At 36.5% G+C, this 123790-nt stretch overlaps 2 protein-coding genes across 2 annotated transcripts in view; both read left to right on the plus strand.

Annotated features, from left to right (window-relative positions):
• The window catches only part of SOSTDC1 (sclerostin domain containing 1), a 3668-nt gene extending 3487 nt beyond the window's left edge, over positions 1 to 181 (plus strand). The window contains exon 2 of the mRNA XM_042888739.1: positions 1 to 181. This exon is cut by the window's left edge and continues 889 nt beyond it. The gene's annotated coding sequence lies outside the window, so the exon portion shown is untranslated.
• A 10782-nt stretch (positions 182 to 10963) lies between these two features.
• CRPPA (CDP-L-ribitol pyrophosphorylase A) lies at positions 10964 to 118941 on the plus strand. The gene is made up of 10 exons (XM_042889042.1): positions 10964 to 11124; positions 17899 to 18178; positions 35411 to 35560; positions 46282 to 46386; positions 52778 to 52823; positions 64857 to 64954; positions 69734 to 69823; positions 70421 to 70513; positions 74545 to 74673; positions 116507 to 118941. The coding sequence occupies exons 1-10, from the start codon at positions 10964 to 10966 to the stop codon at positions 116609 to 116611; spliced, it is 1257 nt and encodes a 418-aa protein (XP_042744976.1). The 3' UTR covers positions 116612 to 118941.
• Positions 118942 to 123790: the final 4849 nt, after the last annotated feature.

Raw genomic sequence — 123790 nt, forward strand, 5'->3', positions numbered from 1 at the left:
TCTCTTGTCTCAGTATACCAAAAATGAAAATATGCATGGCAGCAATCAAAAAGTAAAGCTGAACAAACTATTTATTTGTTGTTGTAATTATTTAATGAGCTTTTGTATGTGTTATTTCCCTCCAAAATGTTCTTGTGTTTATAGCTTTTCTCATGTATCAAAGTATTCTGCTATGATTTGTGGCTGGATTAGAACATACGTTTTGTAGATAATGTAAAATAGATGTTCTAGCATTCTTGGTATATATATTTTCATTTTGAACATTGATAGACTTAGGTGTTATTTTGAACTACCAATATAAAAATTTGTTTTTTCATTCTCCACTTCGTATTATTTTTGTTTAAAAGTGTGCAATCAAAAGACAGATGCGACTTCCTTTCAAATTCATTGGTTTCTTTTTTTTTTTTTGTACAAAAAATAAACACTGCTAAGAAACTGTATCGTCTGTTTCTGTGTACAAAAATATACACGTTTTAATCAGTCACAATGCCTTAATCTTAAGAAGTGGGAGAACAATCATTATTTGGTCCAAATTATCTACCCACGAGATTTAACATAAATAATATTTCTGCAGATTCTTTTGAGATGTAAAAATCTTGTATGACGGATTAACAGATGGTGCTCATTAACAGTCCACGCCAGGTTCATATCAACCAATTGTCAAGTTGTATACTGCAAGAGAAGTGTGTATTTGGGAAGTTTTACAAGCTAGTAAAACATCACTGTTTTTCTTATAATAAAGATGATGATCAATTCAAAAACAAATGGCAAAAATAACAGTCCGCTTCACCTTTCCAATACAGCCAATGCAGTCTTCAGCATTATCTACACATTACTATAGGACATATTTGGAAATCGAACCAATTCACCTCTCAGCTCAAAGTCCACGAATCACGTCCTTATCTTTCAAACTATATTGAGATAATATGGGTAAGATTTCACCAAGGGATGGTAGCGTTCATAAATTATTAACTTTTACAGCCTATTTGCATCCAAAGATAAGACAAGAACAGTGTAATGCAGAAGTCTTACCTAATAAGGTGTCACACAAGCTCTCTTAAACCTCCTCTTTGTTTTCTCATTCTACCTCACACTTTAATTTCAAAAGACTCATTATGAAGTTCTCAGCTGAGATCCTCCTTCATTGTGTCAACAGAAACTGTTTGAAAACCATTGCTACTGCTTGGCTTACTGAGTCCCTTTATGTACAAAATTTGATGATTTTTCCTCGAGAATTCTGTGTAGGGAAGCCAGCAGAAGCCTTATGCATTTGTAGTGATTTAACTTCAAAGTGCCACCTGAGGTAGCTAGGCTATTTCTTTGGGCAGCACTTTGGCCTTTTGCATAGGAGATGAACAGGAAAGCAGAGTCAGAAAGAGGTGACACCTTGTCACTCATTTCCTACACAATCTGCCTTGTATTTCATCCTGTTACATGTGAATTCATGTGGGCCCATCAAGGGTCCAGAAAAAAGGCATTATATAAGAATTTCCAACTAGTTCCTTCTCCATTGAGCTCCTCCAACATGTAAAGTTGTCAGTAGTATGTAGACCATTGGTCTTATGTCTACAGTGAAGAACCTTGCCAAAGCTTCAATGAGAAAAACAGTACTGTTTAAATTGAAATAATGAAGCATATGATATACCTGCTTATTTTTGTTTCAGAGTGAAAAAGGAAGGACATGCTAGATTTTTCTTAGTTTTCAACTAAAATATTAAGTCATATAGACGTAGTAAGCACGTAAATGTTTTGAAAACGTACATTGTTGAGGCAGATCTGGAAGGTAGCATTTGCACAGATTAGACCATTAAACAGTCCAGATTTATTGCAATGAGAATATACAGAAGTTGACTTTCTCGATAACATTCCAGCTTATGAGCAGAGCACTAAATCTACAGAATTCTTAAGGAAGAATTTCTTAACAGTGAATGTAATTTTATCCTGCAATGTAGATTAAGCTCACTCATCTTACTGTCTCATCTTCAACAAGGAAACAAATATTTGTGATATTCTTCTTGGTAGATGGACAGTCGGTATCAAAACAAAGGAAGACAATCTCTACTTCCACAAAATGTGGATTTTCTCCAATTTAACATTGGAGAAAAGATACTGATTTTTAAAAAATGAGTATTTAAACATCTTACAAAGAACCAAGTAGTTTTATAAATTCTCATACTTGCTTCAGAAAACTAAAAGTGCATACATCAGAAATAGTCTATTAGCCTGCCGTCATTATTTCTTTACTTTCCATTCAATGAAAATTGTCCCTAGCTAAGGGGTAAACTGTTTTATAATGAATAGAAATCAATTTTCTGCAGATATCACTAGATATAAACTTGGCTGATGTTGACTGTTTTGCTAACATGGTAGCACTCAGAAGCACACTGAAAAGAGGCAGTGGTAGATAACAGGTGTCATTAAGGCATTATCAATCGTGGAGGTCAGAATGGTTTGGCGTTTGAAGTTCAGACTAGAAAAGCCCATTGAGAAGTTCATTTATTCATTTTTTAGCAACAGTAATGAATGTCTCATTTCCAACAACCTTGGAATCAAAAACATGCGTTTGAGTTCAGTCAATTGTTTGGAAATAAAGCAGACATTTGATATAACACACCATTCAAAACACCTAACAGATTTCTGCCAGTAAATTACTGTAGTCCTCCTAACTTAAACTCTTATATCCTTCCTCTAGAAATGTAGCACTTATCAAGAAAGGACAGTTCAACATTCCACTGTGGGACTCATTGCTACAATATTAACCTGGAGGTAATATTCACTGGAAAATTGTAAGGAATCCCTAGTGTTGGAAAGTGTCCTATTCTCATGATGCATTTCCAACCCCTTAGGTCAAGCAAGGGGCTTTGATTCTAATTTTGTTGACATACATATAAACATAGCTTCAGGCTAAAACTGAATTTTCTCTAGAGATTTATGAGTTTAACAGACATTCTATCACTGGATTCGTTAATTTTACCTGAATGTTTCCCCCACAATAAAAAGCCAGGCCCTCCATCTTTCTGAAAGACATCCAGACTTTCAGTTCACTTGTCATACGAGATACGCGGACTGGCACACTAGAAAAATGGGATATTGCCTACCACTGAGTTAATATGCAAACAACTACCCTCCTCAGTACTTCTATGACAAGTAAATGCTTTTATTTTGTAATAATGGTCAAGATAGATGCCATGAAAAAAATTAGTCTCTACTAATTGCTGACAAAAGTATCTACAAACATTGGATTGTAATTCCACTTTGGAGGGTGTGTTTTTAGTTCCTTCACTTTGGTTTGACAACATATTATAGTGAATGAAGTAATGTTACACCACATAGCTGGAATTCAGGCTTTCCGAATGCCTCTACACAATAAAAAAGAAACACAGACGACCTCTTAATATAAATGAAAATCAGGACCATCTACTACGGCTGTGGAATATGGTACTCCATGAACATAAAAGAAAATTAAAAAAAAATTAGATCCCTGGAGAAGAGGCCTAAATCAGAATTTGCTGTAAAAATAATAAAATTTAGCCAATCTTAAAGACAACATACCTTACATCTACTTAGTAGTAAATTAATAGCGAGTCATCTAAAAATGTATTGTTGGACACTTTGTCAATTTCTTGTCCCTTGCTTTGTTTATAGTAATCAAAATTAAAAACTAACACATACAGGCATTCCAAAAAAAGATTGAAAATAGTTCTGTATCAAAAAACAACTGTGCTGGTGCAAATATAGTTCAAAACAGCTCATAGTTATAATAGTGTGACAATAATACATTTTTTTTGACTACTCAGAGGAATTAATGCTCTGACTTGATGCAGAACTTTCACATTTGATTTGTTTTGGTAGACTTGCTGAGAAGTTACTTAGCAGGGAAATTGCAAAACAAAAAAACCCAAACATAATAAAAGCAGAGACCAGCTGGTAGAATCTGGTGCTTTGGTGAAGCAAAGAAGAACTAACCAGGCACATTCACTAAAGTTCTTTTACATAAAACAGAGGAGAGTTCAGGAAGGGGGCCTAAGAAGAAGAGGAAGTGCACGTCCAGCCCTAATGCAAGAGCAGACTCAGAAATGGTGGGACTATGCAAAGTTTTAAAACAGATTCTGTAGCACAAAGACTGTTTTAATTGCAGCTGAAACAAGTTCAAACATCTGTTGCCTGTTAGATTATTATTTTATTTATTTACTTTCTTGTTTATTCATTTATTTTTGGGATGGGTTGAAGAAAGCTCTTCTAGATTCCCTATGGCCATTAAACTGGGATGAAGAACAGAGGTCTGACTATTTCTAAAATGTAAAGCTGTGATTTTTTTTTCCCCCACTGGAAATCACAAAATCAGGCAGAAGATAAGGTTGCCCAGGTTCCCCAGGGCCCCATACAACCTGGCCTTGAACATCTTGAACTTAGCCATGATTGGAAGCCTGTTGAAAAAGAACAAATTAAACTACTTTTTAAATTTTTTTTTTAAAATGACTAGTGGCAGCTATTAAGACACAATGACAGTGGAAAACAGTCTCTGGATTTTCTGTCCATCAACTTCCACATCTTCACCCTTATTAGGGTCACCATACATTGCACTCAGGTGGTCTGATGCCCCAATACACAATTTCTGTAAGTTAGCCCAAGTACAGTGGTGATGCTGAAGCTGAGAATTTCAGCCTACCTAACCGTGGCATTACTTAGCATCTGATCAAAGCACCTAGAAGCCATGAAGATCATCCAGGAGCCAAGTGTTTAAGACTAGAGAGAATAATTTCTAATAAAAAATTACATGAGGCTTCCACCTCATCAGCTACTTGCCACTGCACTCCTGAAGGCAGCAGAAGACTTTCTTGAAGTCCTATAATCATTTTGAATTTCACAAAAACTATTGCAGTCAGGAACTCTCACCCCTGCGAGTTACTGGATGAGATACTACAGAGTAGTTCTCTTTTGTTTAAATTCTTCTACTTTGCATACACAATGTACATGAACTTAGCTCTTGGATTAACTTTCCACATCCCAAAGAAATAGCCTAAAGGATTATTAGAATCATAGAATCATAGAATCATAGAATCACTAAGGTTGGAAAAGACCTAAAAGATCACCCAGTCCAACTGTTCACCTATTCCCAATAGCTCCTACTAAACCATGTCCCTCAACACAACATCCAGTCTTTCCTTGAACACCCCCAGGGTCGGTGACTCCACCACCTCCCTGGGCAGTTCATTCCAGTGCCTGACCACCCTTTCTGAAAAGTAATACTTCCTCATGTCCAGCCTGAATCTCCCCTGGCGTAGCTTGAAACCATTCCCCCTGGTCCTATCACTAATGACACGAGAGAAGAGGCCGACCCCCAGCTCACTACAACCTCCCTTCAGGAAGTTATAGAGAGCAATAAGGTCTCCCCTGAGCCTCCTCTTCTCCAGGCTGAACATTCCCAGCTCCTTCAGCCTCTCCTCATATGGCCTGTGTTCCAGACCCCTCACCAGCTTTGTTGCCCTCCTTTGAACACGTTCCAGGGCCTCAATATCTTTCTTATTCTTATTCAGTAGAGAAGGGATAAACACGCCACTGGAAATACAATATAATATCTTAGGCTGAAGCTTTAAAAGTGTCTAACATCAAATTAAATCCCTTCCATTTTTTTTTTCCTCTAGCACTTGCTCTGAACGTGTTTTATGCTTTCTCTGTGCATCAAATATGCATAGGCTTTAGAAGAAATGTATCTTCCAGAATCATATAAAACAATGCCAAAAGTGTGACAGAAAACACACATAATACAGCAGGTTAAAATCAAAATACACTTTTCAACAATAAAATACAACTAAGTGCAAGTATGGAAATACTCCACTGTGTGCAGAAACCACATTTTCTTTACATTCATAACTGTCATATTCTCTACAAATGCTTCAACGATTAACTATCTAAAAATCACGAAGCACGTTTACCTCATCAACTAAAACTTGCAGCTCATTATACCAATCACCCTGTTTACAAGGGTGGATAGTGATAGGACAAGGGGGAATGGTCTTAAGCTGAAATAGGGGAGGTTTAGGTTAGATATTAGGAGGAAGTTTTTCACCCAGAGGGTGGTGATGCACTGGAACAGGTTGCCCAAGGAGGCTGTGGATGCCCCATCCCTGGAGGCATTCAAGGCCAGGCTGGATGTGGCCCTGGGCAGCCTGATCTGGTGGTTGGTGACACTGCGCATAGCAGGGGGTTGAAACCAGATGGTCACTGTGGTCCTTTTCAACCCAGGCCATTCTATAATTTATACCATTTTGTGAAAGATCAAACCATATATCAGTAACACTTTGCAGACCTGTGCATGAAGGCAATAGCACCTAGAAATCCCTTCACAGATCTGAAGGCAATAGCACTTACAATTTCCGTCACAGATCAGATCTATGTACACCGTATATTAGGCATATAAGCACTCTTTGATATTTGATAGCCAACTATTTACATCATTCATGTTATGTACATGTGTAACTCCCTTGCTGATGTTGTTTTGATCTCGACTTTACATAGCAATAGAAGGAAATAAATAAAGCTTATGCAAATATGCTGCATATCTATAGCATCTTTCACCAAAGAATCTAAAAGCAAGAAATAACTCTTTGCAATGGTATTTGTAAAAATACACATGTAGAAATATGCCAATATGAATAAGGTAAAAATTCCAACTTGCTAATTATGATTTGGAGGGAAAATTGTTTTGCCTTTTTCAAAGTTTCCCTCACTGTTGTATTGCCTCGAGCAATGCTCCCTGTGACACTGTGCCTTGGGAAGCACTGCCACCCTGGAAGAAACACTCTGAGACAGCTTCTAAGCAACATGGACTGAAACAGTGAAGTAGCAAGTCAGTTCAAAAGGATAAACTTGAGGGCTGATTAGGCCTCAGTTGCAGGCAGCAAGTGGAAGATTTGTGAAGGACATAAAGGACAACTTTTACATGATTATTTTTTATGGTGATCAAACAGAACTGAAATGAAATACCTGGAAACAAAATGCCTGCCCAGACGCCATATTTTCTCTCTTTTTTTTTTTTTCATATACAAACTATACAGATATAGGAAGGATGATGAAACTGTAACTCTTTGAGATCTGGTGTGAAGAGCTACAGATAGCAATGGACATGCAAGGTAAGCCCAGAAGTACTGCCATTGCTTTCTAATGTTGTTCTAATCTGTTCAAATATGCAAAAAAAACCTATGTCTTTTCTTTGTGAACAGTGGCTCCAACAATTACAGTGACTAGTGACTTAAGCCTAAGATTGCTATTCTACTTAAATGGAAGAACTCTCTAGAGAGAACTTGCTTACTTACAGTACTCAACTTGTATTTTATGGCAAGCCACCATAAAATTAGTAACTGTTATATATCTGCATAAAATCAGTGAAAAACAATTGGATAAACACAAAGTCCTGGCTAAGATCCTACACTGCTCACTGCTCAGAATGATTCAGGTATAAAATCTGCTGCAAGAACGGGTCTCAGAATTTAAGTATTTTTAGTTTTTTGTTTTGTTTTTTTTTTTTAAATAACGGTGTGGGGTTTTCCTAATTTTGCTATCACAATTCACTTTAATTTGCCAAATGTTCCCCTACTGCATGCACTCCCACTGAAACACACCATTGTGAACCTTGCTGCTGGTGAAGAAAAGGTAAATTCATCCAACTTGGACTGCATTAAAAACAAAATGCTTTAAGAGCTTAGAAATGACTATAAAAAAGGGAGAGACAATTTCTCAGTTAATTTATGTCACACCTACAGAGGACTCACTTGCAGGTTTTGAACATCATTTCTTATAAGAAAATCATTCTATCAGTCCAATAATTTAATTCTCATTTAACATCCCCCATAAACATTATGATGAGTTTCAGTCACAGAAACATTTTCACATTTTCAGGCTAATTTCTCCTCTATCATTTCATTTCAATTTGCATGTATTTTCTTTCTTTAATAGAAAAGGAAAAAAAAAACCTTTTCAAATATATGGCAAATATACTGCATAATTGCAAACTAGCACTGTGGTTTCACCTGTTATATCCCTGCACAGAAACTATGGATTAAACTGCTCTTTATTGACTGTAAGTCAAAAAGATTGCCTTCATTTATCTTTATTGAAAAAAAAAAGAAAAAAAAAAAGGTATAAAGTTGTTCTCTCAATATCCACCAATTTAACTTCTATCCCACTTCAAATGCTTATATATGAGCCTGCATTGGACACAGTAATGATATGATTAAATTAATAAAAATGTAAAATGGAATGGCATTCAAGCAAATTATGTAATCACAAAATACTATTGTGTTTCATTGCATGTTACTATCAAATGAGTATTAAAAACACATGAAAATAAAATCAAAATTTTTTTAACTTTTGCTAAGGCAGTATAAATTGATAAGGATATCAAACAAAGCCTTCTTAGTCATTGTTTAAGAAAACAGAAAATTCAAGGAGAAATAGCAGTAAAATGCTTTGTCTAACCAAGACCATGGGAATCTATGTACTGAAAGGTTTCCTGAAGAAACTGTTCTGGATTGCGCTGTCAATCCAGAACAAAAGTACTAATTCCTGATTACAAATAAATCTGAGGTACCTCTCAGACCAGAATATTAAAGCCAATATCCAAGGCACTAACTTATTTAGCATTTCCATCTCCTACAATTTTGACATTACATCTAAGGACATGTTCTTTGTCACAACTATTCCTGAGACAAGGATGAGGAGAGCAGGCTTTCTTCACTACTAAAATAGCTCAATTTGAAGGTTTGAAAGGTAGAAGCAGAGAGGTTTCATACTTAACAAGCTACCTAGAGAAGTTAAAAAATACATGTTAGAAAATGAACATAAAAACTCTTGCCCTGCACAAGAGATAGTTTCTTCAGGATAGATCAAGCCCCATCCACCTAACATAATAAAGCAAATGGACTTCAGAACGAGAACAGAACCAACTTTTTCATTTGGTCTTCTGTCCTGAATTTCCACTGGCTCTTTAAGTTTGACAGAATAAATTAATAAACATGAAAGAAACAAAATGGGGGAAAACTTCCTGGGCAAGACAAGATAAAACAGACTGTTGGAATAGAGGAAGAAGTTCAAAATCAGAATTTTAAGAAGGAGAAAATAATTCTGAAAGGGATTCTTTGCTAGGGAAAGTCCTTCCTTACTCTTCAGAACTGATGTACAGTGGGAGGAGTCATGAGCTTACTTTGCTGATGACAGCAATAGAAACAAGAAAAAAATCTGCTAGATCAGTTATACCTGCCTAGAGTAACAACCATGCCTCTTCATAAACTGAGGTATGAAGACATGGGTCAGGAATTCAGAATGTCTGCTATAAAAAAAAAAAAAAAGTGGGAATGTTGCATAAAAACCTGCCATAAATGTGTTTGCATAGAACAGCTGCAAGAAAAGAACTCATAATAACGTAACTGTGTGATGAGCATAAATACTGGATAAGCCTACCTCAAGAAGAAAATTTCATTTGGGCTATCTGATAACAAAGAAGCGATGCTGAATGCATGGCAATCTGCACAGAGGAGAAGAGTCCAAACAAATTCCAAAGTTCTGTAAAGAGAAAACATACAAACAGATGTAATCACTTCAGAATTAGCTGTAGAGAAAGACATTTTCAAAGATGAGAAAATATGAAACCCACCAAAAGTGAAAAGCAACAGGTGGTTACAGTTCCTCAGCTAAGGATTTTCTAAAATCCTGCAAGAGTAACAGTCCTGAAGTTTAGACCACAAGTTGTCAGCTCAGCTTTCAGTCAGTGTTTTCAGCAACGCAGGGGGTCTCTATCCCAGAAGTTCTTCAGCACACACATTCCTTCCCTTCTTTTGTATGTCTATTTTCTTTGTTTGCCATCAGTCCCTCCCATGTTCCATTGCATGGTGCTAGTTGACATGATTTCTGTTCTCTGTCTCAACTGTCAGAACACCTCTGCATGCAAAGCATGTTATGTTTCCATTGCATTGCACAATTTTTCATGACCCCCCTACTTCTGTAGGAATCAAAGACGACAGTGAATTCTCCTCTTGCTAACAGGCATCACTTCATTTCCACTGAATGACTCCTGCTTAAGATGCCTCTGCAATCTCATACCATCATTTTACCCTAACTCAAAACTGACCCTGGCAAAGCAGCCCACCTGGCATATCACAACCTGCCATTTATGCAGTTTTTTTTTCTTCTTTTTCCCCAGACTGTTCAGCCTGACTTCCCTCACAGAAGACTACATTTATGTTCTACTTAGGTTCCTCTTGACACAACTCAGAGAAACATGAAAAGCTGCCAGCAAGGCAGCACCTCAAAAATATGAAGGCTAGATCAAAACAGACCTACAAACCCTGAAGCCTCTGGCTGTTTTTAGTATTATCTGCATATAAGACCGATGCTTTTTTTTTTTTTTTTTTTTTTCCTGTCTATAACGTCTAAGCATAAGAGCTTGGTGCCCTGTGCTCATCCCCTGGAAGAAGCAGAGCTGGTCCACTGGGCTAGCAGAGACTTCCCGCCATCTGCAGCCGCTCCACCCAAGCCTGCGGGCGAGGCGCCTTCCTTGCAGCCAGCACCGCCCACCGGGGCCCGCCGCAGGTGGGAGCAGCCCGGCCGCGCATGCGCTGCGGGGAACTACCCGCTCACTGCGCATTTAAAGGGGCAACGGCAACTACCCCTGCTTTATGCTATTTGCACCCTTTCAGCGTGTCGGTGCGGGCGGGCGCCTTTCCTTCTTTCCCTGCACCGAGCTTGAGATGCGCACTGTGGGGCCGCCTGGGCCCGCGGAGCCTCGCGTAACCTCGCGTAACGCGGGGTGGGCGAGGAGTGGGGCCTGGTCGCCGCTGGAGGCGGGCGGGCGCGCGCTAGATTATTTGGATTGCGGGCGTTGCGGACAAATAAACGACGCGGGCGGTCGCGCCGTGCCGGTCGAGCTCTGGCTGCTGGGGGGCGGGCGGAGGGGCGAGGAGCGGCGATGGAGCCCGGCGGCTGCGAGGCCGGGCCCGCGGTGAAGGCGGTGGCGGCGGTGCTACCCGCGGGCGGGAGCGGTGAGCGCCTGGGCGGTGCCACCCCCAAGCAGTTCTGCACCGTGCAGGGGAGGCCGCTCGTCAGCTACACAGTGCGGGCCGTGGAGAGGTAATGAGGCAGGCGCAGCGCCGTCCCTTCCCGCTCCCCGCTGGCCTTCTCTTTCCTTCCCCCGCCTCCCTCTCTTCAGGCCTGAGCGCCGGCTCTTCCCGGCCTTCTGCGGGCAGCCGTGGGGGCCGCACAGCTGGGTCTCACTGAGGTCTGCCCCTTGCAGGCTTTGCTTTTGCGTTTCGGTAGTGCCTGCCTCCCTCCTTGTCCTGCTAAAAGGCTCAGTAAATTATAGAGCGGCTGAAAGCACCCAGGCCGGCGTGCACGTGGCTGTTCGGAGCTGACGGTAGGAGGGCTCAGCTGAGGAGAGCTGTGTGCTTCCAAAGCCTGGTGAGGCCCCTGGACTGAAATTCAGTATGTCTCATGGTCCCCTACATCATCATCTTGAAGCTGCACAGCGTTCTTCAGCTGCTGAAGCTTCTGTTTAATGCACGTAGCCTTGATGCTTGGCTTGTGCAACTGTATTGGCCAGTTTGATGAGCTACAAACCTACCGTGGCACTTGGATGTAGTCTCGCTGCTTTCCAGTCTCAATGAGAGGTCTCACCTGCTTCATCTATTGCAGGTGGGATCAGTGTAATCCAAAGGCCTTGAAAAATATCAAACTGGGAAAAACTGATAAATAGATCATTGTCTATATCACTGCACTTCACCACTACATTCCGTGGTGCAATGCCCTGACCAATAGGGACTGAACTGCATCTTTGGCAGTTATGGTTACCAGGCTAGAAGTTAGTACCATAGCAGGAGGCTGCCTGTGTGACTTTTCTATGTTTACACTGGAGCAAAGATTTCAAGCAATAGGGTATCTTAGCAATCTGGTCTTACTTTAAAAAAAAACAAACAAACAAACAAACAAAAAAAACTGAGTTGTAGGCATGGGGTTGACAATTAATATGTTGTTAAATGTTAACATAGTGTAAGTCACGTATCTAGAGTCATTTGAAACACTGCAGATAGTGGAGTGTCAGATGTGTTTTGGATGTTTTGCAGTAACTTGTAGGAAAACAAACCTTTTGTTTTTAGAGAGAAGAAATAGGGAGGAGGGGAAGGTGGTGAAAAGACATGGAATTGCTGACATCTCTCAAAGTTATGAACTTATGGAAGCTTGTGGAACATCAAAACTGGGACTTTTTTTTCCATTCCCACACAGGGAGGCTTCCCTCGGGTCACTTGTTACTTTATGAAAGAATATTGCTTCTTTTCTTTAATTTTCAGTAGCACTCAGTCACAAAGCTAAACACATCAGAAAGCAAAACTTCCAGTCCAAAGCTTGTCACAGCTGTAGCTTCTGCCAAAATGTCATGGAAATCTGCAGAGAAGAATATCCTCTATTTTGGAGACCTGGAAAAGAGAACAGAGTGGTGTTTTGGGAAGTAAACGATATTCATAGGAAGATAAAACACTTATTCAAAAAAAAAAAACAAACCGGACCTTTTAGTTTCTTCTGCCTGTAAGCTCTGGGAAAATAACAATTCTTTGAGTAACAGTATTATAGTTATGTCCTGAAGCTGAAAAAAATTAGAGTGAATTCGAGTTGTACAGTCCAACCAGGAATGTGATCCAAACTTGATTGTGTGAGTAATACTGTAGTGCTTTCTCCTGGCTTTAAGAGTGTAGTAACTGGTGCCAGTCTTGTCTCAGGCAGAGCTTTCTGCCATCTCTGCACTGAATTAGAGCGTTGCCTGCTATGTGTGTGTATGGGGAGTTGGGAACAGATACAATCTAAAGCTTGGAATGACTCATCTGCTCCGTTGTTTCTGACTGCAGAGGAGGACTTCTTTCTTACTCTGTGAATGGAGCTCAAAAAAAGTAACACTGAGGAACTGCAGTTTGTCACAAAACCTGGAAGAAGCAGATTTTCTGTGTTTAGCTTGATGCTATCTCCTGCTGTCTATTGTTTACCTGCTGTAATTGGATAAATCATTTACTCATTAACATACAACAACTGTTTTTTGGGCTTCCGGTTGTCTCAGCTACTGTAGCTCTTTTTAAGCATTTAAACAATGTACAGACAGAAATACATGAGCAAACCAAGAGTTTGCAGCCGATTTTCATGCCCTTTTTAAAAATTATGAGAAAAAAGATTTTAACGCAGCTAAAAGGAGAGAGCATCTTCAGTATTGATGTAGAAAAACTGTCTGACAAGAGCAGACATGAATGAATAACTAAGTATTGCTTCCTGTTGTATAGAATCATGGAATGTAAAAGGTTGGCTTGCCAATAATAAAGATAATGCCCTTAGGAAGAGGAGATGAGGAAAAAAAACTGTAAGGAGGAAGGATCGTTTTTTATTAACTATACAGTGGCATTGGTAGGAAGGTAAGGTCCTACTGGGGTTAAAAAGATTAAGTGTATTACGGAAATGTCTATCTTTTTTTTTCCCGTTGAATTTGTTTCTGCTTCTGTTGAACTATACCAGGCTTTTGCATGAAGTCCAACAGGACTGTAGTCTCCTTTCTGCTTCTGTATATATTCTTCCTTTGTTTTAATTTTCTTGTGGATTTTTTTTTTTTTTTTGGAGTAGAACGTTCCCAATTCCTTTCCTAATGTAGGGAGGAATCTCAGCTCTGTCTGTGCACTATTGAGGAATTTTACTAAAGCTACAGAGAAGATAAAAAGAATGGGGTAAAGGTTGGTATAAAAATGTGGGACAAGTAAGCTGCTGTTATTCTTCCTGTGCTCATAATTCAGCAGTCACTGGAAGTACAGTGAGAAGTTATGAAAGAGAAAAGCAGAGTTAGCATATTTACTGGCGGAATAAAAATTTTCCATAAGGGGTTCAGACAGCTTTGTTTGTTGCAGTGTAGTCTCATGAAGCAGGTGGATTGATGTCAAAAAAACATCACCTGAGGGAAGCTTCAAAATAATCACCTCTTCGGAAGTGTCTTCTACAGTTTGTTTGCCAAGTATCTTTTTTTTCTGCTTGGCTGGTGTATGCTCCCTGTCTCTCCAGGTCACACAACTGCATTTTTTGTTAAATATATCTGGCTTAATATAACTGTTTGTTCAAGTTACTCTTGAAATTGCTTATGGTAGAAAAAATAATGATAGCAAATAGTCAAGTTATTTAAGCTCTTTGAAAACATGTCTTTGTCTTTCCTGGGCAATAAGGAATGCCAATTTAGTCCTTCAGGAAAAAGGTGGGTATCAACTTCATACAAGGTGCTTAAAATTTTCTTGAAACTTCTTGAAATGTCCATGAAGCTTCTCATGCTTCAGAGTTCTTCCTGCTTCCATATTGGACTGTAAAAATGCATATGTTTTTCCTCTATGAGTAAAGTTATAATAAAATTTACAGAGATTTGGGGAAAAAAGTAAGAGAAAAAAGTGCTTTCATTCTTCCTGTGTGTTCTGTTCCTGAAAGCTCTTTTTTTCATGTGATGCTTAAATAGTAAGATCAGCAGAAGTAACATAATAGTTGTCTTCTACATCTGAAGAGTTTTTATCGTGGTGAAAGATTGTATTCCAAGTCCTAGAACCATCTCAGCAGTGACTGCCTGGCTCTGGCCTTGTTTCTCTGACACAGCTGCCCATATCATGAGATTTAGTGTGAAGTGAGTTGCTGCTGTCTGCAGTTGCAGAAAAGTTGAGGATTTAAGGCTCTTGGCACTGGTTTATATCTGAGTAAATTAATAAAGGGTTAAACCTCAAAGTCACATTTGTCCCTGAGCCTGCTGCTTATAAAGTAACTCTGTGGATTGCTGCAAAACCATGTAATAGCTCAAACTGTTGCTGGGTTACGGAGCTCCTTTAGTTTGAGTTATACATCAGCTAGTATGAATACATGTCATTTGTAATTTACTGAAGCAATACCCCTAAGCAGCTAAGCAGTGACTGATCCTTTAGACTTCAGTAGGTGATGACCAGAAGGACAGTCTCAGGAGACAAACATAAGTCCTTTTTGCTTCCATTTTTCTCCTTGTGGTAATATTGAGGTCTTCCCGAGACAGTTATAAAGTGGTTATGTCTGAAGTTGTTGCTTTTGTTTCATTTGGTGAGATGCAGTTTTCCACTTTAAAAGTACAGCTTATGCTGTATGGAAGCATTACAGTCCTGTATTTGTTGTTTGTTAATGGATACCTTATTTTGATCTCTTCCATGCCTTGTGCTGATTGTCTTTAAAGATTGTTTTATCAGGCTGCAGGTTTTTTCATGGTTTTATATTATAGCTGTAAGACAGAAAAGGCATTTACCTTTTCAGTGGATTTTGAGCTTGTTATTTTAGTATGAAATCTTTATGAAGAGAATAGTGTGAAATTAATGGAAAGAAAGATCACTTTGCTGTCAGATTGGCTCTGGACTGATGTTTTTCTACTTCATTAGGTCACTTTACAACATTTCCATAGGCATATCTTGACAGGTATAACCATCTTGGTGTGATATACAGTAATCATGCATGTTAAATTTCTAGCATATCTTACTGTACTGGTATGTTTCATGAATTCTGTAAGTCAGTTTTGATGGGGCACTTAGGCTTCAAAGCACAAACTGGTTTTCCATCTAATCAATCCAGAGGATTCCTGTGTAGTTGTAGAGGAATATATTGCATCTCTAAATCCTAGATCTAATGATAGGACATAAATTCAGAATGAATTTGAGGACAGGCTTGGGTTTATAAATGTGTTTATGCAGACACAGGGTGGAGCTCTGACCGCATCCTGTCAGTTCCCAGTGTACTGTACCACTGAAGGCCTTGAGTCATTCCAGCCCCTCTGTGCATGGATAGATCTATCACAGGCTAGCCTCTCTAGCTCTCAGAAGATGCTATGTACTGCTCAGTTGCACTATAATCTGTTTTCTTTGAGTCCAGAATGGAAATGTCGGTGTCCTTCAGCCACCACTGGTGGATGTGCAGAATGCCTACTCTACTCTGTTGTTCTGTGGCTGTTCTGCAAAGAGGAGTGCACAGCTCTGATTTCTGCTTAGTGTGAAATCGCTCTTCTTGAGTTTGCTGTATTTAAATTCCTGATTCTCTATAGTCAAAAGACGAACTGAGATGAATTCAATTAGTCTGCCCTAGTCTGGAGTTGAAGTCATGCAGAAGTGTTAAATTTTGTGGCTCAGTGTGTAGGACTGTGCCAGTATTCATTTCAGAGAGTTGCAAACCTTTTGATGAACCTGTGGTGAGTGACAAGTCGAAATGAAACTTGAAACCATATGACTTTGTGTTTTACATTTACACAACTTCAATACTTAAGAAATGCTGAGAATATGTTGGTTTGGCTGTATTTTCTGCCTTTGTTATAATAAAAGAATGTAAGAACAAATACTTTTCTTTTTAAAAAAAGTCTAGCAACACTGAAGCTTATTTCATTTTTAGTAGTTATTTTAAAATTCATTAAAATAATTTTTCCTGGAATTCTGTTATTCCCCCCAAAAACCCCACAAAATGTACAAAAGGTTGAAGATGCTGTGTTTCACTAATTCCAGGAAAGTGGTTTGTATCACATATGACTTGCTTTTGGAATGAAGGTAATTCCTAGGTATTGCCTTCTTAGGCTTTATTGCAGAAAACAATGGATTGAGCATTTGTATTCCTAAAGAACAATACATTTTTCACTATTGCTAAATACTGCAAGTATTTAGTGCTTTAGTGCATCTTGTGTCTGTAAAATTAATCTCAATAGCTTTACTAGTTTTACTAGTAAGAATATATCATAACTGTTTCTCCTCCTTCAGAGCTGAGTGTGTAGGCTCCCCATAAGTATTACAGATAGTGAATTTTCTTGAAATCATTGTTTACCTGATGAATTTGTCAGTCATAATAGAAAAAACAAAAACGAGCAAAAACTTACACTGTTCTCTGTGGAGAAAGAAATAATTTGAAATCCTTTTTTTGATGCCCTCTACATATTATTTAGTATATAAAAGAATCAAATAGCTGCATTTAAGTGGTGATTTGCAGTATTTTGATGTAGGATATGATGCATGTGACTTTACTTTGTATTCTTGGGTACTCTGACACAAGTGTGATCTCAGGCTAACTTCAGTAATGTTTGGATTTAATCTTGTGGATTCTTCACTCCCCACACCTGTTTAAAGGGTAGGCTGATGCTATCATTAAGAACTTGATTTTAAAAACATGCTTTTATGTTATGGTAGTGGTATCTACCATAACCGTGTTCACATTTCAGTAGCTTTGTAGAGTGGAAGCCTTTGCACGTGTACATATTCTCAAACTATCAGCGTGTTTTGTGTCAATACTCAAGTGTTATAATTTTTATTATTTGCAATCTATCTATATTCTTGGTCAGTCCTGTCTTCATAGTGACCTTTGTTTCAGAGTTTTTCTTGAATCTCTTGCTTCCTTGCTCTTATTCAATTGTACATATGTACTCAACATTAGAACTGAGAATATTCCAAATCCCAGGATGTACCAGTTGATCCAAGGCTATATTTTAGAGGGAACTAAAGTAATAGACTGTAGCTGATTGTTTTAGAAGTACAACTTGAGGCTAGGAGTGAGGCTTGAATAAGAGCTTTTTTGAAGTCTTTTCAAAGAGTTGTCTGAAGTTTTTATTTCTGCAAACTGCTTGCTGAAAGGAAGTCCTCCCCAGGATTCCACTTACTTTGGTTGACATCCATGTATCAGTGGAAATCCTCTTATGTAGCTCTGCTCTCTCTTTAGGGATTGTATGCTAATACATGAATAAATATGTACTTGAGTATATTGACAGATTATTTAGTCAGCTTCAATTTCTTCCAGTATGAATTTCTTTATCTCATGGAGATGTCTTCAGTCATTAATTCTCTGTTTTTATACTGTTTTTTCTAGGGTGAGCTGGATATCTGACATTATTGTGGTGGTCTCTCCTGAAAATATTGAAACAATGAAGTCTATCATTGAAAAATATGGCCACAAAAGAGTTACTGTTACAGAAGGAGGAACAACTCGTCACCGATCAATTTTCAATGGACTGAAGTTATTTTCAGAGAATGAATTTTCGAACCATCTGCTCCAGAAACCAGAAGTAGTGATTATCCATGATGCTGTGAGACCATTTGTTGAAGAAGATATTCTTCTAAAAGTGGTGATGGCTGCTAAAGAACACGGGGTATGTACTATACAGCAAAGCAACTCTGCGAGGCTCTTACGTAATATACAACAGAAACTCATGATAGTAAAACAAGGATTTCTCTTGGAATTGCATTAATGTATTATGTACTATACATTTCAGATTCAGAATCCTTGTTATGCAGAGAAATGAGATAGGAAGGGGGTGACATTTTTGAATGCCTCAAAGATTACCTGTCATGGAAAAATAATTATTGTCATAGAGACTATTAGGATAATGAATTAATCAGTAACTTGTAGAAGTTGTATGTTATGTAAGTAGAATGGTCAAATTGTTAAAGGCATTACCAGCAAGCGGACTTAGTGAATTAACTGACTGAGGAAAACAGATAGATATAACTCATGATGTAGCCACAGCATTATTTATACAATTTGTTATCAGCTGGCTGCATGATTGAGTACAGAGAGTGGTGGTCAATGGTTCAGTGTCTGAATGGAGATCAGTGATGAGGGGTGTTCCCCAATGGTTGATATGTGTGCCAATACACTTGAATATCTTCATCAATGATATAGATAGCAGGGTGTGCACCCTCAGCAAGTTTGCTGATAATGCCAAGCTGTGGGGTGCAGTTGACACCAGAGGGATGGGATGCCATCCAGAGGGAACTAGACAGGCTTGAGCAGTGGGCCTAAGTAAAACTCATGATGTTCAACAAATCCAAATGCAGATCTTGCACCTGGGTCACACCCAGAGAGTGAATGGTCAATGGATCAATGTCTGAATAGAGATCAGTGATGAGAGGTTTGTACTGGGACCAGTGCTCTGAAATATCTCCATCAATGACGTTGATAGTGGAATTGAGTTCCCCTTCAGGAAGTTTTTGTGTGTAACACCAAGCTGTGTGGTGCGGATGATGTGCCTGAAGGACAGGATGCCATTCAGAGAGACCTAGAAAGGTGTAGCAGAATGCTAAGTCATGACCTGAGCTGTGATTGAGCACCTGGTAGGAAGGCGAGGCCAGTGCAGGGGAGCTCAGGTGCATGCAGTACACTTGAGTGACTGAAAGGGTGGAGCCAGGATCCGCTTCTTCCCAGACCTCAATTAAGAGTTGGCAGTGGAGGCAAGGGTATCTTGCTGGAGAGCCCTGCATGCCTAAGGCCTTCTGAAGGTAAGCAGCTTCTTTTGTTTATTTCTGCATCCACAGCTGTTGCATTTGAGCAAACTTTCACTTGCTGCAACCTAGGACCTTGCTACTCTGCTGTCATTGCTGCACTTTCTTTCATGTTACAAAAGGCTCAAGCAGAGAAACTCATGAAGTTCAACAAAGTCTGGGTCTTACACCTGGGTTGTGGCAACACCCAACTATCAATACTAGCTGGGGGACAAAAGGATACAGCACAGCTCTGCCGAGAAGAACGTAGAGGTACTGGTGGATGGTCAACTGAATGTGAGCCAGCAATGTGTCCTTGCAGCAAAAAAATCTGATTGTATTCTGAGATGGATCAAAAGAAGCATGGCCAGCAGGTTGAGGGAGGTGATGCTGTCCCTCTGCCCTGCACTGGTGAGATCTCACCTAGAGTACTGTGGCCAAATGTAGAGCCCTTGGTACAGGGAAGGACTTGTTGGAGTGCATCCAGAGGAGGGCTGCAGAAATGATCCAAGGGGTGGAACAACTCTCCTGCAAAGACAGGCTGAGAGAACTGAGGCTTTTCAACCTGGAGAAGAGAAGGCTTCAGGGAGACCTGATCACGACTTTTCAATATCTGCAGGGGGGCTATGAGAAAGAAGGGGGCAGACTCTTTCACAAGGTCGGCTGTGGTGGGGCAAAGGGAAATGATTTCAAACTAAAATGGGAGATTTAGATTGTATGTAAGGAAGAAGTTTTTTTTTACAGTAAGTGAGTTTGAGGCACTGGAACAGGTTGCCCGGAGGTAGTGAAAGCCCCATCCGTGGAGATGTTCAAGGTCAGGCTCAACAGGGCACTGAGCAACCTAATCTAGCCGTCGGCGCCCCTGTGTGTGGCAGAGGAGTTAGACTAGATGACCTTTAACTATCCCTTAGAACTGAAAAGATTTGTAATAAATAAATGAGGTAAAAGTGTTTGAGTGTTAGAAAGGTATGAAAATCTACCATTGCTCATCTCTTTCAGGAAATGAAGTAGAACTTAAGTTGACAGATGATTTGCAACATTGGCAGTACAGTTTTTCTGAAAGTTCACAGTGTAAAAAGGGAATGTAACACTTGTTAAAATATTTATTATGATAATTAAATTATGTAAGAACTCACAGAACATTGTTAGAAATCTAAATATATTTTGTTTGCAGTTGTTTTGTGCTTTTGTAAGTTGGCTTCTTTAGAAATATAAATAAAAATAGAAGAGTTTTCAGTGATGTGGAGTGTAAGTTTCCAGTCATTGAAATTTTAATTCTGGTAGAATCTTAACAAGGTTTTTGACCTTTCTCATTTAGCACAGAATAGCTTTTCAGAATTATCTGCCAAAGACTATGTAATCCATAAATCCCCTTTGTAAATCTGTTTTAAGTGAGATTCTTGAGTAGTGGAAGAATGGGGTTAATTTTACTGATGATTAGTTGAAATGAGAGTAACTGTTTTTTGAGTGTGTGTGTGTGTGTGTGTGTTTAGGTGCCTACATGAATGTATGGTATGTGGTATCCCATTGAGCATTGTGGTTTTTTTAAAACTTCTTAGTGGAAACTATAAAAATATACATGTTTGATTTTTCTTGAACTTGTAATTTTAATGTAATATTTTTCCCTGTTTTTGTTCTTAATTGGGTATAAGATATTTTTAGTAAAACAATAGGGAATCAAGGCAATCTCAATTGACATTCTCAAGGCAGAATATTTTAGTACATCTGAGCTTCTGACTAATAAATATTTCTTCATCCAGATTGCTGAGGCATCACTTATCTAATGAAAGTGTTCTTATGCATTTTTCTTAATCTTTTCCATTTTACAGTGTTAGGAATGTGTGTAGTGTTTATTGGCTCTGCTGTGGCTTCCTGTGCTGGCTTAGAGTCACTGTACGCAGTGAAGGTAGGCGTTTGGAGAACTGGACTACATAATTTGTTAGCTGCTGATGTTACCCCATAGTGAAATTGAGTCAGTGAGCATGAGGAGAACTTCATCTTACGGAAAAAAAAAAAAAAATGCAAAAATACAAAAAACAAAAGGCAAAGCTTCCCATCAGAAAAGTGAGGTGGTTATCTTTACTTGACCAGTATAGAGTTTTGTAGAGTTACGTGACTGGAAAGCTAAGATTCTTTCTCCAGACTTCCATGCGTTGTTCTAAATATCAGAAAGGTTTTGATGAAGGGAAGCTAGCATCTTAAATTATTTCTGTAATCAAATTCTTTGCATGTCTAGAAGAGGATAAATTTCTCAACCTTTCGGTACAAAAAAGTAATTACTTCGTTTTCTTTATTTAGAAAGGTACAAAACCTGGCAGAAGCATCATATTAAATCACCAGTGTAATCACCAATCAGTGTAATAAGGATAATGCTGTATTGTTATTCATCTGCATGCCATATAGATAACATAATTATGAGAAGCTTTAATGTTCTTGAAAATGGCAATTGATCAAGTAAATTATTGCACTTCTAGCTGCCAATTGTCAGACAAATAAATTGCTTTATTACTCTTACTAATCAGTTTGTTATTTGCCTGTAGGAATTCAAATGTGCAGCCTCTCAGAACTAATAAATTATGCCTTAAATAGCCCAAACAACTCCTCCATTATTTGAAAATATTACTTTGTAACCAATTATATTCCATTTATGTTTTTGGGTAATTTTGTAATTTAAACTAAATGTTTCTAGAAAAAAAATCTTTATTGCAAGTAAAAGTTGAGAAAAGTGGAATCATCAGAAGGCATTAGTCCAAAGCCTCTAGCAATATCTCGTTGCCAGCATTGCATTTTAAACAACTAAAAAAAAAAGCGCTTACAGGAAAAAAAGAAACAGGGAGGCAGAAACTAACAGGAACCTGTCAGTCATGCTATTGAAAGTGTTTTTTTTTTTTTAAAAAAAAAGACTTAGTCAAAGACTGTATTTAACAAGCTATATTTGAAAGTATAGAAGTATAACTCACTTCTTTGAAAGAACTGAATCCAAATGACATTCTTAAAAGGTGGATTCTCAAAACTATTAAGTGTCCTTATTTTCAGATTTAACAAGGGTCTGAACAAAGCATGAATGTCAGTACAAATGTATGGTGCTACTCAGTCTCATGGGCTCTCATTCACATTTACAGTCAGGTAATGTAAGTTCTTTGCATGGAGAATGCCACATGTGCTCAGTGTCTTGCCTCTGAGTTTAGTCACAGTGAGTGCTGTGGTTATCAGTCCTGATGTATTGGAAGACTGGAGTAGAAAATACACATGCTTGCCTTTCACCCGGTTAGACAGCAAAATAAAACTAGCATTAGCAGAGTATGGTGAAAGGCAAACCAAAAAACATCTTTTTCTCCACCAGAAATAAAGAATAAAGGAGCATGTGAATAAGTAATGAGTCTGATCAAGTCTAGTATACTTACATCAGTGGTGCACTGTTGGAGTAGTTCTGCTCTGTTCTTTCTTTGTTCTTTTAAAAGCAATCACCTTTTTGTTGATATCTACTCAGTATTCATCACGTATGAAATATTTTACACTTTATTTGTCCGTTTTGTAATCAGAGACTAGTTTTATCCACCTCTAAAGGCTGCATCAGTATCTGATGTATTGTGTTTGAATCATATTTACATACTTGGGCATCTGAAGTCATTGTCTATTGGTTTTATTTAATTTTCCTTGTACTTTGGAATCTCTTTCTGTCCTGTCAGGCACTTGTGCGAAAGGAGAGTCAAGAACTGATGACATCATGTTAACATTTATATATGGTGGAGTGAATTTAGGAACCTCTGACTTATGCCAGCGCAAAAATGTGTATTAATGAGTATTAGATATGTTATATTAAAATCTTAGAAGAAAACATCTTTTGAAAAGTTTAGCTATTATGAACACCAAAATATGTTCAGTAGCCCTGAAACTTTTCTGAATGTACAAAAAAATCAAGGCATAGTCTACTGGCACGTGTAAAGTTACTGTGTCTGACAAATTCAGTTGGCTTTATTTCCCTCAAGTCAGTGAGTTTTGGAAACCCCTTAGAGCAGGGCGTTGTGACTTTTTTAATATTTGAGAATCATGAATTAGCTGTCTGTGTATATGTAGTGAAATAAAGGACTTACATCCTGTCTTGTCTACAGATGGCCTTGTATCTTATCCCTCATACAATTCTTCCATCTCAGACAATCCAAAATATTGCATAATTTTCAAGATATTTTTGTGCTATGTATATTGTTTTCAGTACATGTTTTTGTTTTCCTGTTTGGTTTAGTTAGTGATTGAGAGCAGCTTTCTGAGTTTGTTTTCCTCCTTGGAGATATTCAGAAGCCATCTGGATAAACTCCCAGGCTGTAGAAACCCTGCTTGAGCAAGGGAGTTGGACCAGATGACCACCAGAGGTCCCCTCCAATCTCCAGCACTCTGTTAGTCCATGTTTTTGCAGTACATTGTTACACACTTTGATTTTCCAGAAACTAGCATTGGAATCTGATCCCTCTTCACAGGTATAAAAAAGGAACAAGCATATTCTTTAACTGTCAAAATCTTTTAAGAAATGTGAGGATATGATGAGGCAAACACTGACTATAAAAATGTAATTTTCTGCCATGTCAATTGTGTAGGTTATTAGAAGATGCAGTTTATTGTTTAAGAAGATACTTGGATATACTTTTATTTATTGGTTATATGTTTCCAAAAGACTTGAAATGGTTCTTTTAGGCTAAATCAAATATATAACAGCTTTCTTTAGTATGTCCGGGTCACTTTATTCAAGGAGAGCTTTCCTGCTGAAAGATGGACATGTGAATGGATATAATCAATATGATTAAAATAAGTGAATTCTTAGTACTGGAAGAATTGTGATTTGATTATAGAATAATTGACTGTTTCCAGATGTAAGACTCCTAGGTATGAACTTGCTACTGCATCTGTGTGCGTTCGTTTATTGTACAAAAATAATAAAAGATTTTGATACAACTGTAGAATATAAAGGAAGCCCTTTAGAGTGTATATATCTATTTTATAAAAAAGAAACTTAGATTTGGGAAGCTGTTCTTTAGGTTCTAATGGAAAATGAGAATTAAATATTTCTCACCGTTTAAAGGAATGAGTACTAGTAGTCAGAGGTGTTTCTGAGAGAAAGTGGCATGTTTTTAGTTTGGGATTTACACATACTGAACACAGAGCTATTGAAGATTGTATGGGGATGTTGGGCCATGGCCTGAATCACTGATTGATCACCTGAGGCAAGGAGTGGGGCAGCTGTGGGAGCACAGGTGAAGGCAAGGAAGGGGTGGAGCCTGGCTGCACCTCTCCTAGACCCCATTTAAATTCTACCACTGGAGAAGGATCTCTTTCTGGAGATCCCTGCTTTTTGGAGTTTTCCTGCTGTGAGCCTAGATCCTCAGGTATGGGTAAACATTTCTTCCTTGGTTTTTTTTCACCATGATAATCTTCCCAAGTATAACACCTGTTAAGTACCATCCTAACCATGCTACTCTTCCAACTGTACAAAGATATTTAAAGAGCAAGAACTTCACGACATCTTTGAGTACCCTGTACCAGTGCTGAGGCACCTGCACAGTACAGTTGTGCTTCCTAATGTTTGGATGTGTTCCAGCATGGGGCTGCCGCCTCTTGTCTTGGCACTGGCACCATGGAAGAAAGCCTGGCTCTGTCTTCTGTCCATCCTCCATTCACATTTTTATATAAATTGATGAGATTATCCTTGAGCCTTCCCTTCCTTAGGCAGTCCAGCTTTCTTAGATTTTCTGTGTAGGAAAGATGCTTCAGTACCTTAATAATCTCTGTGGCCTTTCTCTGGACCCTCCCCTATGCCGATTTCTCTCTTGTGCTAGGGGCCCAGAGCTAACGCAGCACTTCAGATGTGGACTCATCAGTCCTCAGTAGAGGGGAAGAATCACCTCTTGACTTCTGGCAGTACTCTCAATACATCCTGAGATACTGTTGGTCTTCTTTGGTGCCAGGGCACATTCCTAACTTTCATTCAGCCTGGTGACCAACTTGGTCCTCTTCTGCAAAGCTGCTTTCCACCTGGGTGGCTCCTGCATGCCCTGGTTTGTGGGTTAGTTCCTTCTCAGGGGCAGAGCTTTTCACTTTTCCTTGAAGTTGAGTGCCCTCAGCAGAGGTGCAAGTGATATAAATTTAACTTTGTTAAAAGGCAGAATGTTTGAATTCCAAACTCCTACATTGTATCCTGTAAGTGATACAATGATGTGGAGCCACATCTTACAGTAGTCTTTATGGAATCACAATAGCCTCACAAGGGTAATGGGAGGCTTGAAATGATGATACAGTGTTTATGCTTAAGCTGTTTGGATTTTTTTTTTTTTTCCTTAGCTAGTCTTACTGTGGTTTTGCTGCTGTATGGAAAATAGTTCTATAATGTATTCTTTTTACAAGTATGTAGTAATGGGTAACTATCAGAACCAACTAATGTTTCCATTGCTTTTGGCATTATTGGCCCCATAGGAAGTTAGAACTCAGTAAAGCTTTTATTTGTTTCTCTGTTGAATGGAGACTAACGTATTGTTAGCAAATTACTTCAAGTCTTTGTCCTAGCAGACTGTAGTGTTTGGCAGTGGGAAAGCACTGGTAAGGAGAGAAACAACTGTCATTTCCCAGTTGCAATTTCAATGGCTTAGATGAGTCATTGCATTCATTAAGAAAAGTGCAACTGAACCAACTGAAATACATGAATCATAGTCAGGAACATAAATTGCAACCTCCCCTTCTTTGTTACACTTCTTCATTGTACTAACAGAGCCAGAATAGCTGTGCCTAATATTTAATCTTTTTTAAAAAGGTGATTTAATCCCACAATTTTTAGCTTCTGGAAGACTACAGTAATTTTTACTTTTAGATAGAGTTAAGTTACCCTGGAAATAAACTTCAAGCTTTCAAGTAACTTTCTCTAGTAAAGTAGTTGCTGAGATCATGTTCACATGACATCTTTTAACGTCTACCTCCTTTACATTTAGAGTCACTGTTTATGTGCCACTATTACTATCTGAGACTAAGGAAAACTGGCGGGAATGGATCTCAAGTGTCTATAGGTTGTGAGCAGGGGAATCTCAACTGGTCAATTATGCATGAGGAGGTGAATTGAGGCCTCCTCTGAATTTCTCTTAGCAGAGACTGCCAAGAGCTTAGCATAGGAATAGACTTGGATGTTTGGTTAGTGAGCTGCTGTTTATGAAGAGAGTATGGATATTTTGTGGCTGCTGAAAAAAATGAAAATTGGAGCATATAACAGTATAATAACTGTTCATTATAAACTGCTGTAGATGAACTGTTTGCTTTTTATAGTAGCGTTTATAATTCTGTTCAATTGACTGCAGTGTAAACAAGAAAAAGTTTGCTAGTGGTGAATTACAGTTACAACTTAGAACCCTTACATGGCCCACTTTAAAATAACATGCAAAATGAGTTTCTGTAAAACTGAACAGAGTAGAAGGTGGAATGTACACTTTATTTTTTCCTCAGAAGGGGCACACTCAATCCCTATATAGTGAGACTGCAAAAGATATATGTAAGAGTAAATGGAGAGGATAAAGTAAAAAGTAATAATCATTGCTCTTTATTCTTGCCTATCATTTATGATCATTTGAATTGTTTTACCTTATTCCTTGAGGAGCCTGGAGTCTTATTATAGATGGAATAATCTGACATCTTGAGGTTTGCATAGTGAAATCTTATACTAGGGGGTTGCCATTCAGATACAAAATGAAAATTATGGCTTCTTAATCTATTAGTGTAATTTTTAGTAAGAAAAAAAGTCAACTCATTCACTTCACAACTATTTCATTTAAGAAATTCACGTAAGATTGAAAATGTAATAGAACAATAATAAATAGGAAACTGATCTAATCCTTTCATATGAATCTTTGAGTATGTATTGAATGGAAGAAATAATTCCATTAAGTATAGATTCATCCATAGGCCCATTTTAAATGCAAGACGTCTTCATAAAGCTGTCTAGGTTATTTAAGATCATTTTATTTTACCATAAATGTGTAAATATTAATTCATTTTTTCACTAAAGCAACATAGGACATCTCTTTCTATATTTTAAAGATTTATCTATTTATATATTTCATATACGTATTATTCATATGCTTGTATATGTAAATTGCACTCACTAGTGCTGAAAATGAAGAATTTGAAGAGTGTATGTTGTGGCAGCATTGTTTAAATCTATAGTTGCCATATCATAGAATCATTAAGGTTGGAAAAGGCCACTAAGATCCAAGTCCAAGCATTACGATTAGCAAAAGGAAATACCAAATTTAGGGTAAAACTAGCCAAATGGTTATATGGCATAATTAAATAATGATCCTTTCTGTTTGTTTCTGTACTGTTTGAGGTATTTCTGTTGATTTAATAATAAAATCAGTGTTCTAAATCACTTTTATCTTTCATTCTGCATAAGCTAGATTAACGGTTAGGAAATGTCAGGTATTTATTTTATGATGGTTCTGGGAATTGTCTGCTAGGAGGTATTCTGATTGGAGCTTCTGTTTTATCAGCATATCAATTTTATCAGCCTTTTGGGGTCTGTCTTGCCTAAATGATCTGTAATTGTCCTCTTTGCATCATAAAAATAAGCACTTTAAAAGAGATCATTCTGGCCACTTACATGTGCCAGAATCTGAAAGAGATTCTCAGCCATATTTCTCCTGATAAGGATTAGGCGTGCTCACCTCTCCAGATTTTTGTTTTTCACCAAATAGTGAGGTTTTTATCCAGAAGTCCCCAGCTGCATTTTTGTCCAAGTTCAATATCTGGATGGTTGATACAAGGGCAATATCTGCCTTGTGTATTAAACAGATTTTCTGAAAGTCAAGATGACCTGTTTCATGTGCTGTCAGAGTTTCCTGGACTAGTTCTGTGGTTATCCTTCTGTTTCCAAGAAATGGTGTAATTTCAGTAGGATATTCCCCTTGTTCTGTCTTTTTGAAGGGAATCTCTTTGATGTTCTTTCAGAAATCTTACTTTTCCTCCAGAATAATGTTTGGAATTTAGCATGTTGTTGATTAGATAAAAGCAATATTTACTGACACTTGTAAAAGTAAATGCTTTAAATATGAAAGAATGGAAATTAACATGTGCAATCTTAATTCCTGAGGAACAATTTCAGCTATCAATAATCTTCTTTTTTTTTTTTTTAAATCTAATTGTGGCTCCGACATGTCCTGATAAACATGTACTATTCCCAGTTGCTGAGATAACACGTACTGATAAAGGTGACCTCATTAGGAGAAATGTTTTCTTTTTCTTAAGGAGGGTCATAAATATACATTACATTTGTTTAAGGAATCCTGTCTCTTTGAAGTCAGTTCAATGTACAATACAGTGTCAGCTCATTAACATTGGTTTAAAGTATATATTAAATTTCCGATTAAACGTCCCATCTTTTGCAGCTAGGAATAAACACAATTATAACTTCTTCCTTCCTGGTGTTGGTTTAAGATTAACGTCTCCAAATTTAGTGAGTTCTGCTGTTATTCCTAGCCAGCTGCATAAACAGGCTTTAAGGAAATTAAGTGAAATTTAGCATATGAGCCCTTTTCATAGTGTTTAACACACATGTTCAAATTAGCTTTCGTCTGTCTGATGATTAAGTTTAGTATCTTTGTTACACCAGGCTTGTTTAGCATTTCAACCAGTGCTGTCCTTAGGCAATTAAAATCTGCCAGTACAAACATTGAGGCGACTGGAATTGGTCTGTTTGGTTATACTATCTGCACTGAAAGAACTTCAGGATACGTCTCCTTAAAGAGAATGAAAGAGATGGTGTGGTCATGGTAACTTCAGTTTTAATTTTTTTTTCAATAAAATTCTAAATAAAGTAATTAAGATTTACTCTTGCTCTTTTATAACCCAGCAAGCGTTGCTCTCTAATGGGTGTGCAACCACAATTATGATTTGTGCTAGTTGATGGAATTCCTGTCCCAACTGCAGAACTGCCACACGAAATTTTTGTTTTACATAGTGAAGTCTGAGTGTGTTTGTTATTGTGATAGACCCTGAACCTCTGTTTCCTAATGATAATGAGTACTTCTGTGCTTTTTGTGGTCTTGTATTCTTTACTCTGTCATCTTAGATGTACTACAGTCTTGTCTTCATGCCACATCTTGCACTTAAAGGAAGAGTGTGCAGCTGAGGTACTGTTTTATGGGGATCTTCCTAATATGATGTTAATAGGAGTGTGTTTTTTGATCGAATTCATGCAGCAAGACTGCTGCCTTGTCTTGCTGTGCAGCAATTAAGTGGGTTTTGGGTGCAGAATGAGGCTCAGAACTGTGGGTACTGGGTGCAGTCTTGTTCAAGCCCAAACCAGCCCAACTTCCAAACTTTTTACAAAACTTGTTCAAGTTTTCAAAAACTGTATGGGTATAGCTAAACCATAGTTTGCAGCTGTTCTTCCATATAGGGCTGGTAACTTATCATTTATGTCGTTAGTTTGTCCAGTCCTTGTTATCCAAATAGAATTTTTGTGTCAGGTAGGATAAGTAGAGTGGATATGAAGAAATATTCTGTCTTCCATCTCTGCTGTGGACTCAAAAGTTTTCCTATAGATTACAACTTTTAGTAATAGAGAAGGTGAAGCGTAGCTCTAGACAACAGCTGGATATAAATTGTAGATAAGGAAAAAATAATGTGGTGTTTTATTTCTGTGAACTACTTTGAATGGACATTGGAAAAAACTTTAGATAGTTCTGTGATTTTGTTTTATTAGATATTTCCCACTTCTGTTTTACAGTACAAAAATGTGAAAAGGGTCACTTAAATATGTGGAATATTTTAATCTTATAACTGAGTCTTTATTTTTCTTTGAAGGTTTTGTTTGATAAATTTGAAATGGTAATTTTTTTTAGTTAAGAAACTCTGCAAATTTGAGTGGCAGTTACTGAAGATGGCTGAAGCATGTTCATTACAATAGGTACAATCAGCTTGACTGCAGATGTCTGAATAGAAGTGCATGTTTCTATCTGTTTCATGCATCACAAATACTGTTTATTTCTGATTTTTTTTTCATATTGTAGATGGCTGTGAATGCCCTTCATGGCAAGTAATTAGATTTGTGTATAAGAATACTAGCTCTGTAGTAACATGTGGAAATGGTTTGATGGAAGAAAGTGAGATGAAATTAATCATAGTTGTTCTGAGCTTCTTTTGCTGGTTCATAGCCAGACCTACCTAATTTAGACTGGAATTCGTAAGGAGATGGTCGCATTTTGGTAACACATAAATAATCTTTCACTGAATAAGGAACACTCCAGGATATATTTTCAAATTATTAGATGCCTGGCTTGTACAAGTTTGCATAGATTGTTATTTGTTGTTGTTATCATGTTGTTATAGTGTTTTAATCCTAACCTTGTCTTTATGGAAGAGTAAGATAGAATTGTGTGCTTACCAAATTCACATTTACATAATTGACTTTAGTGAAATTCCCAAATGCACATATTTGTCCTACTAAGTGTGACTAACCCTGCAATCTTCAGCGTGTAGTGTCATAGAAATCAGCTACCTTAAAATGATGAAAACATATTTCTAAGTCCAGCGTATATACACAAGACATTTATTTTTAGTAAGGCAGTGTGATTAAATCCTTTGATTTAGTCTTAGTTCAGTGCCATTTTGTTTGCCATGACAACTTTGATTAAAGAATTAGAATTCAGAAATACGAGCATTGGAAAACTGTAAAAACATCAGAATGGGATACTCTTTTAAGGATGGCACTTGTAAGCTTTGTAGGTATATGATACCAGGTATGTTTGTAAGCAATTTGAAAACATTAAATCTAATTCTATCTAGGATGTACATGTCTTTTACACTACTAGGCAGCTGGGGAGGAGGAAAGCAGACAAAAATGAACTGCAGTGGAGAGAGAAGCTATGAATGGAGAAGTCGTGGTAGAGTAATTCAGAAGTAGAAGGGAATCATGCTGGAGGATTGGGAGAGTGACAATTTTGGACTAACTTCTGAAGGTCTAAGGCTGTGATTCCTTCTCACTTAAAGTTTAGGGTTGAATTGGTCATGTAAGTGAAATCTATGGGTCAGCATTAACATTTCGGGTCAGCCGGGGACAGGGGTGTGCAAAGGCATAGCATTCTTCTTTTGCGTATGTCACCCTGCAGTACCTGTGGTCTGACTTTGTTGCCCCACTGCTGTAACATAAAATTATTTGCTGTTGTGATATTTTTTTGGTAAGGATTTTGTGCCATTAGGTGGTTTTTGTTTTTCTGGCTTCCTAGTTCGCATAATTAACTTAATGAGTTTTGGAATTATTTTGTCTTGTTCTATTTTGTCTCTTGTTGCCAAAAAGGAATAGAAAAGTGATGCGAGTGTGGTGCTTTCCATGCTGTTTTGGAGCTTCTGACTCTGATAACTTGTTCTTGGCAAGCTGTATTCTGGATGTGGAGTGTTACTCTTTATTGAATGCAGTAAATCAGGAATATTTGTAACTTGGACAATTTCTTGCATGTTATAAGCTGCACGTGCCCCATCCCAGACAGGCCTTCTTGAAATTTTAGAGGGTTCTGATTTTTTTTTTTTAGGTGGCATGAGTATTGTCAGTTTTTATAACTATTCAAGAAGTTGTGTTGTATTAGCTAAGTTACTATTGTGTGTGTAGGCTTCTGTGGCCTGAACATTCATAGTTTATTTTGTAATAAGAGTATCATGAATACTGCTTGGATTTTACTGTCCTTTAATTGTCTGATCCCTAATCTCACTGGATAAATAGTTGCTGGTTGCATCCTTCTAAATCATCTGTTTAGAATAAAAGTATGATAAAAAAAATGGGAAGGATACAGTGCTGCTGCAAAGTGCAAAGATGGACTACTATGCTTTGAATCTACTGAAAATGCTGAATGTACTATGCCCTTCATTCTATACCTTTTTACAAGGTATAAGGTATTATAATCTATATAATATATAGAATAAGGTATTATAAAATACAATCAAGATTTAAAGAATTTGTGGTGATATGTAGTTACGCTGTATGTAATTAAGCAAAAAGCTGGATACAAATGGAGAACTTGTTCATGAATGTTTTTCATTTGTGCTGTTTAAGTTATAAGAGACAACTCCTGTTTCTCAAACTATCTGAAGATGAGTTCAGTTTTCAGCAGGTGCATGAAAGAGCTTGCTTCTGGGACAAACTGTTTCGTCACCTTCACTGAAGTTGGTAGATTTGTATGCTGTGACATTTTAAAGTAGTTTTAAAGAAATAATTGAGTTTAAATGGATGTGGATTTGTTGTTGTTGTTGTTGTTTTTTTTTTTCCTCCCAGTATTTTGTCTTCAGGAAAGTTAACCACTAGCAGTATTTGTTTCAGCATCTCAATATTTGTTTCAGTGTCTCTTATGCTCAAAAGGATACTTCAGGAGCTTACTCAGATATTTTGATTCTTTAACAAATCTGTATAACAAAATATATGGAGGAAGGAAGAAGTATATGCATTTCCTGTTCATGGCAGATCTGGTGCTTGACTTGCCTTTGAAGTGGAATGGCTCAAAGGCTGTGAAGTGGATGTTTAAAGAAATTGTTTAGTTGTCCATTAACTATCCACTTCATATTTAGGAACTGTGTACAATACATTTTATGTATGATCCACTTGAGGTCTGGGTCACAATGATTAGAAACTGGAAGATGGCGTCTCTACATAAGGTAATGATAGTGTTAAGACTCAAACGCTTCCTTCAGATTCAGAGGGTTTTATAGTAGGCTAATTCTGAGTTTTAAAAAGATATGTAAAACTATCGTGCCATATTAAGTATTTTAATTTTAAATAAGGCCAGATCTTTTGGGTTATGTTTGGGTTTTTTGAATAGTTTTTTTTTTTTTTTTTAATTCATGTCTGAACCCCTTATCTGAGAGCTGCACCAAGTATCTGTACAGTCCTGACATAAATAGCAAGTCAGAGCCTCTCAAATGAGAACAAATAGAATTCACATTTAGTGTATATACTCTTTTTACTAACATAAAGAGTTCTGCTGTTATGGATTTATAACTGAAAAATCAGCATGGAAAGTCCTCAGAATAAAATATTTGGTATTGTAACTGAATGGGTGTAGGCTTCTGTATGGTTGTGCTTCACTTGGATCCCACAGTTATAAAGGGCAAAATGTCCTTCAAGTACAAAAATACTTGGCTATGATATATTCTGATGTTTGGATTTCTGAAAAATGTTATCTACAGCCTTTCCCATGTTCCATTCATTGAAGGAATGCTAGGAGTACAATTCAGAAAAATGCTAGGAGTACAATTCAGAAAAGGCTCTGTGCTGAGTAGCGAGGACCCTTGATTTGACCAGAAGGAAATACTGCATATATTTTAATTTTTGTTCCTCTTTGGTCTGTGTATAAGAACAAAATTCATAATTCTGCTGTTTTTAGTGCCAAATATTATGCTTTCACCATGAATGAATATACCTAAGAGCCAATTTTGGAACCTGAAATATGTGTGATGAGTCCTGTGTAAGCCAAGGTGGGTTTGGCAGCTGTGTCAGCATATACCAGCTGGTGAATGTTGCCAGAAGTATTGCAGATGCAGGACTTCCTGTGCCAGGGACTCAACTCTCTTGTCCCATATGAAAATTATGTGAGGCATACATAAGCTAGATTTTCCCTTGCTCTGCTCTTTTTTCTCCCATTACGAAAATGGCCTTATGAACAGCTACTATGTGTCACTGAAATTATAAATTCAGCAGTGTGGGTTGAGGGTCACAGTGTGTGGTTGAGGGACCACGTGCTTGTGTGCTGAGGAAGAGGAAGGACGATGCAAGTAGGTGAGCCAGTACTGAGGACAACAAAGTTAGTCATAAATCTTATTCTTTGTATTAAACTTCATGTTTTCAGTCAGTGTCAGGGATGGTTTGAGAGGGCCTGTGGCAGAAAACAAATGGAAGGCAGCTGAGAAACCCTCACGCTGACACATTGGATTCAGTTCTGGGGTAACATAAAGCAAAATTGCAATTGTTAAAAAAGTTCCATTTGTTAAAACTTAAGTTTTGTAAAGCATCTCAAGTATTTGAAAGTTAATTGGAGGCTTTAAAAAATGACATGTTTGGATTTATTAGAAGTGAGATCTTCCTGAATCTTCTGGAAGAGCTAGGCCTAAGCAAAGCAGGAGATGTGGTTCATTGTTGTCACAAAGATAGAGACATTGATGAATTTTTATTGTGCAATAAACCAGATGTCAAGAAAACAATACATTTCAGAGTTCTTTTAAGAATATCGTTTTTGAGTATTTCAATTTTATTTAGAATTGCAGTTTGTTTTTTTGTTCCTCAGAGTGCATGTTTCACTTGTGAGATTTAGTTATGCAAGTCACATTGTATTCTGTTGGCCTGTTTTATGCTTAAAATGCAACATGACATGATTATTAAAAACGGTAATAAAATATTGAATCAGCCTAAGAAATCCTTTTTCTAACTGTTTTTCTGGAATGGTAACTGTTTCAGGAAAAAAAAGAAGACGTAACTAATTACAGAAAAGCTGTGGCTAGCATGTTGCTATGTCTCTTTTCCCATGACCTTCTAATTTTATAACTTTTTTTGTGTGTGACCAATTAAAACATGATGGCAGAGCAAAATAACTTAATCCAAATGCCCAGCAACTGAAGTGGGGAGGCAATAATTCAATGTGGAGGAACGAGCTCAATCTGAATTTTTTCTTGTAGCTTATATCTGAGCAGCTGATACCTGTTAAAGCAATAGGTGTTGTGGATTAAGGCCTTCCAAGTGTCTCCTGCTGTTTTAAATCTGAAGCAGATCAGGTGCACACTCACAGCAACCACCTGATATGTATGTAGAAGTAGATCTGAAAAAAGGACATCTCAAATCTGCACATGCTTACAATAGATGTTTCTGAAGGATATATAATTTTTTTTTGTGCATGTGTGTCTCAAAAATTGGCCCTCATTATCTACTGAGTATGGTCCTCCATAGCTGTATTGATGTGAAAAGCCTCTTATAGAATAAATAGTATGACTTAAGTATTATGAGAAATGTAAGTAGAAAACTTCTTTTAAAACTTTGACTTTTTTTGTCCTTTAGCAGTGACTATCTGATATACATTAGTGTTAACAGTTAGGTTTCTTTGTGTTTTGTTCTGTAGGCAGCAGGAGCAATTCGTCCTCTAGTTTCTACTGTTATTGCCTCTGCTGCAGATGGATGTTTAGACCACTCATTGGAACGTGCCAAGTACAGAGCAAGTGAAATGCCTCAGGCTTTTTTATTTGACATAATCTATCAAGCATACCAACAGGTAAGATTTTAAGTTTTCTTACTAGACGTTTTACCTTTATTGTAGCGTTTAAAAACAAACCAAAAAAAGTGATTCAGCATCTGTTTTGATCACATCAAATTGTATTTGTATTGTTTATCTGTGGTGTTTTTGGTGACAGTACTTTATCATTATCATACTTAAGTGTTTTGCAGTATTGAACTAAAAACTACAGGGTGGTAGGTGAAGGGTCTAAAGTCCCAGAAAGACTGATTAGGTTTTTGTTGCACATTTGATTACTTAAATGAGGATGCTAATGTGCTTAAAGTTGGGTATTTATTAGGTATGTTTTATTGAAAGAGTTTCAAATAGATCTTTGTTTACATAGTGTAGTGATGGCATTAGGTAAGAATATGATAAGATCCTAGTGATTTTAAAATATTTTGGATAATATTACCTTTGTATACCTTGAAAATGGTTGAAGTGTTTTTTTATTGCTTACATTATAATAAATGATCATATGTATTTCAATTAGTGAAAATAATATTTTACATTGTTGTAATTATTCATTATTTTTCTAATACAGTATGTTAACTTCATCTTCACTTAAGAAAAATTTTGTGGGTCATGTAATAAACGCTGGCTTTTTTGCATTTATTCCCCTTGAAGAGTGCTTTCATTTGCCACACCCTGCATTCACAGTTTACTGGAAACACTCCAGGCTTTCGTCTCAGCATTCTACTTCCTTTTCATTCATCACCTTGTGGAAATTGCCTGTCCTCCAGGTATTTTCCAGATTGACTGGAAGCAGAGCATTTCTTCATTTGTCTCTTAGAAGGAATTATTTTTCACTCTGCTAATGCTGACAGTTATGCTTCCCATCAGTCTTTCATTTTTAGAGTAAACATGACCAAATTATTGATAGTCACCTTCAGAGAGTACACAGCTTTGAAGTCACCAAGAACAGAATGAATGCATGGACGAGCAATGAAGAATACTTTGAAATATTTGCAGAACTTCTGTGTCATACCCTGATTGTGCGACACCTGAAGCTATTCTTAAATGCTGAAGATGGAGTGTTGTCCAAGATGAAGAACTATTCAAATGATTGGACTACCTCCAGCTGTTTTGCTTCTAATGTGAGACAGGGAGATGTTCTTGGTGTACATGGCTTCTAAATGAAAGTCTCCAGCTTGAAAGTAGCGAGCAGTGTTAAATAGAACGTATATCAAGAGACAACAGTGAATATTGGTTATACAACCATTCCTTTCTTGTTTGTCTTTGCTCAAAAAAAAAAAAAAAACCCTCTATTTTTTCCTACTGTTTGCTCTTAGTTTGCAGATACAGAAGAGCTGGCAAATACATAAGAAGTTTTTGCTTCTCAATGCCTCACTCAAAAGGCAACTATATTTGCAATCCCTATGCTCCTCTGAATAGTGCTGTCTTCTCACATATTAATTCCATCAGTTCTCTTTTTTGTATCCTTGCTCTTTCAAGGACAAGCCACCAAAGTTGTTAGCAAGCAACCAAGGCTATGGTTCCTTGTCCTCGATTCCCTTTGCGTTGGCTAAATTCTGGTCATTAAAATGCTCTGTGCCTTGGAGCTCTGGGAAGGATAACACTTCGCTAAACCTCTCAACTCATATTGTTTGCTAATTATTTATGTTTCAATGGTGCCTAGCTGTCCAACTCAAGGATTAAAACCTTATTGTTCTGCTACAAACAAAAAAAAAAAAGATAATCGCTGTCCTTAAGAACTTATTAAAGCTACTATAGGACAGATTTCTGTAGGAATGGGTGCAGCTTATGGTGCTTTGTAGCTATTAGTATATCCATAATTAGTTCCCACAATGATATAGTAAAAGAGTTGTATGGATAAATAAAAAGTATAATGTTGCTATCCGTATTGTCCCTCACAGGACTCACAGCTCCTCACAGCTGGGAATGGAATAATTCAGTTTGGATCATTTAATTTGTGACCACGATCCCATGCATTTTATACAGATGTGACCTTTATGCAACAGCAGTGGGGGAAAAGCAGCAGTCAAACATGCATTTCTTAGAAAGACATCCATTTCAATTTTTTCTTCAAGTAACACTGCATTTGAGGATGATATGGAATACCACTTCTGAATTCTTTCTGTTTAAATACATCAACTGGTATGAATAAGAAGATTTAGAGAATTTGCTTCCAGATTTGTTCTTTTTCATGAATTTAAGTTCTCTGGGAATCTTAGCCACTAAGCTACAACATTCAATTAATTGCCAGTTCTCTCACTGTTGCAGGCTTCCCATTTACAGTCCTTCTTGATTTTTTTTGTTTGGCACAGATCTGAGCAGATCAGTCTGGTATACCTTTCTACTGTTGTATGTTCTTATTTTTTAAAAATTAAAAATCACAACTTTGGAATATTTTTTTCCATTTCTTGGTTGATTAAAAAGGCAGTGATTTGGGAAGAGATACATACCTTGTACATAAAGTTAGTTGAAATAGATGTAACAGATGCCAAAGATTTATTTCAGTATTTCTTAAAAAAATTATATAAAAATATTTATATATAAAATATTTTATATGTAAGTAAAATATAAAATGTGTGTGTATACATACATACATATATATATATATATATATATATATATATATATATATTACAGTGAATTTGCTTTACCTGTGGTGCCAAAAAATGAACACAGGTTTTTAAGGGCATTCAGCCAAGTTATTTGTATGTGTATTTTTTTTGTGTGCGTTGCATTGCATTATTGCTGAATCTCAGCTTATTTTTCACTGTTTTACATCTTTTGTGTAGCCTAAAAAATGTACCTATTCCAAAGAGATCTTTTGTGCTCAGGTATATACTGCTTTCTAATCTAATTCTGACAATCGTCAAGACTTCTGACATCATGGGTATTAACTTTGAAACTTATACTATTGCTTTTGGAGCCTTTTAAATTTAACTGCACAGAAATTGCATGCACTTCCATTTTTAATGACAGAGCTTATTAGAGTGTGCCACTGTCTTTAGTTGCATGTCTGACATGTAAGTGGTGCACTATAAAACATTTAAAACCAATATTGAAACTCAAAATAAACGGTGGAGCTAAAATGGTGTCTTGATCTTAAAAGGCCTCATTACTGTGACTACGATTCCACTGTGAGTTTTGTGTTATTAGATGGAGCACTTAGTTATAATAAAATGAACAGGTATAAGTGGATTTTGATGGATAGATTTAATGCTGCCTAACACTTTCTGTTGCAAGTCTCTGTTCTGTTGCTTACACGAATCATGGGAAAATGGCTGTTTACTTCTGATACATTGGAGTATTCTGATGCCTCTGCATTGTAATGGGACTTTAGATTTTGGCATTGAAATGGTTCTGAAGAGAGAGATCGATGAATTACATATGCTTATGATGTTATTTATCATGTATATGCTTCCTGAGCTCAAATCCTTATGAAGTACTGTGCTGTTTGTGATATACATATGTTAAGGGAATAAATTTAACATACTGTTGTCCTACTTCTGGTATTTGTTCTTGATTTGTGATTTCTTCTTTCTTGTAAGATGTAATGAACTGTATTGCTATCCTTCAGGAAATGTTAGTAGAGAATTAGTTGAAGTATTCTGTATAAAAAAAAAAAAAAAAAAAAAATGCAAGTCCCTAATAATTAGTGAAACTTGTGGATGGGTTGTAAAATCACACCTAGCTACCCAGTACAAAAACCAGCCAGTTGGTTTTCTCTCTCTCTGTTTTTGGTTTTTTTTTTTTTTTAACTACCAAGAATTAAATTCCTCTTCTTTGGGAACATTTTTACCTATTCTTATCAGCCCCTGGGAATGTCAGTATAGTTTAAGTGCTAGTTGAAAATCCATTCTTTCCAAATAAAAGAAATAAAGGCTGAATTCTTTAGACCAGTCTTTTTTTTTTTTTTTTTTTTTTTTTTTCGTAATGTAGTTTCATCTTTTTATATAAAACATTGGCAAATGCAGGGTTGGATCTTGTAAGCCTGGGAAGACGAGTAGGGTGAAGGGAAAACTTACTAGAAGTCAAACGTTTCCCTGGAGCAGTATCAGATGAGAAATTAGAGTATCAGGAAGCCGGGTAGACTACCTCTTTTTTCTTTAGTCAGTGTGGGCCAAGAGTGATTTCTCTAATACCTATTTCTGACATACTGTGGAATGCACTGGTATCCTTTGTCTTCAGTACAAAGCATCTTGTTATGTGATGTCGCGTTAGTGTATGAAGGCAGCCGTGGTATGGAATAGCTGAGGTTTTCAAGAAATCATGATGTATCTTAAAGTGTAAGGAAGATAGGAGGAACAACTTCCTGATCTTGCAGAGGAACAGTTGAAAATGGAAGCAGAAGAAGGGTATGTAGAAGACCCTGAGTAGCTTCTGTGTTGAAGATGTAACTGAAAGCCTAGGGAGGATGATATATTGTTAGTGAATTGTCAGCATCAGTGATGGGTATGTGCAGTTAATTAACCTGTTGACAGTAGACCTGTAGATTATAAAGTTTATATTCAGCTACTCAAGGCAATGATGCTGAAATAATAAAAAAGAAGAGAAAGCAGGAATATTCCTTAAAAGAGGCTAAACTTCAGGGTGTTTAGAGATTTTTTTTTTTTTCCTGCTTATCTAAAGTACCTTTCAGAAAGTACCACAAGGAAGATGAAACCTTAGAGTTTCTATCTAACTTCTGCAGAGACTAGGTAGAGTTGTACTTTTTGGACTGATGCTGCATTAATACATCTGTTTGTAGCCAGCTTTACACAATTCTTGGATAATAAGCAGTTGCATATGCTTGTGAGGGGAGTCGCCTATGCTTATGCATCTGCCTGCATAGGAGAGAACTGCTATGTGTAAGCATAGTAATGTCAAGATACAAAATAATAGTGTGTCAAGTAGAGGCATGGAAATACTTTGATGCTAAATTCTGGGAGGCAGATGTTCTTCCACTCCCAGAAAATCATTTCAAGATGGGACTATGGTAAGAAGAGAGATTCTGCAAGCTGTCCAAACAAATCCTCAGTAGAAGTAAAAGACTTCATGTTTTTCAGAAGTCATGAAATTTTTCTTGTCTAACAAACTTCTGAGAATGTTCAAGGAGCACTTTGTCAGAATAAGAAAGTTGGCTATTGTTAGGCCCATTGTAGAAGTATTTGCTCAAAGCATTGTCTTCTCTGTATGTAAATAACAGGGAGTGTATTCCATGTGGATTTTGTAAACTTCTCAAGTGCTTTTTAAAAGAGTACAAGATCCCTGGGATTCTTCTTCAAACATGTGTGAAACGTTTCAGTATCCTCTGTAGAGGGGAAGTGGAGTCAGCTGTAGCAGCTTAGTAATATTTTGGCATAGGTCAGGCGAGTCCTTCGAGGCAAAATGTCTAGACTGATTTGGGGATTTTCCTGTGGGTTCATTCTTTGTTAAAGAAATCAATGTCATTCAAATTAACATTGCCAGAAGCAACATACGATTAAATGAACAGTAGCAGACAGATTGTTAACTAAAGCCTTGGTAACTTTGAGAGAAAGGGTCAGACTCAGCAGAAGGACTAAAAGGTCAAAATGCAAGTGAGGCAGAATTTGGCCATTTCAGTTGAACACTGAAATCCTTAAAAAAAAAAAAAAAAAAAAAAAAAAAAGCCAAACCAAACAAAAAAACCACAAAACAAATAACACCTCTCTCTTAAGACTAAAGATACCTGAATCTTCAGGGCATCAGAACTTTCTTAACGTTGAGCAGACGTTAAACATTGTGTTTACCAAGGTGTTGAAGTTGTTGCCTACTCAGAGGAAAAAAGATACATAAATCTTTACATGATGTGAAATCTTTACCAGTCGGTGATGAATTGGTGATTTGGGTTAGAAGTGTTTTGCTTTTGTAATAGAAAGGCACTGAAAAATAGATCACAATTGTTAGAAACAAATGGCAGTAAGTAGGTAAGATATGTAGATTCTATTATAACCTCTAAAGGATTCTGTCTTGGCCTTCATCGTTTTCTAAGAAAGCCAGGCGTCTTTCATTAAGTGTGCTTTGTTGGGAAAATATTTTACCTCATTCTTCAAGCTTGCTCACCTACGTTGCTTAGCTACATTTTATGTTCAGGCTTTCCAAATATATGACATGTGTTATTATTTTTATATATTTTTATATTATATATATATATAAATATATATTATTAATATTTTTATATTTTTATATATTATCATCTTATATCATCTTATCCCAACAGCTTGGTTATGAGATTTATAGGAAGTATTTTCTTTTTTCCCATTTTCCTATCCATAAAACCCACTCAGTTATTTTCAGGTTAAATGTAATTCATGAATTTTGTTCAACAGAGCATTCATCTATTCAAAACCTGCAGCTAGATTGGTGGTCTGTTGAGAAAACCATGCTAGCTTAGATAGTTCTGTACTTGATTAGTTCTTTGGCATAATGGTAGAGCCAGGATGTTGTATGAATCCCCACCTTGCCCTAATTAATTTCTGCCACAGGAATGCTTAGAGAAATTCTAATGCCTTGCTTAAAGAAAAAAAAAAAAAAAACTTGCTAATGGTATAATTGCTTCCATTTTATGGCAGTCCTCATCCTTTAGAATCTCAAAGCTCAGAACTTTTCAGCAGTGCAAAGCTGCCACAGCCTAGGTGAAATCTGGCATCTTAGTAGTAGTGAAAGATATAACTTGGTGGAGACATACAGACATTATTAAAATTGGATATTAAACTGGTTTGTGAATGTTACTTAAAGTGTTATCGTATTTGCTCTGATAAATACACTGTATCTGTAAGAATCATCCATTTGGTGCAGACTCAGAAAATGCCTAATACTGAATGAGAATCACTGTATCTATTATCTAGCAGGCAGAAGACCACCCATCTGAATTGTGATCCACTCTTCAGAAAGCTAAGAAGAATACAATGCAGTGATGTTAGAACTTTTCATCTCAACTACTGACAATTTTGTATATCCAAAGGCAAGGAAAAGGACTATATATTATCATGCATAACTTCAAGATGTGATTCTCTAAGTAAATTATTTTAAGACTGAATATTCTTCTCTGTTCCAATTATTTAATAATAAAGGATGTACTTTTCCTAAGTTGGAGTTTGACTCACTTTGGTTTTTAAGCCTGATCAAATTCTGTTGTTGATTACTTAATTTTAGAATTGGATATCTATTTAAAAATTCCTTAATTATGAGACTCTGAATCATCATGTCTTTACATTTTCTTAGAGTAGCCTAAATAATCTGTAACTCTACCCTTGCTTTTGTTAAACCTCATCTGGTTCATCACCCAACTCTCTGCCTGTCCAGCTTTCACTGAATGGCAGCACAGCCTTCTGGTGTGTCAGCCATTCCTCCCAGCTATGTATCATCAGCAAACTTGCTGAGGGTGGAAACTATCCCCTCATTAGGGTCACTGATAAAGATGTTGAGCAAGACCATCACCAACCCCTGGGGAACTCCGCTAGATACAGGCCTCCAAAGTATGCCTAGAGTCCTGACTGCTATCACCGCAAATGTACTTCAGCTAGTGCCCTTGTGCATGATTTCACTTTGGATTTCACTTTCTCCATGTTTGGAGAGGGTACTTGCAGTTACTGCAGTGAGGAGCGCTGGGATGTAGGTTTGCAGATCTGTACTTAAACAGGTTTGCATAATTTTGTACTGGAGTATATTACTGTGTTGTTTTTCTTGTCACTGATTCTTCTGGATGTATGGAGCAGCAATTCTAATAATTAATTTCAGTAGGAAATCTTTCAGGAATAAGCTTATTTCAACTCAATTTTATTGCACACTTTTAGTGCACTTATTGCACTTTTCCTTCCATTTTTTCACCTGTTTCCTTATCTTTGCTGCTTTCATTCTTGTTTAGTTCTTGTGTATAGTATATGCAGTTGACTGTTTAAATTCAGCAATTTCTGCATTCCAAGGCAACGAACATGGGAAGTGTATTAAAAATAGAAACAGAAGTTCAGATTCCACAAGTGTGTAAACTTACTAAACGTGCTTGACATTAAATAGCAGTCAGTTTATAACGTAGGGATACTAACTGCTGCTGAAGAGGGAAGTACCAAAGATGATACAGCCACCGCTTACGGAAGAAAGACCAATTTTTTATGCACTTTAAGGCCACGTATGTAAAGGAGCGAGTCTGAAGATTTTCTTTCAGTTAATACATGAAGATTATTAATTTTGTTCCCTTATTTTGTAAGCATATTACAACTCAAGAATTATGAAATAGTAAGAAAATGACAAGGCTGTAATGAAAAATTGTATTGCATCTGTTTTAGTTCTGCTTTATGGTTATCAGATCTCATGTATCCAAAATCAGTTAAGTACTCAGTAAAATAATCATAATTTAAACAGTTAAGTATTTTTTTTTATTGTAAATACTGCTTCTTTGTGATTTTAACTGTTCCAATTTTCATATTGGAAACAAGTTAGGTTGTGGACTTTCAGTGCCTCCCAGACAGTGCTCTCTCCTCTAAGGTTATGTTCTGTGTTTTACGATCAGAAACCACAGGGTAGCTCCATTCTTAGGAAGTCATACTATTTATCAAAATATTTTGGAATCACTGTGGGGATTGGAGGTAGGAAAAATTGATGTCATGTGGAAATCTAGATCTCAGTCTCTGCTGTGCACTTTATTCAGACATCTTTCCTTGGGAAAAAAAGCATCCACAAAAAAGAATGTCCCCCAAATTACCTATTAGAATGCCTTTGAATATTCAACAGATCAAAAGCATTTTTAAATAACATATTTCATTCTGTGACATTTACAGAGCTCAGTTAATCTGTTTTTTTTCCTTTGTGTATATGATTTGTGCCAATATTTCCATCTGTTTTCACCATTTCGAATTTGTGGTCAGAAGCTTAAACTATGTTCATTGTTTCACAAAGCTATGTGTACATGACAAGTATGGTTAACTGCACTGTGTCTAACTTCTTAACAAAGCTTTTCAGTTAAAATGACAGTTTAGGAATAGTAGTATTTTCAAAGAAGTGATTGCAGTGTAAGTTAGCTCTGGATATACAATGAAATAAAAACAGATTTAGTTTGCTAATTTTTGCATGCCTAAGTCAGTAAAAAATTTTCCTCTTAGATATTCTATTATTCTTTACTATGGACACTCCCTGACAACACTTAAATTCAGTAACTGAATTTCTTAGAGCAGTATAGAAACTTTCAAGTTGTGCATCTTAAATATGGATTTAAGTTTCATGTGTGGAGAACACACGTATGGGTAAAATATAAATTAAGCTGGTCTTGAGTTGATAGTTGTACTTCATTTTTCTCCACTTACATCAGTATATTAACTTGCAGGAGAGTACATTTTAGAAATATGTTTAGGTTTAAACAATTACTGATAATTAGAGTAGTAAATGTCACGATGTACAAGTGTTAGTGAAATATGTTTTTAATTATTACTTTGCCTTCTGTCGTATTTCTTTCCTTGAAGACAGCAATATCCTTACAATGTTTAATCTCATTTATGGATATTTTCCACTCCCGACTAATTATGTGTAATTAATATTTTGCAAATAAGTCGGAATTGCTTAGCCTAGTCTTGGTAATTCATATATTTTTAAAAATGTAACTTAATTAAAATTAACATTAATTTATTTCAAAGACAAACAGCTTTTCTGAAACTTTCTTCAACTATAAGGCAAGGGAAAAACATTCTTTATGTTATTCACTTCAGTAGAAAATATTTTTCATTTTACCTTAAAATTTTCCTTAAAAAGAAAAAAACAAAAAACATAAAAGAACCCTTGAGTATTTAAAGAATACAAATAGTTTCTGCATAATGTAGAAATCTTTTTGTTTCACTTTTTCCTTCAGTGTTCTAAAATAAGTTTCCTTTTCAAGATTACTTCGTTTTTTAAAATTTTTATTTGGTACTGAAATCTCTTAACAACCTCAATAGAGGATTATAACAGCTGAACTACTTTTTTTCCAAAATTTATTGTATAAAAGGATCCTCATTTGATTGCATTGATGGCAGCGATCCAGAATGACAGAAATTACTAATTTAAATAATGCAGAAGTGACAACTATGATTTTTCAAAGACTTCTCTGCATTATAATAATAAAATTTGGATGTATAATGTTGGTTAATTCCTTGAATTTCACTACTATGTTATAAAACAAGAATAGAAACTAAATTTTTATCTCTCATTTTTATTAAAAACGTATTGAGCAAATTTAAGAAGAAGAGGTGAGTTGTGTTTATCACACCCTTATTTCAGTCTTCTTTAACTCAGTTATACCATTTCATTCTTAACAACTTGGAATCCTGGAGGATACTGAGTTACTGACGGTGCTTATGTATTAAAATGTTTTACCAGGGCTTGATAATGAAGCTGAATGTATGGAGAATAAGAGGGAAGGATTTATTTGAGTAAATGATTTCTTAAGATAAGAAACAAGACATAATACATGACCAAGTTTAGTAGGAAGAAATAGCCACTGAATTTTTGAGAAGTTGTGCTGGGCACTGTGCTGTTCATTTTATTCATAAATAATTTGGAAAAGGAAGTAGTGGTACTACTTAAAGGGCCTGGAGTATCTCTCATGGAAAGGCTGAATAACCTGGGTCTGTTCAGCCTGGGGAAAAAAAGACTGAGATTTGGTAAATGGACTGGACTGCTGAGAAAAACGTTTTATTACTTTTATTACAAAAAAAAAAAAAAAACAAAAAAAACCCACAATTTCTTTAAGGCTAATAAAATGTTCTTTTAAATTCTAACAGTGCACAGATTATGATCTGGATTATGGAACAGAATGTTTGCATCTGGCTCTGAAATACTGTAAAACAAATGCTAAGCTTGTTGAAGGAACAGCTGACCTTTGGAAGGTAAAGAGCGTAAACATTTCTATTTTCTTATACATTTGTTGAAATTAATAAAGGCAACATTTCAGATTTCCTATACTCGTGAAAATTCAAGTGTGTGTGAAGTGTAATAATTATACTTTTGTCTCCTAAATTTCACAATTTTGAAAATAAAAGAATGTTCTCTGACAATTAAGAGGTCAATTTTCTTTTTATGAATATTCAAATAAATAAAACCTACACTTTCAAAACCTTGTGAAATAAAGGTTCCTCATATGTTTATCCTTTGATAAGCGTTCTTCATACAGATTGGTAGTAGTCTTACTGTCTTGAATTTTGGAAATCAATTTAAAAATATCAGAGCATTGATGATGGAGATTGTCAGCCTTTGCAACATTCAGTGCTAAACCAGGTAATAAGAAATATAATAGTCTATAATAATCTTTCAGAACAGGGGAATGGAAACTGGATTTGCAAGATACTTTGAAGAGTTCTGATTACAGTTATTTTTGACTGCTTCCAGTATTGTAAACTCAGAACTTTCATGTTGTTGTAATGAAAAGAGTAATAGCTACTCTTTGGAGAACTATTTTCAAGTAGAAATATGGAGTCTATTCTGAAATTTAGTATATTGAGAGAACAGTGGATTTTTTTTAATGAGTGCTTCAGCCAGTAGCTGATAATGATTATGGAATTAATATTCTCTTAAATCCATCTATGTGGTTGTAGGCCATGTCACAAGAGTTAATTCCTAAAAGCATGGATTAAGTTTCTGGTAGCAGCTTTCACATGCTTACTTAAGTTTCAAGATGCAAAAAGAAGAGCAACTGTCCCAAACTCTGGTATCATATACTAGCTTATGGAAAGAAATAAAGCTAGTTTTACAGAATATAGAGTTGAAAGAACTCTGTTGCTTTACTTAGTCTTCTGGCCATGAGTTGGATTATGTTACCGCCTCTGGTGTTACCTGTTGGATGAATTTGGTTTTGTGATTTGTCTATTTAACGTGCTGTCATTTCTTTTTCCATAAAATAATCACTATCGAGGATAAATTATACTGGAACTTTATGGAAAAAATGATATTTTTGAAATAATGTATTATTAGCTATTAATATTATTAAAATTTCTGGTAATTGTCAAAATATCAGTTACTGATCCACATTGTCTTGCCTCTCAAGGCTGTTTTCATATACCATAGATTGTGCTAATAATAACTTTGAGATTCCTACTAAGTTCATTTTGGTTTTGGATTATCATGAGCTGTTTTGGGCTCATCATTGTAGATAGACTTGGGCAGATGTTATCTGAGATAATTAATGAAGACAGAGTGTATCTGGAACTAGAAAAACAAGCTAGGCACTTGAATAGTTTGAGAATCTGTTAAACTCTGTATGTGTATCTATAAAATTAAGAACATTGTTTTATGAAATTAACTTTCCCCTGCTTCCTCTAAATACTTTTCCTATTTTCCTCTGCTTTTTCTATGAAAACATTTCTTGTTCTCTGATGTCAAATACCTGGCTAGAAACAGTTTGATTTTTGAACATTTCACTACATTCAAAAACCCTGGAGAGTTTAAGACCTCTTCAAACAAGCTGTTATTTTTTTGTTTTTTGTAAATATCAAGGTCTGACCATCTACGGGTTCCTAACAACAGACAAAACAAGTGTGTATTCAGGTGCCAAACAATATATCTCTGTAGTTTTTAAGTAAATCTATCATTTAATTGTTTTGGATTGTAATCCATTAGCTGTTGTGTCATGCAATTAGTAAGTGTTCCTTTTTTTCTTTTTTTTTTTTTTCTCGTTACCGTGTTGAGGGATCTGGAAGCAGCTCAAATCACTCCATCTGTCTCTGACAGTAAATTTTCTCCACTGGGACATGATTTCTAATAATATGAACATAAATCTTAAACTGAAAGGTAATTTCCTGAATCTGCACTGCAAATTTCCTGTGCCATTTAGCAGCAAAATTTACTTACACACTGGTTGCCTAAAAGTCTTTCAGGATTTTTTCTGTGGAGATAATCTTTCTGAAACAGATTGTCTGCCTTCCTTTTCAGTCTTCTAAAGGACAAATTCTGCCATGCAGTATCATAATGCTTATGATAACAAAATAGATCCATAATGTTCAGTTCATTCTTTGTAATGTTTTGATTCCCTGCCCGCAACAGAGAGGTTGAAACTAGATGATTGTTAAGGTCTTTTTCAACTGAGGCCATTCTATGATTTTATGATTCTTTATTATCTGTAGATGCTATTAGTGCCCAGTAGATAGCATGCAGTCTTATGAACTAGGCTTACAGAATAATTAAGATTGAAAGAAGTAGCTGGATGTCATCTAGGGGCCAGGTTAGTTAGATTAATTTGGCTGTGCAGGGTGAGCTTTGTCCCTGTGAATTTTCAGTCTATCCAAGAATAGAAATTTCATGTAATCTCTGGAAAAACAATTCCTGTGATTATCCGTCCTTACATACAGACTTGTATTTCCGTAAGATCTGATCAGCGTTTTCCTTGCTGCCTTTTGCAGTGGGAAAGGATGAGAGGAGAACAGGAAAAACCTGCAAGAAAAGCTTAGTTTACTATATAACCAGTAATGTGACCCATCCCTACATTGAACCTTCTGTCCTATGGATTGAACAAGCCAAGTTCTTTGCAGCCCTCTTCTGCTCCGCTTTGCCAGTGCTTGATACTGAACAGTTCAAAACTGGGAACAGCACTCAGGTGTCTTTCCAACAGTACCAAGTACAGGGAAATAATTAATTCCATTTATGTTCTATCTACTTTATTACAGCCCAGTTGATTGGACTCCTAATATACTCCATGCAGATTTTGGACAGAGAAGTTTGTTAGCTAGTGACATACCTGAGAATATCATGGAGGAAGAGATTCTGCCCAAAAAGATGAAAATATTGTAGACCAGATAAAAAGAATTTCAGTGTTGACAGAAGTGTGTAGTGCATGACAATGACAGCAGCTCCCATTTATGTGCAAATTCTGTGTTGCACATGGTGCAACACATATGTATATGTAAGTATACTGGTGCCATATCTTTAAAGTACTTATACATACTAACATTCTGTTCCCTACTATTGTATTAAAGTGTCAGTGACACCTGTAAAGTTTGTCAGAGCCTTAAAGTCATAAAAATGATGAGATTTGTAAAATAAATTTTCTGCAGCAAATGCACATAAATTTTAGAAGCTACGGAGACATATGGCTCCTTCCTGTTTGAATAGCACACTTGTGTTGGTTGCTCTATACCATGCTGTTTAGCCATTCTATGCCAGCGTTTGATGTGAGGCAGTTGCATTAAAGAGGGGAACACTTCTCAGTTTGTAAAGTTTGATGAAATTCAGAAGACTGCCAGTTTTCTCAATTTATGTCTGCCTATGAAATAGTTAGGAGCTGTTTATTACTGACCACGCTTCAGAAGCGAGATTGTCATTCCATAGCTTTTATAACTACGTGACTTATAATATGTCGTTGTTTGTTTTCTGTGAAGATTTTCAACACTGAGATGCACAATATGGTATATGCCAAGAACTGGTGTTGTTCGTATGGCCGGTTGTCTTTTCTTCAGTGAGAGGAAAAAGGATATTCCATCCAGATAGATGAGAACTGAAATAGTAATACTTCAAACATCTTTTGAGGTTTCAGAGTATGTGTAACAGGAAACCTGCAGTCAGTTAGCAGGTAGAGAACAGTTTGTGTATTCCAAGTGTTATAAAAATTTTCATTCTGCATGGACCTAGTATCTTTTAAGTACACACATGGTATTTAGAAGAATTTTGTTTGTTCGAAGGTTCCTATTTATTTCTGTTTGATCCGCCATCTCACACCTGCTATGATGGTGTCATTGCTAGGAAAATGTTGTCCACACAATCCATCTTTCATTGGTCTAAATAGAGGAAGTCAGAATGCTCCAAATCCAGAGTATACAAGGGGATGTGGTAGGACAATCCGTCCAAGATTGTTAGTGTGTTTCACAGTCTTCAAACTGGCATGGGGCCTGGCAGTATTGTGTTGCAAGAGAAAGGTTGTCGCCTTCTCAGTCCTGACACTGGAAGTTTGAGCCTTCAGTTCAATCAGTGTTGCAATGTAGTGGTCAGATTTGATGGTTTGTCTGGGTTCTAGGAAATCCAGAATAATCACTCCATGCTGGCTCATAGTGATGCCACCATGCCTCATCACTGGTAAGGATTCATCTCAGGAAACTGTCACCTTCAGCCTTGTATTCAGTTGGTTCTGACAAACTTGTATATGATCTTCTGTTCCTGTGCAAGCATCATGGGACCCAGCTGGTGCAAACATTGTGATATTCCAATGTTGCTGCCATTGTTTTCAGTGCATTGAAGCCAGTATTCATCTCTGTACATGGTTCTCTGGTTGTAATCTGCTGATTCTCAAAGATGAGCTGATCGAATTGCACTTTATTTCGTGATATGATAGCTGTATATGGCTGTTTGGAATATGGCTGTCTTTCACATCTTTGTTCCCACTGCTGGAACGCATCACCCCACTACCTTACTGTGCTCACATTCGCTGTTTCCATAAATGTTCAGCAAGTGTCAGTGAATATCAACTGCCATTTTTTCCTCATGGAGGAATTCAGTGATGCAGCTTTGCTTCTTATGCATGCCCATCTCAGGTGCTATTTTGTCAAGACTGCCCCTGTGCTGCCATCTGTTGCGCAGTGACAAGATGTAATGGATTATTAGAGGAAGGTTCAACCTCTGCTGCCGTAAGTCATGGGCCAACACAATAAAATAGGAGCCCTACTGTTGGATCAGCCTTCCTGTATTAGGTGCACAAACTGTAGCATTAAATAACTCAAAGCTGTTGGAGAAGATTGTTTCTGTGCGTATTTGTTGTTTTCTTGAAATGACAGTACTCTGGTAGAATTATTAGTATCACAGAATCAAAAAACAAACAAGCACCTCTCCAGCAATTCTGAGCTTTTTCAAATATAGCATATATGAATGGATTTCATAAAGTAGATGCAATAGTTTGTTTATAATACAAAATGGTAGAGAGGTGTTTACTAATTAAGACTAGTCTGCCTTTGGGGAATTAGCAGGTGTTGGTTTCATATTCTGTGTTGGTGAGTTATTTGTGTTAATATTCGATACAGTAATTTTCTGTTCTACGACAAATGTATTAAAAATGTCTTGAAATGCTGGATGTTTGAGTGGACTGTATGAAAATTAATGTTGTCGCATGAAAATGTAGTATCTGAGTACTTAAAGTATGTAAATTTGGTGTTGATCAGCAGTTTTAGGAGTATGCTGCTACAGGCAGAATTTGATTATCAAAGAGTTAGTGGACTAATATAATTAATATAACCAACGTGGAACGTATTTATTTTGTGAAATTGATTCCAAGCCTGTTTTACAAGATTATAGTCTTGGCTCATAAGATGTTAGTGTTGATGTAGTACTCCATTGGCAGCAGTTTCACTTCTGCTACATGGCATCTTAATTAAAAATAAAAGATGACTGTAACTGTTTTAGTCATTAAATAGATTAAAAGTTAGATAACTGATAGTTTTCTGTAGTTTTCACCACATGCAGAAGCTGTTGCACTCCACAATATTGATCTGATACATTTTTACCTATACTTTTTTTTTTTTTTTTTTTTTTTGCAAAGGACACAAAGTTTTATGGAGTTGCAAGTAAAAAGATAATTGATCAGAAGCAAAGTATGAAAAGTAGCCTAAGAATTATTTGGTAAACTAACGTAAGCAAAAGGCATGCATTTCATTTCAACCAAATACAAAAACACACACAAAAAACCCCCCGAACCTTAGGCCACACCTGTAGAATTGTTCTAGGAAGGTAGAGACTTTGAAAGTGCTTTAGGGTTAACAGTAGCTAGCAAGCTTTTATTGTGGACAAAAATACCTTGTGTCAGCTCTGAATATGGAAATAAGAAACAAGACTCTCATTAGTAGTAATAATTTTACAGTGCTGAAGAAAATCACCCATATCAGTAAAAGAAATAACTAGGCTTCTACCTGGATGGTTTTTAATCTTCACAAGTCCTTTCAACATGAATCTCTTTCGTGATGAAATTGCAGATTAAAAATATGTTTTTGTAAGGAATTATGAAGAATGTATGAAAATTGGTGCAATATCATACTTCAATGATTTGTTAAAGGGTTAAAAGTAGGTGTATTTTCAAATGATTGCTAATCAGGTCTGAGTATTTTTAAAAATGTTTCAGGTCTCCAATAGTACCTGCAACTTCTGTTCTCATGACTTGCCAGTAATATTTTATCATAATTAAGAAATTGACAATATCATTTCTTTACATTTGGTATTTCAAACGTAAAGAATTGCCTTCAAGGCATTGTTTTATTGGTTTTGCATTCCTTCCTGCTGTGTTAAATCTAATGAGGTTTGTCTGTCCTTTAGGTGACCTACAAGAGGGATCTGTATGCAGCTGAATCAATTATTAAGGGTACGTATTTGTCCTTATTGCTGCCAATTTGCATATTCCTGGGTCTGTTGTAGTTTTTTTTTTTTGTACACTGTTGTTTTAAATGTCTTTAAGAAAAGTTTTAAGATGAGTAAAATGTGCTTAGGCAACTTGTTTTACCTAGTTTTCAGGGATATTTTAAATTATGCATTTTTGACCTTTATTATTTACTACTCTTAGAACAGAGAATCTTATAAAAAAGCTGCGTACATAGCAAATAAGATTAATTTTGAAAGACTTTATAAGTATTAAACAAATATTTGTTTTCTAATTCTAGTTCAATTCTGAATATATTCCATCGTTCTAAGTAGTAGACTAAAACATCTGTTAACTCTTCAGGATTTCTTTTACTGTTTTCTCATAGCAACTATATGATCTTGAGATATTCCAGCAAGTGGATATAGTTACATTACATATACAATAAAAATATATATAAATATATTTCTATTGTAGATACATCATGTACGTATTCACTTACAATAAATATGTATTTTTTAAAAGTGTGTATGTGTGTATATATATGCAGACGTACATGTCTATATACACACTTTGACTGGATTTTAACCTTTTCCTGTGCTGATACAGTGGTTTAATAGCAGCCTAAAATCTAGGTTTAACACACTCTAGAAAGGATGAAGTTGTAAGTACTTCACAGTGAACACAGTGGTTATTTTAAACTGAGAGACGCTGATTCAGGTGACTCTTACTTGACTTTTTGTTGTGAACTGAAGAATAAATACCCAAAAACTAATAAAGAAAAGGGGACTTCTGGTTAAAAATATTTCTCCAGAGAAAGGAGTATGGTGAGTAACTGATGGATTGAGTATTGTTAAAATAACTGATGTAAGTTTAGCTACCGGCTTAAGTAAAGCAGTACATGCTGAGCACAGCTCTGCCAGTGCAAACAAGCTAAAAAGCTTAAACATAACTCAGATGTTTCTGTGGTATCAGCCATTCTGCACACTGCTTCTCTATACCTCCTTGAATTTTAATATATGCGTTGCTGAAAGTAAGGTACTGAATTTTTGAGGAACACATCATAGAGATAGAATCCTGGAAGCCTCAAAGTTCTGTTTTTGGCAAGGACTTGGCTCTTCTCTCCACAGCTGGTAGCTTAGAAGTCTTGAATATATTGTTTTGAGTAAGATTCCTAGGGGTACCAGACTCCTCTAGCTTTCAAATCTAAGATTTCTAAGCATATTAAAGCTGAGAATGTGACTGGGAGTAGTCATCATGAGTTTTCAAAGGGAAAATTATAGCTGACCATGGTGATGGTCATTTTGCTGTAGAAGATTAATTTTGTGGCTGAGAGGAGGGCAGTGGCTATTGCTTATTTTGATTTCAGGAAGGCTTTTGATACAGTGCCCCATAGCATCTTCATTAAAAAACGGATCAAGTATAAATTAGAAAACTAGGCAATGTAGAGGACTGATAACTGTATGAACTGCTGGGATCAAAGAGTGAGGTCTGGCTAGTGGACCTTTCTTACAGGTAGAACACTACAATGTTCTACCTCAGGGGTCAATACTAGTTAACTTCAGTAATTATCCAGATGATACTGTAGAGAACACCCTCAGGAAAACTGCAGATGGTATAAAATCAAAAGGAGTGATTAATAAACCAGACAATTGTGCTGCCATTTCAGAACGATATTGACAGGCTGGAGAATTTGGTGAACAGCAACTTAATGAAATTCGGTAATGCAAACTCACAAACAAGAGAAGCACAACAGTACAATCTTAGAGCTTGACCTGCTGGAAAGCAGCTTTGCAGAAAATGACCTGTAGTTCCTTGCTGAAAAACCAATTGAACATGAGCCAGCAAAGCACCCTTTCAGCAAGGAAGGTCTGACAGCCCCCTGGGCTGCGTTTGGGTAGAACACTTCCAGCAAGTTGAAGGAGGTGGTTTTTCCTCTGTATACTCAGCCCTGGTAAGACACGTGAAGTGCCACAGTTTTGAGCCCCTCAGTGCAGGACATACATGAACCTACTGGAACATGGCTATGAAGGCAATGAAGATAGTTGAGCATATTTCATAAGGAGAAGCTGAGAGCATCTGAACTGTTCAGCCTGGAGAAGACTCAGGGAATCATATCTGTGTATAAATACCTAATGGAGGTGAAGTAAAGAAGATGGAGCCAGACTCTTCCTCTGTATTCAGCAAAAAGACAACAGGCAATGTTGATAAATGTTGGAATGCCTGGGAATTTTTAGGATTCTCTGATTTTTAATTACAAAGCTAGGGGGCTGTTAATATGCTTCTCCTGGAATCCAGAACTTTTAAATGCCATTTTTATAGAATCATACAATCACCAAGTTTGGAAAAGACCTCCAAGAGAGAGCTCTATCCAATCCAGCTGTCTGCCTACCACCAATATTTCCCCACTAGATCATGTCCCTTTGTACATCTGAACATTTCTTGAACACCTCCCTGGGCAGTGATTCAACAACTTCCCTGCACAGCCCATTCCAGCACATGACCACTCTTCTAGAGAGTAAGTTTTTTCTAATATCCAACCTGAACCTCCCTTGGAGCAACATAAGGCCATTATCTCTTGTCCTATTGCTAGTTATACAGGAGAAGAGGCCAATTCCCCCCTCGCCATAACCTCCTCTCAGGTCATTGTTGAGAGCAGTATGGTCTCCCCTGAGCCTCCAGCATAATAAACAATCCCAGTTCCCTCAGCTGCTCTTCATTAGACTAGTGCTTTAGACCTCTCACTAGCATCATTGCTCTTCTCTGGACACGCTCCAGGGCCTTGATGTCTTTCTTGTAGTGAGGGCCCCAAAATTGAGCACAGTACTTGAGATGCAACCTCACAAGAGCTGGGTACAGAAGGACAGTTACCTCCCTAGTCCTGCTCACAATACTGTTTCTGGTACAAGCCAAGATACTATTGGCCTTCTTGGCTACCTGAGCACACTGCTGGCTCATGTTTAGCTAAGCATTGAGCAACACTCCCAAATCAGTTTCTTTCACACAGTCTTCCAGCCAGTCTGCCCTGAGCCTATAGTACTGCCTGGGGTTGTTGTGGCCAAGTGCAGGACCTGGCACTTGTTTTTGTTGAGCTCCGTCCCACTGGCCTCAGCCCAGGAATCCAGCCTGTTCAGATCATCAGCTCTTATTGTGTTAGATAAATTACTTAATATTTTCCAAGCAGTATTTTTAACTTATGGTAAGCTTTGAAAAATGGGAATGTGGTCTGACTTAAAATAGAAAATGTTTCAATATATGTTTTTTCTGCAATTTGTCCCACTGTTTTTTATATATATATTATATATATATCTACAGATGGTATTGGATATTTACAAATATCATCCAATCAGAATTATTTCTGCCAGTATGAGATTTTTTTTTTTTTTTTTTTTTTCAAATAAAACGTAGAAGTTCTTGGCTTGACTTAGTGATTATCAAAGCATGTTTTAATGTTCTGAATCAGTGTGCTCTTGGAAAACTGTGTAGTAGTTTTCACTTAATTTTATTTGATCTTTCCTTGATAAAACAACTCAGCTTGATTATAAATTTTGAAAGCTTGCACACTGTTGCTATGCCTGTCACATAAGTGAAATGAGTTGCAAGAAAAAAAAATGGTTAATAGGACAAATCAATGTGGAAAACAGGAATTTCGTGGTGTAGTATGATATAGAATCAATAAATGATTTTTGTCTCATTGATGAGTGGGGATTGGAAGTAATACTTTAATAATGGTTCAGTGGAACAGAGGGAAGTCTCCAATCTTTGATAATTGCAAAAGTAATTATATTTAAAAAAGACTTCTTTTTTTCTAGTCTAACTGTAGATCCCATTCCACCAGTCATTAGGCTTGTCCGTAACTAATGATCTGATTTCTTCCACTGACTTAACTTCAGTTAAATCGTTAGTTTTTGTTATCAGTACTAAGCTAGAATAGTAGTGGAGTATTAAATAAATCTTGAGTCCCTATTTTTACCAGCAGCATCCAGTTCATTTTATCTAGCAATATACTAATTTGTCTGTACCTGTATGAGAATTCTCAATGAATTTCTACTCATAGGATACTATGATAGATAGTTTATGCATGCATGTATAGTAAAGATTCTTTTAAAATTTGAAGTATTATCTATATTCTTAAAAAATTTATGTAGTAGATAATTTAAAATAAATTTATTTCTAATTGTAATATTAGTAAGGAAATCAGAGTCTGGTACAGTTGCTTGAATTTATTGTTTGATTACAATATTTGAAAATATTTATCAAGAATTGTGCTTTTTTGTTATTCAGGCCTTTTGAAGCCAATCATGTCAGCATAAAATGATGCAAGTAATAAGTCAACTGAATGCATGTAAAATATTGGTCATGTCTTGGCAAAAGTTCAGTCTTCAACTTGAAGTAAATCTCACCAAACTCATATTTCTGTGTTAATTTTGATCTCATTCTCCTTTTCCTACGTATCTTTCATATTTACTTTGCTGTTGAATACTGAGACTCAGTCATTACTGGATCAAGTAGAACCATGTTCATCTGTTGTTGTTTCCATAGAAATAAGCAGGAGGTGTTACTTTTGGCGGGACCTACGCATTTATAATTGGGGCAAGAATGCTGTAAATGACTGCTCGTTTTTTTTCATACTGCTCATAGATATATATTTTACATGTGTATTTCATCATGTTATCACATTTTTTACTTTCACAATAGGTGGTAAGTCTTTTTCAGCTGTTGGTTATGATAAAAGATTTATGTGGTTTTAAGTAGAAATGAAGACCTACACAGTGGTAAATCAGATTAATCTCTTGCTTGATCTTCACTGATATATTTTGTTACTCTGGCACTATTTAATATATTTGCTTCAGTAGCCTTTTATTTTGCCTGGTCTGTATGAATAAACTAAGTTCCTTAAAGTTTAGATTTGCTTTCACAGTGTTGCAGGAGTTAAGGAAGGGGAAACCTCAGGGATGATGATAACAACTTCCTAGAAAAATATTTACAGCAGGAATTTTCTCTTTACTATTTTTTGCCTTGCTAAATGCTTTTGCTTGAAATTGGCTCCTGTTTTGTCTGTAACCTTGCTGAGCATAGTGGGCAGAACCTTTGTGTTTGGTCTGGTAGTCCTCAGAAGCGCTGTACTACTAGGATGTCCGTGTTTGTATAGGTGCCAGTTCCTGATACTGAATATCACTTTGGATATGAATGGTGTTACCTGTGGGACGGTGAACTACATGATGGTGGTTCTTTGAGTAGAGTTTTTGATGAGGATGTGGTCCTGTATCACACACTTGGGTGGATTCAGGCTCCAGGTTCAAACTGAGTAGAATGCAGTTTCTACTGATCTTCCAATGTTTACATTTTTATGCTGGAATATTGAGGTTGCGTTTGTGTCTGTGGACAGTTTTGCTAAGGAATATGTTATTTGTGGTTTAGTTTGAACTACTACTTGCTATTTTTTTTTCCTTTGAGGTACTTCTGCATTTCTTTGTCCATATATTAAATTATAATTATTTAATTAACCCAATACAGAAAAAATGATTATGGTAACAAGTACCTGGCAATTAAATGTCTGAAAAAAAAAAATGAAATTAATCATGTGTCTGTAATTATGAGAGCGCTTTTTTAGTCAGCCATATTACAAAAAGAAGCAAGTCCCAAGTGTTTTGCAGAAGCACAGCCAGTTTTTAAACTGTTAGCCTAATTAGATGTAATAATGAACAAATTTCAGCTTGTTAAACTTCACTCAAGTAAAAGTAAGGAAAATGTACATGTGTACATGCATTGTACTTTATAGATTTATAAGTAAATATGTCATTTTCATTCAAGGTAATAAGTGAAATACTTCAGTAATGTAAATGGACTGTTATTTATCTTTTGAGACTGTTTTCATAAAATGTATTAGCAATTTGCTTATTTCCTCTAGTTTCTTTTAAACAACCACTTTATGAAAATCTCAGGGTCCTAACAATTTTGTGCTCTTCTTAATTAAGCAGGTATGAACTTGTAGAGTATACAGACAAGGTGGCACATGCCTACTTTTAATAGTCTTCAAGTAAGAAAACATCATCTTACAATAAGAGTGACTCACCTAGAAATGCAGTTAAGATCAGGGTAATACAAAACATCCTAAAAATATTTCCATTACGACTACTGCCCTCAGGGCAAGTATCTTTGAACTCTAGTTCCAACATGTAAACTTTAAATGTTTCTTCTCGGTAAAACTGAAAAGTAATTTAGAGTTTGACTCTTTCCCTCTCCTTGTTTTTCTTAAGGGCCCTTATTCTGTAGTGACTTTTCAACAGATGTGCACTTGCAGATTGTATACTTTGCCTTCCTATTTGGCTGCATGAGTATCTGCTTCCGTGGATATACACACAATTAAATTTTGCAAGACGGAAAAAAAATAAGTCACTCTGCAAGTAATGCTTCTTGTTTATTTCTGTGGAAAATGCAACAGATATAAAAAGCACAATAACGTTATTCCACAGTGCAAATTTGCAGCTACAAAACACTATTTTTCAACATAGTCACCACCCTTTTCTGTGCGTTTTTGCCAGCAATGAACAAGAGCCTGCATACTGTGCTTGTAAAAATCCATACCAGAGAAGGTGATTCACTGTTTCACACTGCTGTGATGGCATCATTGCTAGGAAAATGTTGCCCACGCAGACGAAATTTCACTGTGCTCACATCCACCATTTCATCTCCATAAACGTTCAGCAAGATTTAGTGAATGTCATTGGGTGCCATTTTCCTACATGGAGGAATTCAGTGAGGTACCTTTGCTTCACATGCACTTCCATGTCACATGCCACTTGTTTGGTTTGCCCCTCTGCTGCCATCTGTCCCACGGCAACATGGTGTAAAGGAATATTGGTGGAAAGGTTCAACCTCTAGTGTCATGCTACTAACATCTGCCTCTGACATTGTATGCCCATGAGACAGTGGCTGTTTTTCACAGTACGAAAGAAATAGAATAGTAGGTAAAGGTATTCCTCAAAATAGTTATTGCTGGATGAAAATAACCCTCTTCCTCATCTTCTATCACTGAATACTCCTCTCCTTTTTCTATGTTAGTATTGGTAGGTGCGGTATCGAGTTTGTTTTTGTTTTTTGTGGCTAACAAAGAAATGTGGAATGGGTAAACAAAAATTAGATATTTTTGGTTATCTGTGTTGTACAAACTGTTTCAACCCATGATAAACGTGAATGAACTAGATAATTGGCAATACTGAAGTGGTAGATACAAATCTGTTATGACAGACTGGAGATGCCAGGGAGAACATCCAGAGCTGTCAAGCCATTTTCAGAAAGTGAAAATTAAGTTTTGATAAACTGGTTTCTTATTTTGAAATCACTTAAAAATTTGAAACTATTTGGTGACCAGGGAACATTGCAAAGCAATGGGAATTATAATGACAGACCAAGAATAGGAATGATATGTAAATATGCTTACAAAAAGAAGCATATGTATTATACAAATATGTGCAATTAGAAGAAAAAAGTTGTCTCTAGGCTGAAATCTATATGCCATTCAGACGCATTTTTATTCTTGTTCTGTTAAATCAGTAGAATATGATGTTTATGATCTGTATTTGAACAGTAGTGTTATAATTACTCTTTGTTTGTGGCATGCTTTCTAGAGTAAACTCAATAATTTGTTAGAGTAGACTTAATACATTACGAAACTAAGGTAATTCCTTAAACATATGTACCTTTTAATTTATAATTTTGAGTGAGATCTCAGGAAAAGACTGTAACAGTTGTTTCTGAATAATAATGTGACCTAAAACAGTATTGTATCTAGTATTTTCGACAGACAAAACAAGGCATAGAATAATTTAGGATTAGATTTCGTATTTAATCTAGCTTGTTTCTGGTTTAAGAGAATTTTGTCTTTAAAATTAAATTATACATTTAAGTTGAGGCATATTTTCTCTATTTTAATTTCCAAAAGTTAAAATGTTTACATTTCCTAGCTGAAATTCTCTTATTATTTTCTGAAGATTTTAGAGAACACTTTTTCAAGTTATGTTGTTTATTGCTTTGCTCTCAGCAAAAATAGGTTACAGTGATCTTTTTGTGACACTTCAAAAATGAGCCTGGTGGAATCTATCTGCACTTATACTGGAGTAATCATAGAATAGCTTGGGTTGAATGGATCCTTTAAGGTCATTGAGCTCCAACCCTCTGCTTTGAACTGGGCTGCCAAACACTGTATCAGGCCCTACATCAGGATGCCCAGAGCCCCATCCAGCCTGGACACATCCAGCGATGGGAAATCCACCAAGAGGCCTGTATTTCAGCCAAATGTTTAGGTAATACAAGCAAAATTCCTAATTAATGCATAGCCTGTTAATGGCATTTTTTCAGGGCTGTTAGGAAAGGGGAATTTTCTATATATGTGCCTATAATTGCATTATGTATTAGTGTATTGAGTATAAAATTTAAATATTTAATGTCAGTATATAATTACAGTTGCCTGCATATCAGTTCTTTATTTTACTGTCACGAACTTTGGTAGAATGTGGGAAATGAACAAACAGTTGTTGCTGGGGAATAACAATGTTCCTAAAACGATGACCACCAAATTGAATTCCTTTACAAATCTGTACAGGTTAATTTGTAATATTTCAATATTATGTCACTAGAAGCTAATGTGAGGAAATCTTTAATTTCATCAGGAATGCTTTGTCTAATAAAATTACAAAAATAGAGCTGTTTATGGAAGAAATTAATGTGTACCAGTAATGGGGGAAAGAACATGTATAAGAGGTGCTCAGTATAAAGGATAATGAAGTGGGAGGTAACTACCCAAAGTCTGCAGGAAGAAAATAGTAAGTGAAAAGTTTGTGAAGTTGGGACTCCTGTAACAGAACGTACGTGTTTTTGACATCAAGTATTAATATCTTAAGCTAGTATCTAGTACCTACTATTACAGCTGGTGGTGATCTAGTCAGTGTTGTCTTGGGAGCAGCTAATCTTATTTGAAAGGGAACAGCTGAAGTGTGCCAGATAAATTGCTTCCTAAGAATGCTTCCTTATTGCCTGTACAAGGTGATCTGTGTGTTTGCACCAGGGTTGCCTGAAGTAGAGAAGGTAAAATCCCACTGGGGAATCTTTGCTTTGTTGCCTGATGCAACATGAAGGAGTCTACTGTAGAGAGGAAGCAGTTTAAACAGAATAAATTCTGAAATCCTGTATCAGATTTATCTTTAATGAAAAAAAAAAAAAGCCTCCTACTTTCCTCCCAGATACATATAATGTTTAACTGATCAGAATTTGGCAGTTTGAAAGAGTTTAACTATTTTTAACTTTATGCCATAATATGCTCCAGATATATATTCAATGTGTGGTAGTGTTGGGAGGATTACTCCATAATCAGGTACAGCTGGGAAGAAGTTAGGGGACAATGGGAGACAGGTGTTGGGAAGAGAAGGTTTCCAGGGCAATAAGTTTAAAATAATAGAGGAAGAAGAAGCCAAAGTAATGGACATTTTGATAGGTAATATAACAGTGAGGGGTGAGATTGGGAAGATGAAGTTTCAGTATGTAGACGAGAGGTAAAAGGAAAAAAAAAATAGAACAAGGGAGTTCCAATTCAATAAAAGGAACATGAAGAGAGTGAAGGAGTCAGTAGGTTCCCTGGAGAGGTTGTGCAGGCTCTGTCCTCAGAGGATTTCAAGATCCATGGGGTTAAGTGACTGTCCTCATCGGCTTTCAGCAGAAGTTTGTAATGGAGATTAACTGTGGTCCCTTCCAGTCTGATGAGATGCAAAATTTTGTTAGCTGAATGATAATATTATGGATGGCATGGCTTTAACATAGCTCTCCAGAACAAAATAATTAGATTCACCTAGACGGACTTCTAAAAACCAGCAGAGAAATGGCATGTAGTTAGTTTGTCCTCAGCCAGCAGACTTCCTGAAGTCAGAGGGAGCTGTAGCCAGTGCTCCTGCTGCCTTCCTGGGCTCACTGTGGTAATGCTGTGCAACAGCTAGATGGATCAGCTTATCAGAGCTGGCACACAGGTGGTCTTGAAGGGAAAGACTGTGCTCAGCCTTTTTCCCCATAATGCAGCAAAGGTGCAGGCCATTTAAGTTGTCATACAGAATTTTTTTTGACTACTTGATAGTGTTGATGTTTAAATTGAAAGTGACTTTTAAACTTCAGCTAGAGAACTGCTGCTTTGCTAGCTTGATTTTTGTAAACAAAAAAAAAGATTTCCCAGACTTCTTTCATGTTCCTCTTGATCTTTTAAAAGCATTCAGTATTTTTTTAATGTGTACATTTTCATTGCTTTCATTTTTTCATACTCCAGCATTGCATTCCTCCTTCAATTTAAAAATATGTTTTCATCCTTCATTGTGTTTTCTTCTTTATTAAATTCAAGCTGCTGCTCTTTCTTGCCCTTTTTGTGCTCATCTTCTTTCTAATGTATGTTACAGGAAGTTAGAGATTTAGGGGGGATGGGAGTGAGATGCACTTTTATAGTTGCAGGCATTCAGCAGCCTCTTGCTGGATACATTTGACACTCCTTGTTGATAGCTGACTTCTTTTATAAAAGGACTGTCAGCCTTAAGTTGTGGTGCCTTTCTGGATTCCACAGCCTTCTTCCACATGTGGATTTTTGTAGTAGCTCCAATCTTACTTTCTTTATTAAATCAGTTCCAAAGAATCTGAGTTTCAGAATCTGAAATGCCGCTCTGTTTTGTTATCTACATCCATCTTTTATCTGTATTCCATGTCCAGTACTAAATTCAGGTGGCTCTTGCTGTTTGATTTCAATCTACCTACTTGTTGCTTTCTACTGATAAGAAATTAATTCAGTATGGTTTTCCTGCTGGCCCATATTTTAGACTATACAGTTATTCTGTATTAAATGGAAGCCAACTCTGATTTATCTTCAGTGTATTTTTTTTGCCCACTGAATCTGTGGAAAGCTTTCTCCCGCAGTTGTGACATCCTGTGATCTCCTGTCCTGTGAGAGCTGATCATGCATTTTTGTTTTCTCACTTTCATCTGGTTGTGGTGGTTTATACACAGATGTTTATACTTTTTTCTGTTTTTCCTTCCTGCCCCATTCTTGCTTACATAATACATGAGAATTGCTACCATTATTTTTGTAAATATTTTATAAATATTGGCCACAATAAGTGTCCATGATTCACAGAATCATTCTAGTTATCTTTTGAGATCCTCAGTGGTTAACTCACTGTTTCTGCTCACGATAATCATTTAAAACGCACAAAGCATTTTCCAATAATGTTTACTTCGCTTACATTTTAAAATTAATTTTTAGGCCTATATATCTGTTTATTTTTGTGTTTTTTTTTTTTTTTTTTTTTTTTTAAGGTCTTTGAATTTACAATAAGATGTGAGAGTTTTGCTTAAATAATCTTAAATGTATTTGATTGAATTTTAAGGAGGCTTGTTTCTATGGCTGTAGTTTCCTAATTTCTTTTACATCTTTCACTACTAGTTAATTTTGTGGAGATATTCAGTATTTGTTTGTCCCTGAAGTCTTACTGAAACCTGCTTTAAATATAATTAGTTTTCAATCACAGTTATTAAATTTTTTAGCTAATTACAAAATGACTACCTCAGACAAAGATTTATTCTGCTTGGTGTCTACTGGATTTTTTTTGTTTATTTTCTAATAGCAACTTCTTGACAAAGGTGGTAATACTACATTCAGTGGCACTTTATTGATAAACAGCATAAATATTTCAAAAAATTATTTTCTTGGTGGTCATCTAATGGCAGTAATGTGTATCTGAGCAAATACCCTTTCACAGGTACCCATTATTTAAATATGATATTTTAAAATGGTAAAAAAAATCACAAAATGTAAAATGAGTTTTAAGTTTCAGATATATATTAATTGTGTGTTTATGTTAATTGTACCTCGAAAGAGGTCTTAAAATTAAATGTACAGCTGATGAAAAAATTCTACCAGGAGACAGCAGTATATGTATTGAAGGTAATGTTTAATGGATAAGTAATTTATTTTTTGCATGAAAATAAATGTTTTTTTTTTCTTGGTTGCAGACAGCTTATCACAACAAATTTGTATTATTACTGATGTGAAGGAAGCTGTTGTGCAAGTAGGTTTTCTCCTTCATGAATCACTAAGAAGCCAAATAAAAGTAAGTATTATTTCTTGTTCTCGCAATTCATAACAAATTATCTAAATTCTGAATACAGACTCTGAGACCTCCTGCATCACTTGAGTATTTAATAAAAAGGATTAACACCAGGTGTGGAAGTTACTGAGAATCATCTCCTGCCTAATTATGCTGTAGAGAGGGATCTTGATGATGCTTTTAAAAATATATTTATTAGATTAGAGGAGAAATTGGATCCAAACAGCAGAGAGGCCATGTTCTTTAGATTTCATGAATTCAGTGAGTCCAAATTGTTACAAATACATTACAGAAAAAATGCTTCTGTTACTTTGAAGTCTGAATTAAAGTCTAAACCAATTAAGGAACGAGCTGTATTCCTGAATAACTGTGAATGTAAGGTTCAGTCTTTTGACAGAGAGATAAGGAGGTGCATTTCTCTCACAGTGAATGCTTATTGAAGCATTGCTGAATATTGATGCACTTTTCCGCTGACATTTAGCTATCTTTCCCTTGTTCATTATTCCCACTAATGGAGCTATCATGTTTTCATTTCCCAAATATGATTAACATTTGGTAATTAGAGATATCTTGACTGATAATAGAGTAATTCTTAATTATGCATTATGTGATGGAATCATATCTTTCTTTTACACAGAGAAACAAAGCAGGAATAGCTGTTCAAAAGTACAGGTTTCCCAATTTGTGTAATTGTAGTTTTATAATGTATTTTGTTTGTGTCTGTTGATCTGCTTTTTGTGCTCAGTTAATATGGGATGTTATTGTAACTGAACTGGCTAATCTGCATTTTGAAATGAAACTTAACATTGTACTTTCAGCTTTTATTTGGAAGCAATTGTATTTATTAGGGAACATCATTGTTTTTATCAATTGCATATCCACATTTTAAAATGTAAAATGTTAGTAGAGTTGAATAAGATTTTTTTTTCTTGTCTGAGTAGCTGTGTGATGGAGCAGAAGTCTTTTTCCACTTCACTGATACTATATCCATTACTAGTTTTCCTTTTTTCTTTCTTTAAACTGTGCTGCAATTGGTAGGAAGACATCACTTTCCCATGTTAAGAAAAGAAGTCCAATCTTTAAACACTGACTTAAGCAAACACACTTTTATGCATCTCTGTCTTTTGCTTTTAAACACAAAAATGTCATAAGAAGCACTTCAAAGCCAGTAAGAAAAAGGAAATAACTTGTTTGAACAATCACCTTTATGAAGCCAAATTGAATAACTTCAAGTCACATTTGTGTCAGAATTAATTAAAATCTCCGACATTTTTGGATCTTTTCATTGCAGAAACGACTAGCAGTTGGGTGGGTCAAGCATCTGATCCTATGGGACATTTGAATAAACCATACATAAAATTACCACAACCAAGGTAATGAAAGAATAAAGTGAAAGGATTCCTACTGATATGAGACTGATTCTTTTCTTGATGACTCTATTAAATCAGTCTGAACGATGATGTCTAGCACTTTAGGAGGAATAGACAATGAAGGATAGGTGGTGGGGTGGTTCTGTGTTAGGGAGAATTTTTTGACTCTGTGGAGCTCAATACTGGCAATGATAACATTGAGTTGTTACTGGAGAGGATCAGGGGAAAGGCCAGTGAGGCTAAGGTCCTGTTGAAAGTCTGTTGTAGACTGCTCAACCAGGATGAAGAAACAAAGTGTTTATATATAGGCAGCTGGCTGAGTTCGCTTGGTCAGTAGCCCTGGTTCTTCTGGCGGGAACTTCAGCCTACCTGACATGTGCTGGTACAACTGAGTGGAGGCAGTCTAGGAGATTCCTGGAGTGTGTGAAAGATAACTTCCTGACATAGCTGATAAGAGAGCATACCAGGGTAAGCATCTCATTAGGTCTGCTGCTGCTTATGAACAGAGAAGGAATGGTCAGAGTGATTGGAAGTTGTCTTGGTCATAATGACCATGAAATGATTGAGTTTTCTTTCCTTGGTGAGGTCTGGAATGGGGTCAACAAAACTACCCTGAACTTCTGGAGGACAGACTTTGGACTGTTTAGATTGTTGGTTGAGAGAATCCCTTGGGAATCAGTCCTGAAGGGCATAGGAGTCCAGGAAAGCTGGATGTTGCTCAAGAAGGAATTATTAAAGGCTCAGGACTAGGCAACAGGCTGCCCCCTGTGTTGGAACATGAGCTGGAAAGAAAGAAGGCAGACCTGGCTAAACAGGGAGCTTTTGCTGAGACTTCAGGGAGAAAAAAAAGAGAGCTTATTGTCTTTGGAAGAAGGGTCAGGCAACTTGATATGAGTGTAAAGATATCAATAGGCTATGCAGAGGAAAGATTAGAAAGAGAAAAGCCTCACAAGGACTTAATCTAGCCACAGTTGTTAAAGATGATAAAATATGTTTTTACAAATAAATTAAGAACAAGAGGAGGGAGAATCTCCTGCCTTGCAGTGGGGAACGTTATCACTGAGGACAAGGAAAAGACTGAGGCTCTCAATGCCCTCTTTGCTTCTGTCTTTAATAGTCAGGACAGTTGTCCTCAGGTTACTCAGCCCCCTGAGCTGGAAGTCTGGGGGTGGGGGAGCAGAATAAACTCCCCTCAATCGTCTTGACTACAGTAATGTAGCATGCATGGAACAATCAGGGAATCAGGTCTAGCCAGTAAGTGTTCATGAAAGGCAGGTCTTGCTTGACCAACCTAATCACCTTCTATGACCAGATGAGGGAAAGGCTATGGATGAAATCTAGACTTTAAGTTTGCAGATGACACTAAATTCAGTGAAAGCGTTGATCTGCCTGAGGGCATGAAGGCCCTATAGAGGGATCTGGATAGGCTGGATCAATGGGCTCAGTCTGGTTGTATGAGTTTTAACAACATCTAGTGCTGAGCCCTGCATTTTTGTCACAGAAACCCCATTCCTCACTAGAGATCTGGGGCAGAGTGGCTGAAAAGCTGCCTTGGACACCAGTTTGGAGAACCATTTTATCAGGGATCATTGCTTAATTATATTTATGTTATTATTTGAGTGAGATGATTAAAAGCAAGGGTTATCATCATTGGTAGTATGTCTTCAGTAACTTGAAAACATTAAACAAGAAACCTGGGATAAAACTAGAAAAGACAGAAATGATCTGTGAATCTTTAAAAACACTGCATGAAAAATACTGATTCTACACATCATTGGGAAAATAATAAATCATGCCTATGCTGGCCAATGATATGAGAAATAAAAACAGTAGCATACATGTTATGATTATTTTATTTTTCATAACTTTTCAGAACTTTGAAAAGATACGGTAGCACAATCCCAGCTGTTCTAGAGTCTGCTTTTTAACAAATAAATCAATATGTAACTCCACTAAGCCTTTCCAGAGACATGCTTTCTTCCTTCTTTTTTTTAATGTGTTTCTTTTGAATTGAGTGCAAAAATTATTTTTTAAGAATTTTTTATTATTATTTGTTTGCAGAAGGGCATGTTCAATATATTTTTTTTCCTAGTATTCTAGTAGAATGAAGTAAAAAATGATGATATAGAGAAGCATTAATTTTTCAGTTCATAGAATTTAAACTGACTTTTACTAGTTTGGAATTCGCTTAGTTTACCAGAAAAATTACATGTGTGAAGTGATATGCAAAAAACATGAAGATAGCTACTTGTGTTCTTGTTTGCATGTTTCTAGAGGAGTGTGCGTGCTGCATGAGCCTGTGCTCATTTGAGAACACATGCATAGTTTCAATGAAATCATAGAAGGAAAGGGGCAGAATTAAGCATCTCATGTGTAGGAAGAGTTTTTTTAGAAGCTAACAGGCATTGTATGTTTATGATTTGAGAAGCTCTTTTGCTGAACAACCCACCAGTGAAAGGAGATGTGTGCATATGCATATACTGCTTATATATGTTTGTCTTGGTACCATTTTGTGATTCCACCCCTTACAGAATGTAGTCCTAGCTATGCTTACTTTTCCAAGAGAGGAATCTAATTCCTCTGTGTTTATTTTTCCTGAATAATATAGCTGTAAAACAAAAGCTTGTTGTACTACTTTATCAAATTGTTCAAGTTAAATGAAAAATGACACACTTAATTATTTTTGAATATTCTGGAATGCTTAAGCATTGTGCATTCTGGTATATTGGGGAAAAAGTAGGACTGCTTATTTGGGTCATGTTCCATTTACCTTCTGAAAAGTCTTGCAGAGTATGCTCCTGTTTCTTTCATTACGTAGAAGATTGTGAATACATCTGGAATTTCTGATTTTGCTTCAGCAGAAGTTCAATTTCATAGTTGGTGTTACAAAATAAATGTTCTCTTTTCAGGAGAAATTCTAAATGATCCTTGTGAACAAAATTTCAGTATACCTGTGCAACAGTTCCTTCACATATACTTTATCATGTGTTTTATTTATTTATGAAGACAATATTTATGTATTTTTTGAACTTCATAAAGATTTGCTCAGAATCAGAGAACTGAAATAATTTGGTTGTCTTACTGTATTAGCAGCCTTTCATCTCTGGTAATAGTTGAACACCCTAATCCAGGCCGTAGCTCTAGTGTATATGATACTTTCAGGAGTGATTTTGAAGTGGTTTCCTCTAGCAGCACATTTCAGGAAAATTTTTCAAAAACCTCTGCAGGCTGTTGGACTCTGTGCTGCACTGTTGAGTAACTTAAAAGTTTGAGCAGTATTTAATTCTTACATTGAAAATAATATTTGCCACTTTTATGCCATTTGAATTAACAATCTCTTGGATGATTGTAGAAGCTTTCACGTATGTAAAATCTAATTCATGAAGTAATAATGTGTACTTTTTTTAATCAGGTTGAAACTATATCAATATCTCTAAGCAAACGAGATAACCATCTACAAAACATCTTTTTGGGACAGTGCTACAATTTTGTTTGCATAAATGTAAGTAGGAAGGATGTATGCTTTTATCGTTTGCACTAAAGCTTACTAATAATAGCAAGTAAGAGTTATGTATTTGAATAATACATTTTTTCCTAACCCCTTGATTTATCTGTACTGACATTTGTTTTTTTCTGATATACATCCAAGTCAACTGTTGACCTCCTGTTACATTGTTCCTCTCCTGGTTTCGTACTTCCTTTAGTATATTCCTAAGCCACCTGTAAATGAGAGGTGCAACTGAAAGTTATTTAAAATTTCCTTTTGTAGAGATTATAGTGAAGTGCCTTAAGAAGAATATCTTGTGTGTAGTCATCTAACTATGCATTGCCAGTGTGGCCAAAATAAGGGCCCTTGTATGGGAACAGAAGTGTTTAGTTGAACTGTATCTGAGATCCATTAAGATCCTTAAGCTTGTTGTATATATTTCTTGAAGGTAGTATTCTTTGTCTCCCGTTTTTTCAAACAATCATAATTTATCTGACAAAAGCATTAAAATGAACAAAAAACTTTTTTAGTAAATAATGGACCTTTGAATTCCTTTTGAATGTAATAATTCTTTAGTGTTTTCAGTAATTCTGATCTTTTTTGTTCATTTAGGATAAAAAGTATGCCACTGAAGAAATCCAGCAGCTAGTGGATATGTTAGAAGAATCAAGTATTCCTCTCTTACATCCAGTTGTTCTTATTTCAGTATGTAAATCCTATAATTTCCTGTAGAAAGTATCTAATGAAGTGTTTTTTAACAGTTATTCTCTGTTTAGACTATTTTGAGAGACACTGCTATGTTTGAATAAAATTTAAAATTTGAAGTGTAAATTAATCTGTGAAGAGTGTCATTTGCATTTCAGCAAAAGTAGTGCATTCTGACAGAGAATAAACCAACACAAGCAAAAGGTAAATTATTATATAGTTCTGTAAAAGATCACTTATGGCTGTTCATATTGACTTGCTAACTTTTGCTGTTCTGTTGTTCTCCATCTCTTCTGGGGATGCCACAAATGATGGCATCTGCTAGAATGCTCAATAGAAAGAAAATTGAATGCCTTTATTTTTCTGTTATGTAGTTTTTTAAAAACTTTAAAAATTATTATTGCTTTTCTGTATCAAGTATTAAAAATGAACTGTGAAGTACATAGGAGTTTAACTAACATACTTATCTAAATGCTATAAGATTGAAGCATATATTCTGATATGTGGCGAATGTTTTGAAGTGTATTGGCTGAAATTCTTTGAGTATTGTTGCCAGGATAATTCTAACATTTCATAGAGACAACAGCTGAAGGTGTACGTGACTTTTATTTTAGTCTGTTAAAATGGAGATTTGAAAGTCTATGCACTCTAACCAGTTACAATTCTGTCATTATATTTTTTGGCTTAATAAATAGAGATAAGAAGAATTGGGTTGAATGAGCATCATTAATGCCATATCTCACCAAAGAGTATGCCTCTAGACTATATTACATTATCCAACAACAATGTATAATAATCTGTTATGATTTTCTAGTCTAATTCCCTATGCAATAGCCTTGAAAAACAGGCAAATAATTTTACACGGAGCCTTAATGGTTTCCAAAGTGCATAGTCTAGTGATCTGGAGACAAAACTGAGAGTTTACTTCTGATTTTTTTTTTTTCTTCTGAAATTTTATTACTGGGCCAATAAATAAATGAGAAATAGTGAAGATCAAGTATTTTCCAAATGGAAAAATGGGTATCATTGACTGTGTTAAAGTTAGAATTGTTAATCAATTAGAATATTAGAATCATAGATTGGTTTGGCCTGGAAGGGACCTTAAAATTGTCTAACTCCTGTGAAATGTGGAATGTTGGGGCTTTGTTTAAACGATTGCAGGTATAATATTGTCGGCATAGTATTTCCTGAGAAGTAGATGTGGATGCAAATAATGGTAACACACTCACTATGAACCTCAGGTTTTATCTCTAATGTAGAGGATCTCAAAGTCATTGTAGTATTCAGCACCATTTTAAATGAAAGTGTCCTTGTTTGAGCAGTCTGCTGCATGCACTACTTACTTCAGTGAACACCTTTTAGGATAACCTCATGTTACCATCCCTGAAGGCGTTCAAGAAAAGTGTAGGCTTAAGGACAAGGTGGTGATGGATTGGTGGTTGGACTAGGTGATCTTAGTAGTCTTTTCCAACCTTAACGATTCAATGATTCTACGAGAGGAAATGATACATTTCGTTCCCTTGCTGTTGTCCAGGCAATATAATTCTTCTATTGTTCCTAACAAGTATTTGAAATTTCCCAAAACTGGGCAGTGGGAGAAAAGTCTTACAACTAGGTGGAAGTGGTTGGTAGCATTTAAAACACAGATACATGTATTTGTAAATATAAGCTCTAAACAATGAAGTATCATAGCTAGACATTTTGTGCTACACTTTACATTATGTGCTATCTTTTTGAAAGAACAGGTTGAAGGTGGACTGGAAAGTATGTTTTAAATAACTAATATATTAGCTAAACAAATCATTGTCTCATTAATTACTGGGAACTATTTAAGTCCTTTAAACTTCCAATCCCTAAAACTCATTACAGATGTAATGTCTGGGAGATAGAAACTTCTTTCAGCAGTCTTTAATTAATGTTGAGTGCGCTCTTCAATAAGGCTTATAAGTGGGATTCTCAGCTTTATTTTTTGTCATATACTTAAGTTAATATAGAACCTGAATGTACTGTTAGTAACTTATGGGTCATTTCTCTTTTGTTATAGAAGGGCAAATAAATATTTCTCAAAGTGACTCAGAAGTTTAAGCAATGTAATGGCATTTATATGCATATGTTTTAGGTACTGTCTATACTGGAAGCACTGTTCTCATCTACTCTCAAAAGTAAAACGGTCCCTTTTTGTGAAGAATTGAAAAGATAAACAAAGAAAGCAGCTACCTGCTTCCATTCTATTCTTGTAATCAATAACATTTTGTTTTCAGCCTGAGGAACAGTTTAGAGTTTTTCATAATCAGAAAGTTTTTGTCTGTTTTTGATTTCAGAATACTTGTAATTTTTTGTAACATTTTGATAGTTGAGAGCCAGTTTTTTCTTTCCTTCTCGTGTTTGACATTTTTTGGATGCAAAAATGACAGGTGTTACTATTGTGTTATCTGTTTAACCAGCTTGGGAAGCATGATCCTAGTATAAGGACGATCTTGCACTGGACATAACAATGACTTCAGTCCATATTCCCTCCTTTGCATTAATTGTCCTTTGTACTGGTTCTTAAGGGAGCTTTTTGCAGCATCCATAAGCTGGAGCAACAACTGGACAATTGTATCTGGTCATAGGAGAAGTAAGAAGTGCAGTGATAAATTTCATGCAGTTACTTCACCTTCTTCTCACCAATATTCAATCCAACCCTGCTATACCCATAATAATAGCATTCTTAAACTGATGTTACTTTTCATAATAATTTACGCTCATGTCTGTAGATGCAAGTACGTAACTGAATAGATGTGATCCTACTCTGGTTTTGGTAGTGCAGAAATAAGGGAATTCTAGTACTTCAGCTCTTAGTTGCTAGCATTTGCACTTTGGTGAAAAAGTAAATCTTGATGAGTTAGGTCATGTTGTCTCAAAACAACAGGCTTAAAATTTCCTTGTAAATATCCATAGAGGAGCAATACTAAGCTTTGCTTTTTTGTCAAAAGTAACCTTATCAAAACTATGAGTGTTTGGAAATTGATCTCTGCCTGTGTATTTGAAGAGGACAGCTTTGCTACTTGTGAATATGCACATAATAAACAGCTTCTTAAAAAATGTAGGAAGAGAAAATGAGTAAATGCATATTATCTGTCAGGATAAATTGAACATGAGGTATAAAGGGAACTTGAAATATATTTTGTAATCACAGCTCTTTCAAGCTACCTCTGTTTCTTCCTCTCTGTATAACTTAAAGATAAGTTTTATAGGGATTGAACTATTCAGCCAGAAAATACATTTTCTTATTTTAGTGGAAAAAGTTTTTACTGTTAAGAGATACCTAAATTTTACATATACAAATTATCGTCCTTAATTTTGATTTCTGTAGTTAACAGGAACTTTGTGAAATAAACTGATTAAGCTGTGGGAATGCTTAAATCTTGGAAAGTGGTTGACAGAACCCTAAGCTAGTTAGTTCTTACCTCCCAGCTTAGGTTTTCTAAGACTCGCATTGTTTGTGCAGCATCCCCACTGGGTGTGAGACCTGCCTTTTCCTGCCCAGGAGTTCAGGATAGTCATATTTTATATTGCAGTAGTTTCTATTTGTTAAGCATGAGGTATTTCATTGAAGTGAAACACATATGCTACACTGAGAGGTTAGTAAGTTTGAAATAAAACTTTAAAGAATAGAATTCCATTTGGAAAACCTTTAAGATGCTTGAGAAAAACAGCTTTATTTCTCCATTATCCTGATAAGTAAGAATCTGTGAAAGATAGATTAGAACTTAGAAAAGAATGTTTGTTTTCTATTTTAGTTATTATTTAATTAAAGCAATGTGTTCTGCTTTGTTCTGATGTATTGATTTCACAGTTCTTTGAAAAGAAATACTTGTCACTAAATATGTGAGTGATGGAACTCAACTTGAATAGAGCCTAAGAGAAACCTTGATTTGCCTGTGTTCTTGTTTGAGTGTAACAATGGCATGAGATATTAAAAACAGCTATGCTAAAATAACATAATTTGAAAAAGTGTTTTTTTTTTTTTCAAATTTGTTCTTTTGCAGGTTCACTTGAGTACTTCAGAAAATACTTCTTTCAGCATTGATTTGGAAGAACAAACTAGAATGAAGAAATTTGCAAGGGAAATGAAAAGGAAAAATATTTTGGTTTATGGACTCCTTATCCAACATAAGGTATGTAATTCTTTTTCTTCCTGCAAAATATCTATGTTTGTGTTTTATATGATTAATGATAGAATCTTCATCTAAAACAAAATCAGAGGGGGTTAATTAGGACATGGAAAGAGTCATAGAAAGATTCTTGCTTGTTCTCGATCAAAATCGAGAAGGACCTGTTGTTATAGGCAAAAATGTTTGCATTTTGAGTGGAGAAGAACAAATGGCAAACACTTTTTTAAAACATGAAAAAGTCACGACTCTTTTTTCTTTTTCCTTTTCTGCTTTGGAGCCTATAAAAAGTAGTGAAAACATTTTTAATCAGTGATTCTGATGAATTTTACTCTCCCCATCAAAATAGTGTTTGGAATTCAGGTGACAATTAGAGCACAGCATAGAGGTGGTGAAGCAAACACTATCCATGTCTCCAGTAACAGCCAGTTGCTTCGGCTGCAGGGAAAAAGAAATGGCACTCCGGCATCTTTTGCATTCATAGAAACTATTTGAAATAAACCATTTAGACCGGGAAATGCATTCTGCCAACCAGAAAGGTAGAGACTGCCTTGCATCCACTGTAGAAATGCTTTTTGCTGCTTTTGTAGAGATTTTTACAACCTAGTCAACAACAAACAAGGAAATAAGTCAGATGTTCAATGGAATTTTTAGTATAGAAGGATAAATGTAGTCTTACCTGATATTTTTTTGATTGAGAAGTGTTTTTGATTTTGTATGTAATTGACGAAAGCTCTCTATGGATATACCTGACAAAAATATATCTAACAAGATTTTCCCCCAGATTCTATTGGTTTATTAAGAGATATGTGTATCAATACCTATTAGTTTATACTTTTACAAACTTGTGGTGCCAACCATAAATATTTTGTATGGGACTGACGTTATTATATGATAGTAGGTCCTTTCTCGTTTGTTTAACATTAAAGAGCATACATCTATTTTCAGACTTCTATCTGGTGCTCTCAAAATTCAGTTCTTCCAGGGTGAATTCTGTCTTCTTATGACAAAAGTCATTTGAATAATTGGTGAAAAGTAGCTTTAGGAGGTCAAAAGAACCCTTTATCGTGGTCATAGTTTAACATTAAAACATGACTTGAGTGTAAGTGTATTTGTTTCCTCTTAAATGGAGTGTATTATGTTTTGTATGCAGATGGACCAAATGCATATAAGCTCATAACAGCAGTTAATGAAGCTGTTTGAATGGAAAATCTTTTATAACCATAGACTTGTAGAATGACTTAGGTTGGAAGGGACTTTGAAGATGATCTAGTTTCAACACCCTGCCATGGACAGGGTTGCCACCCACAAGACCAGGCCACCCAGATACATGTTTAGCTCACTTAAATGAGCAGTCAAATCCACCAAAAAGACATATCACAAATTATTTTATACATTTTTAAGCTTTCTGAGAAGTTGAAAATTACAAAATTTGTAAGCATCACATGTGTTTTGACTATTTCTTCTGTGTTAATTCTGTGTTAATTTCGTATATTACTTTATTAAATAATACATGCACGAGTTTAGTAATTAAATAAGAAAACTTACGTGTCCTTTTAATAAAAAAGCATGTGTCTTCACAGGCATGCCCATGTGTAAGTAGGCTGAAATATCATTATTGGCAATCACTGCGTTTTATTTGCCAAAGAGCAAAAGCACTCAGTATACTCATGTAATGTGCAATACGTGTGAGCTTTAATTCACCTGAGCGTGTGCGGCAGTTGTGAGAGGCAGTGTTAGCACTTCACTTTGCTCTCCCCTACACAGCATTCCGTATTCATCTATACAGCCTGGGCTTCAGCTACATACAGTTGAGTCATGAAAGATATCACTAAAAATCACAATAAGTGTTGAAAGTTTATGTGGTCACATTACTAGCCCTCCAGGGCCACATGCTGTCTGGGGGCTGGAGGTTGGACACGCCTGCTTTAAAATGTGTCCTACTCGCAAAGACTTCATACTTCAGAGCATGATTTAAGAAGTCACCAAGGTATTTTACTTCAAGTGCAACCCATTAGGTAATAGGTCAGTCCTCAATTTGTTTTTTCTGAAGTGAAAGTTCATGTGTATCATTTTGATAAGAATTTGACTCTCCAGCAAACTTGTAATCACATCTATCCTTTTAATAGGTATGGTATCTGTTCACTGCTTGCTAGCTAGAGTGTATGCTGTCACACTTATACGAGTTGCACGCTTGAGAATGGAACAGTGAATTTAATACTGGCATGATGGGGAGTCTGTAGGAAGTGAAACCATAAAAAGCTGCTGTAATGCAGGATGCTTGGGCTGTAGCTGCAATTTCTGTCAGTATCCACTATCTGGAAGTCTCTGGAAAGTATGAATTGTTTTGGAAGAAGATTGATGACAGATTTCTTCATGGAGCTTCCCTGTAGCTGACAGGTTATTTCATCACTGTATCATCATATCATCACAACATGCACAGTTGATATGCACTTTTACTAGTTCTTAAATTTGAGTAAAATATAATGGGCAAATAATTTACTGAGTTGCATTACTATTGAAATAGAGGTGAAATTATTTTACACTTGTAAGGTGTATATATAAGTAGGTGTGATGATATGTTGATATGAGAGAAATAAAAGAATATTAAGGGCATTGGTTAAGGTTCTACATTAGAAAAGTAGATTGTTGAAATAAATCCTTTCTGAGAGATATATATCCTTTTGAGATTAATAGATACATTTTATATATTTGTGTATGCATAATGTTTTGGAAAGGGAAGTGAAATGCTTTTGGAACCAAGGAGTACATTTTTGATTGGAAGTGATATGATAGTAAAGTGTGTTTTCATTTTCATTTGTTAAATGCAGTGCTTATTTTATATTTAGAAAAAGATATTTAATAATTTACTGAATATTTTGTACTCCAAGCAGTTAGTCAGGAAAATTAAAGGAAAAGGCTTTAATATGCTGTTTAAAAGAACTGCTTCCTACTTTCCATTTGCTCAAACTGAATGCATGTTCACAGTCTGTTCACAAACAGTTATTTCTCTCATAAACATTATTATAATAAGAGAGAGACAAATCCAGTTTTAATAGAAGGTATTAAAAGTCTGCGATGGTGACAAAGTTGACAAAGCTGCAAGTGAGTTTAGTACAAGTACCTTACTCTGAAAACTGCATTGGTATGGTATCTTGATATATCATATCAGAATGTTCTTTTGAAATAGCAATCTAATCTAATGTGTGACAGTTCGTTCTGCAAACTAGGAGGAAAAGCTATAAAAAGAAGCCAAATTAGTCTTGAGTCGCAAATAAAACGCTGTTTTATTTGAAGAATTCTAATGAACCAGAGTACACAATAGGTAATGTCACAATATTATATCCATATCTGATTCATGTCATCCAAACTGCAAGACTTCAGAGGGAACCTCAACTGCATGTGATACTTCTGTGTTCTGAACAATGGAATAATATTGAAATGGAGCCTTGATGTCACAAAAGCTTATTATTATTTTATATATATTTTTATAATACACTATATGGCTAATGGTTTTATATTGAAGTATGTCAATTAAATTTTAAAAAACACTAGTTAGTCCATATGCTACTATTATTATTAAAGTAATAATCTCCCTGTGGCCCCTGTATGCTGCTTATTTCATTTCACAATCAATATAGAATTTGATCAGATGATTGCAATCTAATTAGAACAATTGGGGTGCTGGAGAATTCTCTCTGTTTTCATGATAGTGCTTTTTATGTTTCTACTTATCAGCTCTAATGGTATAATATGTTCTAATGGATAGAAAAATCTATTTATGGAAGTCTTATTTTCAAGAGCCAGAAACTGAGCTCTTAAGTAGCATGATCTTGCAGACTATTCATTCTTTCATCGAGGAAGATGGGGCAAGTGAGTGATGAACTAAAAGTGCCAGAGTGACCTGGGCTGTTAAGTGTGTGGGACAGAGAGGGAAACCACATCCAGCTTGAAACTGTCTGTGTCAATAACCTCACTGAAATTTAAAAGCTTATTAAAGCTTTTAAGGCCAAGCAAGTCATTCACCAATACTGATTGATGTTTATGGACATGAGACACTATTTGATCCTTCATAGTTAATTATTATGTACAACAGTTTGAGATTAGTTATTTTGCAATAGATAGAACTGATATGGTTGAAATGTTTGTAAGCAGACCTTTAAATAAAACTGTAGGTAATTCTTGAAGGAAATTTCCATGAATGAAAGATACACAACTATTCAATGAAGCTGTATTGAGTTGATACTCAAGAAATCATAGAACCACCCATTTACCTTGGGAATGGCTCACACAGAAATATTGTTAATGTCTGTAATGTTAAACTTATCTTCAAATCATAATTTTTTAGTTTGGTGGATACTTTTTGATAATATTCATTTGCTTTGATGAAGAAGATAATGCATGGTGGAGAATCATTGCACTCCATCAGTGCTTTTACACACCTGAAAAATTACAGGTAACTTTCAGACCCAGCTTGACGATTCTCTTTGTTTATTTTTTTTTCTCCAGGATCAGCATTCATTCTTATATTTTGCGGTGTGAATGTGTGTAAATCTCAGTGGACTTTGTTCAGAAAGTATATGATTGGAAACATTAGTCAATTTTGCTGATTTATCATCAGAATGTTTTGTCTGTCAGGCTTTCTCACATAAAAACAAATTTAAAAGAATTCCCAGAAATAGCACAGTATTAAAGTGTAGACTTACTATTTGTAACAGATGCGTATTATCACATTTCTATAGTTTTTTATGTTTGATAAGCATTTGTTTCTGTCAGTGAAATATTTGTGTTATTTTTTTACAGAAAACGATTTCCAAATTTAATGCTTGCAAAACACAAGGAGGCATAGTTCTAAATAAATACTTTGAGTCAGGAAAGAATATAAACACTTATGGTAAATTATTTAACACAAAGCCTGGAAGTCTTAGTTTTGCTTTCAAAGTTCTTGTGTGCACTATTGCAGGAACCGGAACTGCGTGCTGCTAATTTTAGTAGGTACTCGAAGCCTGGTGCATGATCATATTGGTCAACAAATTGTCACTGTGATTTTCAGGATATTAATAAGTCTGTCCACCTTGAAATGGTGCACGGGTGCTCTTATACTTGCTTGCTCAGCTTCTCTTACTGCCTTTCTCTGTCACTTCTCTCTCTTTTCTTTGTTTCCCCTAAAGTCTTCATCCTCCCCTAGCAAAAATAGGTAACAAATTAATGGATTTAGTACAACTGTGCAACTTTATTAAAGGCACTCAAAGCATTTCTGCAAGCTAACTTTGCAGTGTGGTACTAAATTCCCAGTGTGAAGAAGAGTTTTTTAGAAAAATAATTGGTAATCTTTTGGGTTTTCATTAAATAATTGTCTGAGTTTTTATCAGGAGAAGATTGGAAGCTTGCTTAATTTGTCTCTGCTCTTACAGCTTCAAGGATTTTAACAAGAGGCAGAGAATATGACAAGATCAATGTTTTATGCCTTTTACACGTGACCCTTTTAGACTCATTTCACTCCTGAACTTTTAATTGGACATCACCATGTCAGCCAAAGGCACTTAAACTTATCCTTAAAAATCTAGCCTTCATTAAATTGGTCTTTAAATTTCCTTGATTTCATAGCCTGGTTCAACCATTCTGGGAATTTTAGTCAGTAATGACTCTTGGTTATTTCTTTTTACGGATATTTCAATTGTATAAAATAATACTGTTCTAGAATAGTTTAAAAGAATGGAGTAAAATTTTTGTGAGCAAATGAGTTTGAAAGGGGAAATGGCAAGTTCTCTTGGGGAAGGGAGATACACTCTTATCTAACTTGCTAGTTTGTATGGTTTAATTATAGCAGATACTTCAATGTGATAGGGAGTAAACAGTGAATTGGAACCATTTGCAAAAACAAATATTATGAATATCAAATCTGAGTTTGATCTTTAAATCTGTTATTAGTTATCTGTTATCTGACATTTTTTCCATATTAAGAAAACTTTGATGTTGACCTACTATCTCTTATTGGAAAATACAAACATTTAAAAAGAAGGAATATTGACATACAGCTTTGTTTGCAAACAAACTGCTTTTTAACTTTTCTTTTTCCATTGCTAACTTGCTTAATTAAAACATGTGATGTCTGTTGTATTTGTTTGTGAACAGTGCTGCAATTCCTGGCTTAAAACAGTGCTTACATTTTTTACTCCTGGAGTAAGTAGGGCATCAAACCAAGAGCATCAAAAATTATTCTTCTCACTTTTCTTACATGCTGTTCCCCAAAGGCATCATTTAACAGGTACCCAAAATACTCACCTATAGAGATGTATGCATGTGCTTTTTTTGGTTTTAGCTCTGAATACATGGAGGAGCAAAACAAAAAAAGAAGCTTATTAAAATTGCTAGTTATGCTTCAGAGGTATTTTAAAAATGTTATAAGCTTGCTATTGTGTTCATTTCCTCATGGTCTTTGTGTTCTTGTGTTCTTCTCTAAGGAAAAAAAATGGCAGAAATTTTCCATGTATATTTATATATATATATATATTTTTTTTTTCCCCAAATTTTGTAGAATGGCTTAGTTTAGAAGGGACCTTAAAGATCATCTCATTTCAACCCCCTGCTGTGGGCCGGGCTGTCACCTACTAAATCAGGTGGCCCAGGGCCCCATCCAACTGGGCCTTGAATGCCTTCAGGGATGGGACATCCACAGCTTCTCTGGGCAACCTGATCTCACCATTCTCTGAATGTCCTATCTCTGCATTCCCTGATAAAGAGACTTTTCATCTTTATTGGAAGGTTGCTAGATTCTTCCCCAGAGACTTTATTGTATCAATGCAAAATTTAATTTTTATAGCTGAGGTATGAAACTAATAGGATTTTATGGAGTTAATGCTCGCTCGACTACTAATGTTGATACTGTTTCAGTACTTTACTGTAGTCATCTTCTATCACAGATGTGCTCTCTTCCAAGTTTTGTATTTTATCGTATGGCAAAGATGACTAACAATTGCACATTTTCTACGGGCAAAGAACAGTAATTTTTACTCCCTTTGTTTACCCAATGGCAAGGATATCTGTTATGCTTCAGAATTTTTTATTGTGCCATGTGAATTTCCGCTGTATAACTTCCTCGGTGTAGCTGGTCTGGCTGGGATGGAGTTAAGTTTCTTCAGAGCAGCTCACATAGTTCTGTTTTAGATTTAGATTGACAGAAACAATGCTGATAACACACCGTGTTCTAGTTATTGCTGAACAGTGTTTGCATAGTGTCCCACCAGCAAGTAGGTTCAAGGGGGATGCAGGAATCTGGGAAGGAGCATGGTGTGACAGCTGGTCCCAGCTAACCAAAGAGGTACTGCATGCCACATAATCTCATGCTTAGAATAAAAAAGGAGAGAAAGGAGTATGAGGAGGTTAGCTGTCTTTCTCTTGGGAACTAGCTGGACATCTGTCTACCCATGGGAAATGGTGAGTAATTGCCTCTGCGTAATTTGCTTCTCTTTTCTTTCACTTCTCTTTTGCTTATTAAGCAATTTTTATCTCAAACCAGAGCTTTTTTTTTTCTTTTTCTTTTACTATTCTTTTCCTCTTCCCATGTCCCATAGGGTTGGGTCCTGGAGGGGAGCATGTGAATACCTGTGTGATGCTTGTCTGCTTTCACGGGATTAACTCACAACACAATCTGTAGCATAAGGATTTTTGTTACTATATTTGACCAGGAAAGCTTTTGAAGTTCTTCAGCCATTTAAACCCCAAAAGAAATTCCCATCAAACTGTACATTGTTAGTAACTGAAGCCTGTTTCTTTTGCTATAGTTGTCAAAGTATGATAGCTCTTAAAATTTGTACAGTGGAGGCAATGGCCATCAAGTCTATATTGGAGTGTTAATTTCCTCTTTCACCTTCTCCCTCTACTTATAAGCAGGAATCAAGAAATCAGTCCCAGTCTGAATTTTGTGTATTTGTTTACAATGGTTAGAAGCAGCACTTGAGATTTCTATTCATGTTTGAATTACTAAGCCGCAGTTCATGTTGTTTTTGCTTAAATCAGGTTGATCATATGGAAATCATCTATTATGGAACTTATTGGGTGCTGAAGTGTGTAAAAAATGATGTGTGATAGTAGTAATCTTGGTGGCAAAAGCCCGATAAATTAAAGATTGAAAAATGCACTTTACTCCCTGTGCACAGCCTTCAGGTATTGATGAACTTAATTCTTAACATTGTTTGGGAAAATAGAAATAATGCATATCATGATTTTGGAATAAAATTATCAGGAAATCAGTAACTTCTACAGCTTAGTTTAAGTAAGTATTGTTTACTCAGAGTTACTGATGAAAACAATAGGAAATGCTAAAACTCCTTACACTGCTTTTTAGATCTTTCCCACAACCTATTTTGCATTGTCGTCAAATAAAACTGTAATTTTTTTGAGACGTTTCTTAATTTAATTTGTCAGCTGTACCTTAACAAACTTCGTATCACCAGCAAACTCGTGTTGTTGCTTACTCATTTTTACAGTGCATTTATGGATATGCTGAATTGAACAATGTAGATCCTGTAATAGATCCCACCTCTGTTCTATGTGCACGCTGTTCTGAGAATATAACTTACTCCTGTCCACTCTATTCTGTTTTTTAAGCTTATATCCATGTCAGGACTTCTGTCTTTTATTGTGATATCTCAGTTTTCATAAAAATATTTAGCAAGGTATTTTGTTGAAAGTGTTGAAGATCTCAGTATGTTTCTGACATCAATTATTTCTCTTGTATTACCTTTTCTTTCCTTCCTTCCTCCTTCCCTCCCTCCCTCCTTCCCTCTGTTCAGTCTTTTTTTGTACTCTTTCTGCATCAATGTGATTCTCTTGTGGCCTCTGTCACCCTGGGCTGGTTTTTTTCAGGAGATATTTGAAAATTTTGTCTTGTTTGGACAGGATTTTTAAACTTTCTTCAATCTCATATCCTGGCTGAATCTTGCTTTCTGAGATTTCTAGCACAACATGGATCTGTACGCGTTTCTTTTTGCTACATGATTATTGTTTTCCTCTTCTACATATTTCTATCTTTATGGAGAAATGGCAGAGAAAAAATCTAATGGAAGCTCCCTTGCTGTCAGTGAATGGCTCCCAGCACTCACATGCCCTTGTTGGCCATGGGTTCTTGCTTAGCCATTTGCCTTATGTTGTCTATTTAGTTACTGTGTTTCAGTGTGCAAATATTGTTTATCCACATTCATACTAAGCAGCTTATAGATTTTGTAAGCAGCATGTAAACCAACCAGCCACCAAGAGACGAACAAAAAAATTCACTTACAGCCAATAAATGTGTTGTCTCTCTGCACCCAAGTGTAAGGCCAAACTAGCTCTGAGAAGCATTCTGCTTCTGATTGCTGTGAGCTATTTACTTTTTTAACATTTAGATATAGCAGAATCAAACCTTGTGGCATCTTCATCTCACTAATGTGAGATGTCTTCAGACATTTAGGGCTTTCATCTAAAAAGGTTTTGAAACATCTGGGCATGGAGATATATTCATATCTCAAGACAGTCTAAGATGCATAGCAATTGAAATTAGATTAAACTCTGCTAAGAATTCTGTTAAAACATGGAGGTGCAGAAATTTTGGTAGGGTTAGCAGAAGTAGAATGAGATATTGATGTATCTCATTAAATATCCCTGTTGTTCAGACAAAGACAGGTCATAGAGAAATATCTATGGATATTAATTTTCAGTTTTCTTGCAAAGTATTTTTTGGAACTTATTTTCCTATAATTTTCTTGGGCTAAAAAGAGGTGGAATATGTCACCACTGTATTATAATCTCCAGCATTTGCAGTCTGAGCTAATTAAATTTGGTTTTAAAACAGTCTTTGTGCTGTTATTTTCCTGAGCTAATTTTTATTCATCCTTCTAAATAATATTTTAACTATATTCGAAACCTTACAAGTGTGATTTCCGAGCCAGCTCAGGAAAGTCCTATTTTCTTTTGAGAGGTGGAGGCCCATTACTTCACAGTGTACTCAGTAAGTGTACTTGATTTATAACTGTTTTGATCTCTGAAGATTCCACCAAGCAGAATCTTTTACAAAATATGACTGTTTACATTTGCGTTTGATTTGACCTGTATGGTTCTGGCAGCAACGTGAATGCTCACTTTTAGCAGATCCTCAGCTTCAGCTTTGTCACTGACTCAGTTTTTCCATTCCAAGGGTGATACATGCTAAGTATCTCTGACTTGTGTAGTTAATTCCAGTGTTCAGTGCTTATACTTATCAGTCCAGGTGTCGAATTATGTAGGCAAAATTTTTAGCAAAACATCTGAGAGAGAAATAATATATGATACCTGCATAAAAAGCAGTTAATTGAAGTACGCTTTTTAAGCCTGATTGCACTAAAACTTTTATGTCCCCAAGTTGTGCAGTCTTAGAAGCTTGTTCTTTTTCTGCAAGATCTTTCATTATCCAAAATGAGAGAAACTGACATTAGAGCTGGGTCACATTCTAGTGCCATAGTTCAGTTTTTGATTTTTCTCCTCAGAGTGTGCTTTGTGCTTGCAGTGTTTAAAGCACAAAGATTAGTCTGTGGAATTGTGTCATTGACTGTCTGTGGAAGTTTGTGGAGTTTGTGAATTAGAATTGTTGGTCTTGTCAAAAGTGACATCGTTTGCATTTTTCTCTCTGATGTTGTGAGTAATCTTCCTCCCTCTTTTGGTAGTATTGCTGCTGAAAGAAAAGACATCAGTTCCTTCTGCCTGAGGTGAATTATTTCTTTTCAGGACCACCATGTCAAAATAGCAGTGAAGGTACTGTTCTTGGGCACTTTGTTCTAATTCTGTCTGCAAGAAATTTGAATGGAAAAGGTTTCCACTCCTCTACCAGTTGTATATGTTGCATAGTAATGTAACTCTTGCAGGTTTAGGACATGGGATAACTGGACAAAACATGATGTAGTAGCCCAGAGTTAGAGATGAAATTTCCTGAATCTGTTTCTGAGATAGAATGCAGGGGAGTTTGCCATTTGTATTTGATGTTTGGGCAGAAGAAAATTTGAAGCAAATGCGTGACATTTCAGAGTCTGCATTCATTTCTTGAATTTTCAAAGCCATCCATAAAATGCTCCAGATGCTTTCATTAGGCAGGAATTTAACTCTTATTTTCCTTCCTGAAAAAATAGTTGTCATACTGCAATGATTATGGCCTAAAATAATTACATTCATTTGAAGAGATTGAATTATTGAGGTTCAAATAAATGCATACAACTACAAATAAACCTTGCTGATTTTCTTATTTCAGAATCTGTTCAATAGTAATTGGTGTTAAGGGATCAATTATCTGAAAACTTGAATGGAAAAAGGTTCCAGTGAATAGTTTGAATTCAAACTATTTTATAGTTATATTGGCATAGTGTATTTCTCCCAGATGAAATATTTTATGGTGAAAGCATTATTTAAGCATTCCTTAAGTGGGTGAGTATTACATCATCCCACAGGAAAGACTCTTACTGTTATTGGAATTCTATTATAGAATAGAGGTCTATAAGTGGAGATGCATTTAGGAATTTTATTGCGCATCTTCTCCCAAACTACTTGTCTGTTTTGTTTGTTTTTGTTGTCTTGAAAGCACATTTTTAGGAGAAATTGAGTGTACTGGATGCTAATTTATTGTGTGCACATTTTTAATAATGCAAAGGTAGATAAAACAGATTATTAATGTGATATGTATATTCTGGTAAATTTGTACTTATATATTTAATCCCTCAGGAGAGCCTGAGCTAAATGTGGCTCTAAGCAGAGCATGGTTTTAGGTCAGTCACTGTGGGCTGTAGGCCACTTCTAAGTTTCTATACTTATCTCTGGCAGGGAAAGTTTGGTCTGATAGAAAGTATGCCTTTTCCTATGTGCATGGAATAAGTAGATCATCTGCGATTACTTTGATACTGTGATAGACATGCAATTCAGAAGCTCTTTTAGAGAACAAAGATGAAGTTTCTGTGAAAATCACCAATTTGTAATTCTTGGACATGTTCAGAAAGTTGTAGTCTGTAACTAATAATTGCTTAGTTTTGAACTGAGAATTAACATTTAGCAGATTTACAACAGTAAAACGGCAGACACAAATTGAAAAAACGCATCTTTCTGTCACATGTTGTAAAGCCATTTTACCAACCAATATCATCTCTTTGCTGAAATGGTTGATTGCAAGAATGAGGAAGGGGATAAAATTCAGTGAACACAGGAAAGTAGCTGCTGAAAATTCTAATGTTATTCTATCAGGTTTTCAGAGGTTGTGGCAGAAACAGAAATAGCAGACGTGTGCCTGTTCTGGCTAGTTATTAGTTCTGCATATGGTACTTATTTTGGTAGTAGGGCTTGCGTATATAGTAGAAGAGCAGGTATGATTTTATGTGCCACCATCTCCTTGTTACTCAGTCTATGAGCGATTGGAAGTGGTCTGTTCTAAAAGGGCTTGATTTGATATTTTAATGCTGAATAAAATCAGTGGCTAACATATACAGAACTTCAGAAATTAGAGTGAGAAAAAATGTGATTCATCATCCACACTGTACACGCAGGGTTATTAATTTAAGTGAACGTTCTTATCTTTGACCTCCTTCTGTGCTGGTTTTAGTACTCTTGTCCATCTTACATAACTGACAAGATACAGCTTATCCAAAACACACATTCTTTGGTGTACCAATCTATTTCTGATTTTTTTTCTTTGGCGAAGAAATATTATGCAATTAACTCTGGATATTTTTCCTCATCTAACTCTTTCAACTAGGCTACAAACTAGGCCATTCTCCCGTTCTATTCAGCAAATGCATATGTCTTGTACTAATTCACATTACAAAGTTAAGATAAACTGCTTGGAGGCTGAGTGGCTCAGTGCCTAATTATTGCCTACGCATTTTCAGTTAATAGAGACATGAGACATGAGAGTTAATAAAGACATGAGCAGTATCTTTTCAAATACATACTGGGATACACTGAAATGTTCAGGGTTTTTATTAAAAAGCAACCTGTTATTTTTCCTGCAGTTACCTGCCTGAATCACACATTACAATTGCATGTTGTTTCATAAGTCAAGATCTTTCTTCATGTGGCATTTTGAAAATGACACTCTCACTTGCTTCAGGTCAAAGTCCATCACAGGCTAAAGTGCTGCAATGTAGCACACTTAAGGCAGCTTTTTATTTACAGGAAAAGAATGAAGAGGACATTTATTTTATAATAGTGTATTTCCTAAACATGTATAGTAGCACTGATGAACCCATCAAAGTGGTATAACCACAGCTGTAACCCACATGCTTTGTAGATATGTAAGAGTTGCAAGTATGAACTGTTTTCTAGAAGAATAGCTGTGTTTAAGATAGTGCTTGCCAGCATAATTAGGGATGTGAAAGATCAGATTCACTTGGGATAGGAATGTTGGAAAAATAGCTCTGAGGGTGCTAATTTATAGCATAAGCTTTATCATTGACTACTTTGGTGTTAATTAGTCTTGGCTAGTACAGTCCTATGATGTTGATCCAATATGCTCTTTTTTTTTTACTATGGTTTTATCATTAGTAGCAGCATGTTTATTATTTCTTAAGCTTTAGGGTGTTCTGTAAGCAAGTTGATATCCTTGTATGTTGTGTTTAGTTCCAATTTATGTCATCTCTATCTTTCAGCTTCATTTAGTAACTAAACTAAGAACAAGGTACTTGTAGAACTGACCAACACTCTCACTTAAATATGGAATGGTCATGTTGGGTAAGATTAGGGAAAACTCCCTTAGGTCAAAATAACCACCTCTCTTTAAATGTACAAAATGGACTATAGGTGTGAGTGAGCTAGGTGGCTAATTGGAACAAATTAGGACTGCATTATGGATTTTCTAAACTATCCTGTTGGGCATCTCTTTGGAGAGACTGTTGAGATGCACCCTTGAGCTCGAAGAAATAAGTACCTTGCTACTTGTTAGTTCGAAGAGCTAACTTCTCATTAGTTCATTATTGATCTCTTAGGCTCAGCAGTGAATTTATTTGACTTTTTCTAATATTTTCTTTTTCTTTTTTTTTCTTTTCTGTAAAACTTCATCTGCTTTATCTGAAGTAATTTTTTGACTGTATGTAGTCCTATTGTAAACTTCTGTCAGACTTGTGATCAAGAATTCCCAATGTACAAGAAATTATATGCAGTGTTATGTAATTGTCATGGCTCTATTACCTGTCTTTGATCTATACCAACAGCAGCAGTTATGCTCCACAAGCTTCATAAAATAGGAGGCAGAAGGTCTTGATAGGTATATATCCTGAAGTTGCTTTCTAGCTGAAGAAAAAATGTAGATGAATACCACCTTTGTATATGTGAACAAAAATTTCTCTTAAGTCAAATTTGAATTTGCATTTCTCTCACTCCAATTGAAACCAGTGAATTCATTTTGACAGAAAAAAAAAAAAAAAGTATTTAAAAATTTAGGAGAAATTCATAGGCTTCACAAATGCAAAAGATACTCAGCTGCAGGTATGCACTTCAACATGAAGTTGATTACCTAAGTTTTGAGGAGAAAGACTGAAGTCCTACCCTGTATTCAGCACTTTTTACTGACTTGCTTTGGTGGCTTTTTGAACAGAGAGCTGTTCTTTGAACTCCAACCCTGCTACCTCAATCTCAACAGGCACTTTACCTGAACCATAAAGATTTTGCTACTGATATGAGTGATTATTCTATTTGTGTGCTTTCCTAGTTACAGTTCATTTCAGAATGACAAAAGGAGGCACCAATGTGACCATTTCTGTTTGTTTTTTTCAGGTAAATTCTGAGACTGTGAAAATATTGTGTCTACTTAGTAAACCTTTGAGGTTCCCAACAACATCTTACTAAATATTAACCGTTCAAAACAAACTGATAAACTTTACCTTTTGGAAAAGTACTCAACCTAAGCATAATGGCAGTTCTCTAATTAGGAAAGGAATATTCTTATTTGCATGGTTCTCATGGGAGATGAAAGTAAATTTAAAATATGGAATGTTTTCAGCTGTGTGGCTTTTTTGCTGACTTAGCAAATGCTTGTAAATTTTCCTAACACTGTGTTTAATGGAAAATGACCAAAATCCTGTTTTTACATTTATTATGATTATTAAGTATCATTTCTTGTGTGTTAGATCATCACTGCCACTTTTGCAGCTACTCTGAAGTATCCCAGCTTCCTAACTTCTGGCCTTTCACAGGGATCTTTAATAGAGTCCATGCTTCCATCTGACCCAGGAGCTCAGAAATGGATTGAGAGATTCAGTAAATGCAGAAAACTTTACTTTAAAATCTTTTCCTCCCTTTTTCTTCTTAATATTGAAAGTAAACTGCATTCTGGCAGGAAGCTCACCAGCCAGGTGATGTAAGGGAATCTCTTCCTGCAAATTAATCCAGTTTTAGCCAGGAGATGCATCTATATATGCATTCTGTTGTACTTACTTAGGATTAAACATATTTTTATTGAAAGATGGAGAATAAAGGCAAGGCAGGACTGGGAGTTGCAGGAAACACAAAACGGAGAGTAGAAGAGCAGCAGTGAACATAGCTGAGTGTGGAATAGGTTATGGAGTCCACAGTCATTTTACTAACCCCAGTAGCCTTCAGCACTAGGTAAGCAACCTGATTTGTCAGTGCTCTGCTCTCCCCAGCGGGTCCTGCGGGAGTGAAAATGTGAGTCATCACTGGTATGAAATCACTTGTCCTTAGTTGTTGGAGTTCTGCCACTTCAGTGAAGTCTTTGGATTTTATAATAGAAAATTCATACAGCACAGCAGGTTTCATCCCCTTTTCTTCATAAGTGATGTAATGTAAAAGTAATCATGAGGTGGCTCAATCAAATACAGACTAATGCCTGAAACTTTTCTAATGAGAATAGAAAAGATAGTGCAATATCCACACAATCTCTGAATGTGAGAGGGGCACTTCTACTCCTACTGAGAGAACTTGGAAACTATCAATAAGTACTTCATAAATATAGATGAAAACACTAGTAGCATTTTAACTTTTCTGGAAGATCTAAGGCATTTAAATTTAAGTATGCAGTTTAGATGATGTATCTCCACTTGGCAATTGTAAAATAGACCATCTTTTTAATATTCACTCCAGGGATTCATGAGCAAAATAAGATTAAAGATGTGATTTTAAAATAAGATAGGACAATTCTGAGAGCTGTGCTTTGTAGACATGCTTGGAAATATTTGCTTTAATCTAGTGAGATAATATTTTAGTACATACAAAATATATTTTAAGAAAATATGGTTTAGGACAACAGACGTGCATTTTATGTAAGTATGTTTTATCCACTAAACATAAAGTACTATGTTGAACTGATGAATTTATTATCGTGGCAATAGTATAAATCATGGAAGAAAGATAACACAGAAAGAAGAAAGGCAGAAAAGATGAATTGTTTTATATATCAGTGAAGTTTTGTAATGAAGACAGCATTTTTTTAAGTGGCTGGGTATAAAAAAATAAGTGTTGATTTGCAGTTCCTGCAGCATAAATAGTACATTTCTTCATCAGTCAGCAATATTTTTATTGCTGTAATTATACTCAGAAGCAATAAAATTTTAGGCATCTGATTTTATCCAGATGATAAATATATATTTATTACTCAAGTTTCTAATGTTTATTTTGAAACAAGACATTCCTACGCATGCTCATGCGTGCAGGCACGCTCAGGGCCTTCCAAGAGCTAGAAATGCATACAGTATCAAGGAAGCACCATGTGTTCAGACTGCTTGTTAAATTCATCAAGCTTCTCACTTTTGAGCTATGGCTGTTTCCTAGGTGTATTGAATGCTTATTCATTATGACATATTGAAGGGTAAAGTGGAAGCAACTAGGAAACAGTTCTATTTTGTCAGATATAAATAGAGGTAGCAGTGATGCAGGTTATGATCTAGTTGTGCTATTTTTTTCCACTAGCTGGAGATCATCAGCATCGTTCACTAGAGAAGAAGCTAGGATGCATATTTTTAGTACAACCAAATAGACAGAAAGAGCTCCTAATAAAAATTCAAGTGGCAGAAAGGAGTTTTAAAGTCAGAAAAAATAGTTTTCTCTTCAAAATTCTCATGAAACTGGCCTATCATGCTCCTTAATTTTTGGTCTTTTCTCCACCCTGGAATCAAAGTTAGTGTCAAGTTAGCAAATATTTAGTCTTCAGATGAAGCATTTCAAGTTTTTTAACTGTCCTCATTGAAAACAAGATGCAATGATGAGTAACAGTTCTTGAAACTCAAGTTAATTTGTAAATCTTTACACAGACGCTCTCTCAGCAATATGGTAGCCTAGGGCAAGTGTCTGCAGGAGTGAAATGCATGCAGATTCTCAGCTTTAATGCTTAGACCTTAGTGATTCTGCATTTTTCTCCAAGAGTGTTTTATAGCTTTTAAGTTTATTTTGCCTACCTACTAATTTTGTTCCCCTCAGAAGGTTTTTAACTGTTTATTCTACATTTTTATTCTGCCCGTAATCTGTGATAGATATTTCTTCTATTTAGCTTTGTATATACACTTGGAATTGTTATTGCTTTCACTGCAAGTGAATGATATTTATGAGATACTTGTAGAGTGATTTATCTCTTTTCAAGTATCATCAAGCTATTAGGTTTAGAAAGTATTCATATTCCTTTCTCTACGTCGGTGATTGATGACAGGACCACTGAAGCTGTGCTCTGTGTGGGGGAATGCTGTGTCTGGCCAGATCTGAAGATAGAAATCTTGGCCTCTATTATCTTTTGTTAAAAGACATGGGAGGAGTGAACACAAATGATCAGATTTGGAAGAAAGAAAAAGTGGTGGGGAATTCTTCATCTTGAGCTTGAAATAGAGGAGATGTTTTATATCGTGCTGAATCTTTAGGCTGAGAAGTTTGTTTTTAAAGGTTTTCTTGTTTGTTTCAAATGTATTAGTTAGATATATTGCATAATTTTGATATATTGCAATCGTAGTCTTTAAAGAAAACATTTACTTGAAAATCTGTTCTGTAGCATGCACAGTAATTGTGCAGTATTTCAGAATTGATTTTGGTACTTTATACTAGTATGTATGAGTGTATGTAAACCATGTGGCTTTCAGTTAATTATGTGGAAGAAAGCTAAATTAAATTAGACTGGGTAGGAGCTCAGAACATAGGAGAGTGAAGGGTTTGTCTCTGTGTATTGCTGGGAGAAGCAGTGTGTTTAGTCAGTGTTAAGATCCATGTTGCTGTAGTAATTGTACTTCAGTATTTCAAAGAGCTCGTCTGTGCATAGCTCTAATAAAGCTGTGTTGTGGTAGAGCTTATTTTAAGGAGTTTGATTTGTTTAGTGAAGAAGAAATAAAACCTTAGAGCAAAAGTAATGAGTTTTGAAAAGAATTGTGTAACTGAGGAAAAAGAACTACTTAAAATGTCTAAATTCAGTGCTGCACTAAAACACAAAGGTGAAAGGTAACAAACCAACCTGTGATTTCATTTTCACTAATTTCATTTTGTTAATATTTTGAAAGCTTTGTCAATCTGTGAATGGCAGTGAGCGTCATATCCATTCTTTCAGCAGCAAGAGTTTGGAATAGAGGACCATGGAGACTTCCTCTAGTTGTATGTTTCTGTTGAAGAAAATGAATTCCTAACAGCTACTCAGTTACGAAAATGACTTTGCCAGACTGCTCGTCGTACTTCACAGAGTGCGCATGTTAAAAAGTGTTTCTCAGTTACTGATAAAGATGTTCAGGGGAGACCTAATTATTATCTGAGATGCTAAAGGAAAAAAATTCAGTGTCAATTAACAAAATTCTGCAGCGATGCTGGTATATTCTCTTCAAAAGGAAGATCTTTTGAATACAGGTTGATGATGCCACAAAAATGAGATTAGCAAAGTAAAACTCTTAATTTGGAAGACAGTAGAGAGTTTGTTGTTAATATTAACAACATTTTACAAGATTATAAAAATGAATTAAAGCAATGATGGGACTATTCTCTCATTTAAAATTGTGAAGATTATAAAACTCCAACTGCATTGAACTAAATGTGTAGATTTGCTGAAAAGTATAAGCAGCACAGATTCCTGTAGGAATTCTCTAGTCATTTTTACTGCAAACTTCAAGTTTTAGAACAAGATAACTACTATGGTATATCGTAGAGGGTCAGTCATAATGGTATTTCATAGTATGGTGATGTCATGAAGGAAGCTGATGGCGGAAGGCTGTGACTTTGTCTCTCTTCCTCAAAAGTTCTGTGCACACCGTATCTGCCATCTCATGTCCAAAGATATTTCTGGCATGTCCTGATGATAAGACAAAGTAGGAGTGCTGGTAGAGACTGCTAGAAGTTGTATTACATATTTCTTCCTCCCTAGACTGAAGTGCCTCCAAGAAGCCTGAATTCAGTTCATCTGGAGTGGTATCCTCATGGAGTAGCAACCACAGCTGGAGAAGGAGCACTGCAATTCCTTCCATATTTGTTGTTGACAAAGCAGTATTGCAAAGAGACTGTGAGAGGAGGCTCCTGAAGGCATCATGGTGGCACTTCTATGCAACCAAAGACAGAAAGATGCAGAGCAGAAGTAGAAAGAAAAATAAAAATAAGGCTTTGACTCCAGAATCAAGGCCTATAAGGGAAACACATGTCACTGCTAGCATTATTGTATGTGACAGAGAAGAGGGTGATGTGGTTCATCTGAGAGTATCCAAGTGAAATACCTGCTGTCTGGAAATCAAAGATTTGTGAAATAGCTTTCCTCTGAACTGCTGAAGTAAGAGTGCTTGATCTGGGGCTCAGATTTGAAGTGGTCTGAATTATAATTTCCAAAATCTGCAGTGTGTGACTGCAGGGTCCTCAGCAGCAACTGCATTGTTCTATTGACCTGCTGTTGTGATTTGTTGTGACAGGTGTTGTGACCTGTTGTGGTGATTTAATGAAGAAATCTGGCTTTAGGAAGCTGCAAGAGGTGTTCTGTTTCTGTCAAAATATCAATCCAAGTCTTCTGGTACATGGGCTTCATGTACACATGAGCTTTGTGCACTCATGGGCTCTCCTGCCTTGAAAATCAGCAGCATTGTCCTTCTGATAGGCAAATGGACCCTTTCCGTTGATCCATTCAGCAGTGAAACCACCTATTACCTTCTGTTATTTACTCCGGATTACACTCATTTCCTTTTCCATCTCATCATCACTCAAATTCCGGCTGAACTGCTGTGCCTCTGGGCTACTGGTACTGAGTAGAGGAGGGCTGGAATGAGTTGTGTTTCAATAATTGAAACCTAAAAAGCTTTGATCCTGCTAGTACAGAGGTTGCTCCTGGGTGAAGACATCTCCCAGTCCAGGAAAAATCATCAAATTTTAGAATGGCTTCTGTTGGAAGGGATTGTAAAGATCATCCAAGTCCAACTCCCCTGCTGTGGACGGGGTTGACACCTACTAGGTCAGTCTGCCCAGGGCCCCATCCAGCCCTGGCTTTGGGTACCTTGAGCACCTTCAGGGAGGGGAGCATCCACAGCTTCTCTGGGCAACCTGTTCCAGTGCTTCACCAATAAACTCCACATCTGTTAGTTCTTTTGCCCTCCATGCCCCTCACAGATGTGGTCTCACTCTCATGAAAGCATTTGGTGTTCAAACAGTTATTCTTCCAAGGGATTCTGTGCCAGATGGAAGGATCTGTGAAATGGATCCTTCTCTCTCTTGCTAGTAGTTATTTTGGAATGAAAAGCAAAAGACACTGTGAAAGATACTTTGCATAGTGTATCTTTTAGCTAATTTGCTATTTTGCTCATTGGATGAACTGTTTGAGGCAAGCTTCTTATAATGTAAGAAATAACTGCCAGCTCTTCTTTTGTTTCTTCTTTTTTTTTTTTTCATTGCTTCGAGCAAATATATTATTTTGATATTTAAATAATTGGCAACAGAAAGTTGCCAGTTACTAGAAAATTTGCAGTGAATCATCAACTCAGGCATTCATTTATTAGGAGGTGAAGGGAACTGTTAAATATCTCCAGATGTTATTTTGTTCATATCCTTCATCAAAAGAAAATATCAGAAGTGCTAAATTCTGAGCAGGCTGGCCTGAACAGGTAGCATTGCTCAAATATTGATAATTAGAAATGCTTCCTGACATTTCCCAAAGTGCACTGAGTGCTCTCCACTGTGTACATGTGGTACCTGGAGACATTCCACAGCATATTCAGGAGTAGTGCAAAGCAGAGCTGGGGGCTGTTTCAGCACAGCTCATGTTGTACACTGAGCCAATCAGCCAGGACAGACCCAAGCTGCCTTTTGGGTGTCTATGGTGTGATTGCTAGGACAGGAGGGCAACAATTTTGAATAGCTTTATACAGTGATTTGGATTCTAATAATCAGATGTCATCAAATGCTTTTCTTTTAACTTTAAATACCTGTCTCACAATATATACAAGCTAAGTGATTGTTGCCTTTCTAATTTAATGAGCATTTATAAGCCTCATCTGTGAATAGTCTAACCTATCAGGCATTTGTTAAACAGCATCTCCATAAAAGCTTCCTAAACTTTGATTTTCAGTCTACCACAATGAAAATATAGTTAAAACTTCATTATAATGGGGACTGCACTCCACAGTCAAGGCTGTAGTAAGTTTGTCAATGTCTACCTTAACTTTACTAGCAAAGCTGAACTTCATGTGTGCTGCTGTTTAGAGCGCACTGCTCAGAGTTTTAAAACGCTTGACCTTGAGCTTGATCCCATACTTTCAGCAGTATATGATCAACTGAAAACTGTATGACAGTAGTATAATGCTAGTTTTAAATCTTGCCAGAACCAGATTTACTTCTGGAATATTAAGTTACTACCACAATGTTGTGTGCAAATACCTTACAAAGTATTCCTGTGCCCAGATTAAGAACACTGCCAACTATTGCAGGAAAGCTAAAATGTTATTTTGTGTTGAATCCCAGCTTGCAGAGGGAGCTGTTAGCTCCAAAATCTTTGGCACTTATTGCTCCACCCCAACAGCATCTGAAACAACATTATTGGGAGTATATGATGTTTACATAATCACAGATAGGAAAAAGTAATTGGGGCAACATTAATGTCTTTGTGTGGTAATACAGAATGAGATTACCAAAGGCTGATTGTTCATTGACATACTGTATTTCCAATGATTTACACTGAACATATCATGTTTAAATCACGTATGTGCCTCAATTTAAACAAGTAGGACTGTGCTTAATATGAATGCCAGAGTTTAAAAAATTTCTGCATATTTTTAGTCTGTAGATTTTGCAAATATAACAGAACAGAATGTCATTGTAAAAATACAAAATTTTCTCTAAGAATGCTCTATTTTGGGTATAATGAACCACTGTAGATTTAAATTTATCACTTAGTTTTGCAGGGCTTCCTTGTGACAGTGAAATGCCCTCGGAAGTAGGTGGACTGGCATACAGCGTTTCCTTACATTTGCACAATATACAAAATTTCAGAATGTAAAAATTAAATTGAAGACAATTGAAGACTGTAAGACAAGTCTTTAAGAAAATGTGTTACTTACCTTTAGCACTTTTCCCTAAATAAGTAAAGACACTAAGTAACAGTAAATTGAAAACAAACCTGCAAGATATGAAGTGAGTTGAGGAAGATAAACTTTCTTCTGTGAGAAACTGTTATAATTCTTCAGAGGTAAAATAAAAAAAAAAAAAAAAAAAAAAAAAAAAAAAACCCCTTTTTAGGTATAATTTGTAAAAATTTAAATCTATCAAGTTATATTGTAATTCTCAGTGCACAGGGAGACAGCCAATGCAAGTACGGAGTTACATAGTTTGTAAATAGAACAATATTTTTTGTAATACATTGTTTCAATGACAATTCAAGTAATAATTTCACAAATTATCTTTAATTACCAAAATCAGAAAATTAGGTGGCAATTTATGAAAAATAAAAATCCATGAGTCTTCATTTAGTGTCTTTTTGCTTATATATCACATCAAGTTATTTTCTCCTTTAGAGGAGATTTTTTTAAATGCCTTTTTCTTTTTTTTTTTAAATGTCTTCCACACAAGGTTTTTTCTCATGTAAATTATTTTGGATCTGCAGCAGATGCAGAATGCTGTATGGAATGCAAAATGAAACAAAACACATTCCTTTCCATGCTACGTTCACCTGGTCGGGACATCCAACTATAATGCTCAAACAAGTTGTTGGCTCCTGATCTTAAATCACTTCGTAGGAAAGAAGAGATTCCTTTATGACTGTAAGGAGAGGGAAGGAGAAACAGAAATCCTGATTTAGTTAACAGTTTTTGCATGTATTGTTGGGTTGGAGTAAGCCAGGCAGCTTAGAGAAAGCACACAGGGATTTAGCAGGTTTTAGGCCTAGAGATTCTACTTTTTAGCAGTCTGGTGCCTAACTAGAATATCTGAGTACTATGGTGTAATAAAAAATGCATGCACCACTCATTGGTGTCTTTGAATGTTGAAAGTTATGCTAGTGGACTGGAGCACTATTTTTCTTATCAAGATTGAACGCAAATCAAGCCCTTCTACAACTTGGTGTCCAAATCTCAACAGTTTTTGGAACCTGTCATCTGATTTAAGGGTGAATTTTTGTACATGCATAAAGAACTGTTCTCTCATTGCTTGGTCTTGCAGTTCTTCATTTCCTGTGGATTGTGTTAATCTGGTTTTCCATGTTTTAGTTCATAACAGAATGTGCATTTCTCTGTATGCACCTTGTGATAGACAAACTGAGGGTGCTTTTCATCTTTCATAATGCAATCAGATAGAAGTTAGCCTTTAATTCAGTTAGCCATCAAAAAGCCATCTGTGTTAGAACAGAGACAAATAAACATCAGGAAACAAAAGCTGAAGAAATTCGCAACTGGATGCTGAGAGAACGTGGTCGGTAGACAGAAGGCTTGTGTTCCCATTGTTGTTTCTCTCTCAGTCCTGATCATTTATTCAGAAAGAAGGTTCACTGGCCCTCATTGCCTGTAGTTACAACTCAGAACCTCAAAGCCAAAATGACAAAAGTATGCCATACAATATCATTTTCTGCTTAGTCTTACCTGAGAAGGGAATCAAAATCACCTGTTAATTTTCTGCACAGGTTGGGATTTTCTTAGAAGCTGGGAGTCACCTGAAGTATAATTTTTTTTGCAATTTATCCATTTCCTGACTCAACAGCAAAGAGGGGACAAAGCCTTGTCCTCCCTGACCTCTCGTTTGACATTTGTGTTCCAAAAGTGTTGTTGCCTGCTGGCATAGATTGGAAGTACACAGTTGTAAGATAAATTGAAGGCAAAGTGAAAGATTAATGAATTTTGTTAATTCTTAGCTTGTCTTTTCTTTTACTTTGCTTTACACTTAGTCTTCGTGACTTTGCTTATCCCACACACAGGATGCCTGCGAGCTCTGTGCCAGAGGTAGGAATTGTGTTCTTTATGGAAGGTAATCCATATAGTAAATGAAGGAACTTGTGTGCTGTGGGGTAAGTGGGATTACAGGTATGCTTCCACTTTCTTGAAATTCTACTTTGTGTTAGTGATGGGAGAAAATAATTTAAAAGCGAATATAATCCTGAGGCATTGTTCAGAAAACGTTCAAGCCATAAACAGCAAGTGATTGCTGGGCTTTCAAGTTCAGTGAGCCAGATTGTGATTGCTTATAGGGCAAGCAGAAATAGCAAAAACTTAGTTATTTCTATCTGTAAATATCCATATTTTTCTATGGCTAGCACTGGACACTTAACATAAAGCTGATTCACTCTGTTGAATGTTTAGCTTCATTGAGTGTTTCAATTACACAATTAAAGTAGCCTATGCAGTTAGAGGTTTTTGGAGAAAAACAAAATAAGCATTAAAAAGAATAGCCAACAATGAGCTCTGCTCCAAAAGTAGTGTTCCCATTTTATTGTGTCAGCCCATACTGTCAGAAGCAGATGTTAGTGGTATGGAAGTAGAGTTTGAACATTGCCACCAGTATTCCTTTATGTTTTGTTGCTATGTGACAAATGGCAGCTGAGGAGCAGTCTGACAAAACGATGTCTGACATGGAAGTGTGTATGAAGCAAAGGTGTGCAACTGAAATCCTTAATGTGGAAAAATTTGTACCCACTGACATTCATCAGCAGTTGAGCACTTAAGAAGACCGAACATATGAGAGTAGTGAAAGCTGGACTGCACGGACAACATTTTCCTAGCAGTGATGCCATCATAGCTGCTGTGGAACGGTGGGTCACTTCTGCTGGTGCAGATTTATATGAGTGCAGCATTCAGGCTCTGGCAAGAATGCAGAGCTCATGCTGGTGACTGTCAAAAAGAATGTTCTGTAGCTGAGGATTTGCTCTATCAAATGGTGTTATTGTGCTGTTTGTATCTGTTGTAGTTTCCATGGAAATAAATAGGAGGCATATGTTCAGAGCAACATTTTGTAGCATCTAGCAAAGTCTTCTTTAGATTTAAAGATTCAGAGACTGGCTTTTAACTGAATCCATGTGAATACACGTCCTGGATTTTGATCTTTTGATCCCAAATTAGTACTGTTTTGTAATTTTGAACTTTTTGAAATATTATTTTCAAATATAATAGAGACCATATGGATGCATGATATATAAATTGTGGGTGCCAGCAGAGTCTCATAATTATGCAGCATTTTTGCTTTTTAGTGTTTCTGAGAGTAATAGCTGTTTTTATCTGAACTGTGTTTTTGTTTGTCTAATATGTTAAGAAATTGAAAGCAAACTGATAGGAACTGCCATTACAAATAGCTTCAGCGTTCCTGATAAAATTAGTGTGCTGGAGTTGGTGTGCAATGAGATCATTCACAAATAAATATGTGGCCTTGTTTTCTTTATTTCTGAGTTTATTTTTTATTTTATATCTGTAATATAATCCAGGCATTTCTGTTCAAAACAATACTTCTTGTGTGGTAAAACTCAGTAGGTATTTAGTCTCATGCCTACTAGAGGCAATTTTTAATTGTCTTGAAATACAATGCTTGTCATAACCTATTAAAGTTTATGTATTATCTATTGTGTAAATACAGCTCTGGTTCCTTTAAACGCATACTGAAGTCGCAGTAGAAAGTAACATTACAGTGGTCAACTCTTGGGCTTAGAAAATCGTTATGACCCATGGCAACTTTCTCAGAACGTTATCAATTAAACATATTAAAGGATTGCTTGAGTAACTTGGCTTTAGAGCTCCTGGTATTTACTGATGGCAGATCATGAATTACACAGCTGTTTTGGCCACTCAATACATTTACTTCAACAGCTGAAGAAATAAGGATTCTTTTACAAAGCTGTTTAAATTTTTTATTTCCCTAAATGAATTCTAATTACACAGAGTGATCTAGAAATGTTTTTGGATGGATGATTTTGGCCTAATTACATTTTTTTCTTATGAATCAGTCTGCATTTTAAAATATGTTCTTCCCAAGAATTGATTTGAATTTTTAAAGTAAAAGACTTCCTGATTAATGGTAAATGCTAATGCAAAATTATTAATATTTATTGATATTTAGAATATACGAATGAAAACCACAATTTTTTTTCTACCATTTTATACAACCACATTTATTCTTTTGAGTTTATTTTAGCAAATTCTAGTGAATGTTGATCTTATTTAGTCACAGAATCATCTGAATTGGAAGGGACACTTAAAGGCCATTTAGTCCAACTCCCCTGCAGTGAACAGGAGCACCTGCACCTAGATCAGGTTGCCCGGAGCCCTGTCCAGCCTCCCTTTGAAAGTCTCCAGGGATGGGGCATCCACCACTTCTCTGGGCAATCTGTTCCAGTGCCTCACCACCATTACTGTAAAATACTTCTTCCTTATATCCAACCTAAATCTCCCCTGTTTTAGTTTGAAATCTCTTCCCTTTGTCCTGTCACAACAGATCTTGTGAAAAAGTCTGTCCCCTTCTTTCTTGGTGCCCTCTTTAGATACTGAAAGCCCACTACCAGATCTCCCCACCCAGAGCCTTTTCCAGGCTGAACAGCCCCAGGTCTCTCAGAAGTTTTTTTTCTAGCATATGTTTCTATTACAGTGTACGTAAAAATATTTGCTGCAGCATCAAGATTATAAGACAAAGGAAATAACTGGGGCTTGAAGACAAGAATACTTTATCACATGAAGATTAGGTTAAAAAAAATCAGGAAATCTTTTCTGCTAGTGTCAGATTTGCTTAAAGGAAAGGATATGTGGAAACCAGTGGGAAATAATCAAAAAGCAGTAAACTGAGAGAACGTGAGTTTTTAGGTCCCATCACTGGACTGAAGCTGGTCTCATGTAAAAGTCAACTTGTGTTTTGTCAATGAACCTTGAAGAGAATGCATAACTCTCTTACAGTTGTTGGACTGGAACGGTGTTTGAGCCTTTGAAAGGGTACTCAGTAGCAAAAGTTCTCACAAAAGTCCCTAAAGTGTAAATTTCTAGACAATAATAGGAAGTTAACCTTTGTAGTTAATGTGAAGGAGACGTTGTGACTGAGTACACTGGGAGTGTTAAGAGACAAGGCTGTGGCGTGTACATAACACTGCAGACACAGTTCTGCTTACTGAATAGACAGTGGGTTTATGGAACTAGAGCATATAGACTAAAAGCTGAGGCCGAGTGGGCGCAGGGCAATTCAGTTCATTGAAGATAGAAGTGATACTGAGTAAAAAAAGGAATTGGTAGAAATGGAGTTTGAGATTGCTTCTTTTGTTTGGAGGAAACTTTTAAAGCATGGCCACAGAGAGCCAAACTACATGTTCATCTGATCAATACAGGCTGAGGAGATGAACAGTGTGAAATAGTTGCTTGTGTATAAAGATGCATGAAGTTAAAGATGCATGAAGTTAAAAATGCAACTGTGAAAGTGGAAGCAAATGCTGAAGCTGGAAGGAAAAAAGTGAGGAAAAGAGAAAAAGTTCTGCTTTCTAGCTGAAGCACCCAGAAGTTTGTTCTTATCAAATGCCTTATTTACTTGAGCAGCTAAACTAGTTTTTAAATACGGATAAGGCTTAAAGAAAGCTGCATTCCTTTTTCCCTTTAAACAGACAAAGCTGTATCATTGCAATTCTATAGTCTGCAAGAGCTGAGCTCATATAGTGCTTGTTCAGAATCATAGTGGGGAAGCTACCTGTGCCATTCAGTGTTCTCATTTGAGCAACTCTACTATTTCATGAGTTATTTCTTCTGAGGATACAAATAAAAATACAAGAACCTAACAAAATTAAGCTACTATGTCTCCCTTAAACATAAATGTTATTACAATACTTTTTTTTTTTTTTTAATGAAAGCACTGACTTTTAAAAACCAATTTAAAAATTGTCTGTAGTCTTGAAACTTACATCCATGATCTATAATGATTAACTGCAGTCAAAATTGCTATCAGGATGAAAACAGTTATTCTACTTTGCTTTCATTTTTGACAGATAGTTTTAGAAAATAGTTCAAAAACTTTGTTGTGCTCTCTGAACTATTCCTAAGATTGTTCTTAATATTATTACCAGCTCATATTTTAAAAATGCTTTGGAAATCCTGCAAGTGAATTATACAGATATTTAATGTCTTGTATGTGTTCTTGCATCATTTGTAAATAATGACAATAGTATTATTTAGTTTTATTATTTAGTATTATGTCATTTATATTATTTAATATTATATTTAGTATTATTTAGCTGAATATCTATCTTCTAAGGAATGCCATAAAATTAAAGCACTCCAAATTCAGGCAGTCTACAAGGCACTGATATTGCCTCTTTCAGTCTTCTGTCTTGAAGAAAGGCAATCACCTTTTTTTGCGAGGAAGATGAATGCCTTTCACCGTGGAAGTAGCACAGATGATCCACAGGTTTTAAAGTGAAGAGTAATTAATGTGAGTGATGTGGTAACATCATGTTTAGTCATGTCCATACAAACTTTAATAAAGTTCCTTGATCAAATACCTATCATGAGAAGGTATGAGAGAGATCTGAACTTATCTTTACAGATAGTCAAAGACATATTTGAAGTTGCAAGTATGCACAAGATGGTCTTAGGATGTTTTGAAAGGAAGCTTTGGTAATAATTTAATTGAAAGTCTTGAAGGTGGTAAAGCAGACTGTTCTGTAATGCAAGTCAGGATGCCAGATACCTGAAGGACAACCTTGAGTGCTTATCTCATAGAAAGAGATGTGTTCATAACTACCAAAATATTTCATCTCTTCAATTTTTAATAAAGCATCTTAGTTATGGAGTACCATTAATCCTTATGCTACAGCAACACGGATTGTGTTCCTTTATGTCTTTAAGCAGAGATAAGGAATTGCAAGACTAACTTTAAAGTAGCTTTTTCTTTCCCCTCTCCCCTTTCGCTTCTTTTCTTTTTCTAAAAACACAGCACCAAATTTTTGTTCCTTCACAAGACTTTTGTCACTTGGATATTTTTTCATTTTGAGTGCCTTTATTTATGTATAGGGAGGCTATTGTGCTACATGCTTTGCGCTTCTGTTACCAGGCAAAAAGAAGGAGAAGCCTGTCTTGGCGTACTGTGAATTTATGTAAGAGAACGTCTGTAAGATCTATATTTTTGGTGTAGCTTGAATCTTGTAGCCTAAAAGGAAGCAAGAAGCATAAAGTAAGCACATCTTCCACTTTAAAATTATATATATTTTTTGTTAAATTTGAAGGAATTGTACTAATTGCATTATCTGTTTTCTGTGTTTAATCTACAAGGCATGTTATGGGCCCTCTTCTGCCTTCCTATTACTGGGCTTATACTCAAGAGGAAGTTTCTTCTAGAACTTGGCTATTAGCCCCTCCAGCTGTGTGACTGTTTAATCAGCAGCCATGGGCAGGAGGGATCTCTCCGTGCCATTCGAGCTATGGAGATGTGATCAGATTGGGGCCATCACAGCATGGGCCACCTATGGACTACAGAAACCACATGAGAAAAGTGAGGAAGTGCATGTGGTCAGTGTGTTGACATTTTGTGCTGTTCCAGTCAAACGTGCAATAAGTTAACTCACTTGAGGACTCTCTAGTTGTATCATTAAGAGTCATGGTGTTCCCCTAAGCCCTGCCCATCTTTATTTATTGTTCATTATTCCATGAAAAGATACCCTGTGTCCTGCGCTCTCCAGTCTTCCCAGCATGCAGGAGCACTTTTGCCACAGTGGTTTCCCAGTGTGCTTTTATGATTCTTCTGTAATCTGTCTGCTAGATTTGACTCTGGATATTTGCAGCTGCTTTTTGAGCCCAGTGCCTCTGTTCACGCCATACTTCAAATACCATCTTTACTTTAGAATTATTTTTTCAAAATTTATGTGCTTGGCACATTGCTTAGCTGAACTCTTTAACACAGACACGTGCTCTTTATTTACTGCTTTTATGCCATGAGCTACGGAAGACTGGCAAAGAATTAGAGAATGGACAAATGGAGAGTTTAGAGTGGGTAATGTGTTTTCGAATTATTGTTATTTTCTTATACATTCCATACTGGGACTCAGTTCATATCCCTACATCTCAGCAGTAGCCAGGAAGAGAAAACAGAGGTGAATCACAGAATCACAGAATGGCCCAGGTTAGAAGGGTCTTCAAGGATCACAAATCTCAAACCACCTCCCCTCCCTGCCACCAACCTCCACATTCAATACCAGACCAGGCTGCCCAAGGCCCCATCCAACCTGGCCTTGAACACCTCCAGGGACAGGGCATCCACAACCTCTCTGGGCAGCCTGTTTCAGCACCTTACCATTCTCACAGTAAAGAATTTCCCCCTGACATCCAACCTCTTTCAACTTAAAACCATTTTCCCTTATCCTGCTACTATCAACCCTTTCAAAAAATTGACTCCCCTCCTGTTTGTAGGCTCCCTTTAGGTACTGAAAGGCTGCAATGAGGTTGCCCTGCAGCCTTCTTTTCTACAGGCTGAACAAGCCCAGCTCCCTCAGCCTGTCTTCATAGGGGAAGTGCTCCAGTCCCCTGATCATCTTTGTGCTTTCCTCTGGACCCACTCCAGAAGCTCTCTGCCTTTCTTGTACTGGGGACTCCAGACCTGGACGCAGTACTGCAGATGAGACCTCATGAGGGTGGAGTAGAGAGGGACAATCACCTCCCTGAATGAGATGAGACATGAGTCATATCTAAAGGTCACTTGAATATTCTCAAAAAAGTAGAAGTTGAGTGCCGAGTTGAAATACATGGGATGGATATTCAATTCTGTGTGTTAATATATAATTGAAGAGTGTTTTCAAATTTCATTGCATAACTTAAAAATGAAGTTTTTTAAGTCCCTCAAATAATGATGAGATGATGCAGCTTGAGAATCTCTTGCAAAGCAACTTGCTAGATTCAGTGAAGAACACCACATGATGGGAATCTGCTATCAGTGAACTTCTGGACATCCAATCCTTCTCACTGTGTCTCACTAACAAACGCTGTCATTTGAGTTACTGTAAAGCTGCTTTTAAACTCATCTCTCAGAATTTCTGAAGCAATTACATATTAGGTTTTCTAGAGCAAAATATGAAGTCTAAAGTTGTTTTGGTCTCTGTAAAGTCCCTGGGCTGCTAGCAGTGTAGTTCCTTTGGTTTATTTTTCTGTAACAAAAAATTGGAATGTATCCTTTACCCCACTGAACTGATGTTATCATCTGAAAAGTTTGGAAGCCGCAAGGCTGGGATACGAACAATAGTACAGCACATGTGTATGCATACTTTGACCCTCAGAATCTCTTGGTTTTCGTTTCTTCCCCTGAGGAGAAGTTTTGACTTTGTTTTTTAATAGGCTATAGAGTTTTTTTCTTCTGAATCATCTCAAATTAATTATCTGTAATCAAGAGAAATGTTTCCAATCAGTAGTTACCGCAGCCATGAGCTTGCATTTCAGATTATTCACACTCTGTAGGAGTTATAGAATGAGGATTTTAATGATTCAACAGAACACTTACACTGAAATGGTTTTAATCATGCCCCTGCTTCTTTTGGAGGCTGGGTATTTATTATGCATTATTTTCTGTATGAATTTAGCACCTAGAGGAGGAGGAAAAATGTGCTTTCAACTGAGTGAATGGGAAAAATGCTTAGATTTCCTCTGCACTGTTTTTCAGCACTCTCCAGGGATTCAGCTGCATCACTCATTCTTTCTGAGGACCTTTCCATTTTGTTACAGTTACAGCAATTAAAAGTTGCCCAGTCTTTCTTTATATCTCACAAACAGTATGTTACAAATTATGTGAACCCCCATCCTGCATATTTGTAGGCAGAAGTTTATTATCTGCGATAGCTAGAGCGTTTACTGTGTTGTGCTGCATATTAGCAACTTAGATGTTTGCAGACTACTTTGTTCATTTTTTTTTTCTTGAAATAAGGTACAATCTATGTTTTCAGTATTACACGGGGTAGAAAGGAAAAGCCTATAAATTTAAAATGTACTGTGTTAAATTTGCCATAAAGTATGTACTTTTTGCTCTTATTAGAAATTAATATGAAGAAGTGATATGTTTCTTTCTCTCTCCCTATTAGGTATTTTTTTGTCAGTAAGGATGGTGTAGTGCTGTAACAGTAAAGGGAAGCATTCAGATATGTGGTGTTTTCTTATGGGATGCCCTGTCCCTGTAGATACTCAAGGTCAGGCTAGACTGGGCTCTGGGCAACCTAATCTAGCTGTAGGTGTCCCTGTTCATTGCAGAGGAGTTGAACTAGATCTTTAAATATCCCTTCCAACTGATATGAGTCTATGATTCTGTGATTATAATTTTATGATTACGCTGGTGATCTCAGATCATCATCACTGGGTAGAAATATGCTGTTAGGTTCTTTGAATACTTTTTTTTCTTTCATGCTGTATATGACACAATTTTCCTATCAAATAGAGCCTCTGGCATCGATAGTAATATCTCCTGATCTTTAGAGGACTGAGATAGTTGTGTACTTAATCTAAAGGAACTGCTAAACAGACTTTGGATAAAATGTACTGGGTTATCCTAACAGAAGGTCAAGAAGAGTCAGGGGTCTCCATTGACCTACTAAATTGTAAATTATCTGAAACTGCAATTTATCTAGAGGTATTTTCTTTTATTCTAGTATTATGATGTACTTATTACTGTGTTATTCCTGTAATAGTATGTTCCTTTTCTCTCAGTGGTAGCTTGATTACTGAGAAAAAGTAAAAATACTTTCACTGAGTAAAAGTATGAAAATGAATCACTCATTAGAAAATGTCTGGAACATTTTTGTATTTTAATTTGAGTAACATAATATCACTCTGTGCCTTCAAAAGTACATAGGAAAGGAAGAACTTTCCATGGAATTGCCTTAGGTTAGTTAGGAAGAAAGGGGAAAATATTTTAATGTGGACTACTGAAGTATCGAAATATAAGCATTGCTCAACTTAAAGGAAAAGCTCTCCAAAGAACAAATTGTCAAACACTTGCTTTCACCTTCTGCCTTTTCTCCTAGCTTGTTCCCCACCACTTCTCTCAGCTTTTTCTACACCTACATTTTTGCCTTCCTACATACTGCTGATTTCCTATAGCTTCCCTAGGGCTGCTCATCAAGTGACACTGAGTGTAGAAGTGCTGTATTTCTCAGCTTACAATAGGATAAAAATGGCTTAAAATCTGCTTAAACTCTGCTTCTGCTCTGCTACTGCCCCATCTGTCAAATCCATTCATACATGATGCAATTACTCCACTGTTGGTTGGTGGCTGGTGCACTCCAACAGTCTGCAAGTGATTTGCATGACTAGAGTGTTGTAGTTTGCAGAAGGCTGGCACTACTCAGCTGTTTCTCTGTATGCATGTGTGATGGGTCTGCTATGTATTCCTGGCCACCTGTGGGACTCATTGCTATAGCCTCACAAAATATATATTTACTGACTCTCACAGTGCAACAGGCAGCAGAATATCCACCACATACACAGAAAGAAAGCCTGTCATATGTTGCTGCTGCTGTGAGGAAGAAGACTTGCATCCCACTCCCACATTAATTTGTCAGTGCTATTGGATTGTTCCAGAGCTTACTGGAAACCAGAGGAAAGACTTGGCCAGTCAACGTCACTCAGCTTTTCAGCAGCTTCCAATGGCGATTGTCAGAGGAGAATGCCAGTTTTCTGTGCACAAGGAGCATTTCATTTTTTCTGTGATGATAGTAAGAAGCAATTATCCCTTCCTCCTAAAAACCATTGTGGTGTGTTTTACGAAGTTACCAGAGTGATATCTTGCAGGACCTGTTAGGTAGAAGAGTAACATTCATTAACATTAATATGTTTCATATTATAATCTTATTTGGTGTCATACGGTGTTGAGAGACCATCTCTAAGAAACCTCAGACACGTAATACACTTCCAAATTTGCAGACAATCACGTATGCTAAATGGCTTATTCCTTTCCCAGTACATACAGGTGGCAGAATTGGCTGCTAATTCAAGCATCAGGTAGCTTTCTGAACAGCGTGGAGGGAAGGTGGTCATTAGCTGACTGTTCTATCACTGCTCACCATTGCCAACAACTCAGATCAGATAGTGGTAAGTGCTGAATGAAACCTTGCTCAAGCTGCAGGGACTGAATATTCTGAAACTGCTCTTCACTGCAACCTTTTCAGAGAATTTTTGGTCCAGAAATTTTATGAATTATTTTGTATGATCCTGCTAAAATTTTTCATACAGGAAAAAAGTCCTTGGAGAGGGCAAGAACAAGGAAATACAGTGCCTAGGTAGGCAAATGACAGAGGCACGGGCACCTGGCTTGTGTCTGCTCCAAGGCTGATCTCTTTTTTTATGTGAAAAGAATAAAACCAAGCAAGGGTTACAGAAAGCAACTCGCAGTTGCCCCTCAGGCACCTGGACTAGCATCTAGGCTGGAATTTTGTCATCTTTCTCTTGAGGCATACACTATCTATCTCAAATGGGTCTCCCTTCACAGGAATTTTAGCCTCAGCCCGCAAGAAGTGTGAGGGAGGGGCAATGGATTAATCAGACAAAGAAGGAAACTGAACCAAACCCTTGTTACCTACATATTGCAGAACACGATAATGGAGATGTTTTAAAACTGCCTGTTTAGGAGAATTCTGTGTATGCTGTTCATTCTTGAGAAAGTAATTAATTAGTTTTGTCCATGTTGTGCTTTTGTTTGTTTCTTTGTTCTAAACAAGCACGTGTCATTTACCTTCTATTTTAACTCTGTGAATCTTAGGTTAAAAGGTATGTGTAGCACTGGAGATGGACTTCTTACAGACTCCAAAAGATTTAAAACACTTGTCTATCAGTGCAACTATACACATTTTGTGCGTTGATGGCTTTCTGTTTTCTTGTGCTAAAATACAGGTGGCGTGGTTAATGAGTAGTGCAGGACAGACTGGGAGATACAGTGCAGTACTACACATCTATGTACAATTTGTCTGGATTTGGCTCAACTGTAGCATGCATTTGCAACTGTATAACTGCAGCAAACTAACTCAGACGTATCAGAGTTTAAACTATTGGTTATTAAAACCTGGCTCCATTATCACACAGCTTGGTTTTTCTAGTGCTACCCAGTTCTCAGTTCTCCACTGCATGCAGCGCACTTGGATTTTCTGTTTCTATCCAATGATGGTGAAGAATCCATTGCATTTTCTTTGTTGAGTAAAGAAGCAAGACTGTAGATGCAAAGGTTGAGTTGTGGACCTGCTGCAGTATTTTTGGACCCAGCTACCTATCTGAACTCAAATGCTAGCTTATTTATGTGTTACTTGAAAGGAAAGCTAAAAATATTCAGAGAAATACTTTTCTTATCTTTTAGGATGATCTGCATAGCTGTCTGCTTACTGAGGTAAATAGTTGAACTGATATTATGTATGAGAGTGCACTTATCAATAGATCCTTTGGCACATGGACTAAAAAATCTGATGTGGGAGCATTTGAAAAAGAAGGGGATTAATTTGTACTGTTACACAAATGGAAATTGCCTTAATTTGTGGATGCATGCCACTACATATTTTGAGTAGGAAAAAAAGCTTCTTCATGAATCTGAGATTTGAACGAACACCAAATCATTTTATATTGTGAAAAATGACGTAAGTCCTCCCATATAATATTTTAGATTGAAAGAAAAGAAGAAGAAAACGTCAAATGACGAGGCTTTTGACACTGGTCTTTCTTCTTGGTTTCTGTGCAGATAAAACAATATTGGTCTGTGTCATGAGGCAAATTTTTGGATGCACGTGGTTTGGCCAAAGTGTAACTTGCAGCACTGAGTAGAGATTTACACTACCGGCAGTTCTTGTGCTGCCAGAGTGGGTATTGCAATGCACTTGCCGGAACACAGGCCCTTTCAGCCATTTTCTACTTATATACTTATGCCCTGTGGTGTGCCTGCTGTACACACAGGCCTATTCTGTGAAGGGGAGAAGTGAGCGTTCTTCATCAAGCCGTCCTCTGCTGGATGCCGGTATTTTCCATGCAGTGGCAGGAATATGAGATACAGCACAAGTGCTGTCTTGCAGTGTGATTTGTCTCTCTCTTTCCCTTTGTCATGCTGAAGTTTGTTGAGAGGGAAAGATTTCCGTAGAGCAGTTCGTGTTTTTTGTTTGTTTGTTGTTGTTTATAAATTTAAATGTGTGTTTATGTGGTAGCTACGTGGTGTTTGCACAGTGTTCTGGGGGGTAGATTGCTATGCATTCTTGATGCATTTGGGTTGAGAGAGAAAGGCACAGCTGTTACTTCACAGTGCTGCCTAGGACACATTTGTAATGGCAGGCCAGGAATGGTTCTCGTGTCCTAGGGCTAAGAGACACAGCATGTCTCATGCCCATATGGCGAAGCTCTCTTGTTCCCAAAAGAGGGTGGCCTCATTCAGCCTGCCTTGTGGGAGCAGTTCCTGGCCTGTGCTGTCCCCTGAACCGTGCCCAGCCATTGTCTGGGAACATGCTAGCAGGCGGGAGCCAAAGCTGTGCCAGGGAGCTGTCGCACAATGGAATGGCAAGGGCAAGGGCACGCCAGCGCCAGCACTGCTCTGGCCCCTTGCCTCTCCTGATGCAGATGCAACTGTATTCACATTGATGTGCCCTAAGTTTAACCCAATCTTTAAATCGTGTTTTCAGGTTTCCTATCAGCTGAGTGATCAGGGCTAACGTTGCAGTCCTATTCATTTGTAGAAAGTTTTAACGGTGAAGTCAAACAACATTATAGCAAAATGGAGTGCAAGTAATGGAATACAGCTGTTTTATTCTTTTGGAGCAGTGCAGTAAAAGGCAGAGGTAATACCTGCAGAGATATTTTTGGAGCTAAAGAGGAGGCTGTGTGTTTTTTGAGCTATGCTTAAATTGAACTAGTACATATGTAAATGGGAATGTGTGTATATGAAGTTACAGCTGGAAAAAAAAAATCCTGAACAGATTGAAGCAAGGAAATGAATCATGAGAATGTCAATAAATACGCAGATACCCTCACAGTTCCTTAAACAAATGCACATTTGTAAAGTATCACGTTGCGTGCTCCAAACACAACTTTAACTCTGTCCCAGTATCCATTTCCAGTCTTATTCTGCCGACCAGAAAACCCCTACTGTACATCAAATAAATTCTGAATGTGAGTTACAACCACCATACAATATGGTTATGTTGGAATACTTTTACTATTTAATAACAGACAAAGTGGATATTTTATTTTGGAATCAAAGTGCTGTGCTGTTATGTGGATTTATGGTTTATAAGGTTGGCAGAGTTTCTGAGTACTTTCTATTCCAAAGTACATAAATATAAAGTGGTAAAAGTTTTGTTTTTAGCTTATAAATGTAGTTAATCATCTGTTCAAACAATAAAAAAAATTCTATTTATTAATGGCCAAGAAACGTTAGAGGTTTTTGGTTTTCCTTTTTTACGAGAGACTCATTTAAGTCAAATGGATGAAATGAATAGACAATGAATATCACAATGGTTTAGGGGGGATCGTAGCACATTAGTAGATCATGTGGAACTTCAGTCATCAAAATTGTTGCTGCCTCTGAGTCTTATTTAAAGGTCATGGTCTTTTTTTAAAGATTTTGTTGATGAGTGAAAGAATTATTTGTGTTTGATCCATCCAGTGCATGCATGAATATGCACATGCTGAGTAGTGCACTGAAGTATATTCTTCTCTTGGAGTTCGCCAAACTGAGCAGTGGGTGGGCAATGATGTGAGCGCTCTTGTGGGCTACATGAGCATTTGTATTGCTGCTTTTTTTCTGACATCCTGCTTTTTATCGTGGTTGCAGTACATCTGAACATGTCAGGCAGTTAGACATGTGAGGACCTGGTTCTGCTTGATTATTTGACTTCCTGCAACTAATAATGAGCTTTTTGAAAGATTTAGTACTATGCCATTGAATATAAAAGAGGCTTGGATTCCTGTATGTGCAATGGAGTTAGGTGTGGTAGATTAGATTTGTCCTGGCATCCTTATTGAAGCCTCCCTGTAGGCACCATCAGGTGTAATCAGCACCATTGCCAGAAATAACACTGCAGTGTCAAAAGCATGGGTGTTTGAAGGGTATAGCCAGGAGACTTGAAGTATTCATGTATTTGCTTAAGTGTAGATTAATAAAGATTCACAACATTCTTTTTCTTTCCTGTGTTGTTTAATCCTGTTATCTAAAGGCTTTTTGTATTCTTTATAAAAACTGCTGGCTTCTGAATTACCTGTAACTACTTAGGAAAAAATGAAATCCCATTGAAAATATGTGTTTAAATGCACAGTAAAGGCCTAAAAATGAAATAAATTCTTTGTAGGATTTAGAGGAGAGGAAAGAATAGTGAAGATGCAACTTAACTATTGCCTCAGGAAGTCTTTCCCTTTTACTTTGAACAATGTGTTGTCTTTCAGTTGCTAAAATTTATTTTCCCATTTGCTTTCTGATGGATTGTACAGAATAGAAATGGTCATCCACAGTTAAATAATACTGCACAGACCATGACAGACACTACCACAGTGACTTCTAGTATGAGAGCAAGTTTTGATTCTCAGGAGGAAAGAACTTATATGATTATCTGGAAATTCCTGGAAGAGTCCACTTCTTCAGGCTATTTTCTGCCTCTTTCCAGTAACACGATGGCTGTGAGAATAAAGCAAGTTCAGATCAGCACATGCTTAACCTCTGCATGGCCAAACAAAGTGCCTCAGTGCCAGCGCTGACCAGGAGGCCTGGCACTGCGCCCTAGTCCTTGCACAGCTGGCCCTGAGGCCTGTGTGGGACTGTGTTATCAGGAAGGAGCCACAGTGTAAATATAAATGCTAGTAACCCGTCTGATGATCTCTTGCCCTTCTGAAAGCATCAGTACATCATACGTTATAAAGTTTGACTATCAGTTGTAACTGTAAAGAGTAGAGGATATGTTTCCTCTTATTTGTTGTCTTAAATTGGATAATGCGAGGGTTACTACAAAAGTAATCCACTGGTGCAGGCTCTTGTTCATCTCTGGTGAAAATGCAGATATCCTGGTGGTGCCTATGCTGAAAAATAGTAATTTATGGACTTTGCTCTATCAAATGGTCTTATTGTACCCATTGCTGTGCTGTATTGCATGGGTTACAAATGCTATTCAGAATTCTTCACGTGTCTTTCCTTCAGAACACAGAAGTTAGCAGTAAAGCCTTAGTTTTAGGTTTAGATTTATAAAAAGCTTTTTTGTTTTTTTCACTTTAAAATAATCTTATGGTTTCATTTTCATTCTCTTGTGGAAGCTAAATTTCTCTCTTGCTTCCTTTTATGTTCAAAAACTTAAATAATTTATTGCTGCAAAGGAATGCATACTGAATCCAGTAACCAACAGAGGATGTGGAAAGATTTATTGAGAGAAACATTAAGAGCATTCCTGGCCAGGTGCATTTTTTTTCTTTCTTTTTTTGTGAAATGGGAAAAAAGATACACACCTCCCGCCAACTTCAGAGATGGCTGAAAGCCCATTTGGAAAGCAGAGAGCGTGTGGTTATGCACTCCTCAACACAAACTGAACAAAAGTTGATGAGGGGTGCAAAGAGGCTGGCACTGCTGGGCGATGAGAAATGTGCTGCTAGATCTTGACAGTGACTGCAGTGTTCATGATCTGAATCAGGTGTATGCACATGGTTTGAACTCTCCTTGTACATAATATAACAACATTTATCCCTGGGAAAAGAGGATGGGAAAACTCCTACTAAACATGAATAGTGGGTTCAGAGTTCCTTCTTGTACCTCCAGTCCATGACAAAAGGTACTGAAGAAGCAGGTACGCTTCTGCACTCTTTGCTTCACTGAATTCCCCTGCACTGCATAGCAAGGAAGGGAAGCACTGCTCAGTAAATAGTAGACAATTTTTAGACCACTAGTAATTAATTTTATTGCATATTAGAATATGTAACATGAATTTGTGAAGAGTGTAATCTTTGGAGGGGCAGCAGTACAAATAGTAACCACTTACTTATTTGATGATTCTTAGGACAATCTGGTCAAATACAAATATTTTTTCCAAGAATAATGAAAAAATCAGGTAGTATACCCATTTACTTCTTTGTCATGCTTACTGGCTTTTACATAAAGCACAAAGTTAATGACAGCATTACAGTATATAATTCTGTGTAATATATAGTGTTTCAGTGATATCTTTCTTCCATCAGTTTTTCCTTCAGCCTCAACTTCTGAGACTACTGCTCCCCTTTGTAGTAGCTGATAGAGTAGGTCCTTCCAGCAGCAGCCTTATTCCATAAAAGCAGTGATTAACATTATGTTTTGTATAAATTGTTGAAGGTGTTTACTCTTTCTCTATTAAACCAAATTTCTTCAAAATGTCAACTGCAATTTCTTCCTTGATACAGCATCTTAGAGAAGTAGTGGTGGAAACATTTGGAATCAAACTATTCCATCTCTACCCATTTCATATGTATCTAAGTTGTTTTACAAGACCCCAGTGATGGAGTTTCTTGCTCTGACCAGTTATCTGTTCCTTTGTATTCCCCTCCTGACTTCTAATTTATATCCCAGTTCAAGTTCCCCTAAGCCTGATGCTTCCAGTATTATCCACTGTGCATATGGAGAACAGTTCTTGTTTTCTCTTTGTGGTTCACTTTCTGTATTTGAAACTCTTCTAGATTTTCCCTGGAGTTTTGTAGACCTTTCTTTTCATCTGTTGCTTCACATTAATTGTTCCCTCCTTTTTTTCTATCCAAGAATGTGTCTGTGCCTGACTACACTTATCAGAATGTTCCCAGTGTGCAAATGAAAAATGATACTGGTTGCAAGAGGCCAACCTATTATTGTCAGTACAATTAAGAAAACGTGCCAATTAGACAAAGGACTTTTTTGGAATGTCAGCTGGAGTGCTCAGTTGGAAGCCTATCATCAAAGTGACATTTTATTTTTCCTTCCTGTGTTAATCTGTTTACTTGCCTATCAAAACCAGGCTACTTATTAAGGTTATGGGATACGAAGTTCACTGTAAGCTACTGAAGTCCCAGTGCTTTGAATCTGTGAGTTGAAAGTAGGTTGTAAAATTGAGGTGAGATTCAGTGTGTACTGAAAATATGGGTCTTTAACTGTGCTACTTAATTAAATCATACATTGTGTTTCAGTGCTTTTGAGCCAAAATGTTGACTACGTTTTAGATCTTAAAAATCAGTTACAAAGGACGTGAGAGAATCAAGCTTCTGTTTTCCTTTTCTCTGGGTATTTTGTATGAATTCCAACAACTGCAGTATATTCCTTTCTAAAATTATTTTCACTTTTTAAATCGTTGTGGAGATTGCTAAATTGGTATTGTTACATAATTGTGTTTCCTTAGAAAAAGAAGTTACAAAAGTTTTTCAACTAATAAGTGCAAATAAATGTTTTGATTTTTTTTTTCTATTGCATACTTGTAAATTGTTGTCTAATATTTATTTTCTCCATTTTTTTTAATGTATTGCTTCCCCTGCTACCTTCTATTTTTTTTTTTTTTTTTTTTTTCCAGGACTATTCCCCACTTCAGGAGACAGTAAATTCGGCTGCTGCTCTTACCATGGCACTAATAAAGGACAGGAACCCTGAGCTGACTGGCCAGCTTTTGGTAGCATAAGGTCATAAATCATTCGTAGCTTTTGGAAATGTTTCTTTGTCACCATTCATTCACCAAAGGTCTTGAATCATTTAATTTTTGATGAAAACTCTGGATTTATGACATTTGCTGTTAAGCTCTTCTAACAACGTATTTTTGATACCTAAAATGCAAGTCTGATATTATGTAGAAAGTGTAAAATGAAAGTAATTCTGAAATACACTGGATATGTGCTTTGAAGAAAGATACCAAAACATTTTTTCTGAGGTACTGCTCATTTAACAGTGTTCACAGAGGACATCAAAATATTGTCTTCATGTAGAACTGTCTTTAACCCATGCATGTGTGTTATTTTGCATTAATGAATTAATCCTAAAACACAGCTTTAGTTCTTTAGATGAAATTATTTAACATTTGTTGCTATAAGTATTAATGAATATTTAATATACCGTATGGCCTTACATGAGTGGAAATGCACATTGCAAAAAGTGTTTGTTAGGTCAGCTCTCTGTCCTCCATGGTATAAAGGGTAACCTTGGCACATGAAGAAAGATGTGCATGGGAACACTGAGGTGCTATAGCCTGGTTTTCTAGATCAGGTGTTCTCTGGCTGCAGCACTCCTTAGTACTAATACTACTTCCAGTACCCATGTGCCATCATTCAGAACTAGCTCCAATAGCTTTTCTGAATACAGTATTATCCACACTAGAAGTGTCCAGGGAGCCTCCCCTTCCATCTGTCCTAAGTCCATCCAGTCTCCCTCTGACATCAGATAGGTCAGCTACTTGCTTACTGCCATGCTTTCGTGAGTACAGTCTCTTATATCTAGGCACAAGGAAACTGTAAAGAATTCGCAATATCCTCGTGGATCCTAAATGTAGAACATAATTTAATCAGGAAAAGGAAATGGGTTGGTACAGTGGAGAGTGTCAATCTGGGTGGCATTCAGGATCAATCGTTCCCTTGTTAGGTAAACCTTTGAAAATCCATCTCAAATAAGATTTCTGATTCAACTCAGGAATTTGACTCTCCATTATCCAGCAATGAATGTAGCTCAGCTATTCAAGAGGATAGAGGGAGAAAAGCTCTGATTGTCGTTCAACAACAGAGATTGCCAATGCCAGCACTGAAAGAGATCCCAGCACTCCCACCAGGTTCCAGTCCCTCTGGTGTACGGACAAAACTGTGAGGATAGAATGAGATTTGAACTCTGTCCCTCCCCTTTTCCCCAGATCTCTAAATAACTGCCTAAAAATGGTTTACTAGTATCTGCTGAGGCACCTCCCTCTTAAATTACTTTTAGAAGCTGATGTTGATCCAAAACTTTCTTCGTTATAGTAGTTGCAGCTGACTGTTCTGTATCCAAAGCATACATTTTTTTCTGCTAACACGGTTCTTATCATCTACTTCCTTCTTTGATTTTCTCCTATCTAATTTGGTTAATAATTTGTCCTTTTCTGACATTGTACAATGTGGGCATTTATATTAGTTCAGTTTGTGGCCAATAAGACGTGTTTTATTCATATATATATTAATGCCTGTTCATATGCAGAGTAGTCAGATAAACTCAGAGGAAATATTTTATTATTAGTATCCATAATTTAACAGGACAACTTTCAAAAATAAGTTTTCTGAATTCACTTTTACAGTAATGAATTTTATGAAGGAATTTGTTTCACAGGCTTCTAAAGACATGATAGAAGATGTTTCTTTGACCATATTTTTTTAATTCTTTGCTTTAAGACTTAACTACAATCTGTGATGTATTTTCCCCACATTATAATAAGCAAGTAAATTTTAAAAAAGCCCCTTATGTTTTCCATCCACTCTAATATATGCATTGAGATAAATTCTTAGCACTGGATTTTGGGTAAATTGTCATTTGCTTAAACAGAACCTTTTATTTTGTTGTATTGTTTTACTTATTATCTTAAAAGGATTTAAATCCAATTTAAAATGCCATTGCAATGAAGTGCTGGAAAGAAAAATGGTATAGTGATTGTTTATGAACTTTTTGTGAAAAGAGAACAACTGATGCCCATTAAGAAGTGCATTTCAGGTCCTCGAACATATTTAGTACTAAACTCATTGAAAGATTTATTAATGTACTGTTAATCATCACATTACAGATCATTTTAAATGATCTACAATCACTGAAAAATCCAATCTGCAGGAAGCCAAACACTACCAGCAGAACAACTAGAACACATCACAAGATAGTAGGGCAGCAGTAAAAAGAAAAAAAAAGAAACTGGACTGTGAGTAATGCTATTGTATATCCAAACCAAAGTTAAATGCTGTCTTAGATGATTGCTAGTACTTACAATGGGAATAAAGATATAAAATGAAATTAAGAAACTGATTGATTGGTTTTTGTCTGTGCGTAGCCTCTTACAAATAGCTATACACACAAGAAACTTGGCAGCCTTTTGTACACACATGCTGTTTTGAATTTAGCTAGTGAATCAGTCACTTTGCTTTGAACATTTGAACAGAGATAACACAGAGTAAATAAAAGCTGAGACCCTGCCATCTCTGCTTACCTTACTCCGCAAACACTCTAATTAATATTCCGTTAGTAAAATGTTCACCAGGAGAGGGAACACAGAATCTGGCCCTAAGAACGTTTTTCATAGTTGTAAAGTTAAGTGAATTAGATTTGCGTATTGAAACTAACTCACTTCAAGCAGTGTCTAACATTATATTTGTTTGTCTTACATCCCTTGATTAAAGAGTTTCTAGCTACAATGTTTTTCTTTAGTTTTCCAGGTTACCTAGCTTGAAAAGGTGGTCTCATGGTTCTGTGAAAGCTGCTGAAACAATGAAGAGGATTGAATACAGTTGCATTTAAAAAAAAATAACAGCATAAAGAAATGAAGGGGAATATGACCCTATTCTAATCAGTGGCATAAATCTAGTTGACTTCAGAATATGAGGACTTCAGTTTGTCTTGGTAACTGACACAGGCTGCAGAACAAAAGCATGTCTGGAAGCCTTAAAGCCTCTAGTGCATTCAGATTTGTATTTGTACAACGTCTCCTCATCTCCACGGTACTGTTCCTGGTGCCCCCCCAAACAGGAGCCTCCAAAGAACTGTCTGGTTCTCGATTACTGCTTAGCACTTTCCAATGATATGGCAACTTTTCCTGTCTGTAGGTCACTGAAAACTAGAAGGTTCATAATTTGTTTTCTCTGATGCCGACGGAGGTGGTGGAGTCACCCAACCCTGGAGGTTTTCAAAGAACATTTGGATGTTGTGTTGAGGGATATGGTTTAGTGAAAACTATTGGTGATAGGTGGTTGGTTGGACTGGATGATCTTGTAGGTCTTTTCCAACCTTGGTGATTCTGTAATTCTATTCTCTCAATTTTGGGCACCTTTTATACGAGTCATGGCTTTCTGTTCAGGTTTTATTTCAGAAGAAAAGCACATTTACTTCCAGATACATGAAAGCATTTGTTGTCTCATTTCTCCTTCCTCTTCATCCGTAACTTTGAGAACTGCTGGTTCATCTTACCAAGTTACCACCAGGATGTCAGGTAAAGCATGTCCATGTAGCCATGTGTAGGGACAAGGTAACCGTGGTGCCCTGTTCACATTTCATCTCTGCCATTTCTGCTTTCCCTGCTTTCCCCTCGTTCCTGTTAAGGAAAGTTGTAGGATTCAGGGATGGCTCTTGTTAAGTGTTCCTATAGGAGTCTGAAATCTAGGCTAGAGCTACCTGGCTGCTGCTCTGATGGCTGGGCCATAATAAATGGCTGTAGTCGTGAAGGCAGAGTTATGGGATGTATGTAGCTCTTCAGAGTATTAGTATATCTTGGCCTTATATTTTGAAAGATTTTTGATCATTCCCTCTGCTCCACATAATAGGTGGTCTACCCTTAGTCCTGTATGGCTGGAAAAAAACAAAACAAAACAAAACAAAAACCCAACACCCAAACTATTTAAGCTATTAGACTACATTCAGATGTGCGGTTTGCTAAATGGTAGATTTTTCTCTTTTTGTCAATAATGAAAAATACTACTGAGAGGAACTTCCTCTTTTTTTCCCCCCAAAGATTATTAAAACCACATCTGATTCTCACTGAAAAGGGGAGATATGCTGAGACTTGTAAAAAAAAAAAAAAGACATAATAATAATATCTTTACAGTCTCTCGTTGTGAAAATCGGTTATGAAACACTAAGATATAAAAATCTGTCTCATCTTTAACATATAAATATATAACCTTAATATAAAATGCTCAAATACAAATATATTATTTAACAGCAATCTTGAAGAGTTGAATTCTAAGAAATGTGAAAGAAAAAATGTGAGACTGATTTCATTGTTCCTGTCCAAATCGTTCAATCAATCTGATCTTTTGCATCTGGTTTATAATAATTTGCAATTGCACCCAGTTAGATGACTAATGCCCTTCTCTGTATGCCTCAGTAAGATACCTACACAAAGCATGCAAATGATTTCCAATCTTTGTGCCCACAGTGCCCACCCCTTCATCTTTAGATTGGTAAGTTTTTATGGTGTTTGCCTTCCTTGTCCCATTTCTCAACCCACTTGTTTATCACAATTCAGTTTGTTTTCTGTTTCTGGCTTTACCCTGGGAAAAAAACAATCACTAAAACCACATTTTTTCCCAATGTGAGTTGGTTTTAATTGACAGGTCTCAAAAACAGTTGTCTTATATACATTTTCCTTGGTTATTTCTTCCAGGAATATGCAATTGATTTTGAGATCAGAAAAACACAATTTCAGTGCCTGTGCTGAGGAAAGAGTCCTAAATGTGAAAATACTTTTCATGATAGAATATACTTGGCTTGCCTACACTGATCTGAGAAGGAAAGTGACATTTCTTAACATGTTTACAAACATATTAATTTAAGTACGTTTTTCACTGTTTAGACTGAAGCAGATCTTGTCCTTAGTCCTGCACTCAAAAACTGAAATTGTAACTCATTAAAATGCCACAACACCGAGTTATAACACAGTTACAAACATAGATGAGAGAAAAGATTTCGACAAATAAATGGTAACATGGTTTTACGCAAGATGGAGAAGCAAAGAGGCAAGAGAGAATATACCAAAGCACCTCCAGATGGCAAGATCTGCAGGAGAGACCCTTGAATGTCACGAAACATGAACTACTGTGGGGAGGAAAGCCTCCCAGGCTTGGTAGTGCCTAGGATTGGAGCTTAATAAAGTGCTTTCCTATTCAGCAGTCATTTCAGACAATTGCTTCTCATGGGTTCTCATTCTCATTTGTTGCTAGCTCTGCATCTTTTTCATTACACTGCCTCTTTCCTTTTATTTTCTTGCTTCAGACTAGCCCTGTCACTTCAAATTTCATGTTTCCTTTTCATTTAGTCCATTCTCCTGTCGTCTCCCATGCCATTCTCCGATCCTTTCCCCTACTTCTGTTACTTGCTCTCTCTGTTTGTCACTCCCATTCCTCCCAGCCCACCATCGTTGAAGGAGGTGATCCCCCTCCCTTCTCCTGAAAGCTAGGCCGTGGTCTGGCATCAGAAACCCTTCCTTGCTGCTGGATCAAGAACTGAGGCACTGGGGCTTTGGCACCTCTGTGCTGCTCACAGCTGGGACCAAGAACAGATGTCACTTCCGCTGCCAGTTGCAGGCAGATGAGCAGCAGCTGCCCTTGGGGACAGACCTCCTGCATGGCAGCTGCTGGGCTGACACCCAATGCCGCTCATTAACCGGTGTCAAGCTGCAAGCAGCCCTGTTCCACTCGAAGGGGAAATGATCTGCTCCAAGGTCAGAGCCCCCACTGGCTCAGGGAGCCCCTCTAGGATTTGTAAAGTCAGCACCAAGTTAAGAAGCCAGATTTGCAAATCTATCAGAATCTCAGCAACAGCAAAAAGTGAAAGAAAAGAAGCCAGATTCAGGTACAGCTTGACATCCTGGTGACTGGAAAAAGTATGTTTTCACTTACTAACCAGTGGCTTTGCCAGGAGTTGCTCAGAGACAAAAAACAAGGCACCCCACAATGCTGTGTTAAGCAGTTCCTTTCCACAGCAAAAACACAGCCTGACTGAAAACCCATTGAAGTCAATGGGACTGTAAGTTCCTCCCAGTGCTTCCAAGAATGTGTGGCATCTCCTCCCTCTGGCCATCTCCTGCTAACTTCACACATAACCATGGTGGTTATGCTCGTTTCTTCTTTGTTATTATTTTTATTGTGCTGCAGTTTAAAGTGTGTATTTATGTTGTGCTGAACTCCCTCAGCATTTGGTGGGGGAACATTATGGTCTCGTTTAATCACAAATATGTTTTGGAGTTTAGTTGCGACCTCCAACCTAAGCACTTGCAGGCCTATAGTTTAGTGGGTGATGGGCACTTCTAAACAGTATTTCAGAGTTTAAAATCTCTTTTTAAGGACTCATTCTAAGTCCAGAAACAGCACAATAAGCCTAAAAGGTTGGTCCTACGCTTGGTTTAAGCTAGCCTACAAGGCTAGGAAAAGTCCTAGTGTCTTCTGGACAGTGTTTTGTCCCTCTTTCTGCTCACTAGCACTGAAATTTGTGCTTCTGTACAACAGGTTGGTAGAGAAAGATAAAAAACTAAGCATTTTCTGGCAGGAAATATCTGTGTGAGAAGTGAATAGCTTTCCTCAGAGTTGTGAGGTGGGATAGATTTGGGGTAGGAGGGATGTAGTGAGGCCTTTTGGGAAGCACTGGGCCAGGAGCACACAGCACAGCCATGCAGGCACAACTCAGCACAAACCCTGAGCTGCATCCCTGGGGCGCTTATTTCTTAACTTTGCAGTCCCAGTGAATATTTGTTGTTCTGTCATTGTTATTCCCCTTCTTCAACAAGGGCATGTAGGCAGGTGAAGTACAAGAGGTTCAGGTACCGTGTGTGGCTCCTTTGTCTGACGATCATTTGTAGACTTTGTAAGTGCGGAAGTGGCTGTGTACTGTGACATGCCAGCCTCTCTGAATATGATACATCTGAAAATGGCAGAGATGAACTGCATTCCGCAAGGGTAGGTCAGGGTAAGACCAGGAAGGAAGGAAGGAAAGTGTCTCTCACCCTTTCTGGGAGTGGCTGCTAGCAGCAGATCAAAGAGGAAAGAATATTTCAAGAAAAGCTGCAAAATGCCTTGAGTGCTCAGCACAGAGTTCATAGAATCATTCACTATTTTTATTTTTATTTTTATTTTTATTTTTATTTTTATTTTTATTT

This window comes from Lagopus leucura, unplaced genomic scaffold, assembly GCF_019238085.1.
Source record: "Lagopus leucura isolate 7727_CA_CO unplaced genomic scaffold, USGS_WTPT01 Super-Scaffold_100157, whole genome shotgun sequence".
Lineage (NCBI taxonomy): Eukaryota > Metazoa > Chordata > Aves > Galliformes > Phasianidae > Lagopus > Lagopus leucura.

Bases quoted from the DNA above. Each gene is read 5' to 3' on its own strand.
- CRPPA (XM_042889042.1), top strand. From the start codon at position 10,964: ATGGAGCCCGGCGGCTGCGAGGCCGGGCCCGCGGTGAAGGCGGTGGCG. The intron at 46,387-52,777 runs GTAAAGAGCGTA...TCTGTCCTTTAG, and splicing joins GAACAGCTGACCTTTGGAAG to GTGACCTACAAGAGGGATCT. The intron at 52,824-64,856 runs GTACGTATTTGT...TCTTGGTTGCAG, and splicing joins AGCTGAATCAATTATTAAGG to ACAGCTTATCACAACAAATT.